Genomic DNA, 144,179 nt, shown 5'->3' with positions numbered 1-144,179 from the left:
TACCTGGAATCTTGGACTGTTCTTTTACAATCTGCTCCAGGTCTCTTATACTTGAAGGCGTCTTCTCCCAACACCAATTTTAAGATCTCTCCAGAGGCGTTTATTGGGATTTAGATCTGGACTCATTGCTACCACATCAGAACTCTCCAGCTCTTTGTTTCCATCCATTTCTGGGGGTTTCTTGAAGTATGTTTGGGGTGATTGTCCCGCTGGAAGACCCATGATGCAAACCCAGCTTTCTAACAATGGGCAGTACATTGCGACCCAAAATCCATTGGCAATGTTCAGATATCATGATGCCTTGCACACAATCAAGGCACCCAGTGCCAGAGGCAGCAAAACAACCCCAAAACATCTTTGACCCTCCACCATATTTGCCTGTAGATACTGAGTTCTTTTCTTTGTAGGCCTCATTCCATGTTCAGTAGAATGATGTGCTTTACCAAAAAGCTCTATCTTGGCCTAATCTGTCCACAAGACTCTTTACCAGAAGGATTTTGGCTTACTCACGTACATTTTTCCAAACTGTAGTCTAGCTTTTTTATGTCTCTTTGTCAGCAATGGTGTCCTCCTGGGTCTCCTGCCATAGCGTTTCATTTCATTCAAATGTCGACAGATAGTATGCTCTGACACTGAAGCACCCTGAGCCTGCAGGACAGCTTGAATTTCTTTGAAACCTGATTGGGCCTGCTTATCCACCATCTGGACTATCCTGCATTGCAACATCTCATCAAGTTTTCTCTGCTGTCTACATCAAAGAAGATTAGTGTCAGGAATTCACACGATCTCGATTAATCACAGGGACCATCCACTGTGATCTCTTGAGTGAACAGCTCTCTGCTGCCCCCTATCTTCCGGACAATTACATGATTGGCCGACGATCAATCGAGGGGACCGCAGACTGTTCTCACTTATTAGTTATTGAAAAGCTAACAGTGAGCGTATGGCATACACACCTCCAGATTCCAACACATGGAATATATGTATACACCCTCGTACACTCCCCTTTGATGACCTCACATGGGCCGGGTTGTGGGCTGGTCTCAGCCCCTCATGGTTTTATTAAATTCACAATTTCTGCGATAAATCCTCGCTGGTTGATCGCAGAAGTTAGCAAGTGATGCCTTGTTTTTTATTGGGATTTTATCTTTCCTTAGATATCAAGCATGACATTGCCGCTGTCAGTTATCTTTTCACTGTTGAGTTACAGCTCACCGGCAGGGCTCACAGATATGAAAAAATATGCATACTGTAGCCCTGCCGCTAAAAATATATATCCCATCACAATCGGAATTATAGAAATTCCCCTATTCTATATTTTCCTTCAGTGCCTCAGTGTCTGGCAGATGTCTAGGGATGACAGGAATGTGCAAATGTGAATGTCCATGAGTGTGACAGATTCCCTTAACGAGATGTTTCCTATCTCTTTCAGGTTTTGTACTCTTTATCTCTAATCAAATACACAACTCATTCAGTCCCTGGCCCATATGTTAAACGGTGTCTATTCGTCACATACTGTATGTCTCTATTACTAAGCACAATGTACATCTTTCTAGTCTTTGTATTACCAGGGGCTCACTTTTGCATGGTAATTAACCTGGATAATTAAGTTTGTCGCTTCTTGTGTACACTACCATTTTACAAAGAGGCAGCTTTTTACATGGCTATTTCCCATCCTTATTGCAAATGGGATAGGGGAGGGGAGACGAGGGGTTTGGTGAGAGAGATGGATTTCAGAGATTTTTAATATTTTCTGACAATTAGCTACAGTGCCATTGGTTGTAAACTTCTTGATTATGTTGCACACTGTGGAAAAAGAACATCAAGGTCTCTGGAGATGGACTTGTAACCTTGAGATTGTTGTTCAACAATTTTGGTTCTCAAGTCCTCAGACAGTTCTCTTCTCCTCTTTCTTTTCTCCATGTTTAGTGTGGCGCACACAGACACACAATGCAAAGATTGAGTCAACTTATCCCCTTTTTATCTGGTTTCAAGTGAGCTTTTCATATTGACCATACCTGTTACTTGCCGCAGGTGAGTTTGAACGAGCATCACATGCTTGAAACAAAGTTGTTTACCCACAATTTTGGAAAGGTGCCAACAATTTTATCTGGCCCTTTTGGGATTTTGTGGGAAATTATGTCCAATTTGCCTTTTTTCCTCAGTTTTTTTGTGCTGTTCCAATACACACAAAAGAAAATAAACATGTGTATAACAAAATATGTAATTGCAATATTTATTCTGGGAGAAATACTTCATTTTCTGGAACATTTTCAAGGGTGCCAACACTTTAGGCCATAACTGTATATCCATTTAACTTCCATGTATTAAAACATCAATCCTCATTTCAAAGAACATTTCTTTTGCTCCATAGTCCAGTGATGACGAATTTTACGCCACTCCAGGCCACACTGGAGCATGGTGATTTTAGGCTTGAGAAGAGCTGATCAACAATGGAAACCTGTTTTATGAAGTTACTGTCGTAGATTTCTTGTGCTAATGTCACTTCCAAAGATAATTTGCATCCCTGCCGTAAATGATACAAGATGATAAGTGATGAAGCACAGGCCGGTGGTGTTGATGTAGTGAGGCTGTAGAGGCTGAATGGCAGCAGGAGAATCATAGGCTGTTGTGGCAGAAAGATATCTGGAGAAACGGATGCGAAGCGATGCAGCAGAACTGGGAGTAGAAGCAGAATCTAGTGGAACGGCAGAGCTGCATATATTAGGTGACCAACTGGTTGTAAAGTAGTAGAGTCCAGCAGTTCTGCTTATGTAAGGAGGTAACCTTGTGAGGAGGCAGCAGAGCCCAGTAACATAGCAGAACTGAGGCACAATTTTAATGTGAAAGAGTCCAATCTAGTGCTAATAGTGGTGAACACACCATACACCTGAATATACAAGTGTTGTGCTACCACCTGAGCAGGTCTAGATGTGTGACCATCAAGCTCTGTGACGGGTTACGTTGTTAAACCAACGCACACACACGAAGAAAAAGCCAGTCACCAGAAGAGGGAAACGGAAAGGTCGTCACTGGAGCTGGGACCAATAAATAGCAATAGGTGAATTTTATATGCTCTGTGGCTACCCGTCTAACACTCTCATACCTCCAATCTATCCTAAACTCTGCTGCCCGACTAATCCACCTGTCCCCCCGCTATCCTCCGGCCTCTCCTCTCTGTCAATCCCTTCACTGGCTTCCCATTGCCCAGAGACTCCAGTTCAAAACCCTAACCACGGCATACAAAGCCATCCACAACATGTCTCCTCCATATATCTGTGACCTAGTCTCCCGCTATTTACCTGCACGCAACCTCCGATCCTCACAAGATCTCCTTCTCTACTCCCCTCTTATCTACTCTTCCCACAATCGCATACAAGTTTTCTCCCGTGCACCCCCCCCTACTCTGCAACTCTCTACCCCAACACATCAGACTCTCGCCTACCGTGGAAACCTTCAAAAGGAACCTGAAGACTCACCTCTTCCGACAAGCCTACAACCTGCAGTAACCACCGCTCCACCATACCGCTGCACGACCAGCTCTACCCTCACCTACTGTACCCTCACCCATCCCTTGTAGATTGTGAGCCCTCGCGGGCAGGGTCCTCGCTCCTCCTGTACCAGTCAGTGACTTGTATTGTTCATGATTATTGTATTTGTTTTTTGTATACCCCTTGTCACATGTAAAGCGCCCTGGAATAAATAGCGCTATAATAATAATAATAATAATAATAATGATATGCCAGGACCTCCGGATTTTGGTAGACCTCTCAGGAAGTTTTTAGAGTCTACCACTTTATGCTGTTGTTCCTAGACACTTTCATTTCACAAAAGTATCGATAGGCTGCTTGAGATGATCTAGCACAGGGGTGGGAAATTAATTTTCCCGAGGGACCACATGAGAGACCGTGACTGTTGTGGAGGCGCACCAACAGGCTGAAACTTATTCTGCTCAATATTAATATGAACATATGAATAATTGATAATGTTAGACTAACTTAATTTCCTTCTATGACAGAATCACTGACTGGGTGGATCAGGGAAATGCTGTAGATATAGTATATCTTGACTTCAGCAAAGAATTTGACAAAGTATCTCACACCATCCTTATTGAAAAAATTACCAAGTATGGAATAGACAAGGCAACTGTTAGGTGGATTCATAACTGGCTTAGTGATCGGACTCAAAGAGTGGTCGTAATTGGCTTCACATCCAGCTGGATGAATGTCTCAAGTGGGGTACCACAGGGCTCTGTCCTGGGACCTGTATTGTTCAACATCTTTATCAATGATTTAGATGAAGGAATTGAGGGTAAACTGATTAAATTTGCTGATGACACAAAGCTAGGAGGGATAGCTAATACTAGAGAAGAGGGAGAGGATTCAAAAAGACCTAAATAAACTGGAGCAGTGGGCAGCAACCAACAGAATGGTTTTTAACAGGGAAAAATGCAAACTACTACATCTGGGCAATAAAAATGAAAAAAGCATATACAGAATGGGAGGAATAGAGCTAAGCAACAGTACATGTGAAAAAGACTTAGGTATACTAATAGATCATAGACTGAACATGAGTCAACAGTGTGATGCAGCAGCAAAAAAGGCAAATACAATTCTGGGATGTATTAACAGAAGCATACAGTCTAGATCACGTGAAGTCATTATCGGTCTTTACTCCTCTTTGGTCAGACCTCATCTGGAATACTGTGTACAGTTTTGGGCACCACATTTTAAAAAAGACATAGACAAACTGGAGCAAGTTCAGAGAAGAGCGACCAGAATGGTGACTGGTCTGCAAACCATGTCCTATGAGGAACGGTTGCAGGATTTGGGAATGTTTAGCTTGCAAAAAAGAAGACTGAGAGAAGACTTAATAGCTGTCTACAAATATCTCAAGGGCTGTCACATTGTAGAAGGATCATCTTTATTCTCATTTGCACAAGGAAAGACTAGAAGCAATGGGATGAAACTGAATGGGAGGAGACACAGATTAGATATGAGAAAAAACTTTTTGACAGTTAGGGTGATCAATGAGTGGAACAGGCTGCCACGAGAGGTGGTGAGTTCCCCTTCAATGGACGTCTTCAAACAGAGGCTGGACAGACATCTGTCTGAGATGATCTAGTGAATCCTGCTTTGAGCAGGGGGTTGGACCAAATGACACAGGAGGTCCCTTCCAACTCTACCATTCTATGATTCTATGAATTATTTTAATTATATCACTTAATATTGAGCAGAATTCTGTATACTGACATCCCACTTATATACCATTTGAGCACACAGCCCCTTCTATATATCGTATGAGTCCCCACACAGCCCTCTATATACAGTAAGAGCCCTCACATAGCCTCCCTATATACAGTGTCAGCCCCACAAAGTCTCCTATATACAGCGTGAGCCCCACGTAGTCTACCTATATACAGCGTGAGCCTCACCTAGCCTCCTATGTACAGCATGAGCCCCACGTAGCCTCCTATATACAGTGTGAGCCTCACGTAGCCTATATACAGCGTGAGCCCCACGTAGCCTCCCTATGTACAGCGTGGACACCACGTAGCCTCCTATATACAGCGTGAGCCCCACATAGCCTCCTATATACAGCGTGAGCCTCACATAGCCTCCTATGTACAGCGTGAGCCCCACGTAGCCTCCTATATACAGCGTGAGCCTCACGTAGCCTATATACAGCGTGAGCCCCACGTAGCCTCCTATATACAGCGTGAGCCCCACGTAGCCTCCCTATATACAGCATGAACACCACGTTGTCTCCCTATATACCGCGTGAGCACCACGTTGCCTCCCTATATACAGCATGAGCCTCACGTAGCCTCCATATATACAGTGTGAGCCCCCACATAGCCTCCCTATATACGTGAGCCCCATGTAGCCTCCTTACATATAGCGTGAACACCACATAGCCTCCCTATATACAATGAGAGCACCCACATAGCCTCCCTATATACATGAGCCCCCGCATAGCCTCCTATATACAAAACATGAGCCCACGCATAGCCTCCTATATACACATGAGCCCCCGCATAGCCTCCTATATACACATGAGCCCTCGCATATCCTTCTATATACAAGATGAGCCCCCACATAGCCTCCTATATACATGAGCCCCCACATAGCCTCCTATATACAACATGAGCCCCCACATAGCCTCCCTATGTCCAGCTTGAGACACCGATAGCCTTCCCATGTCCACCATGAGACCCCCACAGCCTCCCCATGTCGAGCAAGAGACCCCCACAGCCTTCCCATGTCCAGCATGAGACCCCCATAGCTTTCCCATGTTCAGCATGAACCCCTCATCGCCTTCCCATGTCCAGTATGAGACTCCATAGCCTTCGCATGTCCAGTATGAGACCCCTATAGCCTCCCCATGTCAAGCCAAACATCCCATATACACATGAAAAAAAAAAAAAAAGAACACCACATATTTACCTCCCTCCCGTTACCCCTTTGCCTCTGCTCCTGTGTCCGGGGCACTCACGGTCTGCATTGCATAGCTGACGTGATGAAATGACGTCATCGAGTCTGCTGTCTCACACGCTGATTGGTGGAAGCAGGGGCCAGCGGCCCTTCCTTCACTAATGTATTCACGGCTGTCTGCATCCCTGCAGCTTGTACCGGTTCACACTATATGGAGGTGTATTTTTTGTTTTTTGCAGTTTACTATTGAAGGTTATGACTGTCTCCTTTTCCGAACATGCACTCTTCCCATCAGACCAAGGGTGTTTTTAATCAGTCCTGGTTCCTAGATGCCCATTTAAATGTAAGCTTATAGCCCTGGAGACGCATGTTTGATAAATATTAGGTACCCATCAGAGAGAGGTCCCCTTGCCGTGGTTGATGGGCATACATGAATTGGCCAATTTATGTATTAAGAACCTTCTATTCTTCTAAGTCATTCTATTTAGCAGTAGTAGTAGTGCAGTTCAGATTTCATGTATTTAGTGTTTGCATATATCTTACCGCTTACAAAGTGCTGCTCTGTTCTCTTGGTTGAACTATGTGTATCCCCATCTACACCCCTGAATGTCTGTTTCCTCTGCACACTGTTCATTGTCAGCAAACTGTCAATCAGTGGTGAGGGCGGGGTTACACTGATTAGCTGGACTTTCTGGCAGGAGACACCTAGTTCAGCAGTGATAATCTCCTGCTGATAAAACACTGATTGTATTGAAACTAGAGCAAGCTGCTGAGCAAGTAGCATATCCCTAGAATCAGGGTGTTTGCCCGTACATTATGCTGCTCTCTGAATAAATACAGATTCCCTTTAAGTCACCGAGGTCTTCAGTACAGCACATGCTAACACTGTGTGCTTAATTCTTTTTTTTAGAATGGATGTGACTGAAATACCTGATCTCTGTAATTTTGAGGGGTAGTCATACTTTTGGCCATAGGTATAGGTGGCAATACTCTACTAGACACCCCCTTATACTAATCAGAGCTGAGTGCCAATGGAAAGAGCTCAACATGGGCAGCACGGTGGCTCAGTGGTTAGCACTGCAACATTGCAGTGCTGGGGTCCTGGGTTCAAATCCCACCAAGGACAACATCCGAAGTGGAAATGACTTGTGCCCTGGGCCGTGGGGCACTCGGGACCGGGCTTCAGGGCAATGCTGGGAGTAGTAGTGGCGACCCGGTCTCGTGGCTCAGGGTGGTCAGACCAGTGGCAGTCTTCTATATGTTTTAGGTAATGTCCGACTATGCCACCCGTGGATTGCGGCTATCATGAACCGCCGCTGCAAGGCAGTCCCCTGAGGCTGATGGTGTATGCAGCTGAGTTAGTATAACTCCCCACGGGGAGAGTGTAGCCTCAGGGCAATGTAGTAGATGGAGGGGGTGATGGTGCAGGGAGTCCCAGTACCGTTAGTGCTGGCGAAGTAAGAAGCACAAAGACAACGTGTTGCAGTCCAGGGTCTTTTACTCACAGTTTGTATACTCCAAGTCACTTCTGTACAGGTAGTGACTGCCCAAGCCGTGCTGCGTCCACCAGGCGAGGGGCTCAGTCAACCCCCAGGCAATTCAGGAGTATGGCACAGGACTCCCTTCTATCCTTCCTCTGGCTCGTGCCCCACCAGTGACCAAGCTTTTGTCCAGCTGCTGTGGATCTATGTGGGTAAACGTGGGCCCCGTTTCCCGCTATCCTATATGGTGCCTTCCCAGCATGGTTTAGCAGGGGGTCGCACCAAGTGATGATCACGACCTCCAGTTCTTGGCTGAGGATTATTGGCCTCCACCAACTTGGGATCCGGTACCCTTTTCTTGCCTGACCCGTCACCCGTAATTTCCTGGGTCCTTAGGGTCCCTTCTGCCTTCTTGTTTCTGAGCCCTTCTGTTTCTCTGTCACTCCTCCTCCTTTCCTGTTCCTTCTTCTCCTCCTTCCCTCGGCCTCTTCTCCAGGCCAACTTCTCCTGCCAGGCTCCGGCCTTCACCCTAGGCCTGCCTTTGAGCAGAGCTCCTACAGAGCCTCCACTCCCTGTCTTCTCCTCTCACTCTGAACTGACTGAACCCTGATCTAAGATGGTTCCCACCTTTTATACCTCCCCTCTGAGTGTGAGCTCAGGTTACCAGCACCCAATGAGCTCCTACCTATGCTCAGAAACCGTCCCCTCCTGCTCCTACATCACTGAGTTTTCCTCCCCCCTCCCCACTCCAGCCAGGGACATGGTCTGTCGTTCCTGCATTACTGTATAAATGGGAGCACCGTTGAGCTGTCCCCCGGAAATGGGGTGTGTGTGATGCATGCAGCTAACTGAGCCCTGGTCCATACTCCATCCTTACCCGGGAGTGGAATATCACACCTCTGGCAGAGGTGCAATACCCCTGTAGCGGCCGAACCCTCGGGGCGCTATATTCCCCCCCCCGGTAAACCACAGCACGTCCTCGGGCTGGAAAAGAGCAAAGACATTTGATTACAAGACATGCAAAACTTTTTCAAAACTTTTTACATCAGAAAAAGGACGACATTGTTCAATTCCCTTTATGGGAAACACTTTTCTTTGTCATTGTTAATACTACCGGAACTCTTTTGTCACATAAAACATTCTCATTATCATATAGCAGCATATAAAACCCTTCATATAAAACATTTTTAAGTAAGACATGTTCTTGTGCCCTGGCCACGGTGCAACTTGCGACCAGGTGTTCATTCTTCTTAAAGGTGCAACACTCTAGCAAACTTGTCTTGAGGTAGACGTTGCAGTTCTTTTATAAAACCAATAGGGGGCGCTTTAGGAAGCGCAACTATTTACAGGGACGGCCGCTCTCAGTCCTCGGCCAGGTAGGGAAGGGGATGGCTGCTCTCAGTCCTCAGCCAGGTAACAGTTCAATCAGGATCAATTCTGTATCACACAAACAGTTCCTTTTACCCTGATGGGCAACTATGTACACAGGTACTCTGCCACTCACTAGTAGCGGTGCCCTCCAGACGCCCCTTCTTCCTCCTCATATTGATCTTCAGACCCGTCCGGGTCCTCTGAAGTGTGACTCTCTGCGCACACCCGGTGGATGTTGAGGGCATACCAGCCCCTTGCGCCGCGGTGCAGTAGGCCTTGCGGCTGGGCCTGGAGAGGGCCGCTGTTGACGACGCCCGGGATCGGCGGCTCCACCAGGGGGCCAGGGAGCAAACTGACGCTGGCAGCGTCCGGGACAGGGAGACTCCTCTTACCTGCTCCCGCGACCGCTCCTGCGTCACGCGTCTTCTCCTGGTGCTGGTCGGGACCCGCGACGCCTGGGGCACTGCCGATGCTGGGCAGCTTAGTCTGCTGCCGGTCCGCCATCTTGCTTTCCGTTCCTGATGTCTTCCTCCCCCCCTGGTTAACCGTGGCCTACCTTCCGGCGATCCTCTTCTGTAGGCCGCGGCTCCGCTTGCGATGGTCTGCGTTGAGGACCTGGCGTCGCGCGCTGCTGACGTCAGCGCTCGCTGGGCTCCTTCCAGGACCTTGTGCGGCGTCAGCGCGTGGGGCAGGGCTTCGGACTTCGTGCGTTTTTGACGTCCACGCCCCTCTTCTTCCCGCGCGGCGTCCCGAAGATGGCGTCCGATGGTGGGAAAACGGCTGAAGATGGCAGGAAACGGCTTCGGGTGGCGGGAAATGGCCCCGAATGGCGGGAAATCTCTTTTTAAGGTTCATATACAGTCTATTCAGGCACGCAATACCCGTTTGTGGCGGGTTGGTCACAATCCTGCCGACTACGCCAAAGCTGACTCGCCCCCTGGGCCGCGGGGCACTCGGGACCAGGCTTCAGGGCAATGCTGGGAGTAGTAGTGGCGACCCGGTCCCGTGGCTCAGGGTGGTCAGACCAGTGGCAGTCTTTTATATGTTTTAGGTAATGTCCGACTACGCCACCTGTGGATTGCGGTCAGGGCTAACCGCTGCTGCAGTGCAGACCGCTGAGGCTGGTGTTGTGGGTGCAGCAGGGAATAGTACGACTCCCCACGGGAGGAGTGTAGCCTCAGGGCAGCGAGGTGTAGATGGTGGGGGTGATGGTGCAGGGAGTCCCAGTACCGTTAGTGCTGGCGAAGTAAGAAGCACAAAGACAACGTGTTGCAGTCCAGGGTCTTTTACTCACAGTTCGTAAACTCCAAGCCACTTCTGTACAGGTAGTGACTGCCCAAGCCGTGCTGCGTCCACCAGGTGAGGGGCTCGGTCAACCCCCAGGCAATTCAGGAGTATGGCACAGGACTCCCTTCTATCCTTCCTCTGGCTCGTGCCCCACCAGTGACCAAGCTTTTGTCCAGCCGCCGTGGATCTATGTGGGTAAACGTGGGCCCCGTTTCCCGCTATCCTATATGGTGCCTTCCCAGCAAGGTTTGATCACGATGATGATCACGACCTCCGGTTCTTGGCTGAGGATTATTTGCCTCCACCAACTTGGGATCCGGTACCCTTTTCTTGCCTGACCCGTCACCCATAATTTCCTGGGTCCTTAGGGTCCCTTCTGCCTTCTTGTTTCTGAGCCCTTCTGTTTCTCTGTCACTCCTCCTCCTTTCCTGTTCCTTCTTCTCCTCCTTCCCTAGGCCTCTTCTCCAGGCCTACTTCTCCTTCTCCTCCCAGGCTCCGGCCTTCACCCTAGGCCTGCCTTTGAGCAGAGCTCCTACAGAGCCTCCACTCCCTGTCTTTTCCTCTCACTCTGGACTGACTGAACCCTGATCTAAGATGGTTCCCACCTTTTATACCTCCCCTCTGAGTGTGAGCTCGGGTTACCAGCACCCAATGAGCTCCTTCCTATGCTCAGAAACCGTCCCGTCCTGCTCCTACATCACTGGGTTTTCCTCCCCCCTCCCCACTCCAGCCAGGGATATGGTCTGTCATGCCTGCACTCCTGTCTAGTGGGAGCACCGTTGAGCTGTCCCCCGGAAACGGGGTGTGTGTGCTGTATGCAGCTAACTGAGCCCTGGTCCATACTCCATCCTTACCCGGGAGTGGAATATCACACCTCTGGCAGTGGTGCAATACCCCTGTAGCAGCCGAGCCCTCGGGGCGCTACAGAAACGCATTAAAATTGCATGTTACGTTGTCTGCCATGTTCCCCAATGATAATCCGCATGTGCTGCGGCTATTTCCGCTGTGGATTATCATTGCGGAAAAATCCGCAGCACAAGCAATTTCGTGGCGAAATCGCGCCCATTGACTTGCATTGAACTGCATGTATACATGCGGTTCAATGCGCGGATGGTACCCAGGTAGGGAGAAGAGAAGACTCTCATCCGACCCGGGTACCATCGTACCTGCAAGTTAAAAAAGAATTCTAAAGTTAAAAAAGAAAAAAAATTATTCTCACCTCCCGGGCGGCCCCGGTCTACTCCCGACGGGGATCCTCTCTGCTTGGCGGCCCGCAATGTACTGCCAGCACCTGAGGTGACGTTATTTAGTCAGCTGATATCAGCGGTCGCGTGACCATCAACTGACTAAATGACGTCACTGCAGGTCCTGGCAGTACATCGCGGGCCGCCAAGCAGAGAGGATCCCCGTCGGGAGGAGACCGGGGGCCGCCTGAGAGGTGAGAATAAGTTTTCTTTTTACTTTATAATTCATTTTATTTACACCATTTGAAGCAGAAATCTCCTCATAAGTTGGTCACCCAATATAAATCCATGCCAGTTGCATGGATTTATATTGTGCGACCAACTTGTCAAGCCCTTTTCCAAATGATGCTCACAATCGCTTGGACAACTGCTTGAAAAAAACGCATGTAAAAAAATCTTGACAAAAATGCATGCAAAAAAGCTTGAAAAACGCTGAAAAAAAACGCATGCAAAAAAGCTTGAAAAACGCTGAAAAAAAAAAAACGCATGTAAAATCCGCATGCGTTTTTTTTCTGCCAAAGAGATGCAGAAATGCTCTGGAAATTTCTACTTTAAATCTGCATGATGGGCACATACCCCAAGTCTGTTTTCGGGGAGAGGACTAGGACTCGGGTATCAGGTCCACTTTTAATCTGTGCCGTGCTCCGGAAAACATGCGATATGGTGTGCCCAGGTGACGTGTATTTTGGCACGCAGTCGCTATTATCAGCTTTACTAAGAGATAATCCAGTAGAACGTGAGTTACAGACGGCTCCGGGAACTGTGGCTCGATAATTGTTTCGACAAAAGCTGGTTCAGCGCGTTACAATAAGGTGGCTTTAAAAAAAAAAAAAACACATCCAGGAATGAAAGATGAAAAAGACGGCTTTTCCTGTGGCCTCGGGCTTGTGCGAGGACATTGGTTTCTGAGTGTTTCTTTATTTGCTGTGACTTAATACATTTTCTGTCTGCTTCTGAGCGAAAGAGAAAAAAACTAAAAAATAAAAAAAAATCACTCCTCCTGCCCACAGCCGTGAGTCATAACTTCTATAACGATTTGTATCGCTATTCCAAATCATGCGACTAATGTGCTGACATCTATTTCATTCATTTTTTTTTATTTTTTTTTTTCTTCCTTTTTGGATTAAAAGAAAGGAATTTTGCAGCCGACTAAGCCTCCTAGGTTTTAATGTGTACCTGCCGCCCACGCGGTGATTTGGTGGGCACAGCATCTATTTAGCCTATTAATTTGCTCAGATTGAGTGATGATGGAGAAACGTGAGGAGCATTGTGCCTCATGACTCGGTAATATTCCTTGTTCACTTCTTCGTGCATTGTTAGGTCAGGAAAAAACACGTGAGGGATCATTTCTGACAAAAGAACTTGCAACAAAAGTCTGCACAAATTTGAGAGCCGCGTGAAATATTTGCATGTTTATCCGAAACATAATGAACATATTGGGGTTTTGAAACTCTGTAGTGAGTGTCTTTTACTGCAGAGATTTCCTTTTTTTCCCCTATTCAGATATATTGTATACTGGCTGAGATTGACATCTTTGGCAATTATCTGAATCCGGACTTAAAAGCAACACTCCGCTATTAAAAATCCGATACGCTATGTTGTGACGACACAACATTTATTCTTAATTATGCCAGACGTATTTTCCAGTAGGTCAAGACAAGAGACATAGGTCATTGTTCATACGAGCCTGAACGTTATCTCTTGAGTTGATATTTGTTGCAATTTATCGTGCTGCTATCCTTGGAGGACAGGGATGCAGGGTAATTGAACAATCAATGTTTGCGAATATGTTGATTACCTATTGTATTAGTCCATTGTGCGGTTCGTACTCACTCAGGTGCGATGAGAGGCAAAATAGGAGGCATTGTTCCTTTAAAATGTCCATCACGGTTTATTGGCTTCATAATCTTGTCAAAAGAAAACAAACAGCCTTTAGTGCAGGCAAAAATACAAAGAAAACAGTCCTTTCAGCAAAGTCTCTGGTTAGCCAGAGCTGTGGTCACACTGGCTGGTGTAGCGTCTAGTATCCTGGCTTGGTCTGGAAACAAAACATACACAGAAGGCCTTCTTCCTCCAGTCACACAGACCTTGTGCCAAACAACAGCCTCCATTTTATAGGCTGTTAACCACACCCAGATGTCAGGTATGTGGGTTGCTGGACCTACCCATTCTCTCCTAGCTACCTGTAACCCAGCTCCCAGGTGCACCAAACGATCCTCTTAGTGCTTATCTGCATTAGAGAAACACTCATTGCTACATCCCAGAGACCAGCCATCTCTGTGATACATACCTACCATTGACTATGCGACCATTAGCCACCTTACACCATATACTTGTTGACCTGCAAACAATGAAGGACAAACTATGCAAATTGATTGAATACTCGAACAATGAGAGTAGACCTCACCCCACCTTCCCCCTCACCTGTGGATGATGGCCTGGAGGACAGAGGTGGGTATAAGAAGGGACCTCTAACCTTCTTCAAGGAGACTCTACAAAACAGCAGCCAGGACACCATGGCTCCAACCAGAGGAAAACAAATCTGAGGCACTGTACAGGACGCCAGCTTAAGGAACCACGGCTCCAGCTGAAGGGATACAGATCTGCTCCACTATCACTGAATCTATGGAGACGTATGGAAAAGCCAGGTTGGGATAATCAGGTCACCTGGTCCCATGGAGACGTTTGGAGAAGCCAGGTTGGGACAATCAGTTCACCTGGCCCCATGGAGACGTTTGGAGAAGCCAGGTTGGGATAACCAGGTCACCTGGCCCAATGGAGATGTTAGGAGAAATCAAGTTGGGACAATCAGGTTACCTGGCCACGTACCTCAATAGACTGTCAGCTTCCTAAGCTTGTCGTTACCTCCCCTCTGTGGGTGCCCACCAAAAGCGGGGTGCCACTGGTGGGGGTAGTCAGCCCTGGAAGCTCCGAAGTCGCAGCTACTCTAATCCCAGCTGGCCAGTGAAGGGCGAGACTCTGTAATTTGCACCATCTTGTGTATTTGCTGGGACTGTACTATGTGTTATTGTCTTCTGGTGGTTCAATAAATTACTGCCACTATTTTACCATCACTCTGCGTTGTTTGAGTAGTAATCTGTCCTCGGGAAAGGAGAGTGGGCATTCGGTGGGATGAGCCCTGGTCCATGCGACCTTTCTAAAGACAAGCAGGCCAGCGGACGAGAGCACCCCCAGACCCTCGTCTCTCTACCTATTTATATCTTCACGAAGTTCTTCCCAAAATTGCCGTCTGTATTGGTTTCTATCAAAAATAGTTGGATAAGTTAGCAACTTCGTCATTCACTGGTGCCTAACATTACATTACTAATCTGTGATGGATCAGGGAGCCTCAGGAAGCCTTCAGTCACTTTTATGCACTCCATATTCATAGATTTAATAAAGAATGAAGATCAAAAACCCAAGATAAAAACATAATAAGGAAATACCAGCAGTAAATAAACAGCATTAGTGCATGAAAATAATATAGGGTGCTTAGGTAACATCATTTTGATTAAAAAAAAAAATACAAAAAGCCATCCCACCACGTCACGATGACCCTATTTTGATTTCTATCAAAAGTAGGTGGAGAAGTTAGCTACTTCCTCATTCAATGGTGACTACATTAAATTACTAATCCATGATAGACCGGGGAGTCCTCGGTCACTTTTATCCACTCCATAGTCATAGATTTAACAAAGTATGAAGGCCAGATTACTGGAGCAAGCAAAAAGAGAGAAATTAAGAGCAGCAAAATCTTTGAGTGACAGGGTGACCGTGAGACTGACCCCTTGAGAGATAAAATGGCTGATCACGAATTCTTACGGCCTCACGCTCTACGATGGATGGATGATGGATGCAGGAATCCAGGGTGGTCACAATTGGCCTGAGAGGTATGATGTCCTTGTCTTTTGAAGCTAGCCCACATTGGACCAATTTGGAGACTTTCCACAGCAAAAAAAAGCAGACAACTCCGTGTTCGAAATGCTACATCAAGGGACGGGTGTGCGGATTATATCCCCGACCTAACAGGCACCAAACAACTTTCCTCGACTATATAAAATGCAAATGTCAAATGGGTTTAATTATGCAGAGCTTATAAGATTGACCTTCATTCTCTGTACACAGCGACACAGATGAAAGAAATGTTCATCCTCACAAGTTCCGGAAGCAGACTGTGAACGCGGAGCAGAAGAAAGCTTAGAAGTGGAGCATTAGTTTAATCTGAATGGATTCTTTTTTTTTGTTCTTCTACCTTAACAATAATTTTCAGACTATTACTTTCCTAATCACTCTCGGGAGACATTTATGACTAACCCTCTTCTCCCCCCCTCACAATTCCCTGACAGAGAGATAATAGCGTTCTCCGGGTATGTGACCAGGCGCTCTGAGTAATTTCAGACTCGTCACTCACCGGTTCAGTCATACTAACACTTTTCTAACTGCAGATTTTTCTTAAAGGGACTTTAACCTTATGTAGTTGTGTTTGGTGAACTCCCTTTTCCATCGATTAGAAGGTTGTGAAATATACAGAAAGGTGTATTATATATGTACAATGGACGGAAGAAGTCTACATGGCCCTTCATCCTCCAAGATAAATCATTTCAGAACCTTTTTCCTCCTTTAACGTCTCCCAAAATCTTTACAATTCAATTGAGAAATAAACTGAAATCTTTACAGATGGGGAAAGAAAAATGAACTAAAATAATGTGGTTGCATAAATCTACACACCCTTACACTTATACTTTGTTGAAGTCCCCCTTTGAATTTCAGTCCTTTTGGGTCGTAGTCTATCAGTGCTGCACATCTAAAATTGGCGATCTTTGCCCACTCTTACTTGCTTTAGCGCCACATCTGTCAGATTTCGGGGGCATCTCCTAGGTACAGCACCCTCTTCGGGTCACCCACAGATTGTTATTTGGCTTCAGGTCTGGACTCGGGCTGGGCCATTTCAAAACTCTGATCTTCTGACGAAGTCATTCTTTTGTTGATTTTGGAGGTCGCTTAGGGTTGTTGTCATCTTGAAAAGTGAAATTATTCCCTTCATTTTCTAAGCAGAGACCAGAAGATTTCGTTTCCAAATTGACTGATATTTGGAACTGTTCAGAATTCCCTCCACCTTGACTAAAGCCACAGTTCCAGCTGGCAAAAAACAGACCCAAAGCATAATGCTGTCCTACCATGCTTCACTGTGGGTATGGTGTTCTTTTGGTGATGGACATTGTTGACTTTTGACCAAACATACCTATTTGGGATTATGGCCCAAAAGTTCCACTTTGCTGGATCAGAACACATTTTCCTACATGCTTTTGACAGACTTGATATAGGTTTTGGCTAAACATAGCTGCGCTTGAATGTTTTTCTTTGTAGGAAAAGGCTTCCATCTTGTCACCCTAACCCACATATGAACACTACAGGAGATTGTAGTAACATGCAGTACATAACCAGTACTTGCCATATTTCTGAAGGCCTCTTGCAGCCTCTCAGATCAATTTACTTCTTGGTCTTATCAATTTTTGAGAGACGTCCAGTTCTAGGTAATGTCACTGTTCTGCCAAATTTAGTACCCTTCTAGATGATGTCTGCACAGTTTTCCATGGTATATGATGCGCCCCCTGGGCCGCGTGAGGAACCCGGAACCAGGCCTTTTTGTAGATGCTGGGGGTTGTAGTCACCGTGGCGGTTACCCGGTCCCGTGGCTCAGGGTTGTCAAACTAAATGGCAGTATATACTAATGTCCGACTACGCCACCCGTGGATTGCGGTCAGGGTGAACCGCCGCTGCAGGGCAGACCGCTGAGGCTGGTGTTGTGGGTGCAGCAGAGTGTAGTACAACTCCCCATGGGAGGAGTATAGCCTCAGGGCAGTAAATGGGGAGGTTGGTTGTGATGGTGCACGGGAGCAGCAGTAACCACACGGAGTCTGTCATGCAATTCAGGGTCTTTACTGTTGGTGGTATTAAGGGACCAGTCCGGAATACAGGTTAACAATGGAGGCCTGGTCAGTCTGAGAGCAACTGGGGAATCCTGCTGGTCAGGGGGAGTTTGTAGGCCTACAGTGCTGACTTCACTCTTTCTTGGCTATCCTGCTGTAGTGTAGTGGTAGCCCACGTCTCTGAGTGTACCGTGTTGTTCTCACCCATATGACTGGCGACTCGGGCCTTCCGTGCTTCTCACCCTTACAGGGCAGTAGTGGTCCCTCTCGTGTGGCTGAGCCTCCGGGCTTCCTTGGGCCAGAGGACTTGAAGTCCCCTGCGTGGTGGTTTTCTGCCCACAGGGACTCCTCAGCCTGCTGCTGACCTGTCCCTATCTCTGGAACTAGACTGGAACTTGTCTCTGGCTTCACTAGACTGTCTAACCCCGCCCCAGATCCAGTTTATAAAGGGCAGGTTTCTCCCCTCCCTGGACTGAGACAGGAGGTGCTGAATGCTAATTGTCCCCAACCAGGGAACCTCCCACCTGCTCTCAGACATGACATTGCTGCCACTGTGGCAACCAGACCTTGGGGTGCCACATTCCCCCCTAGTGAAATTTAGTACTCCGGGACTAAACATTTTTTTTTTTTTTAGAAAACACAAATACAGGGTATAAACAATAACATAAACATATATACAAGTACATTTTGTCCTTAAGGTCACGGCGCTTCCGTGACCGGGTGTCCATGTCACCCAACAAGGTGAAGTTTTCCACGGTGTGGGGACCTGTAAACCCCAAGTTCCTGGCCTTGGGCGTGGCGACAAGGCTGAGCTATCTACTTTGGGCCACAAGGGGGCCATGCCGAACAGGTTTTTCTTCTGTGGTCATCTTTGCAAGAGGGCACCAGGTGCAACTATCTACAGGACAGTTTCGACATTGGCAATATACAGGTAAATATGACATATTAGATTCTCCAGCGAGCGGGTACCTGACCTTTAGCGCTCCTGGTGGACCTACGTAACCCACTGTCTGGCGGTACTCTATTTGGGTCCCCTGTTTCCACCCCCTGTGTACTGGGTGTGCTAGTGGCTGCATTAGAGGTACTTGCAGATGTTACGGGTAGGCTGGGCAGCTTTCTGCGTACTTTTTGGCTCACCACGGGCATGGCAGGTTCACTACTAGCAGAGGGTTGATTCTCCTGAGCTGCTGGTATGGACTGTTCTGCCTCCGGGGCCACTGGCTCTTCCAACACTACTTGCTCTTCTGCAGGCACTTGAGGGGCTGGCTGGAGAAAGGTAAGGACGGGTACCACTGTAGCGTTGTTGATTTGTGTCCAGGACCGGGGAAAGTCTCCGAGCACTGTACTGACCATTTCTTCCCTTTCCTCGGCGGGTTGAGGGCTATCTTGGTCTTCATCAGCGATTAGTAGCTGCTCGGGACACTTCTTCAGGTGGTCTCTAGAGACAGTGGCTGTGGTCTCTCCTCCAGCCTTACTGATAACACATACTTTTGGGTTCTCATGGCTTGACGGCAATACGGTGTACGGGTCTTTCTCCCACTCATCATCCAACTTGTGGAGCCGTCTCTTTCTCTTCAAGACCTGCTCTCCAGGTGCCAGGGGAGCAGCTGGAGCATGCTGGTTGTAATCCCTCTCTTGCCTCTCTCTGGCTTGAGACAGACTTCTCTCCACGCTCTCCTGTACTTTCCGGTACTGCTGCTGTCGTTCTGTGTCCCAGTCTGCTTCTGGTGAGGTGTCCTCGGGTGTCAGGACTCCCATCTCCAGGTCAATTGGCAGCTTACCAGGTCTTGCCCTCATTAGGTAAGCCGGGGTGCAGTTGGTAGAACCCACTGGGATATGGTTATACAAGTCCACCAGATCCGGCAGTTTCTCAGGCCACAGGCTGCGTTCCTCCAGGGGCAACGTCTTGAGCAGGTCTATTACTACCTGATTCATTTTCTCACACATCCCGTTGGTTTATGGGTGGTAAGGCGTTGTCCTTATCTTATTGCAGCCATACAGGTTGCAGAATTCCTGGAAGACTTCAGCCTCGAACGCTGGACCTTGATCAGTCAACACTTGCTCCGGATACCCGTGTGGACGGCAGAAATGGTGCTGAAAGGCTCTGGTGGCAGTCTGAGCTGTTAAGTCTTTGACAGGGACCACCACTAGGAACCGGGAGTAGTGATCTACGATTGTGAGGGCGTAGACTTATCCCGATCTGCTTGGAGCCAGCTTTACGTGGTCCAGGGCCACCAGCTGAAGGGGCTGCTTTGTGATGATGGGCTGCAGGGGAGTCTTCTGGCTGGCGCAGTCCTTCCTCCTTAGGTTGCACGGGCCACAGTCTCTGCACCATCTCTCTATAGCCCCTCTCATGCCTACCCAGAAGAACCGCTCACGCAACAGGAACTCCAGCTTCTTCCATCCAAAGTGCCCTGCGCCGTCATGGTATGCTTCTAGGACCATAGCCGCATCCCGCCTTGGGACCACTACCTGCCAGATCAGCTCATGTGTTCGAGAGTTGACGGTTCTGCGGCACAGCCTCCCCTCGTAGAGAAACAGCTTGCTCCTCTCCTTCCACAGCTGTTTGGCCTCTTCCGGAGCATCCGGATCAAGTTGGGCATCAGCCTGGGTCAGCATCTCTTTCACCAGGCCGACTGCGGGGTCGCTATCTTGCGTCTCGGCCCAGCCGTGGTGGGGTAAGGGATTGAACGTAGCGGTGGCAGAGCACCTCTCCTTTACACAGTGGGAACACTGGGTGACCCCATGACGGTGGAATGCAGGGAGTTCAATTTCTTCCAGTTCTTCTGGATCCTCTCCCCCGTCCTGCAAGTGAGGCATTCTGGACAATGCATCTGCGTTGGCATTTGCGCGCCCTGTCCGGTATTTGATGGTAAATTCATAATTGGACAGCCGGGCCATCCATCTCTGCTCTAGGGCACCAAGTCTTGCATGGTCCAGGTGTGTCAACGGGTTGTTGTCCGTGTACACAGTATACTTAGAAGAAGCCAGGTAATGCTTGAAGCGTTCGGTGACTGCCCACACCACTGCCAGGAACTCTAGCTTGAAGGAGCTATAATTCTCAGGGTTTCTCTCTGTGGGTCTCAGCTTTCTGCTAGCATAAGCAATTACCCGTTCTCTGCCCTGCTGGATCTGGGACAGTACAGCTCCTAGCCCCAAGTTACTGGCGTCGGTGTGGAGGATAAAAGGCTGGCCGTAATCAGGGTAGGCCAGGATCTCATCTCCCGTGAGGGCCATCTTTAGCTGGCGGAAAGACTCCTCCTCCAGCTTGTCCCACTTAAAGGGCGGCTTCTGACTTTTAGTCTTTAACTGACCTAACAGGAGGTCCTGCATAGGGGCTGCCATTTTGGTGAACCTGGAGATGAACCTTCGGTAGTAGCCTACCAACCCGAGGAACTGCCGCACTTCCTTTATGCTGGAGGGTCTTGACCAGTCCTTAATCACCGTGACCTTGTCAGGGTCTTGGGCTACTCCGTCAGCACTCACCACGTGTCCCAGGTACTGTACTTTTGGCTTCAGTAGATGACACTTGGAGGGTTTCACCTTTAGGCCGAAGCCTGCCAGGGCATCGAACACCTATGCCAGGTGCTTTAGATGGTCCTCATAGGTCTTAGAATATACGATGACATCGTCCAGGTAGAGTAGGACCGTCTCGAAATTTCTGTGCCCCAGACAGCACTCCATCAGCCTCTGGATGGTCCCGGGTGCGTTGCAGAGTCCGAACGGCATACAATTGAATTCACTGAGACCCATCGGGGTGGTGAAGGCGGTCTTCTCCTTGTCCGACTCTGCTACAGGAACCTGCCAGTTCCCCCCTAGTGAGATCCAAAGTAGAGAAGAAGTTAGCAGATTTTAATGCAGCCAAAGACTCCTCTATCCTAGGTAACGGGTATGCATCTTTGTGTGTTATTCTGTTGACCTTTCTATAATCTACACACATCCTCATCATGCCATCTTTCTTTTTTACAAGAACTAGAGGAGCTGCCCAGGGGCTACAGCTATCCCTGATCACCCCAGCCTCCTTCATTTCTCGTAACATACCCTTGGCATTCTGATAGTGTGCAGGGGGTACAGGCCGGTATCTCTCTTTTATGGGTGGATGGTCTCCTGTGGGGATTTGGTGTTCTACCCCCTTTACTTGCCCAAAGTCTAGCGGGTGTTTACTAAAGACTCTTTCGTACTCCTGATCCACCCGGTAGACTCCCTGTTTTTGGTGTGAGGGAGTGGAGTCGGTGCCCACATGCAGTTTCTGACACCAGTCCTCCATTTGTTTCTTGGAGCCATTACCCTCCTCTGGTTGAGATGGAGGCAAGGGTTCCACGGCCTTTACAGAGTTCTGGTTAATGGTGAACAATTTGGCAAGAGTGGCATACCGGGGCAAGTGTACTTCTCTTTCCCCCATATTTAGGATGCGGACCGGTACCCTCCCACGGCGGACATCAACCACCCCCCATGCTGTCAAAATGGTGGGCCTACTGTCTGAGTAAACGGGTTCTACCATAGCTTGGTAGTCTCTACCTCTTAACCCGATTGCAGACCGGCACCAGATCATCATCTCACTTTTTGGGGGCATGGCGATAGGGAACAGGTCACTCATCCTTACACTACCAATCTCACGACCGGACAGTTCTACCTGTTGCCTTTTCATCAGGGCTCTGATCTCCTTTTGTAAGACACGCTGCTGGCTGGAGCTGGCATTCATTGCGACCTGCTGTAATATAACAATTATCTCTGAAAGACAATTTTCAATTACGTTAGTACCCAAGGTTATTTTAGGGTGACTTTCACGATGGTCAATGTCCACAATAATCAGTCCTTGCACCGGCAGTTCAACTTTACCAATCTTGATGGTCACCTCCTTGAACCCTACCTGCGGCACGGGCTGACCATTGCTGGCGATGATGCTCAAGTCATTATCTGGGTAGCGGGTAATATCCGTGTCATCCCAGTACCGCTTGAAAAGTACATAGGGGATGGTGGTTACCTGTGACCCGGTGTCCAGCAGTGCACTCATGGGAATGCTATCCAGTACCACAGGCAAGACCGGTCGTCCCCCCACATACTTGTCACGTCAGTTTGACGGGCCTGATGATCTTACACCTGGGGGCTGGCCCTCTGCCCCAGGTTGGGCCCGTTTAAATTACAGTACCTCGCAATATGTCCTGGCTGGCTGCAGCGTCGGCAGATGGGTTGTCCATCCAGGTCGTAGCGGTCCGTTGGCTTCCCTCTGAACGGTGGGATCCTCTTCTGTCGGCGCCACGGGACGTCCTCCGGACTGGTAGCCAGCTGGATCTTTCCTGAAGAGGATACCTGTAACGACTGCACAGTCCTGGTTAGTGCGGCAATGCTTTTAGTCAGTTCTTGGACCTGATGGTGCAGGTCTGTAGACGGGGTACTATTCTGTGCGTTGGCTGCTGCAGATTCTGTAGACTGGGGCGCCGTCTCTTGGTGATAAGTGATAGCAGTGCGCCTGGAAGCCGCAACGCCACCGGGTACGGGTTCTCGGAGTACCCGGATGGCTCTGTCCTTAAACTGCGCAACGTCTAACCCAGGGTTCTGCAGGGCCATTAGGCGTAACTGGGTTCGGTGGGTGCTAGACAGCAGGCCCTCAATGAATTGTTCAGTCAGCAGTTTATCTGCATTCCTCACACTGTCAGGGTCTGCCTGCTTGACGGCTCTCAGGGCCTCTTGCAAATTCAAAGCACAGTCTCTGATACTGTCTTGGACCCGCTGCTTGCACCCATAAAATCTCATTTTGATCTCTGCTGAGGTGCGGGTATCAAAAGTGTCCTTTAGGCGGGCCAAAATCTCCTTCACGGTCCCCTTGTCCCTGACTGACCAGGACTTTACTTCTCGCTGGGCCGCGCCGATTAACTGGCCTATCAGTATGGTCACTTTCTGTTCTTCCGTCAGTGGGTACACCTTGAATAGGCTATATAGTCTCTCTTTAAAGTCGCTCAGGGTATACGACTCCCCTGAGTACTGGGGCAACCAGGCCGCTCCGGGGATATAAGGCATCGTGAACGGCATTACTGCGGCAGCGGCCGCGCTGGCGGTGACAGTTCCCTCCGCTTCCTTCATCCTCTTCCCCCCTAGTCAACCGTGGCCTACCTTCTGTTGCTTTTCTTCTGTAGGCCTCGGCTCCGCAGGCGACCGTCGGGGTTGAGGACCTTGCTTCGCGTCCTGGTGACGTCAGTGTCCACTCGGCTTTCAGGACCTTGCGCAGCGTCCGTGCGTAAGGCGGAGCTCCAGTTCTCGCGCGCTTTCATCATCCACGCCCCTCTTCTTCCCGCGCGGCGTCCCGAAGATGGCGCCCGATGGCGGGAAAATGGCTGCGGATGGCGGGAAACTCCACCAAGGTACGTTTTACAGTCTTTCCTCAGGCACGCAGTACCCATTGGTGGCGGGCACGAAATCCTGCCGACTACGCCAAAAGTTGACGCGCCCCCTGGGCCGCGTGAGGAACCCTGAACCAGGCCTTTTTGTAGATGCTGGGGGTTGTAGTCACCGTGGCGGTGACCCGGTCCCGTGGCTCAGGGTGGTCAAACTAAATGGCAGTCTATATACTAATGTCCGACTACGCCACCCGTTGATTGCGGTCAGGGTGAACCGCCGCTGCAGGGCAGTCCGCTGAGGCTGGTGTTGTGGGTGCAGCAGAGTGTAGTACAACTCCCCACGGGAGGAGTATAGCCTCAGGGCAGTAAATGGGGAGGTGGGTGGTGATGGTGCGCGGGAGCAGCAGTAACCACACGGAGTCTGTCATGCAATTCAGGGTCTTTACTGTTGGTGGTATTAAGGGACCCGTCCAGAATACAGGTTAACAATGGAGGCCTGGTCAGTCTGAGAGCAACTGGGGAATCCTGCTGGTCAGGGGGAGTTTGTAGGCCTACAGTGCTGACTTCACTCTTTCTTGGCTATCCTGCTGTAGTGTAGTGGTAGCCCACGTCTCTGAGTGTACCGTGTTGTTCTCACCTGTATGACTGGCGACTCGGGCCTTCCGTGCTTCTCACCCCTCCAGGGCAGTAGTGGTCCCTCTCGTGTGGCTGAGCCTCCAGGCTTCCTTGGGCCAGAGGACTTGAAGTCCCCTGCGTGGTGGTTTTCTGCTGCTGGGCTTATAACCCTCACAGCCTCGGACTCCAGTGTCCGGCTTTTTAGGTCTCTAGTCAGGATGAGCTCTTCTAGCTCCCCTCCTGGCCTCGTGTTCCTCCTCTGCCTACAGGGACTCCTCAGCCTGCTGCTGACCTGTCCCTATCTCTGGAACTAGACTGGAACTTGTCTCTGGCTTCACTAGACTGTCTAACCCTGCCCCAGATCCAGTTTATAAAGGGCAGGTTTCTCCCCTCCCTGGACTGAGACAGGAGGTGCTGCATGCTAATTGTCCCCAACCAGGGAACCTCCCACCTGCTCTCAGACATGACATTGCTGCCACTGTGGTGGCAACCAAACCTTGGGGTGCCACATATACATAATTCCTTGGAAAGGTTTATGAACCCTTTTCCTGTTAACTTTCAATAATGAGATCCCTTTGTTGTGTTGTCAGCTGTTTACGGCTTTTACTGTAAAAGGCAACTAGGAAAATCCTCTTAGAACAGTAAAACTTTCAATGGGGTTAATCAGAATCCCTGTTATAAAATAATAAATAATGGCGGCCGTGCATTGACTACTATGTAACATGAGTGTAAATGTGATTGGCTAATTCTGAACACAACCACAACCCCAATTATAAAAGAGGGTGTTCACACGTATGCAACTACATTATTTTAGTTTTTGTTATTTTTATTTTCCCCATCAAAATGATTTCAGTTACTCAATGGATTTATACAGATTATTGGTGATATTAAAGATAGAAAAAAATGTTGAAATTATTCTCGAGTGATTTTATTTTTAAATAGCAAAAACCTAGACCATATATATATATATCACTGAACAGTTTTCTATTGGAAAGCATGGAAAGACTGGTGGAAAGCAGCCAAGACGTATGAAAGCTGTGATTAAAAATCATGGTTATTCCACCAAATATTGATTTCTGAACTCTTCCTGAGTTAAAACATGTGTAATTTGAGGTCTGAAAGCACTGGTTCTTTTTTTAGTATTTTGACGCTTTATAATTTGCTGCAAATAAATACAAAATTTTTAGCTTTGAATTTCAGAGACATGGTGTCAGTAGTTTATAGACTAAAACAACAATGTACATTTTACTCAAAAATATACCTATAAAGAGAAAAATCAGAGGAAAGGAAAATTTTGCAGTGGTCTCTTAATTTTTGCCAGAGCTGTATATGTTTTCATGGGACAACACTTTGATGCAATGTAAAGTAATCTGTTTGGCCATTTTCACTTAGGGGTGTACTCACTTTGGTTTAGACATTAATGGCTGCGTGTTGAGTTATTGAGTGGGCACACCAAATTTACACCGTTATACAAGCTGTACACTCACTACTTTACATTGTAATAAAGTGTCATATCTTCAGTGTCGTCCCATAAAAAGGTATAAAAAATATTTACAAAAATGTGCGGGGTGTACTCACTACTGTGATATACTGATATATACACTGCTCAAAACAATACAGGGAACCCTCAAATACCCCATCCTAGATCTGAATGAGTGAAATCTTCTCATTGAATACTTTGTTCTGTACAAAGCTGAATGTGCTGACAACAAAATCACACAAAAATCATCAATGGAAATCACATTTATTAACCAATGGAGGCCTGGATTTGGAGTCACCCCCAAAATTAAAGTGGAAAAACCCACTACAGGCTGATGCAACTTTGATGTAATGTCCTTAAAACAAGTCACAATGAGGCTCAGTATTGTGTGTGGTCTCCACGTGCCTGTATGACCTCCCTACAACGCCTGGGCATGCTCCTGATGAGGCTGAGTATTGTGTGTGGCCTCCACGTGCCTGTATGACCTCCCTACAACGCCTGGGCATGCTCCTGATGAGGCTGAGTATTGTGTGTGGCCTCCACGTGCCTGTATGACCTCCCTACAACGCCTGGGCATGCTCCTGATGAGGCTGAGTATTGTGTGTGGCCTCCACGTGCCTGTATGACCTCCCTACAACGCCTGGGCATGCTCCTGATGAGGCTGAGTATTGTGTGTGGCTTCCAAGTGCCTGTATGACCTCCCTACAACGCCTGGGCATGCTCCTGATGAGGCTGAGTATTGTGTGTGGCCTCCACGTGCCTGTATGACCTCCCTACAACGCCTGGGCATGCTCCTGATGAGGCTCAGTATTGTGTGTGGTCTCCACGTGCCTGTATGACCTCCCTACAACGCCTGGGCATGCTCCTGATGAGGCTCAGTATTGTGTGTGACCTCCACGTGCCTGTATGACCTCCCTACAATGCCTGGGCATGCTCCTGATGAGGCTGAGTATTGTGTGTGGCCTCCACGTGCCTGTATGACCTCCCTACAATGCCTGGGCATGCTCCTGATGAGGCTGAGTATTGTGTGTGGCCTCCACGTGCCTGTATGACCTCCCTACAACGCCTGGGCATGCTCCTGATGAGGCTGAGCATTGTGTGTGGCCTCCACGTGCCTGTATGACCTCCCTACAACGCCTGGGCATGCTCCTGATGAGGCTCAGTATTGTGTGTGGCCTCCACGTGCCAGTATGACCTCCCTACAACGCCTGGGCATGCTCCTGATGAGGCTCAGTATTGTGTGTGGCCTCCACTTGCCAGTATGACCTCCCTACAATGCCTGGGCATGCTCCTGATGAGGCTGAGTATTGTGTGTGGCCTCCACGTGCCAGTATGACCTCCCTACAACGCCTGGGCATGCTCCTGATGAGGCTGAGTATTGTGTGTGGCCTCCACGTGCCTGTATGACCTCCCTACAACGCCTGGGCATGCTCCTGATGAGGCTGAGTATTGTGTGTGGTCTCCACGTGCCTGTATGACCTCCCTACAACGCCTGGGCATGCTCCTGATGAGGCTGAGTATTGTGTGTGGCCTCCACGTGCCTGTATGACCTCCCTACAACGCCTGGGCATGCTCCTGATGAGGCTGAGTATTGTGTGTGGCCTCCACGTGCCTGTATGACCTCCCTACAACGCCTGGGCATGCTCCTGATGAGGCTGAGTATTGTGTGTGACCTCCACGTGCCTGTATGACCTCCCTACAACGCCTGGGCATGCTCCTGATGAGGCTGAGTATTGTGTGTGGTCTCCACGTGCCTGTATGACCTCCCTACAACGCCTGGGCATGCTCCTGATGAGGCTGAGTATTGTGTGTGGCCTCCACGTGCCTGTATGACCTCCCTACAACGCCTGGGCATGCTCCTGATGAGGCTGAGTATTGTGTGTGGCCTCCACGTGCCTGTATGACCTCCCTACAACGCCTGGGCATGCTCCTGATGAGGCTGAGTATTGTGTGTGGTCTCCACGTGCCTGTATGACCTCCCTACAACGCCTGGGCATGCTCCTGATGAGGCTGAGTATTGTGTGTGGCCTCCACGTGCCTGTATGACCTCCCTACAACGCCTGGGCATGCTCCTGATGAGGCTGAGTATTGTGTGTGACCTCCACGTGCCTGTATGACCTCCCTACAACGCCTGGGCATGCTCCTGATGAGGCTGAGTATTGTGTGTGGTCTCCACGTGCCTGAATGACCTCCCTACAACGCCTGGGCATGCTCCTGATGAGGCTGAGTATTGTGTGTGGCCTCCACGTGCCTGTATGACCTCCCTACAACGCCTGGGCATGCTCCTGATGAGGCTGAGCATTGTGTGTGGCCTCCACGTGCCTGTATGACCTCCCTACAATGCCTGGGCATGCTCCTGATGAGGTTCAGTATTGTGTGTGGCCTCCACGTGCCTGTAAGACCTCCCTACAACGCCTGGGCATGCTCCTGATGAGGCTCAGTATTGTGTGTGGCCTCCACGTGCCTGTATGACCTCCCTACAACGCCCGGGCATGCTCCTGATGAGGCTGAGTATTGTGTGTGGCCTCCACGTGCCTGTATGACCTCCCTACAACGCCTGGGCATGCTCCTGATGAGGCTGAGTATTGTGTGTGGCCTCCACGTGCCTGTATGACCTCCCTACAACGCCTGGGCATGCTCCTGATGAGGCTCAGTATTGTGTGTGGCCTCCACGTGCCTGTATGACCTCCCTACAAGGCCTGGGCATGCTCCTGATGAGGCTCAGTATTGTGTGTGGCCTCCACGTGCCTGTATGACCTCCCTACAACGCCAGGGCATGCTCCTGATGAGGTTGAGTATTGTGTGTGGCCTCCACGTGCCTGTATGACCTCCCTACAATGCCTGGGCATGCTCCTGATGAGGCTCAGTATTGTGTGTGGCCTCCACGTGCCTGTATGACCTCCCTACAAGGCCTGGGCATGCTCCTGATGAGGCTCAGTATTGTGTGTGGCCTCCACGTGCCTGTATGACCTCCCTACAACGCCAGGGCATGCTCCTGATGAGGTTGAGTATTGTGTGTGGCCTCCACGTGCCTGTATGACCTCCCTACAACGCCTGGGCATGCTCCTGATGAGGCTGAGTATTGTGTGTGGCCTCCACGTGCCTGTATGACCTCCCTACAACACCTGGACATGCTCCTGATGAGGCTCAGTATTGTGTGTGGCCTCCACGTGCCTGTATGACCTCCCTACAACGCCTGGGCATGCTCCTGATGAGGCTGAGTATTGTGTGTGGCCTCCATGTGCCTGTATGACCTCCCTACAACGCCTGGGCATGCTCCTGGTGAGGCTCAGTATTGTGTGTGGCCTCCACGTGCCTGTATGACCTCCCTACAACGCCTGGGCATGCTCCTGATGAGGCTGAGTATTGTGTGTGGCCTCCACGTGCCTGTATGACCCCCCTACAACGCCTGGGCATGCTCCTGATGAGGCTGAGTATTGTGTGTGGCCTCCACGTGCCTGTATGACCTCCCTACAACGCCTGGGCATGCTCCTGATGAGGCTGAGTATTGTGTGTGGCCTCCACGTGCCTGTATGACCTCCCTACAACACCTGGGCATGCTCCTGATGAGGCTGAGTATTGTGTGTGGCCTCCACGTGCCTGTATGACCTCTCTACAACGCCTGGGCATGCTCCTGATGAGGCTGAGTATTGTGTGTGGCCTCCACGTGCCTGTATGACCTCCCTACAAGGCCAGGGCATGCTCCTGATGAGGCTGAGTATTGTGTGTGGCCTCCACGTGCCTGTATGACCTCCCTACAACGCCTGGGCATGCTCCTGATGAGGCTGAGTATTGTGTGTGGCCTCCACGTGCCTGTATGACCTCCCTACAAGGCCTGGGCATGCTCCTGATGAGGCTCAGTATTGTGTGTGGCCTCCACGTGCCTGTATGACCTCCCTACAATGCCAGGGCATGCTCCTGATGAGGTTGAGTATTGTGTGTGGCCTCCACGTGCCTGTATGACCTCCCTACAACGCCTGGGCATGCTCCTGATGAGGCTCAGTATTGTGTGTGGCCTCCACGTGCCTGTATGACCTCCCTACAACGCCTGGGCATGCTCCTGATGAGGCTCAGTATTGTGTGTGGCCTCCACGTGCCTGTATGACCTCCCTACAACGCCAGGGCATGCTCCTGATGAGGTTGAGTATTGTGTGTGGCCTCCACGTGCCTGTATGACCTCCCTACAACGCCTGGGCATGCTCCTGATGAGGCTGAGTATTGTGTGTGGCCTCCACGTGCCTGTATGACCTCCCTACAACACCTGGGCATGCTCCTGATGAGGCTCAGTATTGTGTGTGGCCTCCACGTGCCTGTATGACCTCCCTACAACGCCTGGGCATGCTCCTGATGAGGCTGAGTATTGTGTGTGGCCTCCACGTGCCTGTATGACCTCCCTACAACGCCTGGGCATGCTCCTGGTGAGGCTCAGTATTGTGTGTGGCCTCCACGTGCCTGTATGACCTCCCTACAACGCCTGGGCATGCTCCTGATGAGGCTGAGTATTGTGTGTGGCCTCCACGTGCCTGTATGACCCCCCTACAACGCCTGGGCATGCTCCTGATGAGGCTGAGTATTGTGTGTGGCCTCCACGTGCCTGTATGACCTCCCTACAACGCCTGGGCATGCTCCTGATGAGGCTGAGTATTGTGTGTGGCCTCCACGTGCCTGTATGACCTCCCTACAACACCTGGGCATGCTCCTGATGAGGCTGAGTATTGTGTGTGGCCTCCACGTGCCTGTATGACCTCCCTACAACGCCTGGGCATGCTCCTGATGAGGCTGAGTATTGTGTGTGGCCTCCACGTGCCTGTATGACCTCCCTACAATGCCTGGGCATGCTCCTGATGAGGCTGAGTATTGTGTGTGGCCTCCACGTGTCTGTATGACATCCCTACAACGCCTGGGCATGCTCCTGATGAGGCTGAGTATTGTGTGTGGCCTCCACGTGCCTGTATGACCTCCCTACAACGCCTGGGCATGCTCCTGATGAGGCTGAGTATTGTGTGTGGCCTCCACGTGCCTGTATGACCTCCCTACAACGCCTGGGCATGCTCCTGATGAGGCTGAGTATTGTGTGTGGCCTCCATGTGCCTGTATGACCTTCTTACAACGCCTGGGCATGCTCCTGATGAGGCTGAGTATTGTGTGTGGCCTCCACATGCCTGTATAACCTCCCTACAACGCCTGGGCATGCTCCTGATGAGGCTGAGTATTGTGTGTGGCCTCCACGTGCCTGTATGACCTCCCTACAACGCCTGGGCATGCTCTTGATGAGGCTCAGTATTGTGTGTGGCCTCCACATGCCTGTATGACCTCCCTACAACACCTGGGCATGCTCCTGATGAGGCTGAGTATGGTGTGTGGCCTCCACGTGCCTGTTTGACCTCCCTACAACGCCTGGGCATGCTCCTGATGAGGCTGAGTATTGTGTGTGACCTCCATGTGCCTGTATGACCTCCCTACAACGCCTGGTCATGCTCTTGATGAGGCTGAGTATTGTGTGTGGCCTCCACGTGCCTGTATGACCTCCCTACAATGCCTGGGCATGCTCCTGATGAGGCTGAGTATTGTGTGTGACCTCCACGTGCCTGTATGATCTCCCTACAACACCTGTGCATGCTCCTGATGAGGCTGAGTATTGTGTGTGGCCTCCACGTGCCTGTATGACCTCACTACAACGCCTGGGCATGCTCCTGATGAGGTTGCGGATGGTCTCCTGTGGGATCTCCTCCCAGACCTGGACTAAAGCATCCGCCAACTCCTGGACAGTCTTTGGTGCAACGTGACGTTGGTGGATGGAGCGAGACATGATGTCCCAGATGTGCTCAATCGGATTCAGGTCAGGGGAACGGGCGGGCCAGTCCATAGCTTCAATGCCTTCATCTTGCAGGAACTGCTAACACACTCCAGCCACATGAGGTCTGGCATTGTCCTGCATTAGGAGGAACCCAGGGCCAACCGCACCAGCATATGGTCTCACAAGGGGTCTGAGGATCTCATCTCAGTACCTAATGGCAGTCAGGCTACCACTGGCAAGCACATGGAGGGCTGTGGGGCCCTCCAAAGAAATGCCACCCCACACCATTATGAACCCACTGCCAAACCGGTCATGCTGAAGGATGTTGCAGGCAGCAGATCGCTCTCCACGGCGTCTCCAGACCCTGTCACGTCTGTCACATGTGCTCAGTGTGAACCTGCTTTCATCTGTGAAGAGCACAGGGCGCCAGTGGCGACTTTGCCAATCCTGGTGTTCTGTGGCAAATGCCAAGCGTCCTGCACGGTGTTGGGCTGTGAGCACAACCCCCATCTATGGATGTCGGGCCCTCATACCACCCTCATGGAGTCGGTTTCTAACCGTTTGTGCAGACACATGCACATTTGTGGCCTGCTGGAGGTCATTTTTCAGGGCTTTGGCAGTGCTCCTCCTGTTCCTCCTTGCACAAAGGTGGAGGTAGCGGTCCTGCTGCTGGGTTGTTGCTCTCCTACGGCCCCCTCCACGTCTATTGGTGTACTGGCCTGTCTCCTGGTAGCACCTCCAGCCTCTGGACACTACGCCGACAGACACAGCAAACCTTCTTACAACAGCTCGCATTGATGTGCCATCCTGGATGAGCTGCACTACCTGAGCAACTTCTGTGGGTTGTAGAGTCCGTCTCATGCTACCACGAGTGTGAAAGCACAACCAACATTCAAAAGTGACCAAAACATCAGCCTGAAAGCTTTGGTACTGAGATGTGGTCTGTGGTCCCCACCTGCAGAACCACTCCTTTATTGAGGGTGTCTTGATAATTGGCAATAATTTCCATCTATTGTCTATTCCATTTGCACAACAGCATGTGACATTGATTGTCAATCAGTGTTGCTTCCTAAGTGAACAGTTTGATTTCATAGAAGTTTGATTTACTTGGAGTTATATTCTGTTGTATAAGTGTTCCCTTTATTTTTTTGAGCAGTGTATATATACACACAAACAAAAACAGATCAGCCATAATGTCAAAGTCACTGCAGACGTGAGTAATATTGATCATCTTGTAGTAATTTGGCAGCAAATGAACAGTTATTGAAGCTTGTTGTCACGGGTGGGTCAGAAGTGACAGACAGTCACTCTGCAGTTGGTTGCAGATCTCTACGTTTGGCATTACAGACACCTTCTTAGAGGCTGTCTCTCTAGGACCCAGCAGCTACCTTCCACTGGCTAATTAACACCCTGGCATGGGTGTATAAATACCAGCTGTCTGTTTGAGGGAGGTGCTGGTGATAGTCACGTTACCCCTTGTGAAGGCTCAGAGCAAGTTCATTACTTCTTCCTCTCTGGAGCTTTGAGGATGAGTATTCATCTCTATAAAGTCGACTAAAGCTAAGCTATCTTCCCTTGTTTGTTCCACCTTGTTGTCTTTAGTGGTCATTGGGGATCAACTAGCGCTCATCACCCTCCCTTCCCTAGCCAGGGCCAAACACCAGGGAAAGACAGGGCGAGGTTTGCGTGCGGCGATTGGTGAAGAGCCAATTTAGGGACGTTAGTGGAGACAGGGTGACCTTAGTTCAGCCAAGGAGGTCTCCACTTCCCCCTTTCCCTAGAGTCTGAGCTCCCTTTCCATCTTTCCTTTGTGTTGCACTAAGCTTTTTCCCACACCTTGCGTGACACTTGTGTTCTGAAAGCAGTAAAATTGGGTACGTGTAAGGACCTGAAAAACTGACGATTGGGTCAGAGCATCTTAAAAACGACGGGTCTTCTGGGATTTTCCTGGTATTGTGGGGTATTCTCAGAATGCCTCAGGTCTTGTGGTGGGTTCCCGGTATGCTGCACGTCTTGGGGTGTTCTGGATATGAAGCACGTTATGGAGTGTTCCCAGTCTTGGAAAGATCTTGTAGGTTTGCCTGTTCCACGGCAGATCATGTAGGTTGTTACCAGGCTAGGGAAGGTCGCACTGGGTATAATTAGCATGAAGTGGTTTGAACCTACCAAAATGAGACTAAGGAAGCATAACTAGTCTTATGACAATGGCACCTACCTGGGGTGGGATATATTCTGCAGCAAATGACCAGTCAGTTCTTGAAAGTATAAAAAATGGGCAAGCCTAAGGACCTCATCAACTTTAAAGATAGCTAGATGATTGGGTTGGATCATCTTCCAAACGATAGTTTGGTATTCCCAATATGCGGCAGGCATTAGAGGGTGTTCTGCTATGTGGCAGGTCTTGTCGAGAGTACCCGGCATAGCTGGGGTTTTGTGGGGTGTTACCGAAGTGTACTGAATAATACCTACCAAAAGCAATCAAAGAAAGGACAACCCACCAGTACAACAGCAGCAGGGCTCTAGATGCCCAAAGCTCACTGATACCAATGGATATCAAAGACCAGCTCCTCAGGATCAATCCCAAGAGAAAAGTTAATGTACAGGGTGGGCCATTTATATGGATATACCTAAATTAAATGGAAATGGTTGAAAATCAACTTCCTGTTTGTGGCACATTAGTATATGGGAGGGGGAAAACTTTTCCAGATGGGTGGTGACCATGGTGGCCATTTTAAAGTCGGCCATTTTGTATCCAACTTTATTTTTTTTTTCAATGGGAAGAGGGTCATGTGACGCAACAAACTTATTGAGAATTTCATAAGAAAAACAACGGTGTGCTTGATTTTAACATAACTTTATCCTTTCATGAGTTTTTTTACAAGTTTATGACCACTTATAAAATGTGTTCAAAGTGCTGCCCATTGTGTTGGATTGTCAATGCAACCCTCTTCTCCCACTCTTGACACACTGATAGCAACACCGCAGAAGAAACGCCAGCACAGGCTTCCAGTATCCATTGTTTCAGATGCTGCACATCTCGTATCTTGATGGTATGGGTTGGTATATGGGGTACAAAGATAGTGGGGCCATTCTTCATCAATGGAAACCTCAATGCCACTGGATATCTGAAATGGCTATATGATGATCGCCGAAAAGTTGCATTAGTTAGTTGTATTTCTCGTGAGTTTCACCCTAAGCAAAGACAGAATCCCTTCTCTCTTATAGCCATTGCGTGCATAGAGAAGGGGGCTGGCTTAGGACCAGCCTCCACTACACATATCACTGGTGACAAGTAAAATTCTTACGGTGGATAATCAGAAATGACAAAATATCAAAATTATTATCACTTTAAAGAGAAACTCCATAAATGAAATCATCCCTATGTTCCTAACAACTCCTAAATTGTTGCCCACATAGGTGCCTTTATCTCACTCCCTAAAACTACTTGTAACTGGATTTTAGGAATAGAATAATCCAGTTTTGGTTTTAACATCTTGAATAAAGAAATCACTTCCCACTCGGAAACTTTGGCCCCCCGAGTCATCAAAGCCCTTATGCCAGAAAACTGACATAAAAAGCCTTGAAATTTTTTTTTCTAAAAACTCAAAAGCAAATCGAAAATTTTTTGCAATTTTTGGCGTTTTCACACCATATTCATCCAGGTCTGACAAAGTAGAAGAAGCTGCGACGGTACAGGGTCGATCCCCGCTTGTCAGATACATGACAATTGCTGGTTATGACAAGTTCCTTATGCCACAAATCTCACTCCGGTCGTTGACTGGAGAAAGATTTGTGGCGAGGCGCACGAGAAAGCGCCTCTAAATGAATCAGGGGCCTTGCACTCCCACTCTGCTCCCTCAGAGGCCGCAGCTGTGCAAGGTGCAGGAGCACGCTGCAAGTCACAGGCGGTGTGAAAACTCCAGCCCAATGTGAGTTGGGGCATAGACATCTAGTTAAAAACGTCCTCACTTAACTTGGGTGACAATTCCAGGGGCAAGGAATATAGAAAGGGAGTCTGTAAGCACAAAATGACTGTTCAAACCAAGCACAAGCGCTCGGTGCACCCTTGGTGTGGCCAAACATTTAAAAGCAGCTTCCAATCTATTGGTTTTCCATCTATCTCCACTCTTCTCTAGCTGTATAAAGCCAGAGCTGTCAATCAAAAAAGCGCGGTGGCTTGAGATACAGGGAAAACAATTAGGTGGGCGGTTGCACTACTTACATGTTTGGCCACACCAAGGGTGCACCGAGCGCCTGTGCTTGGTTTGAACAGTCATCCTGCGCTGTCAGTCTCCCTTTCAGATTGCTACCAAGCGCATGCCAGGGATCTTTCCATAAAACAATAAAAAGCACATTCTGCCACTTATTTTTACTATTAATAACCCTACAAGACGGAGCAAATATCATTTATAGGTGAGAATTCAGATCAAAAATGGTTTTCCCTCATAGGTTCCCTTTAAATAAATTAACATGTGCGCACAGGTTTGGCAGTATTATCCTGGCTAAATTAAGAAAAGCGTTGAAATGTGGAAGCTTTGCTCGGAGCCTGTAAAAAGGGATAAGGTAAATCCTATGCAAGGTAAGTCTATTGCCTTTAGCTCGGCACAATTAATCTCCGAGGATATAGTGACTTATACCGTACGCAGACACACTGCAGGCACACAGATGTCCAGATACCGCTACTATACACCCACAGGGCAAGTAATCCTTCCTCAGGAGGAGTAGGGAGGGAATACTCATTAACACCAGGAAGATTTCATCACTAGTTATCTGTATCTATTTCTAAAGGGCATTTTCAGTTACAAACGGTATTTTCATGAATAATCATTACATGCTTTATATCATAGATTTAGCTAAATACCTTTTTTTTTTATACCGATTATGCTCCGATCAGGGGAGAAAACAGGAAAACAGATGTTATTTTCTATTCACCCTGGGAGAAGACCGTGGTATTGTGACACCCTGCTAAGTAATTGCCTTTGAGATTTTAAGAAGCGCTTGCAAAATAGCGAAAAAACATCTAAGCTGTGACTTATGTACAGTAAAAAATACCGTCCATGTAAAAGAATATAACCACTATAATACAGCCCCCTATGTACAAGAATATAAGTACTATAATACTGCTCCCTATCTAAAAGAATATAACTACTATAATACTGCCCCTATGTTCAAGAATATAACTACTATAATACTGCTCCCTATGTACAAGAATATAACTACTATAATACTGCCCCCTATGTACAAGAATATATCTACTATAATACTGCTCCTATGTACAAGAATATAACTACTATAATACTGCTCCTATGTGCAAGAATATAACTACTATAATACTGCCCCCTATGTACAAGAATATAACTACTATAATACTGCTCCCTATGTACAAGGATATAACTACTATAATACTGCCCCCTATGTACAAGAATATAACTACTATAATACTGCTCCTATGTACAAGGATATAACTACTATAATACTGACCCCTATGTACAAGAATATAACTACTATAATACTACCCCCTATGTACAAGAATATAACTACTATAATACTGCCCACTATGTACAAGAATATAACTACTATAATACTGCCCCCTATGTACAAGAATATAACTACTATAATACTGCCCCCTATGTACAAGAATATAACCACTATAATACTGCCCCTATATACAAGAATATAACTACTATAATACTGCCCCCTATGTACAAGGATATAACCACTATAATACTGCCCCCTATGTACAAGAATATAACTACTATAATACTGCCCCTATGTACAAGAATATAACTACTATAATACTGCTCCTATGTACAAGAATATATCTACTATAATACTGCCCCCTATGTACAAGAATATAACTACTATAATACTACCCCCTATGTACAAGAATATAACTACTATAATACTGCCCCCTATGTACAAGAATATAACTACTATAATACTGCCCCCTATGTACAAGAATATAACTACTATAATACTGCCCCCTATGTACAAGAATATAACCACTATAATACTGCCCCTATATACAAGAATATAACTACTATAATACTGCCCCCTATGTACAAGGATATAACCACTATAATACTGCCCCCTATGTACAAGAATATAACTACTATAATACTGCCCCTATATACAAGAATATAACTACTATAATACTGCCCCCTATGTACAAGGATATAACCACTATAATACTGCCCCCTATGTACAAGGATATAACCACTATAATACTGCCTCCTATGTACAAGAATATAACTACTACAATAATACTCCTATGTACAAGAATATAACTACTATAATACTGCTCATATGTGCAAGAATATAATTACTATAATTCTGCTTCCTATGTACAAAAATATAACTACTATAATACTGCTCCTATGTACAAGAATGTAACTACTATAATACTGCTCCCTATGTACAAGAATATAACTACTATAATACTGCCCCTATGTACAAGAATGTAACTACTATAATACTGCCCCCTATGTACAAGAATATAACCACTATAATACTGCCAGTATGTACAAGAATATAACTACTATAATACTGCTCCTATGTACAAGAATATAACCACTATAATACTGCCCCCTATGTACAAGGATATAACCACTATAATACTGCCCCCTATGTACAAGAATATAACTCCTATAATACTGCTCCTATGTACAAGAATATAACTACTGTAATACTGCCCCCTATGTACAAGAATATAACTACTATAATACTGCTCCCTATGTACAAGAATATAGCTACTATAATACTGACCCCTATGTACAAGAATATAACTAGTATAATACTGCCCCCTATGTACAAGAATATAACTACTATAATACTGCTCCCTAAGTACAAGAATATAACTACTATAATACTGCTCCCTATCTACAAGAATATAACTACTATAATACTGCTCCCTATGTACAAGAATATACCTACTATAATACTGCCCCCTATGTACTAGAATATAACTACTATAATACAGCCCCCCCTATGTACAAGAATATAACTACTATAATACTGCCCCCTATGTACAAGAATATAACTACTATAATACTGCTCCTATGTACAAGAATATAACTACTATAATACTGCTCCTATGTACAAGAATATAACCACTATAATACTGCCTCCTATGTACAAGAATATAACTACTACAATAATGCTCCTATGTACAAGAATATAACTACTATAATACTGCTCATATGTGCAAGAATATAATTACTATAATACTGCTTCCTATGTACAAAAATATAACTACTATAATACTGCTCCTATGTACAAGAATATAACTACTATAATACTGCTCCTATGTACAAGAATATAACTACTATAATACTGCTCCCTATATACAAGAATATAACTACTATAATACTGCTCCTATGTACAAGAATATAACTACTATAATACTGCTCCTATGTGCAAGAATATAACTACTATAATACTGCTACTATGTACAAGAATATAACTACTATAATACTGCTCCTATGTACAAGAATATAACTACTATAATACTGCCCCTATGTACAAGAATGTAACTACTATAATACTGCTCCCTATGTACAAGAATATAACTACTATAATACTGCCCCTATGTACAAGAACGTAACTACTATAATACTGCCCCCTATGTACAAGAACATAACCACAATAATACTGCCCCTATGTACAAGAATGTAACTGTAGCGCTGGCGTCCCTGCCCTCTGCTAGGCAGGGACGCTGCTCCCCTCACCGCTCTGCTCCGTGCCCGGCGTCCTCTCCCCGCTCTGCTGTCAGCGCGCGCTCCGTCCCGGCGTCCTCCTCCTGCTCTGCTCTCGGCGCGCGCTCCTTCCCGGCCCCTGTGCTTAGGGCGCGCGCGCGCGCGCTCCCCTCCTCTTAAAGGGGCCGCGCGCGCCGCCCTAAAGAGTCCCCGGCCAATGGCCGGAGGACTTCATCATATAAAAGGCACCTCCTCCAAAATGGAGGTGCCCGAGCAATGTTGTTTGCACCTGTGTCTCACCTGTGCTTCAGCCCTCAGGTCCCGTTGCCAGTTACCTGCCAGTTACCTGCCAGTTACCTGCCAGTTTCCTGCCAGTTTCCTGCTAGTTACCTGCCTGATTCCTGCCTGAATACTTGTTACCTGCCTGCCTGCCTGAGGTCCGACGGTCTGCCTTACAACTCCGGTCAGTCTGTCTAAGGACCAACTTGTCCGCTCACCTGGGAGCGCACATCAGCTACCTGCCTGCTTGCCTGAGGTCCGACGGTCTGCCTTACAACTCCGGTCAGTCTGTCTATGGACCAGCTTGCCCGCTCACCTGGGAGCGCTTCTCCGTTATCTGCCTGCTTGCCAGCCCGGAGGCTCCGTTGTCACGTGCTGTGACCACCAGCTATCTCAGAGACTCTTGCCCGCTCACCTGGGAGCGCATCTCCGTTACCTGCCTGCTTGCCAGCCCGGAGGTCCCGTTGTCACGTGCGGTGACCACCAGCTATTCCAGAGACTCTTGCCCGCTCACCTGGGAGCGCTTCTCCGTTACCTACCTGCCTGCCAGCCCGGAGGTTCCGCTGTCACGTGCCGTGACCACCTGCTATTCCAGAGACTCTCGCTTGCTCACCTGGGAGCACACATCTACCATCTGCCTGCTAGCCTACCCGGAGGCTCTGCCATCACAGGTCGTACCTACCCCTTACCCAGAGACTGCCCTGATCACTTGCCGTAACACCCTGTCCGTTCACCCAGAGACTGCCACCCGCTCCCTTACAAGGGCCGCCCCCTTGTATAGTAGCTCAGAGGTTCCGCCTCCCGGACCCGTTACAGTTTGCTCGGGCCATGGAACCCGGTGGCACCCAAGCTCCCTCGCTCTCGGACCTCTGTCTTGAACTGTCCCGTCAGAGGTCCCAACAGGAGACCATCCTGGGTCACCTGCGGAATGTTAATACTCGCCTGAACACTCTGTCTGATCCACCAACAACCTCCGCCAGTACCATGGTATCCTTTTCCGGACCCCGGCTCTCTGCACCTCCTCGCTTCGGAGGCGACTCCGTCCTGGCTCGGGGCTTCATAAATCAGTGCACCCTGCATTTTGAACTATTATCCCACCAGTTTAACTCCGACCGAGCCAAAATTGCCTTTATCATGTCCCATCTCACCGGGGAGGCCCTGGCCTGGCTAAATCCTCTATGGGAGAGAGGAGATCCCCTGGTGTCCGACTTGCCTGCCTTTCTCATGGCTTTCCGGAAAGCCTTCGACGAACCCGGACGGAGGACCTCATCCGCATCTTCTCTGCTTCGCCTCCGTCAGGGAAGCCTCACCGTGGGCCAATATGCCATACGGTTCCGTACCCTTGCCTCGGAGCTGGCCTGGGATAACGAAGCCCTGGTATCCGTCTTCTGGGAGGGTCTGTCCGGCCGTATTAAAGATGAACTTGCTGGTCGGGACATTCCTACCACTCTCGATGATCTAATAACCCTTGCCACCCGGATTGACCTACGGTTCCAGGAGCGTGCCAAAGAGGTCACCCGTGAGAGAAGGATTCCACGTCTAGCTCCTACTTTCCAGGAACCCGTCATTCCTTCCGTTTCTCCACAGGTACACTCTCCTGAGCCTATGCAGGTCGACCAGACCAAGATGGTCAAATCCCGTCAGGATTTCCGCCGTGCCGAGGGGAGCTGCTTCTACTGTGGCAGTAAGGAGCATCTGATCCGTGCCTGCCCGGAGAGGTCGGGAGAACGCCTGTATCTAGGTTCACTCAGAGGGGTCGATCTAGACAAAAATAAATCCTCTCCATCCCTGCTGTTGTCAGTCTCAATCATCTGCGGGGAGAATCGTTATTCCGAACTAGCCCAACTTGACTCTGGAGCAGCCGGAAATCTTATTTCACAGTCCCTGGTGGAGAAATTCCGCATCCCCACCAAACCTCTGGCTGTACCCTTGTCTGTTGTTGCCGTGGATGGGGGCCTCTTACCTCGCCCCATCCAATTCATCACCGAATCCATTACTCTGCAGGTGGGAATGCTGCATTCAGAGAGTATCTCCTTTCACGTTCTGCCTGGTCTCCCTCACGCCCTCTTGCTAGGTCTGCCTTGGCTCCAGAGACATGCACCCGTGCTTGACTGGCAAACCGGAGAAGTCCTTCACTGGGGACAGGCCTGTCATAAAACCTGCCTGGTTCCCGTCCATTCCGTCCGTCCCTCTCCTATCCCAGCTAATCTACCTGGACTTCCGATTCCTTATTGGTCTAGTGCTGATGTCTTTGTTAAGGAGGAGGCAGAGACATCACCACCTCATAGACCATGTGACTGCCCCATCGATCCCGCCAGAGTAATGCAGGTGGCTCCCGTGAGTCTAAATTGTCTCCCTCCTGGTAAGACGTTCGTATCGGTACCTGATCGGGAGAGAATCCTACACTGGGGTCATTCGTCTAAACTAGCTGACCACGCCGGTCGGAAAAAGACCCTCCAGCTTATTACCCGACACTACTGGTGGCCTAACCTGCACAAGGATGTTATGGACTTTGTTTCTGCCTGTGTGTCCTGCGCCCGCAACAAAGTTCCGAGACACCTGTCGGCCGGCCGCCTTCTTCCTCTGCCAGTACCTGCTGCCCCCTGGCAGCATTTAGCGATGGACCCTCCTCAATTCCGTCCTGGGGATAAAGTCTGGCTCTCGTCCAAATATGTCCGACTCAAGATCCCTTCCTATAAGTTAGGGTCTCGGTTCATCGGCCCACTGGTGGTCATCGGTCAGATCAACCCGGTAACCTATAAATTGAAACTCCCGGCCAACTTACGGATCCCTAACTCCTTCCATGTATCTCTCCTCAAACCTGTGGTACTTAACTCTTTTTCTAAGTCTACAGGTACGCCTCCTGCTCTGGTTTCTGCTGAGGACAAGTTTGAGGTAGAGAACATTCTTGCCAGCAAAAGGGTAAGAGGAAAGACCTTTTTTCTGGTAGATTGGAGGGGGTTTGGTCCTGAGGAGAGAACGTGGGAGCCCCGGGAGAACATCCATGCCCCTCTCATCCTAGCTAAATTTCTGTCTGGCCTAAAAAAGGGGGGGCCTAAAGGGGGGGGTACTGTAGCGCTGGCGTCCCTGCCCTCTGCTAGGCAGGGACGCTGCTCCCCTCACCGCTCTGCTCCGTGCCCGGCGTCCTCTCCCCGCTCTGCTGTCAGCGCGCGCTCCGTCCCGGCGTCCTCCTCCTGCTCTGCTCTCGGCGCGCGCTCCTTCCCGGCCCCTGTGCTTAGGGCGCGCGCGCGCTCCCCTCCTCTTAAAGGGGCCGCGCGCGCCGCCCTAAAGAGTCCCCGGCCAATGGCCGGAGGACTTCATCATATAAAAGGCACCTCCTCCAAAATGGAGGTGCCCGAGCAATGTTGTTTGCACCTGTGTCTCACCTGTGCTTCAGCCCTCAGGTCCCGTTGCCAGTTACCTGCCAGTTACCTGCCAGTTTCCTGCCAGTTTCCTGCTAGTTACCTGCCTGATTCCTGCCTGAATACTTGTTACCTGCCTGCCTGCCTGAGGTCCGACGGTCTGCCTTACAACTCCGGTCAGTCTGTCTAAGGACCAACTTGTCCGCTCACCTGGGAGCGCACATCAGCTACCTGCCTGCTTGCCTGAGGTCCGACGGTCTGCCTTACAACTCCGGTCAGTCTGTCTATGGACCAGCTTGCCCGCTCACCTGGGAGCGCTTCTCCGTTATCTGCCTGCTTGCCAGCCCGGAGGCTCCGTTGTCACGTGCTGTGACCACCAGCTATCTCAGAGACTCTTGCCCGCTCACCTGGGAGCGCATCTCCGTTACCTGCCTGCTTGCCAGCCCGGAGGTCCCGTTGTCACGTGCGGTGACCACCAGCTATTCCAGAGACTCTTGCCCGCTCACCTGGGAGCGCTTCTCCGTTACCTACCTGCCTGCCAGCCCGGAGGTTCCGCTGTCACGTGCCGTGACCACCTGCTATTCCAGAGACTCTCGCTTGCTCACCTGGGAGCACACATCTACCATCTGCCTGCTAGCCTACCCGGAGGCTCTGCCATCACAGGTCGTACCTACCCCTTACCCAGAGACTGCCCTGATCACTTGCCGTAACACCCTGTCCGTTCACCCAGAGACTGCCACCCGCTCCCTTACAAGGGCCGCCCCCTTGTATAGTAGCTCAGAGGTTCCGCCTCCCGGACCCGTTACAGTAACTACTATAATACTGCCCCCTATGTACAAGAATATAACCACTATAATACTGCCCCTATGTACAAGAATATAACTACTATAATACTGCCCCCTATGTACAAGAATATAACTACTATAATACTGCCCCCTATGTACAAGAATATAACCACTATAATACTCCCCCTATGTACAAGAATATAACTACTATAATACTGCCCCCTATGTACAAGAATATAACTACTATAATACTGCCCCCTATGTACAAGAATATAACTACTATAATACTGCTCCCTAAGTACAATAATATAACTACTATAATACTGCTCCCTATCTACAAGAATATAACTACTATAATACTGCCCCCTATGTACTAGAATATAACTACTAAAATACAGCCCCCCCATGTACAAGAATATAACTACTATAATACTGCCCCCTATGTACAAGAATATAATTACTATAATACTGCCCCCTATGTACAAGAATATAACTACTATAATACTGCTCCTATGTACAAGAATATAACTACTATAATACTGCCCCCTATGTACAAGAATATAATTACTATAATACTGCCCCTATGTACAGGAATATAACTACTATAATACTGCTCCTATGTACAGGAATATAACTACTATAATACTGCTCCTATGTACAAGAATATAACTACTATGATACTGCTCCTATGTACAAGAATATAACTACTATAATACTGCCCCCTATGTACAAGAATATAACTACTGTAATACTGCCCCTATGTACAAGAATATAACTACTATAATACTGCCCCCTATGTACAAGAATATATCTACTATAATAATGCCCCTATGTACAAGAATATAACTACTATAATACTGCTCCTATGTACAAGAATATAACTACTATAATACTGCCCCCTATGTACAAGAATATATCTACTATAATACAGCCCCTATGTATAAGAATATAACTACTATAATACTGTCCCCTATGTATAAGAACATAACTACTATAATACTGCTCCTATGTATAAGAATGTAACTACTATAATACTGTCCCCTATGTACCAGAATATAACTACTATAATACTGCCCCCTATGTACAAGAATATATCTACTATAATACTGCCCCTATGTATAAGAATATAACTACTATAATACTGTCCCCTATGTACCAGAATATAACTACTATAATACTGCTCCTATGTATAAGAATATAACTACTATAATACTGTCCCCTATGTACCAGAATATAACTACTATAATACTGCCCCTATGTACAGCAATATAACTACTATAATACGGCCCCCTATGTACAAGAATATAACTACTATAATACTGCCCCCTATGTACAAGAATATAACTACTATAGTACTTCTCCTATGTACAAGAATATAACTACTATAATACTGCTCCTATGTACAAGAATATAACTACTATAGTACTGCCCCTATTTACAAGAATATAACTACTATAGTACTGCTCCTATGTACAAGAATATAACTACTATAATACTGCCTCGATGTACAAGAATATAACTACTATAATACTGTCTCCTATGTACAAGAATATAACTACTATAATACTGCTCCCTATGTACAAGAATATAACTACTATAATACTGCCCCCTATATACTGTGCAAGAATATAACTACTATAATACTGCCCCCTATGTACAAGAATATAACTACTATAATACTGCTCCCTATGTACAAGAATATAACTACTATAATACTGCCCCTATGTACAAGAATATAACTACTATAATACTGCTCCTATGTACAAGAATATAACTACTATAATACTGCTCCTATGTACAAGAATATAACCACTATAATACTGCCCCCTATGTACAAAAATATAAGTACTATAATACTGCCCCCTATGTACAAGAATATAACTACTATAATACTGCCCCCTATGTACAGGAATATAACCACTATAATACTGCCCCTATATACAAGAATATAACTACTATAATACTGCCCCCTATGTACAAGGATATAACCACTATAATACTGCCTCCTATGTACAAGAATATAACTACTACAATAATGCTCCTATGTACAAGAATATAACTACTATAATACTGCTCATATGTGCAAGAATATAATTACTATAATTCTGCTTCCTATGTACAAAAATATAACTACTATAATACTGCTCCTATGTACAAGAATGTAACTACTATAATACTGCTCCCTATGTACAAGAATATAACTACTATAATACTGCCCCTATGTACAAGAATGTAACTACTATAATACTGCCCCCTATGTACAAGAATATAACCACTATAATACTGCCCCTATGTACAAGAATATAACTACTATAATACTGCTCCTATGTACAAGAATATAACCACAATAATACTGCCCCCTATGTACAAGGATATAACCACTATAATACTGCCCCCTATGTACAAGAATATAACTCCTATAATACTGCTCCTATGTACAAGAATATAACTACTGTAATACTGCCCCCTATGTACAAGAATATAACTACTATAATACTGCTCCCTATGTACAAGAATATAGCTACTATAATACTGACCCCTATGTACAAGAATATAACTACTATAATACTGCCCCCTATGTACAAGAATATAACTAGTATAATACTGCCCCCTATGTACAAGAATATAACTACTATAATACTGCTCCCTAAGTACAAGAATATAACTACTATAATACTGCTCCCTATCTACAAGAATATAACTACTATAATACTGCCCCCTATGTACTAGAATATAACTACTATAATACAGCCCCCCCTATGTACAAGAATATAACTACTATAATACTGCCCCCTATGTACAAGAATATAACTACTATAATATTGCTCCTATGTACAAGAATATAACCACTATAATACTGCCTCCTATGTACAAGAATATAACTACTACAATAATGCTCCTATGTACAAGAATATAACTACTATAATACTGCTCATATGTGCAAGAATATAATTACTATAATACTGCTTCCTATGTACAAAAATATAACTACTATAATACTGCTCCTATGTACAAGAATGTAACTACTATAATACTGCTCCCTATGTACAAGAATATAACTACTATAATACTGCCCCTATGTACAAGAATGTAACTACTATAATACTGCCCCCTATGTACAAGAATATAACCACTATAATACTGCCCCTATGTACAAGAATGTAACTACTATAATACTGCCCTCTATGTACAAGAATATAACCACTATAATACTGCCCCTATGTACAAGAATATAACTACTATAATACTGCCCCCTATGTACAAGAATATAACTACTATAATACTGCCCCCTATGTACAAGAATATAACCACTATAATACTGCCCCTATGTACAAGAATATAACTACTATAATACTGCCCCCTATGTACTAGAATATAACTACTATAATACAGCCCCCCCATGTACAAGAATATAACTACTATAATACTGCCCCCAATGTACAAGAATATAATTACTATAATACTGCCCCCTATGTACAAGAATATAACTACTATAATACTGCTCCTATGTACAAGAATATAACTACTATAATACTGCCCCCTATGTACAAGAATATAATTACTATAATACTGCCCCTATGTACAGGAATATAACTACTATAATACTGCTCCTATGTACAGGAATATAACTACTATAATACTGCTCCTATGTACAAGAATATAACTACTATAATACTGCCCCTATGTACAAGAATGTAACTACTATAATACTGCCCTCTATGTACAAGAATATAACCACTATAATACTGCCCCTATGTACAAGAATATAACTACTATAATACTGCCCCCTATGTACAAGAATATAACTACTATAATACTGCCCCCTATGTACAAGAATATAACCACTATAATACTGCCCCTATGTACAAGAATATAACTACTATAATACTGCCCCCTATGTACAAGAATATAACTACTATAATACTGCCCCCTATGTACAAGAATATAACTACTATAATACTGCTCCCTAAGTACAAGAATATAACTACTATAATACTGCTCCCTATCTACAAGAATATAACTACTATAATACTGCCCCCTATGTACTAGAATATAACTACTATAATACAGCCCCCCCATGTACAAGAATATAACTACTATAATACTGCCCCCTATGTACAAGAATATAATTACTATAATACTGCCCCCTATGTACAAGAATATAACTACTATAATACTGCTCCTATGTACAAGAATATAACTACTATAATACTGCCCCCTATGTACAAGAATATAATTACTATAATACTGCCCCTATGTACAGGAATATAACTACTATAATACTGCTCCTATGTACAGGAATATAACTACTATAATACTGCTCCTATGTACAAGAATATAACTACTATAATACTGCTCCTATGTACAAGAATATAACTACTATAATGCTGCCCCCTATGCACAAGAATATAACTACTATAATACTGCTCCCTATCTACAAGAATATAACTACTATAATACTGCCCCCTATGTACTAGAATATAACTACTATAATACAGCCCCCCCATGTACAAGAATATAACTACTATAATACTGCCCCCTATGTACAAGAATATAACTACTATAATACTGCTCCTAAGTACAAGAATATAACTACTATAATACTGCTCCTATGTACAAGAATATAACCACTATAATACTGCCTCCTATGTACAAGAATATAACTACTACAATAATGCTCCTATGTACAAGAATATAACTACTATAATACTGCTCATATGTGCAAGAATATAATTACTATAATACTGCTTCCTATGTACAAAAATATAACTACTATAATACTGCTCCTATGTACAAGAATGTAACTACTATAATACTGCTCCCTATGTACAAGAATATAACTACTATAATACTGCCCCTATGTACAAGAATGTAACTACTATAATACTGCCCCCTATGTACAAGAATATAACCACTATAATACTGCCCCTATGTACAAGAATGTAACTACTATAATACTGCCCTCTATGTACAAGAATATAACCACTATAATACTGCCCCTATGTACAAGAATATAACTACTATAATACTGCCCCCTATGTACAAGAATATAACTACTATAATACTGCCCCCTATGTACAAGAATATAACCACTATAATACTGCCCCTATGTACAAGAATATAACTACTATAATACTGCCCCCTATGTACAAGAATATAACTACTATAATACTGCCCCCTATGTACAAGAATATAACTACTATAATACTGCTCCCTAAGTACAAGAATATAACTACTATAATACTGCTCCCTATCTACAAGAATATAACTACTATAATACTGCCCCCTATGTACTAGAATATAACTACTATAATACAGCCCCACCATGTACAAGAATATAACTACTATAATACTGCCCCCTATGTACAAGAATATAACTACTATAATACTGCCCCCTATGTACAAGAATATAACTACTATAATACTGCTCCCTAAGTACAAGAATATAACTACTATAATACTGCTCCCTATCTACAAGAATATAACTACTATAATACTGCCCCCTATGTACTAGAATATAACTACTATAATACAGCCCCCCCATGAACAAGAATATAACTACTATAATACTGCCCCCTATGTACAAGAATATAATTACTATAATACTGCCCCTATGTACAAGAATATAACTACTATAATACTGCTCCTATGTACAAGAATATAACTACTATAATACTGCCCCCTATGTACAAGAATATAATTACTATAATACTGCCCCTATGTACAGGAATATAACTACTATAATACTGCTCCTATGTACAGGAATATAACTACTATAATACTGCTCCTATGTACAAGAATATAACTACTATAATGCTGCCCCCTATGCACAAGAATATAACTACTATAATACTGCCCCTATGTACAAGAATATAACTACTATAATACTGCCCCTATGTACAAGAATATAACTACTATAATACTGCTCCTATGTACAAGAATATAACTACTATAATACTGCTCCTATGTACAAGAATATAACTACTATAATGCTGCCCCCTATGCACAAGAATATAACTACTATAATACTGCCCCTATGTACAAGAATATAACTACTATAATACTGCCCCCTATGTACAAGAATATATCTACTATAATAATGCCCCTATGTACAAGAATATAACTACTATAATACTGCTCCTATGTACAAGAATATAACTGCTATAATACTGCTCCTATGTACAAGAATACAACTACTATAATACTGCTCCTATGTACAAGAATATAACTACTATAATACTGCCCCTATGTACAAGAATATAACTACTATAATACTGCTCCTATGTACAAGAATATAACTACTATAATACTGCCCCCTATGTACAAGAATATATCTACTATAATACAGCCCCTATGTATAAGAATATAACTACTATAATACTGTCCCCTATGTACCAGAATATAACTACTATAATACTGCTCCTATGTATAAGAATGTAACTACTATAATACTGTCCCCTATGTACCAGAATATAACTACTATAATACTGCCCCCTATGTACAAGAATATATCTACTATAATACTGCCCCTATGTATAAGAATATAACTACTATAATACTGTCCCCTATGTACCAGAATATAACTACTATAATACTGCTCCTATGTATAAAAATATAACTACTATAATACTGTCCCCTATGTACCAGAATATAACTACTATAATACTGCCCCGATGTACAGCAATATAACTACTATAATACGGCCCCCTATGTACAAGAATATAACTACTATAATACTGCCCCCTATGTACAAGAATATAACTACTATAGTACTTCTCCTATGTACAAGAATATAACTACTATAATACTGCCCCCTATGTACAAGAATATAACTACTATAACACTGCCCAGTATGTACAAGAATATAACTACTATAGTACTGCCCCTATGTACAAGAATATAACTACTATAATACTGCCTCGATGTACAAGAATATAACTACTATAATACTGTCTCCTATGTACAAGAATATAACTACTATAATACTCCTCCCTATGTACAAGAATATAACTACTATAATACTGCCCCCTATATACTGTGCAAGAATATAACTACTATAATACTGCCTCGATGTACAAGAATATAACTACTATAATACTGTCTCCTATGTACAAGAATATAACTACTATAATACTGCTCCTATATACAAGAATATAACTACTATAATACTGCCCCTATGTACAAGAATATAACTACTATAATACTGTCCCCTATGTACAAGAATATAACTACTATAGTACTGCTCCTATGTACAAGAATATAACTACTATAATACTGCCCCTATGTACAAGAATATAACTACTATAATACTGCTCCTATGTACAAGAATATAACTACTATAATACTGCTCCTATGTACAAGAATATAACTACTATAATACTGTCTCCTATGTACAAGAATATAACTACTATAATACTGCTCCTATGTACAAGAATATAACTAATATCTCACTAGTATCTCACGCCATCCTTATTGAAAAAATGACCAAGTATGCAATGGACCAGGCAACTGTTAGGTGGATTCATAACTGGCTTAGTGATCGGACTCAAAGGGTGGTTGTAAATGGCTTCACATCCAGCTGGATGAATGTCTCAAGTGGGGTACCACAGGGCTCCGTCCTGGGACCTGTATTGTTCAACATCTTTATCAATGATTTAGATGAAGGAATTGAGGGTAAACTGATTAAATTTGCTGATGACACAAAGCTAGGAGGGATAGCTAATACTAGAGAAGAGAGAGAGAGTATTCAAAAAGACCTAAATAAACTGGAGCAGTGGGCAGCAACCAACAGAATGGTTTTTAACAGGGAAAAATGCAAAGTACTACATCTGGGCAATAAAAATGATAAAAGCATATACAGAATGGGAGGAATAGAGCTAAGCAACAGTACATGTGAAAAAGACTTAGGTATACTAATAGATCATAGACTGAACATGAGTCAACAGTGTGATGCAGCAGCAAAAAAGGCAAATACAATTCTGGGATGTATTAACAGAAGCATACAGTCTAGATCACGTGAAGTTATTATCGGTCTTTACTCCTCTTTGGTCAGACCTCATCTGGAATACTGTGTACAGTTTTGGGCACCACATTTTAAAAAAGACATAGACAAACTGGAGCAAGTTCAGAGAAGAGCGACCAGAATGGTGACTGGTCTGCAAACCATGTCCTATGAGAAACGGTTGCAGGATTTGGGAATGTTTAGTTTGCAAAAAAGAAGACTGAGAGGAGACTTAATAGCTGTCTACAAATATGTCAAGGGCTGTCACATTGTAGAAGGATCATCTTTATTCTCATTTGCACAAGGAAAGACTAGAAGCAATGGGATGAAACTAAATGGGAGGAGGCACAGATTAGATATTAGAAAAAACTTTTTGACAGTTAGGGTGATTAATGAGTGGAACAGGCTGCCACGAGAGGTGGTGAGTTCCCCTTCAATGGACGTCTTCAAACAGAGGCTGGACAGACATCTGTCTGAGATGATCTAGTGAATCCTGCTTTGAGCAGAGGGTTGGACCAGATGACCTAGGAGGTCCCTTCCAACTCTACCATTCTATGATTCTATGATTCTATGATTCTATGATTCTAATACTGCCCCTATGTACAAGAATATAACTACTATAATACTGCCCCTATGTACAAGAATATAACTACTATAATACTGCTCCTATGTACAAGAATATAACTACTATAATACTGCTCCTATGTACAAGAATATAACTGCTATAATACTACCCCTATGTACAAGAATATATCTACTATAATACTGCCCCTATGTACAAGAATATAACTACTATAATACTGCCCCTATGTACAAGAATATAACTACTATAATACTGCCCCTATGTACAAGAATATAACTACTATAATACTGCTCCTATGTACAAGAATATAACTACTATAATACTGCCCCCTATGTACAAGAATATAACTACTATAATACTGCCCCGTATGTATAAGAATATAACCACTATAATACTGCCCCCTATGTACAAGAATATAACCACTATAATACTGCCCCTATATACAAGAATATAACTACTATAATACTGCTCCCTATATACAAGAATATTACTACTATAATACTGATCCCTATGTACAAGAATATAACTACTATAATACTGCCCCCTATGTATAAGAATATAACCACTTTAATACTGCCCCCTATGTACAAGAATATAACTACTATAATACTGCACCTATGTACAAGAATATAACTATTATAATACTGCTCCTATGTACAAGAATATAACTACTATAATACTGCCCCCTATGTATAAGAATATAACCACTATAATACTGCTCCCTATGTACAAGAATATAACCACTATAATACTGCCCCTATGTACAAGAATATAACTACTATAATACTGCCCCCTATGTATAAGAATATAACCACTATAATACTGCTCCCTATGTACAAGAATATAACCACTATAATACTGCCCCCTATATACAAGAATATAACTACTATAATACTGCTCCCTATATACAAGAATATTACTACTATAATACTGATCCCTATGTACAAGAATATAACTACTATAATACTGCCCCCTATGTATAAGAATATAACCACTTTAATACTGCTCCCTATGTACAAGAATATAACCACTATAATACTGCCCCTATGTACAAGAATATAACTACTATAATACTGCTCCTATGTACAAGAATATAACTACTATAATACTGTCCCCTATGAATAAGAATATAACTACTATAATACTGCTCCCTATGTACAAGAATATAACTACTATAATACTGCCCCATATGTACAAGAATATAACTACTATAATACTGCCCCCTATGTACGAGAATATAACTACTATAATACTGCCCCCTATGTACAAGAATATAACTACTATAGTACTTCTCCTATGCACAAGAATATAACTACTATAATACTGATCCCTATGTACAAGAATATAACTACTATAATAGTGCCCCTATGTACAATAATATAACTACTATAATACTGCTCCCTATGTACAAGAATATAACTACTATAATACTTCCCCTATGTATAAGAATATAACTACTATAATACTGCCCCCTATGTACAGGAATATAACTACTATAATACTGCCCCTTTGTACAAGAATATAACTACTATAATACTGCCCCCTATGTACAGGAATATAACTACTATAATACTGCTCCTATGTACAAGAATATAACTACTATAATACTGCTCCTATGTACAAGAATATAACTACTATAATACTGCTCCTATGTACTAGATTATAACTACTATAATACTGCTCCTATGTACAAGAATATAACTACTATAATACTGCTCCTATGTACAAGAATATAACTACTATAATACTGCTCCTATGTACAGAAATATAACTACTATAATACTGCTCCTATGTACAAGAATATAACTACTATAATACTGCCCCCTATGTACAGGAATATAACTACTATAATACTGCTCCTATGTACAAGAATATAACTACTATAATACTGCTCCTATGTACTAGATTATAACTACTATAATACTGCTCCTATGTACAAGAATATAACTACTATAATACTGCTCCCTATGTACAAGAATATAACTACTATAATACTGTCCCCCATGTACAGGAATATAACTACTATAATACTGCTCCTATGTACAAGAATATAACTACTATAATACTGCTCCTATGTACTAGATTATAACTACTATAATACTGCTCCTATGTACAAGAATATAACTACTATAATACTGCTCCTATGTACAAGAATATAACTACTATAATACTGCTCCTATGTACAAGAATATAACTACTATAATACTGCTCCCTATGTACAAGAATATAACTACCATAATACTGTCCCCCATGTACAGGAATATAACTACTATAATACTGCTCCTATGTACAAGAATATAACTACTATAATACTGCTCCTATGTACTAGATTATAACTACTATAATACTGCTCCTATGTACAAGAATATAACTACTATAATACTGCTCCCTATGTACAAGTATATAACTACTATAATACTGCCCCCTATGTACAGGAATATAACTACTATAATACTGCTCCTATGTACAAGAATATAACTACTATAATACTGCTCCTATGTTCTAGATTATAACTACTATAATACTGCTCCTATGCACAAGAATATAACTACTATAATACTGCTCCTATGTACAAGAATATAACTACTATAATACTGCTCCTATGTACAAGAATATATCTACTATAATACTGCCCTCTATGTACAAGAATATAACTACTATAATACTGCTCCTATGTACTAGATTATAACTACTATAATACTGTCCCCTATGAATAAGAATATAACTACTATAATACTGCTCCCTATGTACAAGAATATAACTACTATAATACTGCCCCATATGTACAAGAATATAACTACTATAATACTGCCCCCTATGTACGAGAATATAACTACTATAATACTGCCCCCTATGTACAAGAATATAACTACTATAACACTGCCCAGTATGTACAAGAATATAACTACTATAGTACTGCCCCTATGTACAAGAATATAACTACTATAGTACTGCCCCTATGTACAAGAATATAACTACTATAGTACTGCTCCTATGTACAAGAATATAACTACTATAATACTGCCTCGATGTACAAGAATATAACTACTATAATACTGTCTCCTATGTACAAGAATATAACTACTATAATACTCCTCCCTATGTACAAGAATATAACTACTATAATACTGCCCCCTATATACTGTGCAAGAATATAACTACTATAATACTGCCTCGATGTACAAGAATATAACTACTATAATACTGTCTCCTATGTACAAGAATATAACTACTATAATACTGCTCCTATATACAAGAATATAACTACTATAATACTGCCCCTATGTACAAGAATATAACTACTATAATACTGTCCCCTATGTACAAGAATATAACTACTATAGTACTGCTCCTATGTACAAGAATATAACTACTATAATACTGCCCCTATGTACAAGAATATAACTACTATAATACTGCTCCTATGTACAAGAATATAACTACTATAATACTGCTCCTATGTACAAGAATATAACTACTATAATACTGCCCCCTATGTACAAGAATATAACTACTATAATACTGCTCCTATGTACAAGAATATAACTAATATCTCACTAGTATCTCACGCCATCCTTATTGAAAAAATGACCAAGTATGCAATGGACCAGGCAACTGTTAGGTGGATTCATAACTGGCTTAGTGATCGGACTCAAAGGGTGGTTGTAAATGGCTTCACATCCAGCTGGATGAATGTCTCAAGTGGGGTACCACAGGGCTCCGTCCTGGGACCTGTATTGTTCAACATCTTTATCAATGATTTAGATGAAGGAATTGAGGGTAAACTGATTAAATTTGCTGATGACACAAAGCTAGGAGGGATAGCTAATACTAGAGAAGAGAGAGAGAGTATTCAAAAAGACCTAAATAAACTGGAGCAGTGGGCAGCAACCAACAGAATGGTTTTTAACAGGGAAAAATGCAAAGTACTACATCTGGGCAATAAAAATGATAAAAGCATATACAGAATGGGAGGAATAGAGCTAAGCAACAGTACATGTGAAAAAGACTTAGGTATACTAATAGATCATAGACTGAACATGAGTCAACAGTGTGATGCAGCAGCAAAAAAGGCAAATACAATTCTGGGATGTATTAACAGAAGCATACAGTCTAGATCACGTGAAGTTATTATCGGTCTTTACTCCTCTTTGGTCAGACCTCATCTGGAATACTGTGTACAGTTTTGGGCACCACATTTTAAAAAAGACATAGACAAACTGGAGCAAGTTCAGAGAAGAGCGACCAGAATGGTGACTGGTCTGCAAACCATGTCCTATGAGAAACGGTTGCAGGATTTGGGAATGTTTAGTTTGCAAAAAAGAAGACTGAGAGGAGACTTAATAGCTGTCTACAAATATGTCAAGGGCTGTCACATTGTAGAAGGATCATCTTTATTCTCATTTGCACAAGGAAAGACTAGAAGCAATGGGATGAAACTAAATGGGAGGAGGCACAGATTAGATATTAGAAAAAACTTTTTGACAGTTAGGGTGATTAATGAGTGGAACAGGCTGCCACGAGAGGTGGTGAGTTCCCCTTCAATGGACGTCTGCAAACAGAGGCTGGACAGACATCTGTCTGAGATGATCTAGTGAATCCTGCTTTGAGCAGAGGGTTGGACCAGATGACCTAGGAGGTCCCTTCCAACTCTACCATTCTATGATTCTATGATTCTATGATTCTATGATTCTAATACTGCCCCTATGTACAAGAATATAACTACTATAATACTGCCCCTATGTACAAGAATATAACTACTATAATACTGCTCCTATGTACAAGAATATAACTACTATAATACTGCTCCTATGTACAAGAATATAACTGCTATAATACTACCCCTATGTACAAGAATATAACTACTATAATACTGCCCCTATGTACAAGAATATAACTACTATAATACTGCCCCTATGTACAAGAATATAACTACTATAATACTGCCCCTATGTACAAGAATATAACTACTATAATACTGCTCCTATGTACAAGAATATAACTACTATAATACTGCCCCCTATGTACAAGAATATAACTACTATAATACTGCCCCGTATGTATAAGAATATAACCACTATAATACTGCCCCCTATGTACAAGAATATAACCACTATAATACTGCCCCCTATATACAAGAATATAACTACTATAATACTGCTCCCTATATACAAGAATATTACTACTATAATACTGATCCCTATGTACAAGAATATAACTACTATAATACTGCCCCCTATGTATAAGAATATAACCACTTTAATACTGCCCCCTATGTACAAGAATATAACTACTATAATACTGCACCTATGTACAAGAATATAACTATTATAATACTGCTCCTATGTACAAGAATATAACTACTATAATACTGCCCCCTATGTATAAGAATATAACCACTATAATACTGCTCCCTATGTACAAGAATATAACCACTATAATACTGCCCCTATGTACAAGAATATAACTACTATAATACTGCCCCCTATGTATAAGAATATAACCACTATAATACTGCTCCCTATGTACAAGAATATAACCACTATAATACTGCCCCCTATATACAAGAATATAACTACTATAATACTGCTCCCTATATACAAGAATATTACTACTATAATACTGATCCCTATGTACAAGAATATAACTACTATAATACTGCCCCCTATGTATAAGAATATAACCACTTTAATACTGCTCCCTATGTACAAGAATATAACCACTATAATACTGCCCCTATGTACAAGAATATAACTACTATAATACTGCTCCTATGTACAAGAATATAACTACTATAATACTGTCCCCTATGAATAAGAATATAACTACTATAATACTGCTCCCTATGTACAAGAATATAACTACTATAATACTGCCCCATATGTACAAGAATATAACTACTATAATACTGCCCCCTATGTACGAGAATATAACTACTATAATACTGCCCCCTATGTACAAGAATATAACTACTATAGTACTTCTCCTATGCACAAGAATATAACTACTATAATACTGATCCCTATGTACAAGAATATAACTACTATAATAGTGCCCCTATGTACAATAATATAACTACTATAATACTGCTCCCTATGTACAAGAATATAACTACTATAATACTTCCCCTATGTATAAGAATATAACTACTATAATACTGCCCCCTATGTACAGGAATATAACTACTATAATACTGCCCCTTTGTACAAGAATATAACTACTATAATACTGCCCCCTATGTACAGGAATATAACTACTATAATACTGCTCCTATGTACAAGAATATAACTACTATAATACTGCTCCTATGTACAAGAATATAACTACTATAATACTGCTCCTATGTACTAGATTATAACTACTATAATACTGCTCCTATGTACAAGAATATAACTACTATAATACTGCTCCTATGTACAAGAATATAACTACTATAATACTGCTCCTATGTACAGAAATATAACTACTATAATACTGCTCCTATGTACAAGAATATAACTACTATAATACTGCCCCCTATGTACAGGAATATAACTACTATAATACTGCTCCTATGTACAAGAATATAACTACTATAATACTGCTCCTATGTACTAGATTATAACTACTATAATACTGCTCCTATGTACAAGAATATAACTACTATAATACTGCTCCCTATGTACAAGAATATAACTACTATAATACTGTCCCCCATGTACAGGAATATAACTACTATAATACTGCTCCTATGTACAAGAATATAACTACTATAATACTGCTCCTATGTACTAGATTATAACTACTATAATACTGCTCCTATGTACAAGAATATAACTACTATAATACTGCTCCTATGTACAAGAATATAACTACTATAATACTGCTCCTATGTACAAGAATATAACTACTATAATACTGCTCCCTATGTACAAGAATATAACTACCATAATACTGTCCCCCATGTACAGGAATATAACTACTATAATACTTCTCCTATGTACAAGAATATAACTACTATAATACTGCTCCTATGTACTAGATTATAACTACTATAATACTGCTCCTATGTACAAGAATATAACTACTATAATACTGCTCCCTATGTACAAGTATATAACTACTATAATACTGCCCCCTATGTACAGGAATATAACTACTATAATACTGCTCCTATGTACAAGAATATAACTACTATAATACTGCTCCTATGTTCTAGATTATAACTACTATAATACTGCTCCTATGCACAAGAATATAACTACTATAATACTGCTCCTATGTACAAGAATATAACTACTATAATACTGCTCCTATGTACAAGAATATATCTACTATAATACTGCCCTCTATGTACAAGAATATAACTACTATAATACTGCTCCTATGTACTAGATTATAACTACTATAATACTGTCCCCTATGAATAAGAATATAACTACTATAATACTGCTCCCTATGTACAAGAATATAACTACTATAATACTGCCCCATATGTACAAGAATATAACTACTATAATACTGCCCCCTATGTACGAGAATATAACTACTATAATACTGCCCCCTATGTACAAGAATATAACTACTATAGTACTTCTCCTATGCACAAGAATATAACTACTATAATACTGATCCCTATGTACAAGAATATAACTACTATAATAGTGCCCCTATGTACAATAATATAACTACTATAATACTGCTCCCTATGTACAAGAATATAACTACTATAATACTTCCCCTATGTATAAGAATATAACTACTATAATACTGCCCCCTATGTACAGGAATATAACTACTATAATACTGCCCCTATGTACAAGAATATAACTACTATAATACTGCCCCCTATGTACAGGAATATAACTACTATAATACTGCTCCTATGTACAAGAATATAACTACTATAATACTGCTCCTATGTACAAGAATATAACTACTATAATACTGCTCCTATGTACTAGATTATAACTACTATAATACTGCCCCTATGTACAAGAATATAACTACTATAATACTGCCCCCTATGTACAGGAATATAACTACTATAATACTGCTCCTATGTACAAGAATATAACTACTATAATACTGCTCCTATGTACAAGAATATAACTACTATAATACTGCTCCTATGTACAAGAATATAACTACTATAATACTGCTCCTATGTACAGAAATATAACTACTATAATACTGCTCCTATGTACAAGAATATAACTACTATAATACTGCCCCCTATGTACAGGAATATAACTACTATAATACTGCTCCTATGTACAAGAATATAACTACTATAATACTGCTCCTATGTACTAGATTATAACTACTATAATACTGCTCCTATGTACAAGAATATAACTACTATAATACTGCTCCCTATGTACAAGAATATAACTACTATAATACTGTCCCCCATGTACAGGAATATAACTACTATAATACTGCTCCTATGTACAAGAATATAACTACTATAATACTGCTCCTATGTACTAGATTATAACTACTATAATACTGCTCCTATGTACAAGAATATAACTACTATAATACTGCTCCTATGTACAAGAATATAACTACTATAATACTGCTCCTATGTACAAGAATATAACTACTATAATACTGCTCCCTATGTACAAGAATATAACTACCATAATACTGTCTCCCATGTACAGGAATATAACTACTATAATACTGCTCCTATGTACAAGAATATAACTACTATAATACTGCTCCTATGTACTAGATTATAACTACTATAATACTGCTCCTATGTACAAGAATATAACTACTATAATACTGCTCCCTATGTACAAGTATATAACTACTATAATACTGCCCCCTATGTACAGGAATATAACTACTATAATACTGCTCCTATGTACAAGAATATAACTACTATAATACTGCTCCTATGTTCTAGATTATAACTACTATAATACTGCTCCTATGTACAAGAATATAACTACTATAATACTGCTCCTATGTACAAGAATATAACTACTATAATACTGCTCCTATGTACAAGAATATATCTACTATAATACTGCCCTCTATGTACAAGAATATAACTACTATAATACTGCTCCTATGTACTAGATTATAACTACTATAATACTGCTCCTATGTACAAGAATATAACTACTATAATACTGCTCCTATGTACTAGATTATAACTACTATAATACTGCTCCTATGTACAAGAATATAACTACTATAATACTGCTCCTATGTACTAGATTATAACTACTATAATACTGCTCCTATGTACAAGAATATATCTACTATAATACTGCCCTCTATGTACAAGAATATAACTACTATAATACTGCTCCTATGTACTAGATTATAACTACTATAATACTGCTCCTATGTACAAGAATATAACTACTATAATACTGCCCCTACAGTTGAAACCAGAAGTTTCCATACACTATATATAGAGACACATCTGCAGGTTTTTCTCAATATCTGACATGAAATCAGAATAAACCTTTCCCGTTTTAGGTCAGTTAGGATTACCATAATTTTTAATATTTGCTAATTGCCAGAATAATAAGAGAGAGAGAATGTATTAAGGCATTTTTATTACTTACTAATGAAATGTATGGGAACTTTTGACTTTGCAGTATTTGGTACCATTGCCCTTAAACTGAATGACTTGGGTCACACGTCTGGGATCTTCTTCCACAAGCTTCTCACAATAGTTGGTGGAATTTGGGCCGATTCCTCCTGACAAAACTAGTGTAACTGATCCAGGTTTGTAGGGCACCTTGCTCGCTCCTGACTTTTCAGCTTTGCCCATAAATTTTCAATAGGATTGAGATCAGGGCTTTGTGAGGGCCACTCCAAAACATTGACTTTGTTATCATTAAGCCACTTTGTTACCATTTTGGAAGTATGCTTCGTGTCATTGTCCATTTGGAAGACCCATTTCCGCCCAAGCTTTAACTTCCTGGCTGATGTCTTGAGGTGTTGCTTCAGTATTGCCACATTATCTTCTTTTCTCATGACGCCATCTATTTTGTGAAGTGCACCAGTCCCTCCTGCAGCAAAACAACCTCACAACATGATGCTGACACCCTCGTGTTTCACAGTTGGGATGGTGTTTTTAGGCTTCCAAGCTTCTCCCTTTTTCCTCCAAACGTAGCAATGGTCATTATTCCCAAAAAGTTCAATTTTAGTTTCATCAGACTACAGGACATGTCTCCAAAAATTTGTTCCTGTGTGCATCTGCAAACATTAATCTGGCTTTTTTATGTTTCTTTTGGAGTAATGGCTTCTTCCTGGCACAGTGGCCTTTCAGCCCATGTTGATACAGTACTCGTTTCACTGTGGTTATTGACACAACCTTACCAGTTTCCGTCTTATCTTCATAAGGTCTTTTGCTTTTGTCCTTGGGTTGATATGCACATGTTGGACCAAAGCATGTTCATCTCTGGGACACAGAACCCATCCCCTTCCTGAGCGGTATGATGGCTGGACATTCCCATCTTGTTTGTACTTGCGTATAATTGTACAGATGAACGAGGCACCTTCAGGTATCTTGAAATTGTGCCCAAGGATGAGCAAGTCCACAATTCTCTTCCTGATATCTTGGCTGATTTCTTTAGACTTTCCCATGATGATACACATAGAAGCAGTGTTTTTCAGGTGTGCATTAAAATACATCCACAGGTTTGTCTGTAATTAACTCATATGTTGCCAAAAAAAAAAGGTTCCAAACACATGACATCATCATATGGGCAGCCCAGGATTGTTTAAAGGTATAGCAATCTTAGTGTATGTAAACTTTTTACTTTGCAGTAAGTAATAAAAATGCTTTAAACATTCTCTCTCTCATTATTCTGGCATTTGGCAAATATTAAAAGTGATGGTAACCCTAATAGACCTAAACCGGGAAAGGTTTATTCTGATTTCATGTCATATATTGAGAATAGAAGTACTATACTACTGTCCTGTATATGATGGTGTGCTGACAATGTGCTTTGCTGATGTCGGTCACCAGTCGGGGTGTACGCTTCTTAGCCTTTCTTGTATATGTCGGCAAGGTTAGGTCGCTATGACCGACACCGCTCTTCGCATTAGTTTCTCACTTACGCGGCTGTAGAATTTTCCCGTAAACCTTGTACTTTTCTTAGAAGTAACTGAAAGCAGCTAAATAATGACCTCAATTTGCTTTCTGCGGAGAAACAGGAGCGGAAACAGACAACACTCTCCATATAGGACATTTCCACACAAGGACGCCGCGCCGCTCATTTAAAGGATGATTCCATCTATTTCTGAATCTCATGCCGCACGATCTGAACCACAAGTCAGCCATCTGCCATATGAATGACGTCCACCAAGCAAGTTCTTAAAGGGATAGTCCGTTCTTACGCGATCAAAGCTTCACCTAACTTTGTGCAACAGGACCTCACCATTTTCAAAATCTCGCCTTGTTTTCAGCAAATACAGCTTTTCTTCCCCATGAATTTATAATCCTGTTCGGTACCATTTTCTTTTTTTGCAATGTATCAAGCTGTAAGGATTTGTTAATATTCAGCACACATGCCTTCTCCCTTAAAGGGAATCTGTCGGCAGTTTTTTTTCTATGTAATCTGAGAGCAGCATGATGTAGGGGCAGAGACCCCGATTCTAGCGATATGACACTTACTGGGCTGTGTGTTGCGATTTCAATAAAAATCAGTGTTTTATGAGCAGATTATCACTGCAAGACTAGTTGTCTTCTGCCTGCTAGTCTTTCTGCTGTGTAACCCCGCCCCCATCACTGATTGGATGCTTTCTGTGTACACTGTGCATAGGCTAGAAAACTGCCAATCAGTGGTGTGGGCGGGGTTATACACAGCTCAGCATTCCAAGATCTGCTACATCTGCTGCAGAGAAGACAATGATTGTATCAAAACTACAGCAAGCAGCCCAGTAAGTGATACATTGCTGCAATCAGGGTCTCTGTTTCTATCTCATGCTGCTGTCAGATTACATCTCAAGAACCCAGTGACATAGTCCATACATTTAAGGACACTATATATACTGTATTAATGGCTGAAGAATGAGTTAACCAAGAATCTATCAGTGAGCTCATCCTGACTGAAAGGGGTTGTGCAAAATTAGGGAATAACTTCTTATCTAAAATAAAGGGGATAACTTCCCCATTGCTGGGGGTCTGACCACTTAGATCCCCACCGATCCTGAGAAGCAGGGATCTGAAGAGCCTTGTGTGAATGAAGCGGGGGTCTCTATGGCCATCCATTCCATTCATCGTTAATGGGACACGGGCTGAAACTTGTGCAGTCACATTAAGAATGAATGGTGCGGCTGTGTGCATGATTGACCACCACTCCGTTCACATCAACTTTTCGTGGCACAGACGTAGCAATTAGCCCCCCCCAACAATCGGGAAGTCAATTCCTATCCTATGGACAGAGCATAATTTCCAAAGTTGAGATAACCCCTTTAAAGGGGTTATCTTCCTCCTCTGAACTTCTCTCAGCTGATGTATGAACGCATGAACTGAACTTTATGGTCACAGCTGAGAAAAGAGTTGCAAACTTTTCAGCAACAGTGAGCTCCCTGACAGAATCTCAGTTACCTCACTGTTTAGCCAGCAATAGAAAGTGCAACTTAGATGCTCTAGAAGGCAAACCGTCCATAATGTTTAACGGAACCCAACTACAAAAATGATTTCAACCAAAAATACATCCAAGTGTCCATATCCTTCATGCAACAGACAACCAGAGATTTCCTTAAGAGTCTTCCATAAAGATGTTGTCTTAAATTCCTATCTTCAACAGCGCACGATTGCTTCTCGGGGAGAATAGTGTGCTCCTGAAGATTGATAGTTTGAACCACTGGCATGGCATCACAAGAGTGGCCTAGCGCTCCGCCCAGCCCTCGCAAGGCAAGCTAGCCCTCTGACCAGCCCTCGCAAGGCAAGCTAGCCCCCTGACCAGCGGTCGCAAGGCAAGCTAGCCCCCTGACCAGCACTCGCAAGGCAAGCTAGCCCTCTGCCCAGCCCTCGCAAGGCAAGCTAGCGCTCTGCCCAGCCCTCGCAAGGCAAGCTAGCCCTCTGACCAGCCCTCGCAAGGCAAGCTAGCCCCCTGACCAGCCCTCGCAAGGCAAGACAGCCCTCTGACCAGCCCTCGCAAGGCAAGCTAGCCCCCTGACCAGCGGTCGCAAGGCAAGCTAGCCCTCTGCCCAGCCCTCGCAAGGCAAGCTAGCGCTCTGCCCAGCCCTCACAAGCCAAGCCAGCCCTCGGCCCAGCCCTCGCAAGGCAAGCTAGCGCTCTGCCCAGCCCTCGCAAGGCAAGCTAGCCCTCTGCCCAGCCCTCGCAAGGCAAGCCAGCCCTCGGCCCAGCCCTCGCAAGGCAAGCTAGCGCTCTGCCCAGCCCTCGCAAGCCAAGCCAGCCCTCGGCCCAGCCCTCGCAAGGCAAGCTAGCGCTCTGCCCAGCCCTCGCAAGGCAAGCTAGCGCTCTGCCCAGCCCTCACAAGCCAAGCCAGCCCTCGGCCCAGCCCTCGCAAGGCAAGCTAGCGCTCTGCCCAGCCCTCGCAAGGCAAGCTAGCCCTCTGCCCAGCCCTCGCAAGGCAAGCTAGCCCTCTGACCAGCACACGCAAGCTGGCCCTCTGACCAGCGCACGCAAGGCAAGCTAGCCCTCTGACCAGCGCACACAAGGCAAGCTAGCCCTCTGCCCAGCCCTCGCAAGGCAAGCTAGCCCTCTGACCAGCACACGCAAGCTAGCCCTCTGACCAGCGCACGCAAGGCAAGCTAGCCCTCTGCCCAGCCCTCGCAAGGCAAGCTAGCCCTCTGACCAGCGCACGCAAGGCAAGCTAGCCCTCTGACCAGTGCACGCAAGGCAAGCTAGCCCTCTGACCAGCACACGCAAGGCAAGCTAGCCCTCTGACCAGCACACGCAAGGCAAGCTAGCCCTCTGACCAGCCCTCGCAAGGCAAGCTAGCCTTCTGACCAGCGCACGCAAGGAAAGCAAACGCTCTCACCAGCGCACGCACCTGTGTTATATCCTAACAAAAGGGGGCCTGCTACATCCTGTTGTGCATTTTCCTTGACACCTTGGCTAGTAACTACCATTGCCTTTTTGCTATTTTCTAATTGAATTTTGGATTTTTTTTTTAAAAAAAATTCAGTTTATTGCCTTGGCTGTGCGGTTTGTTTTTATGTGATGCATATGCAACAATCTCCCCTGCGTGATATATATGCTCCAGCCAGGGGCGTACATAGAAATCATGAGGCCCCCATAGCAGAAGTTCTAATTGGTCTGCTGACGCTCCCTCCTCCATCATCATTGCTCACACTGGGCCCCCTCTCTGGCCATCAGCGCAAGCAATGAAGATGGAGGAGGGAGCGTCAGCAGACGCTTCCATTCCCGTCATTATGTGCGGGCGGTCAGTGCGGAGATGGGGCCCCATAGCAGTGGTGTGGCCTGCCGCTATTGGCTCCAGCCCGTGTCTCCTATGTGATGTATTTCTTCCAGTGTCTCCTTATTGATTTTCCTTGTTTTCTTCGGTCTGGACTATGTGACTCTTTGCAATGAGTTTGATAATAACTCGCAGCAGTATGTTGTCCCGAACACAGATGTATATTACACTGCAGGTCTCCTCACAATGGGAAATTCATCTCACATGTGAGACACTTGGGCTGGAGCATATACATCACATCGAGACGCTGGAGCATTTACATCACATATAGTGGGGAAAATAAGTATTTGATACACTGCCGATTTTGCAAGTTTTCCCACCTACAAAGAATGGAGAGGTCTGTAATTCTTATCATAGGTCACTTCACCTGTGAGACAAAATGAAAAAAAAAAAAAAAAAACACAGAAAATCACATTGTATGATTTTTAAATAATTCAATTGCATTTTATTGCATGAAATAAGTATTTGATCACCTATCAACCAGCAAGAATTCAGGCTCTCAAAGACCTGTTAGTGTTTCTTGAAGAAGCCCTCCTACTCTGCACTCATTACCTGTATTAATTGCATCTGTTTGAACTGAATTTTTTTAAAAAAAAAATCCAAAATCTGTTTGAACTCATTACCTGTAAAAAGACACCTGTCCACACACTCAATCAATCACACTCCAACCTCTCCACCATGGCCAAGACAAAAGAGATGTCTAAGGACACCAGGGACAAAATAGTAGACCTGCACAAGGCTGGGATGGGCTACAGGGCAATAGGCAAGCAGCTTGGTGAGAAGGCAACAACTGTTGGCACAATTATTAGAAAATGGAAGAAACACAAGATGACTGTCAATCTTCCTTGGTCTGGGGCTCCATACAAGATCTCACCTCGTGGGGTAAGGATGATTCTGAGAAAGGTCAGGAATCAGCTCAGAACTACACGGAAGGAACTGGTCAATGACCTGAAGAGAGCTGGGACCAGTCTCAAACATTACTGTTAGTAACACAGTACGCCGTCATGGACTAAAATCCTGCAGGGCATGCAAGATCCCCCTGCTCACGCCAGCACATGTCCAGGCCCGTCTGAAGTTCGCCAATGACCATCTGGATGATGCAGAGGAGGAATGGGAGAAGGTCATGTGGTCAAATGAGACCAAAATAGAACTTCTTGGTATCAACTCCACTCGCTATGTTTGGAGAAAGAAGGATGATAACAACCCCAATAACACCGTCCCAACTGTGAAGCATGGTGGGGGAAACATCATACTTTGGTGGTGCTTTTCTGCTAAGGGGACAGGACGACTGCACCATATTGAAGAGAGGATGGATGGGGTCATTTATCGTCAGATTTTGGCCAACAACTACCTTTCCCATAGTAAGAGCATTGAAGATGGGTCGTGCCTTGGTTTTCCAGCATGACAATGACCCGAAACACACAGACAGGGCAGCTAAGAAGGGGCTCCATAAGAAGCATTTCAAGGTCCTGGAGTGTAGGAGTGGTAATTAAAACAGAGCACTATGTTACATATAGTAATTAATAATATCAAATGATATGAAAACATAAATATCCATATTGTAACCTGCCCATCGGATTTATTTTGGGCCTATCGTCCAAAACATACTACACTGTGTTGGAAATTATTATGCAAATAATATTTTCTCAGATTTTCCCAAATTACCTATATGAATTGCAGTCATTGTAATGTTCCAGTCAAATAACTATTAGAGTACAATTGAAAGGTTTTTGTACAAACTGCCTATGATAACAGTATATTTTTTAAAAAATAAAAAACTCAAACTGCACTCAAAATGCATGTTCCAAATTATTATGCACAGCAGAGTTTTCAACCTTTTCATTTTATAAAGAACAAAAAAATGGTCATTTTTGAAATTATAAGCATTAGCAGGTTATTACACACTGAAATCAAACAGTTTTCAACTCAAAACTTTATTCTAGGTGATGTTACATTTGCACATAGGACCCCTTGTTCGAAAGGAGCTTCTGAACTCTCTCGTCCATTGAATTTGTCAGGTTTTGGATGGTTTCTGCTTCAATTGTTTTGCATGAGGACAGAATACCCTCCCAGAGCTGGTGCTTAGATGTGAACTGCCTCCCGCCATCATAGACACTCCTTTTAATGATGCTTCAGAGGTTCTCAATGGGGTTGAGGTCAGGGGAGCATGGGGGTCACACCATAAGTTTGTCCCCTTTTATGCCCATATCAGCCAGAGATGCAGATGTTTTATGTGCAGCATGAGACGGGGCATTATCATGCAGAAAAATGATCTCGATGGTCCAGATGGATGGAGTGGAGGATGGCTGGTTGATGGACACCCCATGCAAACACGGCTACAGCGCCAACAAGGAGGAGGTGGAGTAATGTTTTGGGCTGGAATCATGGGGAGAGAGACCACACGCTGTCTTAAGACTCGTATTAGAGAACGTGTGTTGGGGATTTTAGCAGCTGTGGAACAAAATGATCTATCAATGTTAAAAATCATCCCGAAGAACTTCAAATTATATCACAAGTGTAATGTGAAGCTGTTAAGGGTAAAAGGGATAGACATGGTTGTACCAGGGATACGTGGTGGCCCCTTATCCCGGAGATTTGCTCAGATTGAAACAAGGTGGATTTGGACCTTGAAAACACTACATCCGAGCGGTCTAAATGAGAACAGTAGTTTTGCCCCATTCTTATGGTGCAGTCCTGTAGGTGAGCGTTTTGCGCCATTGGGGCAATATACTTACTGTTTTTTAAGTATTGTGTGTTCTGGTGATTTTAATTGTATTCTTCTTTGCAGGTTTAACGACTTCTATATCGTGGCTGAACATAAGGTCATCCTTGTGTCATCTGACCCGATCCATCTTTTACGGCTGCCATTCAGAAAATGTGTATGCAGTGGGATTTCCACCATCCTTCAGCATGGGGATACACTTCTGGATCCCCCCTTATTTTTGGCAATACCTCATATTAAATATGACTATTCTGTGATGGTCTTCTATGCAGTGACTGTTTAGATATACTTACTGTGTGGGTTTTAGGGTCATGGGGAGTATTTTGGTGGTACATGTCCATATTTCAGCTAGGGGCTCTCTTTTTTTGGAGCACTATTGAATGTACATGTAACAGTATTATGGGATTAATATTAATATTGGTGGCGATGTTCTATTAATCGATGTGATTTGGTCATTATATGTTTATCTGATGATATTTTATACATCACTCGTGTTATGAACAGCTCCGTTTATACGGTCCTATATACTATTCCACATATATGACTATTTGAAGTGACTTATGTAGTACTTGGTTTTTCTCTTTATAGCTTTGTTCTGATACAGTTGTCCACCAGTACGATCAGTATCAGGACTCCTTACGCTCTGAATAGGATATTCCCTGACCCTTTCAGATTTTGCATGATGGACATTTCCATGCACTTTACATATTGTGTCCTAGTAATTGGTGTTAGGATCTAGATATCCCTACACATATCACCCCGTGATTCAGTACGCAGGGGTGTCGCCGTCCTTACATACCCGATTCCTTTCGGCATCCCTGGGTGGTTCTGGCCACCGCGATCAGGTATCTTAGTTACGGTGACGCGTCTTGCGTCATTTCCGGGCAGTCGCGGTGGTATACTGGGTAGCATTCGTTCCTACCATGGCAACGATGACTTCCGTTGAAGGCGATGCCGCGTCCTCTTTTGTCTGCGGCCCGCGCACAAATGTATTTAAGGCATCAGCTGTTCATCCAGTGTAGTCCCCTTGAGAAAGGCACAAGCGCCGAAACGCGCGTCGGGGTAACACGTGCAGATGCAGGTTGATGTGGTGTTTTTTCATTCCTACTAAGGTAATTACGGCCTATGGTGGCCATATTTGATGTGAGGGACATTGATGTATATACATACTAGTACGCTATTTATTATGTAATATGTCTCCTTCCTTTATGCTCCAGCACCACTATATCCCATTCTATTAATAGCTATAGCTTAGTATGAACATAGAGGGGTCCTATACCTGCATTTGACACGTTGTGTATCTGCTTTTAAAATTATTTTTAAGTATATATGTATTTTTCTGTCCTCCTCCCCATACACTCTGTGTAGTATTTATAATAAAGTTCTTTCATCTTTTTCACTATGATGGACCATTTGATCGTCTTCTTTCTGCCTTTCGGCACTCCCTTGAAGGTGCTGGAGTGGCTTAGCCAGTCTCCAGCCAAACCCTAAAGAAAATCTTTGGAGGAAGCGGAAACTCAATGTTGCCCAGCGACAGCCAAGAAACCTGAAAGATCTGTATGGAGAAGTAGGCCAAAATCCCTGCAAACCTGGTCAAGAACTACAGGAAACACCTGACCTCTGTAACTGCAAAGGTTTCCGTACCAAATATTAAAGTTTTGTTTTTCTATTGTATCAAATACTTATTTCATGCAATAAAATGCTAATTATGTAAGAATCATACAATGTGATTTTCTGGATTTTTTCTCTCACAGGTGAAGTGACCTACGATGAAAATTATAGACCTCCCCATTCTTTGTAGGTGGGAAAACTTGCAAAATCTGCAGTGTATCAAATACTTATTTTCCCCCACTGTATGTGATGTATATGCTCCAGCGTCTCCGCTGTGATGTATATGCTCCAGCGTCTCCGCTGTGATGTATATGCTCCAGCGTCTCCGCTGTGATGTATATGCTCCAGTGTCTCCGCTGTGATGCATATGCTCCAGCGTCTCCGCTGTGATGCATATGCTCCAGCGTCTCCGATGTGATGTATATGCTCCAGCGTCTCCGATGTGATGTATATGCTTCAGCCCCAGTGTCTCACATGTGAGATGAATATCCCATTGTGAGGAGACCTGCAGTGTAATATACATCTGTGTTCGGGACAACATACTGCTGCGAGTTATTATCAAACTCATTGCAAAGAGTCACATAGTCCAGACCGAAGAAAACAAGGAAAATCAATAAGGAGTAGCAACATCATCAATATCACCTAACATGACACCTCACCAAAGACAAACAGTTCCACCATCACATTAGGGGGGAGTTCATTAAATGTTTGAGCAAATATAGCAGGGTAAGTTTGAAGTTGATCATTCTGTGCGGCACCCCTAATGATGTTATAAATATCCAAATGGCCCCTGGCAGAAAAAAAAAAAAAAAAAAAGGCTCCCCACCCCTGCGGTACAGCTCAGAAATTCTTAACAGGAAGCTATAAAGTGAACCGTTCTGCATCTCTTAACATATTATCATTATATTTTTTTTAAGCTACTATTGTGCAGTCTAGTGATTAAAAAAAATATATAAATTTCTACCCGAAAACCATCACCAAGTAGCTGCTGTTCATTTTACTATTCTAATTAAAAGTCTATTAAATGAAACATTTCACATAGTTATAAAATTACCATTTTATCCTGATTAAAGCTCATCTTGTGCAGTTGTTATATATATATATATATAAAAAACTATAACATTTCTACCTGGAAACCATCAAGAAGCAGATGCTTTTGATTTTGCCCTTTGTAGTAGGAGTCTATGAGATGAAACTTTTTTTTTAATTCATCATTGTTTAAAACTTCTTCTGTGTGGATAAAGAGACAAAAGAATATGAAAATCCTAATCGGGAAACAGTCATCAAGTTGCTGTTCACGGATCTATAATTCCACATAATCTACGTTTGTTGATTACAATCGAGTTGGGAAAGCTACGTCATGTGGATATTGCATAAGTGTCACAATTTTTCTGTAGATTGAAGACCCAGCTTGTTGACTGTTTCCAGTTACCAATATATTTTTCTTCCCCACCCCAGTAACACCCAGCAAACCTGCACAAGACTGGAGGAACTAACATGAAGCGGGGGGTCAGATAGCAGCATTCATGTTTTATTCCAGAAGTTCGTGTGGTGGTGGGGATGAGTGGGGGTGTCAAGAACGTCTTGAAGAACCGGCGCTGATAGGGGGGGGGGGGGGGGGAAGTGGTCCACCCCTCCTGCCGTCCACAATTCTTTTAGGATAATAATTCAGCAAGTGAGAGATTTCGGAGCGGAAACAGAAGAGCCCATCACCAAAAATATATATATATTAAAAAAAAAAAAAAAAAAAAAAAAATCAATATCACGTGCCGCAACCGACTGTATACAAAAAAGTGTTACGTTATGTGTCCCTACGCGTTTTGTAGGGTGGGGGAAGGGAGGAGCGGATTGAAAAGTGCAATTGGTCCCTTTATTTTTGCTTGCAGACGGTGAAAAAAAACAAAAAATACAAGCAGCTACGCACAGACAGACACAGGACTATGGCGGAGTGTGTGCGTGTGCCGGTCCAGGAGATCCTGCAGTGATTGTACAGTGTGAGGAATGTCAGAACTGGGGACATGGAAAAGGATTGGGTCACAAAAAAAACAGGCAGGAGGTATCCTCTGTATCAAGCCAGTCCCATCTCTTCTAGAACGCTCCGCGGAGACTCATCCTCCTGCCGAGAAACAGAACATGGGGTCAGACACAGGCAGCAGGCCCCCGCCCCAACCCCATCACACAGCGACGCCACCAGCAGAATAGTGAGCGCAGCTCTGGAGTATAATACAGGATGTAACTCAGGATCAGTAATGTAATGTATGTACACAGTGACTGCACCAGCAGAATAGTGAGTGCAGCTCTGGAGTATAATACAGGATGTAACTCAGGATCAGTAATGTAATGTATGTACACAGTGACTGCACCAGCAGAATAGTGAGTATAGCTCTGGGGTATAATACAGGATGTAACTCAGGATCAGTAATGTAATGTATGTACACAGTGACTGCACCAGCAGAATAGGGAGTGCAGCTCTGGGGTATAATACAGGATGTAACTCAGGATCAGTAATGTAATGTATGTACACAGTGACTGCAGCAGCAGAATAGTGAGCGCAGCTCTGGAGTATAATACAGGATGTAACTCAGGATCAGTAATGTAATGTATGTACACAGTGACTGCACCAGCAGAATAGTGAGTGCAGCTCTGGAGTATAATACAGGATGTAACTCAGGATCAGTAATGTAATGTATGTACACAGTGACTGCTCCAGCAGAATAGTGAGTGCAGCTCTGGAGTATAATACAGGAGGTAACTCAGGATCAGTAATGTATGTACACAGTGACTGCACCAGCAGAATAGTGAGTGCAGCTCTGGAGTATAATACAGGATGTAACTCAGGATCAGTAATGTAATGTATGTACACAGTGACTGCTCCAGCAGAATAGTGAGTGCAGCTCTGGAGTATAATACAGGATGTAACTCAGGATCAGTAATGTAATGTATGTACACAGTGACTGCACCAGCAGTATAGTGAGTGCAGCTCTAGAGTATAATACAGGAGGTAACTCAGGATCAGTAATGTAATGTATGTACACAGTGACTGCACCAGCAGAATAGTGAGTGCAGCTCTGGAGTATAATACAGGAGGTAACTCAGGATCAGTAATGTAATGTATGTACACAGTGACTGCACCAGCAGAATAGTGAGTGCAGCTCTGGAGTATAATACAGGATGTAACTCAGGATCAGTAATGTAATGTATGTACACAGTGACTGCACCAGCACAATAGTGAGTGCAGCTCTGGGGTATAATACAGGATGTAACTCAGGATCAGTAATGTAACGTATGTACACAGTGACTGCACCAGCAGAATAGTGAGTGCAGCTCTGGAGTATAATACAGGATGTAACTCAGGATCAGTAATGTAATGTATGTACACAGTGACTGCACCAGCAGAATAGTGAGTGCAGCTCTGGAGGATAATACAGGATGTAACTCAGGATCAGTAATGTAATGTATGTACACAGTGACTGCACCAGCAGAATAGTGAGTGCAGCTCTGGAGTATAATACAGGATGTAACTCAGGATCAGTAATGTAATGTATGTACACAGTGACTGCACCAGCAGAATAGTGAGTGCAGCTCTGGTGTATAATACAGGATGTAACTCAGGATCAGTAATGTAATGTATGTACACAGTGACTGCACCAGCAGAATAGTGAGTGCAGCTCTGGAGTATAATACATGATGTAACTCAGGATCAGTAATGTAATGTATGTACACAGTGACTGCACCAACAGAATAGTGAGTGCAGCTCTGGAGTATAATACAGGATGTAACTCAGGATCAGTAATGTAATGTATGTGCACAGTGACTGCACCAACAGAATAGTGAGTGCAGCTCTGGAGTATAATACAGGATGTAACTCAGGATCAGTAATGTAATGTATGTACACAGTGACTGCACCAGCAGAATAATGAGTGCAGCTCTGGAGGATAATACAGGATGTAACTCAGGATCAGTAATGTAATGTATGTACACAGTGACTGCACCAGCAGAATAGTGAGTGCAGCTCTGGAGGATAATACAGGATGTAACTCAGGATCAGTAATGTAATGTATGTACACAGTGACTGCACCAGCAGAATAGTGAGTGCAGCTCTGGAGTATAATACAGGATGTAACTCAGGATCAGTAATGTAATGTATGTGCACAGTGACTGCACCAACAGAATAGTGAGTGCAGCTCTGGAGTATAATACAGGATGTAACTCAGGATCAGTAATGTAATGTATGTACACAGTGACTGCACCAGCAGAATAGTGAGTGCAGCTCTGGAGTATAATACAGGATGTAACTCAGGATCAGTAATGTAATGTATGTACACAGTGACTGCACCAGCAGAATAGTGAGTGCAGCTCTGGAGTATAATACAGAATGTAACTCAGGATCAGTAATGTAATGTATGTACACAGTGACTGCACCAGCAGAATAGTGAGTGCAGCTCTGGAGTATAATACAGGATATAACTCAGGATCAGTAATGTAATGTATGTACACAGTGACTGCACCAGCAGAATAGTGAGTGCAGCTCTGGAGTATAATACAGGAGGTAACTCAGGATCAGTAATGTAATGTATGTACACAGTGACTGCACCAGCAGAATAGTGGGTGCAGCTCTGGAGTATAATACAGGATGTAACTCAGGATCAGTAATGTAATGTATGTACATAGTGACTGCACCAGCAGAATAGTGAGTGCAGCTCTGGAGTATAATACAGGAGGTAACTCAGGATCAGTAATGTATGTACACAGTGACTGCACCAGCAGAATAGTGAGTGCAGCTCTGGAGCATAACACAGGATGTAACTCAGGATCAGTAATGTAATGTGTGTACACAGTGACTGCACCAGCAGAATAGTGAGTGCAGCTCTGGAGTATAATACAGGATGTAACTCAGGATCAGTAATGTAATGTATGTACACAGTGACAGACCAGCAGAATAGTGAGTGCAGCTCTGGAGTATAATACAGTAGGTAACTCAGGATCAGTAATGTAATGTATGTACACAGTGACTGCACCAGCAGAATATTGAGTGCAGCTCTGAAGTATAATACAGGAGGTAACTCAGGATCAGTAATGTATGTACACAGTGACTGCACCAGCAGAATAGTGAGTGCAGCTCTGGAGTATAATACAGGATATAACTCAGGATCAGTAATGTAATGTATGTACACAGTGACTGCACCAGCAGAATAGTGAGTGCAGCTCTGGAGCATAACACAGGATGTAACTCAGGATCAGTAATGTAATGTATGTACATAGTGACTGCACCAGCAGAATAGTGAGTGCAGCTCTGGAGTATAATACAGGAGGTAACTCAGGATCAGTAATGTATGTACACAGTGACTGCACCAGCAGAATAGTGAGTGCAGCTCTGGAGCATAACACAGGATGTAACTCAGGATCAGTAATGTAATGTATGGACACAGTGACTGCACCAGCAGAATAGAGAGTGCAGCTCTGGAGTATAATACAGGATGTAACTCAGGATCAGTAATGTAATGTATGTACACAGTGACAGACCAGCAGAATAGTGAGTGCAGCTCTGGAGTATAATACAGGAGGTAACTCAGGATCAGTAATGTAATGTATGTACACAGTGACTGCACCAGCAGAATAGTGAGTGCAGCTCTGAAGTATAATACAGGAGGTAACTCAGGATCAGTAATGTATGTACACAGTGACTGCACCAGCAGAATAGTGAGTGCAGCTCTGGAGTATAATACAGGATATAACTCAGGATCAGTAATGTAATGTATGTACACAGTGACTGCACCAGCAGAATAGTGAGTGCAGCTCTGGAGTATAATACAGGATGTAACTCAGGATCAGTAATGTAATGTATGTACACAGTGACTGCACCAGCAGAATATTGAGTGCAGCTCTGGAGCATAATACAGGATGTAAGTCAGGATCAGTAATGTAATGTATGTACACAGTGACTGCACCAGCAGAATAGTGAGTGCAGCTCTGGAGTATAATACAGGAGGTAACTCAGGATCAGTAATGTAATGTATGTACACAGTGACTGCACCAGCAGAATAGTGAGTGCAGCTCTGGAGTATAATACAGGATGTAACTCAGGATCAGTAATGTATGTACACAGTGACTGCACCAGCAGAATAGTGAGTGCAGCTCTGGAGCATAATACAGGATGTAACTCAGGATCAGTACAGAATCAGTAATGTATGTACACAGTGACTGCACCAGCAGAATAGTGAGTGCAGCTCTGGTGTATAATACAGGATGTAACTCAGGATCAGTAATGTAATGTATGTACACAGTGACTGCACCAGCAGAATAGTGAGTGCAGCTCTGGAGTATAATACAGGATGTAACTCAGGATCAGTAATGTAATGTATGTACACAGTGACTGCACCAGCAGAATAGTGAGTGCAGCTCTGGAGTATAATACAGGATGTAACTCAGGATCAGTACAGGATCAGTAATGTATGTACACAGTGACTGCACCAGCAGAATTGTGAATGCAGCTCTGGGGTATAAACATGATGTAACTCAGGATCAGTAATGTAATGTATGTTCATAGTGACTGCACCAGCAGAATAGTGAGTGCAGCTCTGGGGTATAAACATGATGTAACTTAGGATCAGTACAAGATCAGTAATGTAAGGTTTGTACACAGTGACTCTACTAGCAGAATAGTGAGTGCAGCTCCGGAGTATAATACAGGATGTAACTCAGATTACCTAATCTTTTAAAATAGCCAGGCAGACCAGAGCAAACGATGCACACTGAGCGATATAGGAGAGTGCCGAGTGCGCGGAGGCCGCTATGGTGCTCGGCAGCACGGGTCCGGTGTACACGGACACATATGCTGCATAACAGATCATTTCACCCAATGAACGAGACGTCAGCACATTGATCGGGTGATTGACAGCCTGTATACACAGCAAGGTAATAGTGACCAGGATCATCATACAGTGTGAACGCCCCTATGGTAATGTCCAAGTCACCTCATCCCAGTGTCTGGCTATGGGTAAATGGATGTTCGTCACCTCGGTGCTCTCATACATTGTGTGTAATGTTTATTCAGTGTTTTATGCCTTTCTCTCCTTCCACTGTGTGCGCTGAGGTGCCGCGTGCACTGAGGTGCTGTGAGTATTGAGGTTCTGCAGCAGCTGAGGTGCCGCGTGCTGAGGTGCCGCGTGCGCTGAGGTGCTGTGAGTACTGAGGTTCTGCAGCAGCTGAGGTGCCGCGTGCGCTGAGGTGCCGCGTGCGCTGAGGTGCTGTGAGTACTGAGGTTCTGCAGCAGCTGAGGTGCTGCGTGCGCTGAGGTGCTGCGTGCGCTGAGGTGCCGCGTGCGCCGAGGTGCTGTGAGTACTGAGGTTCTGCAGCAGCTGAGGTGCTGTGTGCGCTGAGGTGCCGCGTGCGCTGAGGTGCTGTGAGTACTGAGGTTCTGCAGCAGCTGAGGTGCTGTGTGCGCTGAGGTGCCGCGTGTGCTGAGGTGCTGTGAGTACTGAGGTTCTGCAGCAGCTGAGGTGCTGCGTGTGCTGAGGTGCTGCGTGCGCTGAGGTGCCGCGTGCGCTGAGGTTCTGCAGCAGCTGAGGTATTATGAAGTTCTGCAGCATAATGTACATAAGTATTATTATAGTGGGGTCTCCTGTGACTGTGGGAGTCTGCATATCCTGTCTGATTGTAGGGGGTCCGGCTAACACTAGGAATGAGGGTCCATGACGTCTCCTTGTCATTCAGCGTTTTGCTATCATCGCCCTGTGGCTACCGATCAGCGTCCGGCTCCTGCCGTCCCTATAATCATTAATAACCCCCGGTTTCACCATTTATCACTGACGGCCCCTCTCCTCGGCTCATAGATCATCATCATCACCGCTGCCTTCATTTCCCCCTGTCGTACGGATATGTGGCGCCCCCACCCTACCGCGGATCATTAATGCTTCTGCTTCCCATTCATCATCTCATACAAGCTGTGAATGGCGCACACACCTGATCCGCCGCATGTCCCTACTACTGAGGTTCGGCCCCCCACTCTATATAATCCCCCCACCCGCTCCTTCGTAATCTCCCCACGACACACACTCTTTATCTCCCTCCCTCCCACTCTATCTCCAGTGTGGAAATTTCTTGTGATGAAAGTGAGTGGGTGGGAGTCAGTGAGCTGTGACAGGACAAGAGATGGGTGATTCATCCACTGCAGAGAAAGGGGTGGGGGAGCGAGGGAGCGAGCGAGGGAGACACAAAGGAAACGAGAGAGACCAGTGTAACAAGAGAGCGAGACAACCCGAGACTCACCGGAGAGCGAGCGAGACTCACCAGAGAGCAGAGAGAGGGAGAGAGAGCGAGGGAGACACAAAGGAAACGAGAGAGACCAGTGTAACAAGAGAGCGAGACAACCCGAGACTCACCGGAGAGCGAGCGAGACTCACCAGAGAGCAGAGAGAGGGAGAGAGAGCGAGGGAGACACAAAGGAAACGAGAGAGACCAGTGTAACAAGAGAGCGAGACAACCCGAGACTCACCGGAGAGCGAGCGAGACTCACCAGAGAGCAGAGAGAGGGAGAGAGAGCGAGGGAGACACAAAGGAAACGAGAGAGACCAGTGTAACAAGAGAGCGAGACAACCCGAGACTCACCGGAGAGCGAGCGAGACTCACCAGAGAGCAGAGAGAGGGAGAGCGAGCGAGGGAGACACAAAGGAAACGAGAGAGACCAGTGTAACAAGAGAGCGAGACAACGCGAGACTCACCGGAGAGCGAGCGAGAGAGAGCGAGGGAGACACAAAGGAAACGAGAGAGACCAGTGTAACAAGAGTGAGACAACCCGAGACTCACCGGAGAGCGAGCGAGACTCACCAGAGAGCAGAGAGAGGGAGAGCGAGCGAGGGAGACACAAAGGAAACGAGAAAGACCAGTGTAACAAGAGAGCGAGACAACCCGAGACTCACCGGAGAGCGAGCGAGACTCACCAGAGAGGGGACGGAGAGCGAGCGAGGGAGACAGAAAGGAAACTAGAGAGACCAGTGTAACAAGAGAGCGAGACAACCCGAGACTCACCGGAGAGCGAGCGAGACTCACCAGAGAGCAGAGAGAGGGAGAGCGAGCGAGGGAGACACAAAGGAAACGAGAGAGACCAGTGTAACAAGAGAGCGAGCGAGACTCACCAGAGAGAGGGAGAGCGAGCGAGGGAGACACAAAGGAAACGAGAGAGACCAGTGTAACAAGAGAGCGAGACAACCCGAGACTCACCGGAGAGCGAGCGAGACTCACCAGAGAGCAGAGAGAGGGAGAGAGAGCGAGGGAGACACAAAGGAAACGAGAGAGACCAGTGTAACAAGAGAGCGAGACAACCCGAGACTCACCGGAGAGCGAGCGAGACTCACCAGAGAGCAGAGAGAGGGAGAGCGAGCGAGGGAGACACAAAGGAAACGAGAGAGACCAGTGTAACAAGAGAGCGAGACAACGCGAGACTCACCGGAGAGCGAGCGAGAGAGAGCGAGGGAGACACAAAGGAAACGAGAGAGACCAGTGTAACAAGAGTGAGACAACCCGAGACTCACCGGAGAGCGAGCGAGACTCACCAGAGAGCAGAGAGAGGGAGAGCGAGCGAGGGAGACACAAAGGAAACGAGAAAGACCAGTGTAACAAGAGAGCGAGACAACCCGAGACTCACCGGAGAGCGAGCGAGACTCACCAGAGAGGGGACGGAGAGCGAGCGAGGGAGACAGAAAGGAAACTAGAGAGACCAGTGTAACAAGAGAGCGAGACAACCCGAGACTCACCGGAGAGCGAGCGAGACTCACCAGAGAGCAGAGAGAGGGAGAGCGAGCGAGGGAGACACAAAGGAAACGAGAGAGACCAGTGTAACAAGAGAGCGAGCGAGACTCACCAGAGAGAGGGAGAGCGAGCGAGGGAAACACAAAGGAAACTAGAGAGACCAGTGTAACAAGAGAGCGAGACAACCCGAGACTCACCGGAGAGCGAGCGAGACTCACCAGAGAGCAGAGAGAGGGAGAGCGAGCGAGGGAGACACAAAGGAAACGAGAGAGACCAGTGTAACAAGAGAGCGAGACAACCCGAGACTCACCGGAGAGCGAGCGAGACTCACCAGAGAGCAGAGAGAGGGAGAGCGAGCGAGGGAGACACAAAGGAAACGAGAGAGACCAGTGTAACAAGAGAGCGAGACAACCCGAGACTCACCGGAGAGCGAGCGAGACTCACCAGAGAGCAGAGAGAGGGAGAGCGAGCGAGGGAGACACAAAGGAAACGAGAGAGACCAGTGTAACAAGAGAGCGAGACAACCCGAGACTCACCGGAGAGCGAGCGAGACTCACCAGAGAGCAGAGAGAGGGAGAGAGAGCGAGGGAGACACAAAGGAAACGAGAGAGACCAGTGTAACAAGAGTGAGACAACCCGAGACTCACCGGAGAGCGAGCGAGACTCACCAGAGAGCAGAGAGAGGGAGAGCGAGCGAGGGAGACACAAAGGAAACGAGAGAGACCAGTGTAACAAGAGAGCGAGACAACCCGAGACTCACCGGAGAGCGAGCGAGACTCACCAGAGAGGGGACGGAGAGCGAGCGAGGGAGACAGAAAGGAAACTAGAGAGACCAGTGTAACAAGAGAGCGAGACAACCCGAGACTCACCGGAGAGCGAGCGAGACTCACCAGAGAGCAGAGAGAGGGAGAGCGAGCGAGGGAGACACAAAGGAAACGAGAGAGACCAGTGTAACAAGAGAGCAAGACAACCCGAGACTCACCAGAGAGAGGGAGAGCGAGCGAGGGAGACACAAAGGAAACGAGAGAGACCAGTGTAACAAGAGAGCGAGACAACCCGAGACTCACCGGAGAGCGAGCGAGACTCACCAGAGAGCAGAGAGAGGGAGAGCGAGCGAGGGAAACACAAAGGAAACGAGAGAGACCAGTGTAACAAGAGAGCGAGACAACCCGAGACTCACCGGAGAGCGAGCGAGACTCACCAGAGAGCAGAGAGAGGGAGAGCGAGCGAGGGAGACACAAAGGAAACTAGAGAGACCAGTGTAACAGAGCGAGACAACCCGAGACTCACCGGAGAGCGAGCGAGACTCACCAGAGAGCAGAGAGAGGGAGAGCGAGCGAGGGAAACACAAAGGAAACTAGAGAGACCAGTGTAACAAGAGAGCGAGACAACCCGAGACTCACCGGAGAGCGAGCGAGACTCACCAGAGAGCAGAGAGAGGGAGAGAGAGCGAGGGAGACACAAAGGAAACGAGAGAGACCAGTGTAACAAGAGAGCGAGACAACCCGAGACTCACCGGAGAGCGAGCGAGACTCACCAGAGAGAGGGAGAGCGAGCGAGGGAGACACAAAGGAAACGAGAGAGACCAGTGTAACAAGAGAGCGAGACAACCCGAGACTCACCGGAGAGCGAGCGAGACTCACCAGAGAGCAGAGAGAGGGAGAGCGAGCGAGGGAGACACAAAGGAAACGAGAGAGACCAGTGTAACAAGAGAGCGAGACAACCCGAGACTCACCGGAGAGCGAGCGAGACTCACCAGAGAGCAGAGAGAGGGAGAGCGAGCGAGGGAAACACAAAGGAAACGAGAGAGACCAGTGTAACAAGAGAGCGAGACAACCCGAGACTCACCGGAGAGCAAGCGAGACTCACCAGAGAGCAGAGAGAGGGAGAGCGAGCGAGGGAGACACAAAGGAAACGAGAGAGACCAGTGTAACAAGAGAGCGAGACAACCCGAGACTCACCGGAGAGCGAGCGAGACTCACCAGAGAGCAGAGAGAAGGAGAGCGAGCGAGGGAGACACAAAGGAAACGAGAGAGACCAGTGTAACAAGAGAGCGAGACAACCCGAGACTCACCGGAGAGCGAGCGAGACTCACCAGAGAGCAGAGAGAGGGAGAGCGAGCGAGGGAGACACAAAGGAAACGAGAGAGACCAGTGTAACAAGAGAGCTGACAACCCGAGACTCACCAGAGAGGGGGCCGAGGGCGGGCGAGACTCACCAGAGAGGGGGCCGAGGGCGGGCGAGACTCACCAGAGAGGGGGCCGAGACTCACCAGAGAGGGGGCCGAGACTCACCAGAGAGGGGGCCGAGACTCACCAGAGAGGGGGCCGAGGGCGGGCGAGACTCACCAGAGAGGGGGCCGAGACTCACCAGAGAGGGGGCCGAGACTCACCAGAGAGGGGGCCGAGACTCACCAGAGAGGGGGCCGAGACTCACCAGAGAGGGGGGCGAGACTCACCAGAGAGGGGGCCGAGGGCGGGCGAGACTCACCAGAGAGGGGGCCGAGGGCGGGCGAGACTCACCAGAGAGGGGGCCGAGGGCGGGCGAGACTCACCAGAGAGGGGGCCGAGGGCGAGCGAGACTCACCAGAGAGGGGGCCGAGGGCGAGCGAGACTCACCAGAGAGGGGGCCGAGGGCGAGCGAGACTCACCAGAGAGGGGGCCGAGGGCGAGCGAGACTCACCAGAGAGGGGGCCGAGGGCGAGCGAGACTCACCAGAGAGGGGGCCGAGGGCGAGCGAGACTCACCAGAGAGGGGGCCGAGGGCGAGCGAGACTCACCAGAGAGGGGGCCGAGGGCGAGCGAGACTCACCAGAGAGGGGGCCGAGGGCGAGCGAGACTCACCAGAGAGGGGGCCGAGGGCGAGCGAGACTCACCAGAGAGGGGGCCGAGGGCGAGCGAGACTCACCAGAGAGGGGGCCGAGGGCGAGCGAGACTCACCAGAGAGGGGGCCGAGGGCGAGCGAGACTCACCAGAGAGGGGGCCGAGGGCGAGCGAGACTCACCAGAGAGGGGGCCGAGGGCGAGCGAGACTCACCAGAGAGGGGGCCGAGGGCGAGCGAGACTCACCAGAGAGGGGGCCGAGGGCGAGCGAGACTCACCAGAGAGGGGGCCGAGGGCGAGCGAGACTCACCAGAGAGGGGGCCGAGGGCGAGCGAGACTCACCAGAGAGGGGGCCGAGGGCGAGCGAGACTCACCAGAGAGGGGGCCGAGGGCGAGCGAGACTCACCAGAGAGGGGGCCGAGGGCGAGCGAGACTCACCAGAGAGGGGGCCGAGGGCGAGCGAGACTCACCAGAGAGGGGGCCGAGGGCGAGCGAGACTCACCAGAGAGGGGGCCGAGGGCGAGCGAGACTCACCAGAGAGGGGGCCGAGGGCGAGCGAGACTCACCAGAGAGGGGGCGGAGAGCGAGCGAGACTCACCAGAGAGGGGGCGGAGAGCGAGCGAGACTCACCAGAGAGGGGGCGGAGAGCGAGCGAGACTCACCAGAGAGGGGGCGGAGAGCGAGCGAGACTCACCAGAGAGGGGGCGGAGAGCGAGCGAGACTCACCAGAGAGGGGGCGGAGAGCGAGCGAGACTCACCAGAGAGGGGGCGGAGAGCGAGCGAGACTCACCAGAGAGGGGGCGGAGAGCGAGCGAGACTCACCAGAGAGGGGGCGGAGAGCGAGCGAGACTCACCAGAGAGGGGGCGGAGAGCGAGCGAGACTCACCAGAGAGGGGGCGGAGAGCGAGCGAGACTCACCAGAGAGGGGGCGGAGAGCGAACGAGACAGGAAACTGAAGAGACCAGTGTAACAAGAGAGCAAGACAACGCGAGCCTCGCCACAGAGGGGAAACAACAGAGCGAGCCAGCCTCGCCACAGAGGGGAAACAAGAGAGCGAGCCAGCCTCGCCACAGAGGGGAAACAAGAGAGCGAGCCAGCCTCGCCACAGAGGGGAAACAAGAGAGCGAGCCAGCCTCGCCACAGAGGGGAAACAAGAGAGCGAGCCAGCCTCGCCACAGAGGGGAAACAAGAGAGCGAGCCAGCCTCGCCACAGAGGGGAAACAAGAGAGCGAGCCAGCCTCGCCACAGAGGGGAAACAAGAGAGCGAGCCAGCCTCGCCACAGAGGGGAAACAAGAGAGCGAGCCAGCCTCGCCACAGAGGGAAAACAAGAGAGCGAGCCAGCCTCGCCAGAGAGGGAAAACAAGAGAGCGAGCCAGCCTCGCCACAGAGGGGAAACAAGAGAGCGAGCCAGCCTCGCCAGAGAGGGGAAACAAGAGAGCGAGCCAGCCTCGCCACAGAGGGGAAACAAGAGAGCGAGCCAGCCTCGCCACAGAGGGGAAACAAGAGAGCGAGCCAGCCTCGCCAGAGAGGGGAAACAAGAGAGCGAGCCAGCCTCGCCAGAGAGGGGAAACAAGAGAGCGAGCCAGCCTCGCCAGAGAGGGGAAACAAGAGAGCGAGCCAGCCTCGCCAGAGAGGGGAAACAAGAGAGCGAGCCAGCCTCGCCAGAGAGGGGAAACAAGAGAGCGAGCCAGCCTCGCCAGAGAGGGGAAACAAGAGAGCGAGCCAGCCTCGCCAGAGAGGGGAAACAAGAGAGCGAGCCAGCCTCGCCAGAGAGGGGAAACAAGAGAGCGAGCCAGCCTCGCCAGAGAGGGGAAACAAGAGAGCGAGCCAGCCTCGCCAGAGAGGGGAAACAAGAGAGCGAGCCAGCCTCGCCAGAGAGGGGAGACAGACAGCGAGCGAGACTCAGAGAGCAAAGAGAGGGAGAGCGAGCAGAGCCTCGCCGACGGGAAAGGAGGGGCGGAGGGGAGACGGGAAAGGAGGGGCGGAGGGGAGACGGGAAAGGAGGGAAGACGGGAAAGGAGGGGCGGAGGGGAGACGGGAAAGGAGGGGCGGAGGGGAGACGGGAAAGGAGGGGCGGAGGGGAGACGGGAAAGGAGGGAAGACGGGAAAGGAGGGGCGGAGGGGAGACGGGACAGGAGGGGCGGAGGGGAGACGGGAAGGAGGGGTGGAGGGGAGACGGAAAAGGAGGGGTGGAGGGGAGACGGGAAAGGAGGGGTGGAGGGGAGACAAAGATGCCAGGCGAGGGACGAACAAGAAAAAAGGGGGGGTTCATGGAAGCGCCAACATTCATTAGTGGCAGGCAACGCAAGGGATTCTCACCTCCTGTAGCATATCTGACTGCTCTATTGCCTTCAGGACGCTCTTCTTGGATGTGTCCTGGATTTCACCTCCCATCAAGAATTCATCAAGGATAAAATAAGCCTTCTCAAAGTTAAATATGATGTCCAGCTCACACACCTGTAGGGGGAGACACAAGGCAGTGTGGTCAGTGTAGTTATATTGTGACCGGGGGTCACCGTAGAGACACATAAGACAGTAGGAAATGTATACAAAGAACAGAAGGTGTATTAACAAAATTATGTTGATAATGCTGCTAATATTACTATTTTTTGAAGATGCACTGAACATCTAAGAAATTGCTGCAAATATATTATTGTACATAGGGGCAGTATTATAGTAGTTATATTCTTGTACATAGGAGGAGTATTATAGTAGTTATATTCTTGTACATAGGAGCAGTATTATAGTAGTTATATTCTTGTACATAGGAGCAGTATTATAGTAGTTATATTCTTGTACATAGGAGCAGTATTATAGTAGTTATAATCTTATACATAGGAGCAGTATTATAGTAGTTATATTCTTATACATAGGAGCAGTATTATAGTAGATATATTCTTGTACATAGGAGGAAGTATTATAGTAGTTATATTCTTGTACATAGGAGGCAGTAGTATAGTAGTTATATTCTTATACATAGGAGCAGTATTATAGTAGATATATTCTTGTACATAGGAGGCAGTATTATAGTAGTTATATTCTTGTACATAGGAGCAGTATTATAGTAGTTATAATCTTATACATAGGGGGCAGTATTATAGTCGTTATATTTTTGTACATAGGGGGCAGTATTATAGTAGATATATTCTTGTACATAGGAGGAAGTATTATACTAGTTATATTCTTGTACATAGGAGGCAGTAGTATAGTAGTTATATACTTGTACATAGGAGCAGTATTATAGTAGTTATTCTTGTACATAGGGGCAGTATTATAGTAGCTATATTCTTGTACATAGGGGCAGTATTATAGTAGTTATATTATTGCACATAGGAGCAGTATTATAGTAGTTATATTCTTGTACATAGGGGCAGTATTATAGTAGTTATATTCTTGTACATAGGGGCAGTATTATAGTAGTTATATTCTTGTACATAGGAGCACTATTATAGTAGTTATATTCTTGTACATATGGAGCAGTATTATAGTAGTTATATTCTTGTACATAGGAGCAGTATTATAGTAGTTATATTCTTATATATAGGAGCAGTATTATAGTAGTTATATTCTTGTACATAGGAGCAGTATTATAGTAGTTCTATTCTTGTACATAGGGAGCAGTATTATAGTAGTTATATTCTTGTACATAGGGGGCAGTATTATAGTAGTTATAGTCTTGTACATAGGGGGCAGTATTATAGTAGTTATAGTCTTGTACATAGGGGGCAGTATTATAGTAGTTATATTCTTGTACATAGGAGCAGTATAATAGTAGTTATATTCTTATACATAGGAGCAGTGTTATAGTAGTTATATTCTTGTACATAGGGGCAGTATTATAGTAGTTATATTCTTATACATAGGAGCAGTGTTATAGTAGTTATATTCTTGTACATAGGGGCAGTATTATAGTAGTTATATTCTTGTACATAGGGGCAGTATTATAGTAGTTATATTCCTGTACATAGGGGGCAGTATTATAGTAGTTATATTCTTGTACAGGGGGGGGGGGGCAGTATTATAGTAGTTATATTCTTGTACATAGGAGCAGTATTATAGTAGTTATATTCTTGTACATAGGGGGCAGTATTATAGTAGTTATATTCTTGTATATAGGGGGCAGTATTATAGTAGTTATATTTCTGTACATAGGGGGCAGTATTATAGTAGTTATATTCTTGTCCATAGGGGGCAGTATTATAGTAGTTATATTCTTGTACATAGGAGCAGTATTAAAGTAGTTATATTCCTGTACATAGGGGGCAGTATTATACTAGTTATATTCTTGTACATAGTGGGCAGTATTATAGTAGTTACATTCCTGTACATAGGGGGCAGTATTATAGCAGCGATATTCTTGTACAGGGGGGGGGGGGCAGTATTACAGTAGTTATATTCTTGTACATAGCAGCAGTATTATAGTAGTTATATTCCTGTACATAGGGGGCAGTATTATAGTAGTTATATTCTTGTACATAGGGGGCAGTATTATAGTAGTTATATTCTTGTACATAAGGAGCAGTATTATAGTAGTTATATTCTTGTACATAGGAGCAGTATTATAGTAGTTATATTCTTGTACATAGGAGCAGTATTATAGTAGTTATATTCTTGTACATAGGAGCAGTATTATAGTAGTTATATTCTTGTACATAGGAGCAGTATTATTGTAGTTATATTCTTATACATAGGAGCAGTATTATAGTAGTTATATTCTTGTACATAGGGGCAGTATTATAGTAGTTATATTCTTGTGCGTAGGAGCAGTATTATAGTAGTTATATTCTTGTACATAGGAGCAGTATTATACTAGTTATATTCTTGTACACTTGGCAATATGATAGTAGTTATATTCTTGTACATACGGAGCAGTATTATAGTAGTTATATTCTTGTACATAGGAGCAGTATTATACTAGTTATATTCTTGTACATAGGGGCAGTATTATAGTAGTTATATTCTTGTACATGGGGCAGTATTATAGTAGTTATATTCTTGTACATAGGAGCAGTATTATAGTAGTTATATTCTTGTACATAGGGGCAGTATTATAGTAGTTATATTCTTGTACATAGGGGGCAGTATTATAGTAGTTATATTCTTGTACATAGTGGGCAGTATTATAGTAGTTACATTCCTGTACATAGGGGGCAGTATTATAGTAGCGATATTCTTGTACAGGGGGGGGGGGGCAGTATTACAGTAGTTATATTCTTGTACATAGCAGCAGTATTATAGTAGTTATATTCCTGTACATAGGGGGCAGTATTATAGTAGTTATATTCTTGTACATAGGGGGCAGTATTATAGTAGTTATATACTTGTACATAGGAGCAGTATTATAGTAGTTACAGTTATATGAAAAAGTTTGGGCACCCCTATTAATCTTAAGCTTAATGTTTTCTTAAAATTGGTGTTTTTGCAACAGCTATTTCAGTTTGATATATGTAATAACTGTTGGACACAGTAATGTTTCTGCCTTGAAATGAGGTTTATTGTACTAACAGAAAATGTGCAATCTGCATTCAAACAAAATTTGACAGGTGCATAAGTATGGGCACCCTTATCATTTTCTTGTTTTAAATACTCCTACCTACTTTTTACTGACTTACTAAAGCACTTTTTTTTGGTTTTGTAACCTCATTGAGCTTTGAACTTCATAGCCAGGTGTATGCAATCATGAGAAAAGCTACTTAAAGTGGCCACTTGCAAGTTGTTCTCCTGTTTGAATCTCCTCTGAAGAGTAGCGTCATGGGCTCCTCAAAACAACTGTCAAATGATCTCAAAACAAAGATTATTCAACATAGTTGTTCAGGGGAAGGATACAAAAAGCTGTCTCAGAGATTTAACCTGTCAGTTTCCACTGTGAGGAATATAGTAAGGAAATGGAAGAACACAGAGACAGTTCTTGTTAAGGTCAGAAGTGGCAGGCCAAGAAAAACATCAGAAAGGCAGAGAAGAAGAATAGTGAGATCAGTCAAGGACAATCCTCAGACCACCTCCAGAGAGCTGCAGCATCAACTTGCTGCAGATGGTGTCACTGTGCATCGGTCAACTATACAATGCACTTTGCACAAGGAGAAGCTGTATGGGAGAATGATGCGAAAGAAGCCGTTTCTGCAAGCACGCCACAAACAGAGTCGGCTGAGGTATGCAAAAGCACATTTGGAGAAGCCAATTTCTGTTTGGAAGAAGGTCCTGTGGACTGATGAAACCAAGATTGAGTTGTTTGGTCATACAAAAAGGCATTATGCATGGCAGCAAAAAAACACAGCATTCCAAGAAAAACACTTGCTACCCACAGTAAAATTTGGTGGCGGTTCCATCATGCTTTGGGGCTGTGTGGCCAATGCCGGCAACGGGAACCTTGTTAAAGTTGAGGGACGCATGGATTCCACTCAGTATCAGCAGATTCTTGACAATGTTCAAGAATCAGTGATAAAGTTGAAGTTACGCAGGGGATGGATCTTTCAGCAAGACAATGATCCAAAACACCGCTCCAAATCTACTCAGGCATTCATGCAGAGGAACAATTACAATGTTCTGGAATGGCCATCCCAGTCCCCAGACCTGAATATCATTGAACATCTGTGGGGTCATTTGAAGAGGGCTGTCCATGCTCGGCGACCATCAAACTTAACTGAACTGGAATTGTTTTGTAAAGAGGAATGGTCAAAAATACCTTCATCCAGGATCCAGGAAATCATTAAAAGCTACAGGAAGCGACTAGAGGCAAAAGGAGGATCTACTAAATATTAATGTCACTTTTCTGGTGAGGTGCCCATACTTATGCACCTGTCAAATTTTGTTTGAATGCAGATTGCACATTTTCTGTTAGTACAATAAACCTCATTTCAAGGCAGAAACATTACTGTGTCCAACAGTTATTACATATATCAAACTGAAAGAGCTGCTGCAAAAACACCAATTTTTATAAAACATTAAGCTTAAGATTAATAGGGGTGCCCAAACTTTTTCATATAACTGTATATTCTTGTACATAGGGGCAGTATTATAGTAGTTAAATTCTTGTACATAGGGAGCAGTATTATAGTAGTTATATTCTTGTACATAGGGGCAGTATTATAGTAGTTATATTCTTGTACATAGGGGCAGTATTATAGTAGTTATATTCTTGTACATAGGAGCAGTATTATAGTAGTTATATTCTTGTACATAGGAGCAGTATTATAGTAGTTATATTCTTATACATAGGAGCAGTATTATAGTAGTTATATTCTTGTACATAGGGGGCAGTATTATAGTAGTTATATTCTTGTACATAGGAGCAGTATTATAGTAGTTATATTCTTATACATAGGAGCAGTATTATAGTAGTTATATTCTTGTACATAGGGGCAGTATTATAGTAGTTATATTCTTGTACATAGGAGCAGTATTATAGTAGATATATTCTTGTACATAGGAGCAGTATTATAGTAGTTATATTCTTGTACATAGGGGCAGTATTATAGTAGTTATATTCTTGTACATAGGGGGCAGTATTATAGTAGTTATATTCTTGTACATAGGGGCAGTATTATAGTAGTTATATTCTTGTACATAGGAGCAGTATTATAGTAGTTATATTCGTGTACATAGAGGCAGTATTCTAGTAGTTATATTCTTGTACATAGCGGCAGTATTCTAGTAGTTATATTCTTGTACATAGGAGCAGCATTATAGTAGTTATATTCTTGTACATAGGGGCAGTATTATAGTAGTTATATTCTTGTACATAGGGGGCAGTATTATAGTAGTTGTAGTCTTGTACATAGGGGCAGTATTATAGTAGTTATATTCTTGTACATAGGAGCAGTGTTATAGTAGTTATATTCTTGTACATAGGGAGCAGTATTATAGTAGTTATATTCTTGTACATAGGAGCAGTATTATAGTAGTTATATTCTTGTACATAGGGGGCAGTATTATAGTAGTTATATTCTTGTACATAGGGAGCAGTATTATAGTAGTTATATTCTTGTACATAGGGGGCAGTATTATAGTAGTTATATTCCTGTACATAGGGAGCAGTATTATAGCAGTTATATTCTTGTACATAGGGAGCAGTATTATAGTATTATATTCTTGTGCATAGGGGGCAGTATTATAGTAGTTATATTCTTGTACATAGGGGGCAGTATTATAGTAGTTATATTCCTGTACATAGGGGGCAGTATTATAGTAGTTATATTATTGTACATCGTGGGCAGTATTATAGTAGTTACATTCCTGTACATAGGAGCAGTATTATAGTAGTTATAATCCTGTACATAGGAGCAGAATTATAGTAGTTATAATCCTGTACATAGGAGCAGAATTATAGTAGTTATAATCCTGTACATAGGAGCAGAATTATAGTAGTTATATTATTGTACATAGGAGCAGTATTATAGTAGTTATATTCTTGTACATAGGAGCAGTATTATATTAGTTATATTCTTGTGCATAGGGAGCAGTATTATAGTAGTTATATTCTTGTACATAGGGAGCAGAATTATAGTAGTTATATTCTTGTACATAGGGAGCAGTATTATAGTAGTTATATTCTTGTACATAGGGAGCAGTATTATAGTAGTTATATTCTTGTACATAGGGAGCAGTATTATAGTATTATATTCTTGTGCATAGGGGGCAGTATTATAGTAGTTATATTCTTGTACATAGGGGCAGTATTATAGTAGTTATATTCTTGTACATAGGGGCAGTATTATAGTAGTTATATTCTTGTACATAGGGGCAGTATTATAGTAGTTATATTCTTGTACATAGGGGGCAGTATTATAGTAGTTAGATTCTTGTACATAGGGGCAGTATTATAGTAGTTATATTCTTATACATAGGAGCAGTATTATAGTAGTTATATTCTTGTACATAGGAGTATTATAGTAGTTATATTCTTATACATAGGAGCAGTATTATAGTAGTTATATTCTTATACATAGGAGCAGTATTATAGTAGTTATATTCTTATACATAGGAGCAGTATTATAGTAGTTATATTCTTAAACATAGGAGCAGTATTATAGTAGTTATATTCTTAAACATAGGAGCAGTATTATAGTAGTTATATTCTTGTACATAGGGGGCAGTATTATAGTAGTTATATTCTTGTACATAGGGGGCAGTAGTATAGTAGTTAGATTCTTGTACATAGGGGCAGTATTATAGTTATATTCCTGTACATAGGGGGCAGTATTATAGTAGTTATATTCCTGTACATAGGGGGCAGTATTATAGTAGTTATATTCTTGTACATAGGAGGCAGTATTATAGTAGTTATATTCTTGTACATAGGGGGCAGTATTACAGTAGTTATATTCTTATACATAGGAGCAGTATTATAGTAGTTATATTCTTATACATAGGAGCAGTATTATAGTAGTTATATTCTTATACATAGGAGCAGTATTATAGTAGTTATATTCTTGTATATAGGAGCAGTATTATAGTAGTTATATTCTTGTATATAGGAGCAGTATAATAGTAGTTATATTCTTATACATACGAGCAGTATTATAGTAGTTATATTCTTGTACATAGGAGAAGTATTATACTAGTTATATTCTTGTACATAGGAGCAGTATTATAGTAGTTATATTCTTGCACATAGGGGCAGTATTATAGTAGTTATATTCTTGTACATAGGGGCAGTATTATAGTAGTTATATTCTTGTACATAGGGGGCAGTATTATAGTAGTTATATTCTTGTACACAGGAGCAGTATTATTGTAGTTATATTCCTGTACATAGGAGCAGTATTATAGTAGTTATATTCTTGTACATAGGAGGCAGTATTATAGTAGTTATATTCTTGCACATAGGAGCAGTATTATACTAGTTATATTCTTGCACATAGGAGCAGTATTATAGTAGTTATATTCTTGTACATAGGAGCAGTATTATAGTAGTTATATTCCTGTACATAGGAGCAGTATTATAGTAGTTATATTCCTGTACATAGGAGCAGTATTATAGTAGTTATATTCTTGTACATAGGAGGCAGTATTATAGTAGTTATATTCTTCTACATAGGAGCAGTATTATACTAGTTATATTCTTGTACATAGGAGCAGTGTTATAGTAGTTATATTCTTGTACATAGGGGCAGTATTATAGTAGTTATATTCTTGTACATAGGAGCAGTATTATAGTAGTTATATTCCTGTACATAGGGAGCAGTATTATAGTAGTTATATTCTTGTACATAGGGGGCAGTATTATAGTAGTTATATTCTTGTACATAGGGGGCAGTATTATAGTAGTTATATTCTTGTATATAGGGGCAGTATTATAGTAGTTATATTCTTGCACATAGGGGCAGTATTATAGTAGTTATATTCTTGTACATAGGGGCAGTATTATAGTAGTTATATTCTTGTACATAGGGTGCAGTATTATAGTAGTTAGTTTCTTGTACATAGGAGCAGTATTATAGTAGTTATATTCTTGTACATAGGGTGCAGTATTATAGTAGTTATATTCTTGTACATAGGGGCAGTATTATAATAGTTATATTCTTGTACATAGGAGCAGTATTATAGTAGTTATATTCCTGTACATAGGAGCAGTATTATAGTAGTTATATTCCTGTACATAGGGGGCAGTATTATAGTAGTTACATTCCTGTACATAGGGGGCAGTATTATAGTAGCTATATTCTTGTACAGGGGGGGGGGCAGTATTATAGTACTTATATTCTTGTACATAGGAGCAGTATTATAGTAGTTATATTCCTGTACATAGGGGGCAGTATTATAGTAGTTATATTCTTGTACATAGGAGCAGTATTATAGTAGTTATATTCTTATACATAGGGGCAGTATTATAGTAGTTATATTCTTGTACATAAGGGGCAGTATTATAGTAGTTATATTCCTGTACATAGAGGGCAGTATTATAGTAGTTATATTCCTGTACATAGAGGGCAGTATTATAGTAGTTATATTCCTGTATATAGGGGGCAGTATTATAGTAGTTATATTCTAGCACATAGGGGGCAGTATTATAGTAGTTATATTCTTGTACATAGGAGCAGTTTTATAGTAGTTATATTCTTGTACATAGGAGCAGTATTATAGTAGTTATATTCCTGTACATAGGAGCAGTATTATAGTAGTTATATTCCTGTACATAGGAGCAGTATTATAGTAGTTATATTCTTGTACATAAGGGGCAGTATTATAGTAGTTATATTCTTGTACATAGGGGCAGTATTATAGTAGTTATATTCTTGTACATAAGGGAGCAGTATTATATTAGTTATATTCTTGTATATAGGGGGCAGTATTATAGTAGTTATATTCTTGTACATAGGAGCAGTATTATAGTAGTTATATTCCTGTACATAGGGGGCAGTATAATAGTAGTTATATTCTTGTACATAGTGGGCAGTATTATAGTAGTTACATTCCTGTAAATAGGGGGCAGTATTATAGTAGCTATATTCTTGTACAGGGGGGGGGGGCAGTATTATAGTACTTATATTCTTGTACATAGGAGCAGTATTATAGTAGTTATATTCCTGTACATAGGGGGCAGTATTATAGTAGTTATATTCTTGTACATAGGAGCAATATTATAGTAGTTACATTCTTATACATAGGGGCAGTATTATAGTAGTTATATTCCTGTACATAGGGGGCAGTATTATAGTAGTTATATTCCTGTACATAGGGGGCAGTATTATAGTAGTTATATTCTTGTACATAGTGGGCAGTATTATAGTAGTTACATTCCTGTACATAGGGGGCAGTATTATAGTAGCTATATTCTTGTACAGGGGGGGGGGGGGCAGTATTATAGTACTTATATTCTTGTACATAGGAGCAGTATTATAGTAGTTATATTCCTGTACATAGGGGGCAGTATTATAGTAGTTATATTCTTGTACATAGGAACAGTATTATAGTAGTTATATTCTTATACATAGGGGCAGTATTATAGTAGTTATATTCTTGTACATAAGGGGCAGTATTATAGTAGTTATATTCCTGTACATAGAGGGCAGTATTATAGTAGTTAGATTCTTGTACATAGGGGCAGTATTATAGTAGTTATATTCTTGTACATAGGGGGCATTATTATAGTAGTTATATTCCTGTACATAGGGGGCAGTATTATAGTAGTTATATTCTTGTACATAGGAGGCAGTATTATAGTAGTTATATTCTTGTACATAGGGGGCAGTATTACAGTAGTTATATTCTTATACATAGGAGCAGTATTATAGTACTTATATTCTTATACATAGGAGCAGTATTATAGTAGTTATATTCTTGTACATAGGAGGAGTATTATAGTAGTTATATTCTTATACATAGGAGCAGTATTATAGTAGTTATATTCTTATACATAGGAGCAGTATTATAGTAGTTATATTCTTATACATAGGAGCAGTATTATAGTAGTTATATTCCTGTACATAGGGGGCAGTATTATAGTAGTTATATTCTTGTACATAGGAACAGTATTATAGTAGTTATATTCTTATACATAGGGGCAGTATTATAGTAGTTATATTCTTGTACATAAGGGGCAGTATTATAGTAGTTATATTCCTGTACATAGAGGGCAGTATTATAGTAGTTATATTCCTGTACATAGGGGGCAGTATTATAGTAGTTATATTCCTGTATATAGGGGGCAGTATTATAGTAGTTATATTCTAGTACATAGGGGGCAGTATTATAGTAGTTATATTCTAGTACATAGGGGGCAGTATTATAGTAGTTATATTCTTGTACATAGGAGCAGTTTTATAGTAGTTATATTCTTGTACATAGGAGCAGTATTATAGTAGTTATATTCCTGTACATAGGAGCAGTATTATAGTAGTTATATTCTTGTACATAGGAGGCAGTATTATAGTAGTTATATTCTTCTACATAGGAGCAGTATTATACTAGTTATATTCCTGTACATAAGGGGCAGTATTATAGTAGTTATATTCTTGTACATAAGGGGCAGTATTATAGTAGTTATATTCCTGTACATAGGAGCAGTATTATAGTAGTTATATTCCTGTACATAGGAGCATTATTATAGTAGTTATATTCTTGTACATAAGGGGCAGTATTATAGTAGTTATATTCTTGTACATAAGGGGCAGTATTATAGTAGTTATATTCTTGTACATAAGGGAGCAGTATTATAGTAGTTATATTCTTGTATATAGGAGCAGTATTATAGTAGTTATATTCTTGTACATAGTGGGCAGTATTATAGTAGTTACATTCCTGTACATAGGGGGCAGTATTATAGTAGTTATATTCTTGTACGGGGGGGGCAGTATTGTAGTAGTTATATTCTTGTACATAGGAGCAGTATTATAGTAGTTATATTCCTGTACATAGGGGGCAGTATTATAGTAGTTATATTCTTGTACATAGGGAGTAGTATTATAGTAGTTATATTCTTGTACATAGGGGCAGTATTATAGTAGTTATATTCTTGTGCATAGGGAGCAGTATTATAGTAGTTATATTCTTGTGCATAGGGAGCAGTATTATAGTAGTTATATTCTTGTACATAGGGGGCAGTATTATAGTAGTTATATTCTTGTACATAGGAGCAGTATTATAGTAGTTATATTCTTGTACATAGGAGCAGTATTATAGTAGTTAAATTCTTATACATAGGAGCAGTATTATAGTAGTTATATTCTTGTACATAGGAGGAGTATTATAGTAGTTATATTCTTATACATAGGAGCAGTATTATAGTAGTTATATTCTTATACATAGGAGCAGTATTATAGTAGTTATATTCTTGTACATAGGGGGCAGTATTATAGTAGTTATATTCTTGTGCGTAGGAGCAGTATTATAGTAGTTATATTCTTATACGTAGGAGCAGTATTATAGTAGATATATTCTTGTACATAGGGGCAGTATTATAGTAGTGATATTCTTGTACATAGGGGGCAGTATTATAGTAGTTATATTCTTGCACATAGGGGCAGTATTATAGTAGTGATATTCTTGTACATAAGGGGCAGTATTATAGTAGTTATATTCCTGCACATAGGGGGCAGCATTATAGTAGTTATATTCCTGTATATAGGTGGCAGTATTATAGTAGTTATATTCCTGTATATAGGGGGCAGTATTACAGTAGTTATATTCTTGTACATAGGAGCAGTATTATAGTAGTTATATTCTTATACATAGGAGCAGTATTATAGTAGTTATATTCTTGTACATAGGGGGCAGTATTATAGTAGTGATATTCTTGTACATAGGGGCAGTATTATAGTAGTTATATTCTTGCACATAGGAGCAGTATTATAGTAGTTATATTCTTGCACATAGGGGCAGTATTATAGTAGTGATATTCTTGTACATAAGGGGCAGTATTATAGTAGTTCTATTCCTGTACATAGGGGGCAGTATTATAGTAGTTATATTCTTGTACATAGTGGGCAGTATTATAGTAGTTATATTCTTATACATAGGAGCAGTATTATAGTAGTTATATTCCTGTACATAGGGGGCAGTATTATAGTAGTTATATTCCTGTACATAGGGGGCAGTATTATAGTAGTTATATTCTTGTACATAGTGGGCAGTATTATAGTAGTTACATTCCTGTAAATAGGGGGCAGTATTATAGTAGCTATATTCTTGTACGGGGGGGGGGGCAGTATTATAGTACTTATATTCTTGTACATAGGAGCAGTATTATAGTAGTTATATTCCTGTACATAGGGGGCAGTATTATAGTAGTTATATTCTTGTACATAGGAACAGTATTATAGTAGTTATATTCTTATACATAGGGGCAGTATTATAGTAGTTATATTCTTGTACATAAGGGGCAGTATTATAGTAGTTATATTCCTGTACATAGAGGGCAGTATTATAGTAGTTAGATTCTTGTACATAGGGGCAGTATTATAGTAGTTATATTCTTGTACATAGGGGGCAGTATTATAGTAGTTATATTCCTGTACATAGGGGGCAGTATTATAGTAGTTATATTCTTGTACATAGGAGGCAGTATTATAGTAGTTATATTCTTGTACATAGGGGGCAGTATTACAGTAGTTATATTCTTCTACATAGGAGCAGTATTATAGTACTTATATTCTTATACATAGGAGCAGTATTATAGTAGTTATATTCTTGTACATAGGAGGAGTATTATAGTAGTTATATTCTTATACATAGGAGCAGTATTATAGTAGTTATATTCTTATACATAGGAGCAGTATTATAGTAGTTATATTCCTGTACATAGGGGGCAGTATTATAGTAGTTATATTCTTGTACATAGGAACAGTATTATAGTAGTTATATTCTTATACATAGGGGCAGTATTATAGTAGTTATATTCTTGTACATAAGGGGCAGTATTATAGTAGTTATATTCCTGTACATAGAGGGCAGTATTATAGTAGTTATATTCCTGTACATAGGGGGCAGTATTATAGTAGTTATATTCCTGTATATAGGGGGCAGTATTATAGTAGTTATATTCTAGTACATAGGGGGCAGTATTATAGTAGTTATATTCTAGTACATAGGGGGCAGTATTATAGTAGTTATATTCTTGTACATAGGAGCAGTTTTATAGTAGTTATATTCTTGTACATAGGAGCAGTATTATAGTAGTTATATTCCTGTACATAGGAGCAGTATTATAGTAGTTATATTCTTGTACATAGGAGGCAGTATTATAGTAGTTATATTCTTCTACATAGGAGCAGTATTATACTAGTTATATTCCTGTACATAAGGGGCAGTATTATAGTAGTTATATTCTTGTACATAAGGGGCAGTATTATAGTAGTTATATTCCTGTACATAGGAGCAGTATTATAGTAGTTATATTCCTGTACATAGGAGCATTATTATAGTAGTTCTATTCTTGTACATAAGGGGCAGTATTATAGTAGTTATATTCTTGTACATAAGGGGCAGTATTATAGTAGTTATATTCTTGTACATAAGGGAGCAGTATTATAGTAGTTATATTCTTGTATATAGGAGCAGTATTATAGTAGTTATATTCTTGTACATAGTGGGCAGTATTGTAGTAGTTATATTCCTGTACATAGGGGGCAGTATTATAGTAGTTATATTCCTGTACATAGGGGGCAGTATTATAGTAGTTATATTCTTGTACATAGGGAGTAGTATTATAGTAGTTATATTCTTGTACATAGGGGCAGTATTATAGTAGTTATATTCTTGTGCATAGGGAGCAGTATTATAGTAGTTATATTCTTGTGCATAGGGAGCAGTATTATAGTAGTTATATTCTTGTACATAGGGGGCAGTATTATAGTAGTTATATTCTTGTACATAGGAGCAGTATTATAGTAGTTATATTCTTGTACATAGGGGCAGTATTATAGTAGTTATATTCTTGTACATAGGAGCAGTATTATAGTAGTTAAATTCTTATACATAGGAGCAGTATTATAGTAGTTATATTCTTGTACATAGGAGTATTATAGTAGTTATATTCTTATACATAGGAGCAGTATTATAGTAGTTATATTCTTATACATAGGAGCAGTATTATAGTAGTTATATTCTTATACATAGGAGCAGTATTATAGTAGTTATATTCTTGTACATAGGGGGCAGTATTATAGTAGTTATATTCTTGTGCGTAGGAGCAGTATTATAGTAGTTATATTCTTATACGTAGGAGCAGTATTATAGTAGATATATTCTTGTACATAGGGGCAGTATTGTAGTAGTGATATTCTTGTACATAGGGGGCAGTATTATAGTAGTTATATTCTTGTACATAGGAGCAGTATTATAGTAGTTATATTCTTGAACATAGGGGCAGTATTATAGTAGTGATATTCTTGTACATAAGGGGCAGTATTATAGTAGTTATATTCCTGCACATAGGGGGCAGCATTATAGTAGTTATATTCCTGTATATAGGTGGCAGTATTATAGTAGTTATATTCCTGTATATAGGGGGCAGTATTACAGTAGTTATATTCTTGTACATAGGAGCAGTATTATAGTAGTTATATTCTTATACATAGGAGCAGTATTATAGTAGTTATATTCTTGTACATAGGGGGCAGTATTATAGTAGTTATATTCTTGTGCGTAGGAGCAGTATTATAGTAGTTATATTCTTATACGTAGGAGCAGTATTATAGTAGATATATTCTTGTACATAGGGGCAGTATTATAGTAGTGATATTCTTGTACATAGGGGGCAGTATTATAGTAGTTATATTCTTGTACATAGGAGCAGTATTATAGTAGTTATATTCTTGCACATAGGGGCAGTATTACAGTAGTTATATTCTTGTACATAGGAGCAGTATTATAGTAGATATATTCTTGTACATAGGAGCAGTATTATAGTAGTTATATTCTTGTAAACAGGGGGCAGTATTATAGTAGTTATATTCTTGTACATAGGAACAGTATTATAGTAGTTATATTCTTTAACATAGGGGCAGTATTATAGTAGTTATATTCCTGTACATAGGAGCAGTATTATAGCAGTTATATTCTTGTACATAGGAGGCAGTATTATAGTAGTTATACTCTTGTACATAGGGAGCAGTATTATAGTAGTTATATTCTTGTACATAGGAGCAGTATTATAGTAGTTATATTCCTGTACATAGGAACATAGGAGCAGTATTATAGTAGTTATATTCCTGTACATAGGGGGCAGTATTACAGTAGTTATATTCTTGTACATAGGGGGCAGTATTATAGTAGCTATATTCTTGTACATAGGGGGCAGTATTATAGTAGTTACATTCTTGTACATAGGGGGCAGTATTATAGTAGTTATATTCTTGTACAGGGGGGGGCAGTATTATAGTAGTTATATTCCTGTACATAGGGGGCAGTATTATAGTAGTTATATTCTTGTACATAGGAGCAGTATTATAGTAGTTATATTCTTGTACATAGGGGCAGTATTATAGTAGTTATATTCTTGTACATAGGAGCAGTATTATAGTAGTTATATTCCTGTACATAGGGGGCAGTATTATAGTAGTTATATTATTGTACATAGTGGGCAGTATTATAGTAGTTACATTCCTGTACATAGGGGGCAGTATTATAGTAGCTATATTCTTGTACAGGGGGGGCAGTATTATAGTAGTTATATTCTTGTACATAGGAGCAGTATTATAGTAGTTACATTCCTGTACATAGGAGCAGTATTATAGTAGTTATATTCCTGTACATAGGGGGCAGTATTATAGTAGTTATATTCTTGTACATAGGAGCAGTATTAGAGTAGTTATATTCTTGTACATAGAAGCAGTATTATAGTAGTTATATTCCTGTACATAGGGGGCAGTATTATAGTAGTTATATTCTTGTACATAGGGGGCAGTATTATAGTAGTTATATTCCTTTACATAGGGGGCAGTATTATAGTAGTTATATTCTTGTACATAGGGGAAGTATTATAGTAGTTATATTCCTGTACATAGGGGGCAGTATTATAGTAGTTATATTCTTGTACATAGGGGCAGTATTATAGTAGTTATATTCTTGTACATAGGAGCAGCATTATAGTAGATATATTCTTGTACATAGGAGCAGTATTATAGTAGTTATATTCTTGCACATAGGGGGCAGTATTATAGTAGTTATATTCTTGTACATAGGAACAGTATTATAGTAGTTATATTCCTGCACATAGGGGCAGTATTATAGTAGTTATATTCCTTTACATAAGAGCAGTATTATAGTAGTTATATTCTTGTACATAGGGGGCAGTATTATAGTAGTTATAGTCTTGTACATAGGGGGCAGTATTATAGTAGTTATATTCTTGTACATAGGGGGCAGTATTATAGTAGTTATATTCTTGTACATAGGGGGCAGTATTATAGTAGTTACATTCTTGTACATAGGGGGCAGTATTATAGTAGTTATATTCTTGTACGGGGGGGGGGGGGGGGCAGTATTATAGTAGTTATATTCCTGTACATAGGGGGCAGTATTATAGTAGTTATATTCTTGTACATTGGGGGCAGTATTATAGTAGTTATAGTCTTGTACATAGGAGCAGTATTATAGTAGTTATATTCTTGTGCGTAGGAGCAGTATTATAGTAGTTATATTCTTGGTCATAGGGGCAGTATTATAGTAGTTATATTCTTGTACATAGGAGCAGTATTATATTAGTTATATTCTTGTACATAGGGGCAGTATTATAGCAGTTATATTCTTGTGCATAGGGAGCAGTATTATAGTAGTTATATTCTTGTACATAGGGGGCAGTATTATAGTAGTTATATTCTTGTACATAGGAGCAGTATTATAGTAGTTATATTCTTGTACATAGGGGTCAGTATTATAGTAGTTATATTCTTGTATATAGGGGGCAGTATTATAGTAGTTATATTCTTGTACATAGGAGCAGTATTATAGTAGTTATATTCCTGTAAATAGGGGGCAGTATTATAGTAGTTATATTATTGTACATAGTGGGCAGTATTATAGTAGTTACATTCCTGTACATAGGGGGCAGTATTATAGTAGCTATATTCTTGTACATAGGAGCAGTATTATAGTAGTTATATTCCTGTACATAGGAGCAGTATTATAGTAGTTATATTCCTGTACATAGGAGCAGTATTATAGTAGTTATATTCTTGTACATAGGAGGCAGTATTATAATAGTTATATTCTTGTACATAGGAGCAGTATTATACTAGTTATATTCTTGTACATAGGAGCAGTATTATAGTAGTTATATTCTTGTACATAGGAGCAGTATTATAGTAGATATATTGCTGTACATAGGAGCAGTATTATAGTAGTTATATTGCTGTACATAGGAGCAATATTATAGTAGTTATATTCTTGTACATAGGAGCAGTATTATAGTAGTTATATTCTTGTACATAGGAGGCAGTATTATAGTAGTTATATTCTTGTACATAGGGACAGTATTATAGTAGTTATATTCTTGTACATAAGGGAGCAGTATCATAGTAGTTATATTCTTGTACATAAGGGAGCTGTATAATAGTAGTTATATTCTTGTACATAAGGGAGCAGTATAATAGTAGTTATATTCTTGTACATAAGGGAGCAGTATCATAGTAGTTATATTCTTGTACATAGGAGCAGTATTATAGTAGTTATATTCTTGTATATAGGGGCAGTATTATAGTAGTTATATTGCTGTACATAGGAGCAGTATTATAGTAGTTATATTCCTGTACATAGGAGCATTAATATAGTAGTTATATTCTTGTACATAGGGGGCAGTATTATAGTAGTTATATTCTTGTACATAGGGGGCAGTATTATAGTAGTTATATTCCTGTACATAGGAGCAGTATTATAGTAGTTATATTCCTGTACATAGGAGCAGTATTATAGTAGTTATATTCTTGTACATAGGGGCAGTATTATAGTAGTTATATTCTTGTACATAGGGTGCAGTATTATAGTAGTTATGTTCTTGTACATAGGAGCAGTATTATAGTAGTTATATTCTTGCTCATAGGGTGCAGTATTATAGTAGTTATATTCTTGCACATAGGGGCAGTATTATAGTAGTTATATTCTTGTACATAGGGGGCAGTATTATAGTAGTTATATTCTTGTACATAGGGGGCGGTATTATAGTAGTTATATTCTTGTATATAGGGGCAGTATTATAGTAGTTATATTCTTGTATATAGGGGGCAGTATTATAGTAGTTATAATCTTGTACATAAGGGACAGTATTATAGTAGTTAGATTCTTGTACATAAGGGAGCAGTATTATAGTAGTTATATTTTTGTACATAAGGGACAGTATAATAGTAGTTATATTCTTGTACATAAGGGAGCAGTATCATAGTAGTTATATTCTTGTACATAAGGGAGCAGTATCATAGTAGTTATATTCTTGTACATAAGGGAGCAGTATCATAGTAGTTATATTCTTGTACATAGGAGCAGTATTATAATAGTTATATTCTTGTACATAGGGGCAGTATTATAGTAGTTATATTCTTGTACATAGGGGCAGTATTATAGTGGTTATATTCTTGTACATAGGGGCAGTATTATAGTAGTTATATTCTTGTACATAGGGGGCAGTATTATAGTAGATATATTCATGTACATAGGAGCAGTATTATAGTAGTTATATTCTTGTACATAGGGGCAGTATTATAGTAGTTATATTCTTGTACATAGGAGCATTATTATAGTAGTTATATTCTTGGACATAGGAGCAGTATTATAGTAGTTATATTCTTGTACATAAGGGGCAGTATTATAGTAGTTATATTCCTGCAAATAGGGGGCAGCATTATAGTAGTTATATTCCTGTATATAGGTGGCAGTATTATAGTAGTTATATTCCTGTATATAGGTGGCAGTATTATAGTAGTTATATTCTTGTACATAGGGGGCAGTATCATAGTTGTTATATTCTTGTACATAGGAGCAGTATTATAGTAGTTATATTCCTGTACATAGGAGTAGTATTATAGAAGTTATATTCTTGTACATAGGGGGCAGTATTATAGTAGTTATATTCTTGTACATAGGGGGCAGTATCATAGTTGTTATATTCTTGTACATAGGAGCAGTATTATAGTAGTTATATTCCTGTACATAGGAGCAGTATTATAGTAGTTATATTCTTGTACATAGGAGGCAGTATTATAGTAGTTATATTCTTGTACATAGGGGGCAGTATTATAGTAGTTATATTCTTGTACATAGGGACAGTATTATAGTAGTTATATTCTTGTACATAGGGGGCAGTATTATAGTAGTTATATTCTTGTACATAAGTGCAGTATTATAGTAGTTATATTCTTGTACATTGGAGCAGTATTATAGTAGTTATATTCCTGTACATAGGGGGCAGTATTATAGTAGTTATATTCTTGTACATAGGAGCAGTATTATATTAGTTTTATTCTTGTACATAGGGGCAGTATTATAGTAGTTATATTCTTGTGCAAAGGAGGCAGTATTATAGTAGTTATATTCTTATACATAGGAGCAGTATTATAGTAGTTATATTCTTGTACATAGGAGCAGTATTATAGTAGTTATATTCTTGTACATAGGGTGCAGTATTATAGTAGTTATATTCTTGTACATAGGGACAGTATTATAGTAGTTATATTCTTGTACATATGAGCAGTATTATAGTAGTTATATTCTTGTACATAGGAGCAGTATTATAGTAGTTATATTCTTGTACATAGGAGCAGTATTATAGTAGTTATATTCTTGTACATAGGAGCAGTATTATAGTAGTTATATTCCTGTACATAGGAGCAGTATTATAGTAGTTATATTCCTGTACATAGGAGCATTAATATAGTAGTTATATTCTTGTACATAGGGGGCAGTATTATAGTAGTTATATTCTTGTACATAGGGGGCAGTATTATAGTAGTTATATTCCTGTACATAGGAACATAGGAGCAGTATTATAGTAGTTATATTCCTGTACATAGGAGCAGTATTATAGTAGTTATATTCTTGTACATAGGGGGCAGTATTATAGTAGTTATATTCTTGTACATAGGGGGCAGTATTATAGTAGTTATATTCTTGTATATAGGGGCAGTATTATAGTAGTTATATTCTTGTACATAGGGGCAGTATTATAGTAGTTATATTCTTGTACATAGGGTGCAGTATTATAGTAGTTATGTTCTTGTACATAGGAGCAGTATTATAGTAGTTATATTCTTGTACATAGGGTGCAGTATTATAGTAGTTATATTCTTGTACATAGGGTGCAGTATTATAGTAGTTATATTCTTGTACATAGGGTGCAGTATTATAGTAGTTATATTCCTGTACATAGGAGCAGTATTATAGTAGTTATATTCCTGTACATAGGAGCAGTATTATAGTAGTTATATTCCTGTACATAGGAGCAGTATTATAGTAGTTATATTCCTGTACATAGGAGCAGTATTATAGTAGTTATATTCCTGTACATAGGAGCAGTATTATAGTAGTTATACTCTTGTACATAGGGAGCAGTATTATAGTAGTTATATTCTTGTACATAGGGGGCAGTATTATAGTAGTTATATTCTTGTATATAGGGGGCAGTATTATAGTAGTTATATTCTTGTATATAGGGGGCAGTATTATAGTAGTTATATTCTTGTATATAGGGGGCAGTATTATAGTAGTTATATTCTTGTATATAGGGGGCAGTATTATAGTAGTTATATTGTGGTACATAGGAGCAGTATTATAGTAGTTATATTGTGGTACATAGGAGCAGTATTATAGTAGTTATATTCTTGTACATAGGGACAGTATTATAGTAGTTATATTCTTGTACATAAGGGACAGTATTATAGTAGTTATATTCTTGTACATAAGGGAGCAGTATAATAGTAGTTATATTCTTGTACATAAGGGACAGTATTATAGTAGTTATATTCTTGTACATAAGGGAGCAGTATTATAGTAGTTATATTCTTGTACATAAGGGAGCAGTATTATAGTAGTTATATTCTTGTACATAGGAGCAGTATTATAGTAGTTATATTCTTGTACATAGGGAGCAGTATTATAGTAGTTATATTCTTGTACATAGGAGCAGTATTATAGTAGTTATATTCCTGTACATAAGGGAGCAGTATCATAGTAGTTATATTCTTGTACATAGGAGCAGTATTATAGTAGTTATATTCTTGTACATAGGGGCAGTATTATAGTAGTTATATTCTTGTACATAAGGGAGCAGTATTATAATAGTTATATTCTTGTACATAAGGGAGCAGTATTATAATAGTTATATTCTTGTACATAAGGGAGCAGTATTATAATAGTTATATTCTTGTACATAAGGGAGCAGTATTATAATAGTTATATTCTTGTACATAAGGGAGCAGTATTATAGTAGTTATATTCTTGTACACAGGGGGCAGTATTATAGTAGTTATATTCTTGTACATAAGGAAGCAGTATCATAGTAGTTATATTCTTGTACATAGGAGCAGTATTATAGTAGTTATATTCTTGTACATAAGGAAGCAGTATCATAGTAGTTATATTCTTGTACATAGGAGCAGTATTATAGTAGTTATATTCTTGTACATAGGGGGCAGTATTATAGTAGTTATATTCTTGTACATAGGGGGCAGTATTATAGTAGTGATATTCTTGTACATAGGGGGCAGTATTATAGTAGTTATATTCTTGTACATAGGGGGCAGTATTATAGTAGTTATATTCTTGCACATAGGGAGTAGCATACTGTACTGTAAACCACTGACTGTCAGGATTACATATGAAGCCTGTGATTGCTAATCAGTTTACCAGCGAAGTGTGGGCTAATTTTTCTGAGCAGGAGGGGTTGTTTTTAAGGAAAATATGGGGGATGGGTGCGCTGTCCACCTCCAGTCTGTTACTAAGCCCCCTCAGGCTGAGCGTGTCTGGCAGAGAAACTTACACTGCCGAAATACTTGTCCAGCAGCTCCACGTATCGGTGAATCAGCTCCAGGGTCAGCAGCTCGTTATCCTGATCTTCCACCGCACAACAGAAATACAGGCTGGCGTATCTAGGAGAAAAGGAGGGTGAGAAGTGGCAGGTGAGCGATGCTGACAATGCAGGGGGCCCCAATCACCTTACATCAGGGAGAGGGAGATATATTCTTGGTGTACCCTCGTCCCTTCTAGCTAGCCACGGGCATGAGACCATACCTGCCAGCAGAGGAGGAAAGGAATCAGCGGGACGCAGGAAATGGCCTCTACATTTCTGGAAGTTTAGGACTTATTCTCCTGTCAGAGATACCCAATAGCTGTGCTCGCCTCTTCCTGTTGTACTGTCAGAGATACCCAAGAGCTGTGCTCGCCTCTGCCTGTTGTACGGTCGGAGATACCCAAGAGCTGTGCTCGCCTCTGCCTGTTGTACTGTCGGAGATACCCAAGAGCTGTGCTCGCCTCTGCCTGTTGTACTGTCGGAGATACCCAAGAGCTGTGCTCGCCTCTGCCTGTTGTACTGTCGGAGATACCCAAGAGCTGTGCTCGCCTCTGCCTGTTGTACTGTCGGATACCCAAGAGCTGTGCTCGCCTCTGCCTGTTGTACTGTCGGATACCCAAGAGCTGTGCTCGCCTCTGCCTGTTGTACTGTCGGAGATACCCAAGAGCTGTGCTCGCCTCTGCCTGTTGTACTGTCGGAGATACCCAAGAGCTGTGCTCGCCTCTGCCTGTTGTACTGTCAGAGATACCCAAGAGCTGTGCTCACCTCTGCCTTTTGTACTGTCGGAGATACCCAAGAGCTGTGCTCACCTCGGCCTTTTGTACTGTCGGAGATACCCAAGAGCTGTGCTCGCCTCGGCCTGTTGGAATGTCGGAGATACCCAAGAGCTGTGCTCGCCTCGGCCTGTTGTACTGTCGGATACCCAAGAGCTGTGCTCGCCTCTGCCTGTTGTACTGTCAGAGATACCCAAGAGCTGTGCTCGCCTCTTCCTGTTGTACGGTCGGAGATACCCAAGAGCTGTGCTCGCCTCTTCCTGTTGTACGGTCGGAGATACCCAAGAGCTGTGCTCGCCTCTGCCTGTTGTACGGTCAGAGATACCCAAGAGCTGTGCTCGCCTCTGCCTGTCCCACTGCCGGAAAAACCCTAGGACTGCGCTCTGCTCTATTCAGGAAGGGGGCGCGTTAGATGATTGGGAACAGTGGAGATCCCAGTAGTCAGGTCACCAGTGGGGGTGATAAATGTTCATCTCAAAATGTACAGTTATTGTAATCCCCTTCCTGATTGGGCGATTTTTCCTTTTTAAGCGTTTTTATTTATTTGTTTTTTTTCCGGGAAATAAAGCCATTTGAGGAATAATTTTATTTCTTTATTTAAATGGTGCAAGTTGTAGTTTTTCTACCATCAGATGCCCCAAATATGGGGAAATATTGCAAGGGCAGTGAAATGGCGAAAAGGAAAAAAAACAAAAAAAACAACTTTTTTTCGCCTTTAAAAAGTTCACTGTGCCGTATAAATGAGCTGGCGGTACGATCCTACGGGTCCGGTCTGATCGCCGCTACACCAAATATAAAAAAAAACAATTTCAATTATTTCAAAAATAAATTCTGAACTTTGCAAAAAGATTAAAAAAAAAAAAAAAAAAAATTTGTTTTTTGTCAAAATTTTCTTAAGATTCACAACTTTATTTTTTACTTTCGCCGTTGACGGATCTGTGTGGCGAGCTGTAGTTGATAGATTGGATTTAATGGGACGCGCTTCCCGCAGAGGGGAAAGCTCAATGATGGCTGGTGGTCCAACTGGTGAGACCCCCTCACGATTCAGATATTGGTGACTGGACTCTGCCAGGTGTCCCCAGCAGTCTGGACTCCTGTACCTGAGGCCACACTCACCGCTTATAGACCACCTTCAGGTCCTTCCACTCCAGGAAGCTGCACATCTTGGGTTTGCGGCAGAGCACGGTCTGCATCAGGTCCCGCACCAGCTTCTTCTTCTCCCTCTCGGAGGTGGCGACGTACCACTTCTGTAAGCGCAGCTTCCCCTGCCGGCTGAACAGCAGCATAAACCGCATCTGTGGGGGGCGGGGGGAGAAAAGTGTGACAGCTGCGCCCTCTGCTGGACCAGGAGCAGTACTGCAGACAGATCATTCATGGCCCTCTGCTGGATGATCAGCAGTACTGCACGTTTCATTCATAATATCACATTGGTGCAATCTGATTGCATGATCAGGACAATGTCAACAATCTTTGTGCTCAATCCTTTAATCCACAATATCTGACAACTGGAAAGTCTCTTGAATTAAAAGGAATTTCGTATAGTGTGCCCCATAGAGTATAATGGGCACACAGTGCTTGTGATGGAGTGATATGGTGTGTGAAGAATCATTCTGTCTTCGTTCATATTTTTAGGAGTGTTGTCCTATTGCTCGGTATCAACCTGTGTATTCCCCGTATTGTCTACAAGTCTTAATTACCTTACAAAAGGTCCGATAATGGAATTAGCTCAGCTACCATCTGCAGCCCGAAGGGGTCCATGCCTCTTGATGAACCCCTGCTGACATTTCCTGAATGTCCATTCATGACCCCTCTCCTCCCCAAATCACCCTCTGTAGTGCCTCGATCTCTGAGGCACCATTATTCCCATGTCTGGAGGGCATGAAAACCATCCAGACCCCTGGATATAAGGAGGGGGCCTGAGGAGGACAGAGAGTCGAGTAAGGTAGATCCAGGTTCTTGGGACTGTTCGCTCATCTCTCACTCTGCTGATTGTGTGATACCGGAGAAGGACCCCGTGACAGCTGGTGGCAGCGGTGGGATCAAAAGAGCGCAACCCAATGGAGAACCACGCACACAGACTGGACCGTATCCAGTCTACAGGAGAGAGATCAAGGCCTGAACTACCAGGGACTAAAGGGCCTTTAATTGATGTACTGGTGGATGCAAGCCAGGCCACCTCCTCCCAGATGTCCAACAGGAGACGGGAATCACCAGCCGGTGGTTGGTGTGGTAAGAAGAAGAGATGGCGGTTCTGGGCCCAGGCGTCTCTCAGGAGTATAAGGAGGAGGCTGCTCGCCGAGCACAGCGGAGACCAGAAGCAATGGAGCCCAAAAGAGTAATGCGTTTTGTGTGCCAGTGAATGCGGCATCCAGAGGCTTGACATAACGTACCCCTGCCCATAATTGAAGAACCATTTCAATGTGTAGCTGTGGACATCATAGGACCTCTGGACCACCCCAGCCAGTCGGGGAAAAAATACATTCTGACAGTGGTGGACTATGGATAGGATACAGAGATCCTGAAGAAGGAGCCCTAACCAGTATTACAGACGAAAAGGTAGCCGAGGCTTTGGTTACCATCTTTACCCGGGTAGGGTTCCCCAGTGAAATATTATCAGATCAAGGGACTCCGTTCATGTCAGACCTGGTCCAGTCCCTCTGGCATACCTGTATTGTTCGAGCCATTCGCACCATCCCATTCCACCCGCAGACCAACGGACTATGTGAACTTCAATGGAACGCTAAAAAATATCCTGCAGGCTTTTGCTGACTTTGAAAAGGACTGGGAAAAATACCTGCAACATCTCTTCACCTATCGAGAGGATCCCCAAAAGTCCACGGGGTTTTCTTTCCCTTCGAACTACTGTTTGACCGGAAGGTCCGTGGGCCTCTCGCTCTTCTGAAGGAACACTAGGAGGGAGATATCTCAGAGACCGGAACACCCATCATTCCCTTTGTTCTAGAGCTCCTAGACTGTCTCACCAAGCTAGCTACCTTGGCTAAAGAACATCAGCAAATGGCCCAGTCCAGACAAAAGACCTGGTATGACCGTAACGATAGGACCCGGGAATTTATGGAAGGACAATAGGTGCTCATGATTATTGCTTTCCCTGCCAACAAGATTCAAGCAACGTGGGAAGACCCTTATCAGGTTCTCAGGAAAATTAATGGCACTAACTACATCATTGCCCTGGGCTCTAGTGGTCGACGGCAGAAGGTCGTCCACATCAACATGCTGAAAGAATATCACGACCGATCTCTGCCTGTTCTAGCCGTCTGCCACCCCCTAGTGATACCGCCGAGGACCAGTATCTCCCCTATCTTCTCCAGATTACCCAATTGGGAGGATCCCTGAAACAAGTGCCTCTGGGCTCCCATTTATCAGATATACAAAAGGACAATATTTTCTCCATACTAAGACTAAGGGCTTCAGCTTTCTCCTCAAAGCAGGGGCGGACTACTCTCACCAACCACCATGTGGAAACCTCCGGACAACGCCCCCATCCAGCAGGCTGCCTACCAGGCTCCAAAGGCTGGTCAAGGCATGATAAGGAACGAACTGAAGGAGATGAAACAACTGGGTGTTATTCAGCCATCTCACAGCTCCTGGGCCTCTCCTGTCGTCCTGGTCCCCAAGAAAAAAGGTACAACACGGCTCTGTGTCGATAACCGGAGATTAAATGATGCCACCAAGAGTGACGCTTATCCCATGCCCAGGATTGAGGATCTATTGGATCATCTATTGGACCTCCTGGTCAAACAGTAGTTTGAAGGGGCGCCAGTGCCCAATCTTTAACCACGCTAGACTTGAGCAAGGGGTACTGGCAGATACCCCTAACTGAGGACGCCAGGGAATGCTCGGCCTTTTCTTACTCCATTTGGGCTTTTTGAGTTCCTGGGAATGCCCTTCGGGATGAACAATGCCCTCGCTACTTTCCAAAAACTGGTAAATCGACTGTTAGAACAATGTCAGGAGTTTACCTGTGCTTACTTGGAGGAGATTGCCATTTTCAGCACAACCTGAGAGGAACATCTTAAACACTTGGGCATAGTTCTAGACCGTATCCTGACTGCAGAACTGACCATTCGTACGACGATGGGAAAGGGTGCAGGCAACAACTAGGGAAAGGGAGGGTGGAGACCCCTAGGCAGATCTTACAAAACCCTGACTCCCCTACCGTTCCTAAATCGGTTCCGCACAGGAAACCTAATCCCTAACTGTCCCTAGAGCTAGGCCCTAGGTAGGGAGGGGAAGGACAAGGGGGTACACTTAGCTTAAGAAGACACCAGAGAGAAGACAACAACAATCCACCAAGAAACTCCAAGAAGAAACTAGCCGACTGCTAGTACTCCAGGCCTGAGCAGAAGAAAATAGTTCCATCACAGGCGAGTCTCTGGAGACACTGAGGGTTTTTAACCCCTTTCCGACAAGGTCAGTAATAGTACGTAGCTGCGCCCTGGGACTTATGGACCAGCTACGTACTATTACGTGTGCGGCAATCGCGCCTGCACAGAAGCGGTGCGGGGCGATCGCTGCCGGGTGTCACCTGATTGTCACAGTTGACACCAGATGCTATGTGCAGGGAGCGGTCCCGCACAGCTCCCTGCACATTAACCCTCGCAATGCTGCAATCGAAGTCGATCGCAGCATTGCGGCGGCAAGGTGGGAGGTGATGGCTATACTCACATCTCCTGCCGGCGTCCAGCGATGTCTGCGGCGGCTTCCGGATGTTGTCATGACGACCTGATGTCGTTATGACAACATCCGGGTCACCAGGAGGCAGGACGTTACTTTGGTCATGCGCAGTGCACGACCAAAGTAATGTTTCCCCTGTGTGCAGCGTGACAGGCCGCATAGCATAGGGAGCTGCTGCTCTCTATGCTATACAGCTGACCAGGCTGCAAAAAGTGTAAGTCCCATAGTGGGAAAATGTGTAAAAGTAAAAAAAAAAAAAGTAGGAAAATGAAAAACTAGAAAAAAAAAAAAAATAATAATAATCCCCAAAAAATAAAAATATATTGAACACACAATATTTATTTATTATGAAAACAAAATTAAACCAATAAAAGTACACATATTTGGTATCGCCGCGTCCGGAACAACCTGACCTATAAAACTGTCCCGCTAGTTAACCCCTTTAGTGAACACGGTAAAAAAAAATAAAAAAACAACGCAAAAAACAATGCTTTATCATCATACCGCCAAACAAAAAATGGAATAAAACGCGATCAAAAAGACGAATGTAAACAAAAATGGTACCGCTGAAAACGTCATCTCGTCCCGCAAAAAACAAGCCGCCATACAGCTCCATCATCCGAAAAATAAAAAAGTTATAGCTCTCAGAATAAAGCGATACAAAAAAAATTTTTTTTCTAGAAAATAGTTTTTATTATGTAAAAGCGCCAAAACATAGAAAACGATATAAATGTGGTACCGCTGTAAACGTACTGACCCGAGGAATAAAGCTGCCTTATCAATTTTACCACGCGCGGAGCGGCATAAAAAAAACCCCCGGAATTGCTGGTTTTTGTTTATTCTGCCGCCCATAAATCGGAATAGAAAGCGATCAAAAAATGTCACATGCCCGAAAATGGCACCAATAAAAATGTCAACTTTTCCGATAAAACAAGCTGTCACATGACTCTGTCGGCCGAAATATGGAAAAATTATAGCTCTCAAAATATGGCGAAACAAAAAAAAAAAAAGTTTTTTAGTATGCGACAGCTGTCAATCATAAAAACCCGATATGAATCTTGTATCACTGTAATCGCTCCGACATACAGCCAAAAAAACCTTGCGGAGATTGCCTGCCATGCAGGAGCGATCGTAAACGCAGGTAAGGTCTCCGTAGAGACTGCAGAAAGGGAAAAGTTTAAGCAGTTCTCATGACAGTAATCTCCCCATTCTACAGTTTCCCTGGATTGCCAATCCACTATCGGAATATGTTTCACCAACCAGGGTAGACCCAGTACAATTGGAGTGGTAAGACCGTCCAGGACATAACAAGGAATTACCTCATAATGCAAACACCCCACCCTCAGTCTTATATTATGTACAATATGAGTCAGAGCTCTCTGTGCAAGTGGCACTGAGACAATGGAAAAAATAGGAATGGGCTTAGTTAACGTACAGCAAGTAAGCCCATGAGTTCTCACAAACCCAGCATCAACCATGCTGACTCCAGCTCCACTGTCCACAAACACAGAAATTTTCACAGTCCTGCTCTCCAGCACCATCTCAGTAGTCAGGACAAACCGAAAACTGCATGTTGAAGACATTGATTAACCAACTCCACATTACCAAGGGTTAATAGAGTTTCTTTTTGCTTAGAAATTGAGGGAAAGGCCCCAATAAAATGTCCCTTTTTACCACACACACAAAAGAAAAAAAAAAAAAACACACGCCCTTTTTCTTGCGGATCTCAGGGGAAACATATGACGCAGAAGCACCCCCTAACTGCATGAGTTCCTCTAACTCCACAAGTACATCTTCACCCCCAGAACGCCCGCCGGCAAAGGGGCATTGCCCCGAAAAGAGGGCTCAGGAGAAGTGGCATCACCCACTTATCGCGAAGGAGTCTATCCAAGCGGATAGCCAACGACATTGCAGCCTCCAAGGATGCCGGGGTTTCGTAAATTGCCAAGGCATCCTTCAACCTTTCAGTAAGGCCCTGCCAAAATTGCCTTCTGAGAGCCGGGCCATTCCATTTGGTATCGATTGCCCATCTACGGAATTCAGAACTTTAAGTCTCCACTGACGGATCCCCCTGCTGAAGACGACGCAGCCTGGATTCAGCCAAGGCGACTCGGTCAGGATCATCATAGATGAGGGCCAGAGCCCCGAAAAAACCCTCCACTGACTGGAGACAAACAGAACCCTGTGGCAAAGAGAAAGTCCAGGATTGAGGATCTCCTTGCAACAGTGAGATCACAATCCCCACTCGCTGCTTCTCATCTCCAGAGGAGTAAGGTCAAAGCTTAAAATACAACTTACAAGCTTCTTTAAATAAAAAAAACGTGTCTCTACTTCCTGAAAACCTGTCTGGGAGGGCAATTTTGGGTTCAAGGTGGACCGGTCTACCCGCAGCAAAGGACTGCCTTGCTATCGTATGGGCACTAAAAAAATTGCAGCCATACTTGTATGGCAGAGACTTGACAATTGTGACAGACCACAACCCCCTCACATGGCTGAACCAAATGTCAGGGAACAATGCAAAATTGCTATGGTGGAGCTTGTCTTTACAACCCGACAGCTTCTCCATCCAATACAAACATGGAAGCCAACACGAGAACGCTGATGGACTGTCCCGACAAGAAGAACCATAGACTCCCTCAGGCCAACCTCCCCCTACCACTGTACAAGGAACGATCAACAGTTGAGCCATGTGGACAAAGTGAGGTGGCCAGAGGTCTGTGTAGACACCATGGTGTGCTGACTTGGTCGTGATGGTGTGATATGGTGTGTGGAGAATCATTCTGTCTTCGTTCATATTTTTACTGATTTTTAGGAGTGTTGTCCTATTGCTCGGTATCAATCTGTGTATTCCCCATATTGTCTAGGAGTCTTAATTACCTTACAAAATGTCCGATAATTGAATTAGCTCAGCTACCATCTGCAGCCTGAAGGTGTCCATGCCTCTTGATGAACCCCTGCTGACATTTCCTGAATGTCCATTCATGACCCCTCTGCTCCCCAAATGCCGCAAATCACCCCCTGTAGTGCCTCCATCTCTGAGGCACCATTATTCCCAGGTCTAGAGGGCCTGTCAACCATCCAGCATGACCACCTGGAGGAGGACAGGAGGACAGAGTCGAGTAAGGTAGCATCAGCATCTCACAAAGGATCCAAGGCCAACACCCCAGAGAGACTTTGAGAAACCCTGATTACCCTGGAAAATACAGCTGGAGGAGCCTATACAGAGAAGTATCTGGAGCCAAACTGCCATATCCATCTCTAAGAGGAGGATTGTGACTCCTCTCCCGATGCATTTATCCCATTATTGGACTGTAGCCGTGTTCTTGGACTATTTCATTCTCTGTGTGGTAGACTGTTTTATGGACTTCTCGGTTTCCATGTAATAACGGTTCTTGGGACTGTTCACTCATCATTTGCTCTGTTGATTGTGTCATACCGACCCCACACAGGCCCCCATACAGTACAATGGGCCCCCACAAGGCCTCCATACAGTACAATGGGCCCCCACAAGGCCTCCATACAGTACAATGGGCCCCCACACAGGCCCCCATACAGTACAATGGGCCCCCACACAGGCCCCCATACAGTACAATGGGCCCCCACACAGGCCTCCATACAGTACAATGGGCCTCCATACAGTACAATGGGCCCCCACACAAGCCTCCATACAGTACAATGGGCCCCCATACAGTACAATGGGCCTCCATACAGTACAATGGGCCCCCACACAGGCCTCCATACAGTACAATGGGCCCCCACACAGTACAATGGGCCTCCACACAGTACAATGGGCCCCCCACACAGGCCTCCATACAGTACAATGGGCCCCCCACACAGGCCTCCATACCGTACAATGGGCCCCCCACACAGGCCTCCATACCGTACAATGGGCCCCCCACACAGGCCTCCATACCGTACAATGGGCCCCCCACACAGGCCTCCATACAGTACAATGGGCCCCCCACACAGGCCTCCATACAGTACAATGAGCCCCCCCCACACAGGCCTCCATACAGTACAATGGGCCCCCTACACAGGTCTCCATACAGTACAATGAGCCTCCACACAGGCCTCCACACAGTAGAATGGGCCCCCACACAGGCCTCCACACAGTACAATGGGCCTCCACACAGTACAATGGGCCTCCACACAGTACAATGGGCCTCCACACAGTACAATGGGCCTCCACACAGTACAATGGGCCTCCACACAGTACAATGGGCCTCCACACAGTACAATGGGCCTCCACACAGTACAATGGGCCTCCACACAGTACAATGGGCCTCCACACAGTACAATGGGCCTCCACACAGTACAATGGGCCCCCACTTGGGCCTCCATACAGTACAATGGGCCTCCACAAAGTACAATGGGCCCCCACACGGGCCTTCATACAGTACAATGGGCCTCCACAAAGTACAACGGGCCCCCCCCCACGGGCCTCCAGAGAGTACAACGGGCCCCCCCCCCCACGGGCCTCCAGAGAGTACAACGGGCCCCCCCCACGGGCCTCCAGAGAGTACAACGGGCCCCCCCCCACGGGCCTCCAGAGAGTACAACGGGCCCCCCCCACGGGCCTCCAGAGAGTACAACGGGCCCCCCCCCACGGGCCTCCAGAGAGTACAACGGGCCCCCCCCCACGGGCCTCCAGAGAGTACAACGGGCCCCCCCCCACGGGCCTCCAGAGAGTACAACGGGCCCCCCCCCCACGGGCCTCCAGAGAGTACAACGGGCCCCCCCCCACGGGCCTCCAGAGAGTACAACGGGCCCCCCCCCACGGGCCTCCAGAGAGTACAACGGGCCCCCCACCACGGGCCTCCAGAGAGTACAACGGGCCCCCCACCACGGGCCTCCAGAGAGTACAACAGGCCCCCCACCACGGGCCTCCAGAGAGTACAACGGGCCCCCCACCACGGGCCTCCAGAGAGTACAACGGGCCCCCCCCCACGGGCCTCCAGAGAGTACAACGGGCCCCCCCCCCACGGGCCTGCAGAGAGTACAACGGGCCCCCCCCACGGGCCTGCAGAGAGTACAACGGGCCCCCCCCCACGGGCCTGCAGAGAGTACAACGGGCCCCCCCCACGGGCCTCCAGAAAGTACAACGGGCCCCCCCCCACGGGCCTCCAGAAAGTACAACGGGCCCCCCCCCACGGGCCTCCAGAAAGTACAACGGGCCCCCCCCCCACGGGCCTGCAGAGAGTACAACGGGCCCCCCCCCCACGGGCCTCCAGAGAGTACAACGGGCCCCCCCCCACGGGCCTCCAGAGAGTACAACGGGCCCCCCCCACGGGCCTCCAGAGAGTACAACGGGCCCCCCCCCCACGGGCCTCCAGAGAGTACAACGGGCCCCCCGAGAGTACAACGGGCCCCCCCCCACGGGCCTCCAGAGAGTACAACGGGCCCCCCCCACGGGCCTCCAGAGAGTACAACGGGCCCCCCCCACGGGCCTCCAGAGAGTACAACGGGACCCCCCACGGGCCTCCAGAGAGTACAACGGGCCCCCCCCACGGGCCTCCAGAGAGTACAACGGGCCCCCCCCCCACGGGCCTCCAGAGAGTACAACGGGCACCCCCCACGGGCCTCCAGAGAGTACAACGGGCCCCCCCCCACGGGCCTCCAGAGAGTACAACGGGCCCCCCGAGAGTACAACGGGCCTCCAGAGAGTACAACGGGCCCCCCCCACGGGCCTCCAGAGAGTACAACGGCCCCCCCCCACGGGCCTCCAGAGAGTACAACGGGCCCCCCCCACGGGCCTCCAGAGAGTACAACGGGCCCCCCCCACGGGCCTCCAGAGCGTACAACGGGCCCCCCCACGGGCCTCCAGAGAGTACAACGGGCCCCCCCACGGGCCTCCAGAGAGTACAACGGGCGCCCCCACGGGCCTCCAGAGAGTACAACGGGCGCCCCCACGGGCCTCCAGAGAGTACAACGGGCGCCCCCACGGGCCTCCAGAGAGTACAACGGGCGCCCCCACGGGCCTCCAGAGAGTACAACGGGCGCCCCCACGGGCCTCCAGAGAGTACAACGGGCGCCCCCACGGGCCTCCAGAGAGTACAACGGGCCCCCCCACGGGCCTCCATACAGTACAACGGGCCTCCACACCGGCCTCCATACAGTACAATGGGCCCCACACAGTCCTCCATACAGTACAATGGGCCCCACACAGTCCTCCATACAGTACAATGGGCCCCACACAGTCCTCCATACAGAACAATGGGCCCCACACAGTCCTCCATACAGAACAATGGGCCCCACACAGTCCTCCATACAGAACAATGGGCCCCACACAGTCCTCCATACAGTATAATGGCCTCCACATAGTCCTCCATACAGAATAATAGGCCCCACATAGTCCTCCATACAGTATAATGGCCTCACATAATCCTCCATACAGAATAATGACCCCACATAGTCCTCCATACAGTATAATGGACTCCACATAGTCCTCCATACAGAATAATGGCCCCACATAGTCCTCCATACAGTATAATGGACTCCCCATAGTCCTCCATACAGAATAGGCCCCACATAGTCCTCCATACAGTATAATGGCTTCCACATAGTCCTCCATACAGAATAATGACCCCACATAGTCCTCCATACAGAATAATGACCCCACATAGTCCTCCATACAGAATAATGACCCCACATAGTCCTCCATACAGAATAATGACCCCACATAGTCCTCCATACAGAATAATGACCCCACATAGTCCTCCATACAGAATAATGACCCCACATAGTCCTCCATACAGAATAATGACCCCACATAGTCCTCCATATAGTATAATGAGCCCCACATAGTCCTCAATACAGAATAATGACCCCACATAGTCCTCAATACAGAATAATGACCCCACATAGTCCTCCATACAGAATAATGACCCCACATAGTCCTCCATATAGTATAATGAGCCCCACATAGTCCTCAATACAGAATAATGACCCCACATAGTCCTCCATACAGTATAATGAGCCCCACATAGTCCTCCATACAGTATAATGAGCCCCACATAGTCCTCCATACAGTATAATGGCCTCACATGAAAAAAATATATACTCACCTCTGCCCGTTCCCTTCATGGTGCCTTCAGATCCTCTGCACATCTCAGTACAGCGGGCGTGTTGTAGTGATGTCATGGCGCCCGCTGCACTGAGAGGTCAGATGCAGAGGGTGAATGATGGGAGAGGACGAGTCAGCTGACGCTCCCACCTCCATCATTGCTTTGAACTGAATCAGCATCTAAGATGTCAGTATAGTGGAAAGTGCGATGCCGGGCAGGCGCTTATTTGGCGTCGCTGGTCAACAATACTAGGGGGACCTGCGGGCCAGAGTTTGACATATGTGGTCTGCGCTGCATTATGGGGGTCCGCTCTCAGTTACAGGGGGGCACACTGTATTATGTGTGTCCACGCTCAGTTACAGGAGGGCACACTGTATTATGGGGGTCCGCGCTCAGTTACAGGAGGGCACACTGTATTATGTGGGTCCGCGTTCAGCTACGGGGGGGGGCACACTGTATTATGGGGGTCCGCGCTGTTACGGGGGGGGGGGGCACACTATTATGGGGGTCCGCGCTCAGTTACGGGGGGGGGGGCACACTATTATGACGTCCGAGCTCAGTTACGGGGGGGGGGGCACACTGTATTATGGGGGTCCGAGCTGAGTTACGGGGGGGGGCACACTGTATTATGGGGGTCCGCGCTCAGTTACGGGGTGGAGCACACTGTATTATGGGGGTCCGCGCTCAGTTACAGGGGTCCGCGCTCAGTTACAGGGGGTACACTGTATTACGGGAGTCCGCGCTCAGTTACATGGCGTACACTGTATTACGGGGGGTCCGCGCTCAGTTACAGGGGGTACACTGTATTACGGGGATCCGCGCTCAGTTACAGGGGGTACACTGTATTACGGGGGTCCACGCTCAGTTACAGTGGGTACACTGTATTACGGGGGTCCACGCTCAGTTACAGGCGGTACACTGTATTACGGGGTCCACGCTCAGTTACAGGCGGTACACTGTATTACGGGGGTCCGCACTCAGTTACAGGGCGTACACTGTATTACGGGGGTCCGCGCTCAGTTACAGGGCGTACACTGTATTACGGGGGTCCGCGCTCAGTTACAGGGCGTACACTGTATTACGGGGGTCCGCGCTCAGTTACAAGGGGTACACTATTACGGGGGTCCGCGCTCAGTTACAGGGCGTACACTGTATTACGGGGGGTCCGCGCTCAGTTACAGGGGGTACACTGTATTACGGGGATCCGCGCTCAGTTACAGGGGGTACACTGTATTACGGGGGTCCGCGCTCAGTTACAGGGCGTACACTGTATTACGGGGGTCCGCGCTCAGTTACAGGGCGTACACTGTATTACGGGGGTCCGCGCTCAGTTACAGGGCGTACACTGTATTACGGGGGTCCGCGCTCAGTTACAGGGCGTACACTGTATTACGGGGGTCCGCGCTCAGTTACAGGGGGTACACTATTACGGGGGTCCGCGCTCAGTTACAAGGGGTACACTATTACGGGGGTCCGCGCTCAGTTACAGGGCGTACACTGTATTACGGGGGGTCCGCGCTCAGTTACAGGGGGTACACTGTATTACGGGGGGTCCGCGCTCAGTTACAGGGGGTACACTGTATTACAGGGATCCGCGCTCAGTTACAGGGGGTACACTGTATTACGGGGGTCCACGCTCAGTTACAGGCGGTGCACTGTATTACGGGGGTCCACGCTCAGTTACAGGCGGTGCACTGTATTACGGGGTCCACGCTCAGTTACAGGCGGTACACTGTATTACGGGGATCCGCGCTCAGTTACAGGGGGTACACTGTATTACGGGGATCCGCGCTCAGTTACAGGGGGTACACTGTATTACGGGGGTCCACGCTCAGTTACAGGGGGTACACTGTATTACGGGGGTCCACGCTCAGTTACAGGGGGTACACTGTATTACGGGGGTCCACGCTCAGTTACAGGCGGTACACTGTATTACGGGGATCCGCGCTCAGTTACAGGGCGTACACTGTATTACGGGGATCCGCGCTCAGTTACAGGGCGTACACTGTATTACGGGGGTCCGCGCTCAGTTACAGGGCGTACACTGTATTACGGGGGTCCGCGCTCAGTTACAGGGCGTACACTGTATTACGGTGGTCCGCGCTCAGTTACAAGGGGTACACTATTACGGGGGTCCGCGCTCAGTTACAGGGCGTACACTGTATTACGGGGGGGTCCGCGCTCAGTTACAGGGGGTACACTGTATTACGGGGATCCGCGCTCAGTTACAGGGGGCACACTGTATTACGGGGGTCCGCGCTCAGTTACAGGGGGTACACTGTATTACGGGGGTCCGCGCTCAGTTACAGGGGGTACACTGTATTACGGGGGTCCGCGCTCAGTTACAGGGGGTACACTGTATTACGGGGATCCGCGCTCAGTTACAGGCGGTACACTGTATTACAGGGGTCCGCGCTCAGTTACAGGCGGTACACTGTATTACAGGGGTCCGCGCTCAGTTACAGGCGGTACACTGTATTACAGGGGTCCGCGCTCAGTTACAAAGGGTACAATATTACGGGGATCCGCGCTCAGTTACAGGGGGTACACTGTATTACGGGGGGTCCGCGCTCAGTTACAGGGCGTACACTGTATTACGGGGGTCCGCGCTCAGTTACAAGGGGTACACTATTACGGGGATCCGCGCTCAGTTACAGGGGGTACACTGTATTACGGGGGTCCGCGCTCAGTTACAGGGCGTACACTGTATTACGGGGGTCCGCGCTCAGTTACAGGGGGTACACTGTATTACGGGGGTCCGCGCTCAGTTACAGGGGGTACACTGTATTACGGGGATCCGCGCTCAGTTACAGGGGGTACACTGTATTACAGGGGTCCGCGCTCAGTTACAGGGGGTACACTGTATTACGGGGGTCCGCGCTCAGTTACAGGGGGTACACTGTATTACGGGGGTCCACGCTCAGTTACAGGGGGTACACTGTATTACGGGGGTCCGCGCTCAGTTACAGGCGGTACACTGTATTATGGGGGTCCGCGCTCAGTTACAGGGGGTACACTGTATTACGGGGGTCCGCGCTCAGTTACAAAGGGTACGATATTACGGGGATCCGCGCTCAGTTACAGGGGGTACACTGTATTACGGGGGTCCGCGCTCAGTTACAAAGGGTACAATATTACGGGGATCCGCGCTCAGTTACAGGGGGTACACTGTATTACGGGGGTCCACGCTCAGTTACAGGCGGTACACTGTATTACGGGGGTCCGCGCTCAGTTACAGGGCGTACACTGTATTACGGGGATCCGCGCTCAGTTACAGGGGGTACACTGTATTACGGGGGTCCACGCTCAGTTACAGGCGGTACACTGTATTACGGGGGTCCGCGCTCAGTTACAGGGCGTACACTGTATTACGGGGATCCGCGCTCAGTTACAGGCGGTACACTGTATTACGGGGGTCCGCGCTCAGTTACAGGGGGTACACTGTATTACGGGGATCCGCGCTCAGTTACAGGCGGTACACTGTATTACGGGGGTCCGCGCTCAGTTACAGGGGGTACACTGTATTACGGGGGTCCACGCTCAGTGATCAGGTGGACAGGTCAGTACTCAGGCACACCTGGCGGTGCGGGGAGCTCATGTGACCCATGATGCAGGGGAGTACAGGGTACATGACAGCACAGGTGACTGTTACATCACAGAAGGCCGCCACCTCAGCACTGCCGCTCACACATGTCACCTGCGCCCCCTCCTGAGTGATGGCGGCACAGCACCCGGCCCGACTCCTTCCCCGCACTCTCACCATCTTGCTGCCGGTTCTGTGGACCGCCTCTCCCCGTGCTAAGGCCTCTTCTCAGGCCTCGGTCCCCGACCTGCCGTGGTTGAGTGTCCGGACCCGGTGCCTCCTCCCCCGGCCTCACCCCGGATGGAGGGGAGGAAATGTAAGTACCACTGCGCACGCGCGCGGCCACAGAATTCTAAACTACGCATGCGCATTCGAAGTACGGAAACTCGAGAGGTTCAATCCTTCCTGGCCGAGAAGCTTCGTCCATACTGATGAGCGGAGCTTTACCTGATACTTTGGTTTCTATAGAAACAGCTAGGAACTGTCACCTGACATTGTGGGCGGGGCTACAATGTGAAAGTGTGTCGCAGTCCTGGGCCGCCATATTGTTGGTGGGAAAAGTTGTATTTTTCATGATTTCTGTCTTCTATGTCCCAAATAATGTGTGATGACCCATAGATACCATCCCTGAGCCATAGCTGTCAGACAATGATAAGAAGGAGGAGTGCAGCTGATCCCGGACACCTTGGCTGCTGTCACATGCTGTCACAGAGTTTCCTTGGCTGTGTGTTTGGGATCATTGTCTTGCTGCAATGTCCACCCTCATTTCATCTTCATCATCCTGATGGCAGCAGATATTTATCAAGAATGTCTCAGTACATTTGTCTATTCATCCTTCCTTCAATTACATGAAATTTGCCAGTGCCGTATGCTGAAAAACGGCCCCACACCATAATGATGCCTCCTCCACGCTTCACTGTTGGTATGGTGTTTTTTGGTGAGCTATGTAGTGCATTTTGGCCTCCAAACATGGTGTGCATTATGGCATCCAAAGAGTTCAATTTTGCTCTCATCTGACCAGACTATATTCTCCCAGTATTTCACAGGCTTGTCTGAATATTCAGCAAACTGCAAACAAGCTTGAATATGCTTTATGTGAGTCTTGTGTGGTGAGCGTGCATACAGGCCATGAAGGTTGTGTAGTGAGCGTGCATACAGGCCATGGAGGTTGTGTAGTGAGCGTGCATACAGGCCATGGAGGTTGTGTAGTGAGCGTGGATACAGGCCATGGAGGTTGTGTGGTGACCGTGCATACAGGCCATGGAGGTTGTGTGGTGACCGTGCATACAGGCCATGGAGGTTGTGTGGTGAGCGTGCATACAGGCCATGGAGGTTGTGTGGTGACCATGCATACAGGCCATGGAGGTTGTGTGGTGAGCGTGCATACAGGCCATGGAGGTTGTGTGGTGACCGTGCATACAGGCCATGGAGGTTGTGTGGTGAGCGTGCATACAGGCCATGGAGGTTGCGTGGTGACCGTGCATACAGGCCATGGAGGTTGTGTGGTGAGCGTGCATACAGGCCATGGAGGTTGTGTGGTGACCATGCATACAGGCCATGGAGGTTGTGTGGTGAGCGTGCATACAGGCCATGGAGGTTGTGTGGTGACCGTGCATACAGGCCATGGAGGTTGTGTGGTGAGCGTGCATACAGGCCATGGAGGTTGTGTGGTGAGCGTGCATACAGGCCATGGAGGTTGTGTGGTGAGCGTGCATACAGGCCATGGAGGTTGTGTGGTGAGCGTGCATACAAGCCATGGAGGTTGTGTGGTGAGCGTGCATACAGGCCATGGAGGTTGTGTGGTGAGCGTGCATACAGGCCATGGAGGTTGCGTGGTGAGCGTGCATACAGGTCATGGAGGTTGTGTGGTGAGCGTGCATACAGGTCATGGAGGTTGTGTGGTGAGCGTGCATACAGGCCATGGAGGTTGCGTGTTGACCGTGCATACAGGCCATGGAGGTTGTGTGGTGAGCGTACATACAGGCCATGAAGGTTGCGTGTTGACCGTGCATACAGGCCATGGAGGTTGTGTGGTGAGCGTGCATACAGGCCATGGAGGTTGCGTGATGAACGTGCATACAGGCCATGGAGGTTGTGTGGTGAGCGTACATACAGGCCATGAAGGTTGCGTGTTGACCGTGCATACTGGTCATGGAGGTTGTGTGGTGAGCGTGCATACAGGCCATGGAGGTTGCGTGATGAACGTGCATACAGGCCATGGAGGTTGTGTGGTGAGCGTGCATACAGGCCAAGGAGGGTGAGTGGTGAGCGTGCATACAGGCCATGGAGGTTGCATGGTGAGCGTGCATACAGGCCATGGAGGTTGTGTGGTGAGCGTGCATACAGGTCATGGAGGTTGTGTGGTGAGCGTGCATACAGGTCATGGAGGTTGTGTGGTGAGCATGTATACAGGTCATGGAGGTTGTGTGGTGAGCGTGCATACAGGTCATGGAGGTTGTGTGGTGAGCCTGCATACAGGTCATGGCGGTTGTGTGGTGAGTGTGCATACAGACCATTGAGGTTGCGTGGTCAACGTGCATACAGGTCATGGAGGTTGTGTGGTGAGCGTGCGTACAGGCCATGGAGGTTGAGTGATGAGCGTGCATACAGGCCATGGAGGTTGTGTGGTGAGCGTGCATACAGGTCAAGTAGGTTGTGTGGTGAGCGTGCATACAGGCCATGGAGGTTGTGTGGTGAGCGTGCATACAGGCCATGGAGGTTGTGTGGTGAGCGTGCATACAGGCCATGGAGGTTGTGTGGTGAGCGTGCATACAGGTCAAGTAGGTTGTGTGGTGAGCGTGCATACCGGCCATGGAGGTTGTGTGGTGAGCGTGCATACAGGTCAAGTAGGTTGTATGGTGAGCGTGCATACAGGCCATGGAGGTTGCATGGTGAGCGTGCATACATGCCATGGAGGTTGTGTGGTGAGCGTGCATACAGGCCATGGAGGTTGTGTGGTGAGCGTGCATACAGGCCATGAAAGTTGTGTGGCGAGCGTGCATACAGGCCATGGAGGGTGAGTGGTGAGCGTGCATACAGGTCATGGAGGTTGTGTGGTGAGCGTGCATACAGGCCATGGAGGTTGTGTGGTGAGCGTGCATACAGGTCATGGAGGTTGTGTGGTGAGCGTGCATACAGGTCATGGAGGTTGTGTGGTGAGCGTGCATACAGGCCATGGAGGTTGTGTGGTAAGCGTGCATACAGGTGATGGAGGTTGTGTGGTGAGCGTGCATACAGGTCATGGAGGTTGTGTGGTGAGCGTGCATACAGGTCGTGGCGGTTGTGTGGTGAGTGTGCATACAGGCCATGGAGGTTGTGTGGTGAGCGTGCATACAGGCCATGGAGGTTGCGTGGTGAAAGTGCCTACAGGCCATGGAGGTTGCGTGGGTGAGCGTGCATACAGGCCATGGAGGTTGCGTGGTGAGCGTACATACAGGCCATGGAGGTTGTGTGGTGAGCGTACATACAGGCCATGGAGGTTGTGTGGTGAGTGTGCATACAGGCCATGGAGGTTGCGTGGTGAAAGTGCCTACAGGCCATGGAGGTTGCGTGGGTGAGCGTGCATACAGGCCATGGAGGTTGCGTGGTGAGCGTACATACAGGCCATGGAGGTTGTGTGGTGAGCGTACATACAGGCCATGGAGGTTGTGTGGTGAGTGTGCATACAGGCCATGGAGGTTGTGTGTTGAGCGTGCATACAGGCCATGGAGGTTGTGTGGTGAACGTGCATACAGGCCATGGAGGTTGCGTGGGTGAGCGTGCATACAGGCCATGGAGGTTGTGTGGTGAGCGTGCATACAGGCCATGGAGGTTGCGTGGGTGAGCGTGCATGCAGGCCATGGAGGTTGCGTGTTGAGCGTGCATACAGGCCATGGAGGTTGAGGGCATTACTTATTGGTTTTTTTTAAACAATTGTACCTGCTGTTTCTAGTTCTTTCTGTAGATCTCCACAGCTGCTTCTTGGCTCTTGGACAACTTATCTGATAATTCTTTTTACTCCTCTAGCTGAAATCTTGCGGGGAGCACCCGGTCGTGCTTATGGTGAAATAATTTTCTTTCCACTTCTGGATTATGACCCCAACAGTTCTCACTGGAGCCTTCAGTAGTTTAGAAATTCTTCTCTAATCAATGTCATCAGTTTGTTTTGCAACAATAAGGTTGTGATGGTCTTGATACTGGTGTTACCCATCATGAGATGTTTCTTGTGTGGCACCTTGGTAATGAGACACCTTTTTATAGGACATCAGTTGAACCAGATAGTATTATTTGTTACTAAGTGGCAGGGTTGCGTTCTAATTACTGATCGATTTCAGACGGTGTCAGGACTTTCCATGGCTTTTTGCTCCTCTCTCTCTTCATCTGATCAATACTTTTTCCCTGCGTCATTTCTCATTATTGCATATAACTTAATTTATGGACATCTGTGGTTTCATTTCTTTCCTGTGTGTATTGGATGGGTTGTTACCAACATCTGGTGAGAATTTCATGTCAATGGCACCTTCAGAAACATATTTACTTAAAAAATTGGTGACTTGTTCAATACTTATTTCACCCGCTGTATACATTATATATATATATATATATTTATATATATATACATGCGGATGTTATGCGGTTCAATGCAAGTCAATGGCTGTGATTACACACAATAATTGGTTGTGCTGCTTTTTTTTCCGCAATGATAATCCGCAGCGGAAATTTCCGCAACATGTGCACATGCGGATTATCATTGGGGAACATGGAAGACAACTTAACAAGCGTTTTTAATGCTTTTTCGCGGTGGAAATGCATTAAATCCAGATCGTGGGCACATAGCCTAACTCTTGGAAGGTGAGGTGTTAAAAAGGAAAGAGTCAAGGGACCCAGTGGAAGTCATAAACCTGGAGCCATCCTTGGGGGCAGGTATCTCCCTATATGATGTATATCGTCCTCCTCTTGTCAGTGTTACCTTGTATACAACATTTCTGGGGTTTTCTTTACAGTCTGGGGTGTTGTCCTAAATGTATAACCCCCCGCTCTATACCTCCACCATAGCCACTTATAGGACTTCAGCCCCGATAAGCTCATTTTTAGGGTTCACCAACCTTCCTGACTCTACTGCTCAGACTCAGATCCCTCACCTGAGTGTTGTATCCGGATGCAGGGGATATATTTTGGCAAAAGCCAAGGTCCTGAAGTTGGGCCAATTAGTAAAAATAAAACAGTGATCTCGTCAGTTCTCTAAGTCTTTGATCAAAGAGAAAATTTTAGCCTACCTCAGACTCCAATACACTATGCAGTTAAGCTGGAGTCACTGGTCATAGAAAGGTTTAGATAAAGAGAAAAGCAGTAGCCGAAGCCTCCAATAAGACAAAGATCAGATTTTGGACTACCTCGGCCTCCAATTGATGATAATCTTAACTGAACTTCTTGATCATAGTTGTGTCCTAATTGAGCGGAGCTGTTGTGTAAAGCATGGTGGTGGTACCGAGCAGCAGTTTAAAAAAAAAAAACAGGAGATGGGGTTCAGACTAACTAAGTCACCAATAGACAATCTAGCCTAACTGGGCTTACTGATCAAAATGGTCTCCCAATGCAGTGCAAAGCATGGTCGTGGAGCAAAGCCAAATGCCAAATTGGCATCCGACAGATTTCAGACTAATTTATGTGACACTTTAGCAATTTTTTAGGATCTGGTAACATGACTGAGTAAGCTTAAATAGGGCTTAATCTCATGGGATAATTTAGCTTAATGAAAGACTTTGAATACTCTATGCTAAAAGATTCAGGACAGCAATGGGGGTGACGATTGCCCCAAAAGTCTTTTTTTCTGGATTCAGACTGATTCATGCTAAATTAGACAATGCCTCTTAGGCTTGAATCATTGATAACATTGCCTAGGGTCACATACAGAATTCTAAAAGTCAACAGCTCCATCACTCATGGGCTTGTCCACTCCTCTGCACCAACATATCTCTGATGATGTCATCAGCAGTCATCATTTCCACCCAGCCCTCGCAGGAACAGATATAACCGATACAGAGCATTTAGCATAAAATGGGAAAATTAAAAATTAAAATATAAAAAATATATAAATAGATTTATTAAATAGAAGCTCCATATAAAATGACATATATCGCTCTGTAATACTCCATAGTATAATCTATAGCTTGCAATCAGCTCATACATTCCATACACTTTAATCTTGTTTGCATCTCCCATACTATATTGAACTCATTCATACTACCCGTGTCACACTAATCCACCCCCTCCCTAGTAGTCCGGTGAGCCGCTCTCCTTTGCTGGAGTTTCAGTTGAATGACTCTTCCTGTTGGAGGTGAGGTATTAGATACAGCCACTAGATGGCGCTTGCATTTCAGGGCTCCATAACTTGTCCCATAAATAGCAGAGAACCTGAAAGAGAAAATTATAGATTGTAAATGATGGGCAAAGTATAGCCATGTTGTTTCTATATATAATGATACAATGGATGAGGTTATGTGGTACATTTAACATTATAGCAATTCCCCAGGATTTGATAACAAGCCTGAGCCATGACTGGGAAGGCTTAAATGGGGCTTGATCTCTTGGGGGTTTAGCTTAATGGAAGACTTTTTTAGTACTGTATGCTAAACGACTTGGGACAGCGATGGGGTTGACGATTACCCCCAAAACCTTTTCTTCTGTGTCCCTTGCTGTTTCTAATGAGTTTGTTCCAGATGATTGAATTATAGACAGGAATTATTCATAGGGATTTACTTTAAGCAGGAATATTTATGGTTTTCTAACAATTTAATGCAGTGGGAGTATTTCTTTTTTGAAAGCCGTTTTCCAGACCCATCGTTAATCCTAATAAGATTGTGCAAATTACTTCCTTTGGTTTTCTCTACAAGGGAATGGCTTGTTCTTAACAGAGTTACACAGGTCACTTTTTTAATTCCCACATGCTAATGGAAATCATGCATCATGGGGTCATTTAGCGTAATGCTTGACTTCTTAAGAACTGTATGGTTAATGTCTTGGGAAAATGATGGGTGTGATAATAGTCCAAAATGTCTTTTTATGGACCCATTACTGCTCCTAATTTTTTGTGCCAGAGATATGGCAAATAATAAAGATTTTATACTACAGAGGGATGTTTTACCATTGAATATATAACGATTTCTGATCTGTTACAGCAGTGTTTTCCAAACCCCATCCTCACAGCCCCCCAATCATCATGTTTTCAGGATTTCCTTAGTATTGCACGGTTGAGTGAACCTGTGACAGTTTCTGATGCCTTAATAACAATTCCATCACCTGTGAAATATTAAGGAGATCCTGAAAACATGACATGTGGAGGCCCATGAGGACTGGAGTTTGAGAAACACTTCTTTATAGCAATGGAGGTATTGTTTGCTTAAAGGACCTTTCTCTGTACCCATCGCTGTTCCTAATAAGTTTATATGTATCAACTATCAACAGTCATTTACCCATGAGTGTCCTTTCACTTCTCACACTGTACACTTCAACGGTATATTATAAATGCCTCATACAGCAAGTGAAGTAACAAGTGATAGAACTTGATGTTTGCACAAGACATGCTTTGTTGCAATCATTAAAAACAATCTGAATAATATAAATGTAATATTATCTAATGTCTGTAAATTATCACTTAAGATCCACTAATTATCATGGTGTATATCTTTTGGTATATCTGAAATGTGTCTTCCTTTGTATTATGAGAAGTCACCATCAGAGGTCAGACATCATTGTCTATGTGAGAGCCCTTACCTGTTGGATTGTGCCTGATGATGAACAAAAATGAACGATCCATGATGACCTCGAGAGGAGCCATTCTGGCCAGGAGAATTGCAGCTGGGAAAATAAAATGATAGTCTAATGTCTGTGTTGTCCATCAGTCCCACATTATAGTAAAACAGTCGTCGTTACTCGTTATCTAAAGTGGTTTAATATTCTAATACACCCTTATAAATTGATTGACTTTCTGTTGGGCAACTCTGGAAATGTAGAGGTGAGATGTAGGAAGTTTTGCTTCTGCACACAGGGGAGCACTATCTGAACATGACGTCTTCTTCATATCCCCTAGCATCCTCATCGTTGCACACCCTTAAGTTTTCTGTCCATCCTCAAGCTCTCTTTTTTGTAATCCCATATACATCCTCATGTGTAAGAAGAGTCACTTTCTTACCTGTGGCAGCCGATGCTTTCGTTCCACTCTCTGTCACCTCCACCTTCACTTTCTGGAAGGCTTCAGATACATGGAGGGGTCTTTCAGCTACAACAAGAAAATGATTGGAATGAGAATGACGGCAAATTAATATAGAAAATATCAAATTTTATGAGGACCCCATGGCAATTACTTACTAGATAATCGTCTGAAGTCGGCTTTATCTGCAGAAAACATGTCTGTGACTCCAAGACGTTGAAGAGGACTCTTTAGGTTGACTTCGCTAATTAGAGAAAACCTGGGAACATAAGAAACAACAGAACATGAGGTTATCTGACCATTGGGAAAGGTACTTATCGATGTTACCATACTTTTTCCAACCAAACTAAGAACCATAAATGGTCTAAACATTGATATTCTTGACTTGCTTCATCGGCCGTAACAGATGCATTTGCCCCAAAATTACTTTAATTGCCCCCAAACTAAGGACATGAGTTGAGTTTTTATGAACATTGAGAAAGGCAATCATCAATATTCCCATACTTTTTCGAAACCAAACTAAGAACCAGGAATCTTCCAAATGAGGGTGTTCCAAACAATCTTACTTTCTCTAGTTGTTATGGCCACAAGAACGTTTTTTTTCCCAAGAATTGCTTAAATCGTCCACAACGGTTTTATTTACATCTATGGATTGTACTTACTTAGGCAAAACAAAAAGGCGTGTTGATCTCCTCATGCTTTTTTTCCATTGGGTGATAAGTTCTGGAGACAAGATGTCTGTGATGGTGGACAGTGACACCCCTTTTTCATAAGGAGCAGCTATCAACATGCTGATCTCATCCCCTTCGTAGGGCAGTTCGATGACATCATAATACACTCCCTCTGGGGTCTCGAGCTCACCTGCAGATACAATATCAATTGTAAACCTGTTAACTTACTGCTCATGTTTTCCAGATGATACATAAAGTAATTAGGTTTGGAGACCCTTACTGTAGTTGTATTTGGCCGTGTTTTCCATCATTTGAACTTGAACCTGAGAACCATCAGGTCTGTGGAATGGCCTCTCATGGGTGTCTTTTTCTGGAAAGGGTAGGACCCACTTTCCGTCAAAGTGAACAGCACTGAGCAGTACCAGACGGGTAAGGGGTGGAATGGAGTTACTTCCCAATAAGTCTTGGATCATACCTGGGCAAGAGAAAACATAAGTCCTAATGGTTAATGGGCAAAAAAAAAATGTAAAGAAGGTAACTTGCAGTCAATATGTCTATTCAGCCGTTGCCTCATTTCAAATTCTCACCATCTGTTTGGTTCTCCACCCATTGGTTCAAGATGTCCTTGGCTTGTGATGAGTCTGTAAAATTGACTTGGGTCACATGTCGTCGGAAAGTTGAGTAGAATCTCTGAAGAAAACCTGGAGTCAACTCAAGATCGCGCTGAACAAAAAGTCCATCTGCTACGTGTACAGATTTAGTGTCTTCACTGGAGCCACAGATCTCACCTCTCAGTTTACGAAGTAGTGTGGACACGGACCATTCTGGAGAAAGAAATGGTCCATTATTTATAGAAAGTGTACAGAAACCATCAAGGAGAAAATGGAAATGAGGCATGCCTAAGCTAATACAATAAATTCCATGTGACCACTATTATTTGCAATGTATAAATGGCTCGTTGGGGCCATCACTTAGATTACCCCACGCTATGAAATGCATGTACTCCAAAATCGCAAAGTTATAATACTTGTTCCTTTACTCTGTAAATGTCAGCTTTTACTTCACTTCTGTAATTCTGTGCATCCACCGAACTATAGGATCTGTATTTTTCCAGTTATGCCTATTGTATGAGCCAAATCTACATGAGTGTGATCCCTATCAAGTGCAACTTTGTATTAATGTCTGTCTTACCTGAATATCCATAATTAAGGACCTTCCGCAGTTGTTCCATGGTCTTCCCAGATGTCCCATACTGTAGAATGTTCAAAGCTGAGGATACACCATAGGGCGAGAAACCTAAATTTCTGTCCTTGTTTTCTTGTAGAATCTCCTTAAATAAGCGCACCCCGAAACTGGCATCTTTCTCAGCCACCTGGGTCATAGATTTAGGACGGAAGGCTAATACAGTCCATGAAAGCAGGACAAGTATGAGCAGCCTAATGAAGATAGAAACACAGTGAGCATGTTGCGCCGAATTATATTTTCAGGTGGTACCGCAATGGGCATTATTTCTATATACATTAAGGTACCCTGCCCAAGTCATAGAATATAACCATAAACATCACATCAGCTATGCTGGCAAAATGTTCATGCCTCATTACTCAAACCTTTCCCCATTGTACTGGGTATTAAACCCTAACCATAGTATATAGATATAGCATAAAATTGAAATTGGCCTCAAACATGACCCCATTACCATGCCCTCCATAAGAATCTTTAAAATAGTGATTATTTATATGACGTACCTGAAAAAATACACACTACTTGGCCAAAGGTACAGTTAACACACTTAAATTTTAATATTGCTCTCTTTTAGTGTGCGTGTTTTGGTACATTACAAAATTTCTTATAGTGTATAAAAATATGGTTATAAATGTAAAATTTTGAAAAAGTGTAAATCCATTGATATACTTATTAAATCTCTCCTTATACTCCAGTCACATCCAAAGTTGCAATCCCAAATCTGAAAGTGTTTTATCTACACCCAGCTGTCAAAACTACGACCTAAGAGCTTTGGTCTAAACATGTAGCTGTTACCTGAGAAAGTGGAAACTCAGCAAAAGATTGAATGCAGATTTGGATGTGAATGGTGAATAAAATGCAAAATGAGTACAAGATGAGTAAAAGTTTGGTTTTACATGGTGCAAAGTCACCCAATATCCAGCCCATATTATGTCCTCTTACCGTCCATTAAAAGCCATTCTTCCTAGAGGTAAGTTCTGTGATGTGAGGAGGTGAGGTTCCCAGACGGTGTACTCGCAGCTGTACAGTATTAGGAAAAGGCTCCCAGCAAGCTGCTGTGTGTACGAGTCTGACCCAGCCTGGAATTTATATGCAGCCCTGCCGCCCCCGCCAAGGGGGGTGTTCCCTAATACATGAGGAAACCTCATGTTCAGTCTAGCAGTCCCAGATGTGAATAATAGCAGCACCCTGCGGTGTGTGACTGTTCCTAATCCCATATTTAGCTATCTGTCAGTAAGTGTGATGTCACCCAGAGACATCTATAGCTATGGCAGCTATTCTTACCGCTGAGATATTACTGGAAAGTCTAAAAGAAAAGTACATTGTGGTCGCCATGATAAAACCCAACAGGAAAGGGAATGGGGTGGTAGATAAATGCCAAATGCACGGTCCACATGATGCTAATTTAACACTTGACCTTATAATTCATTTTTTTCCTTTTTGCAAAATAATCTAAATTTATCAGTGTGACAGCCATGACATAAAGTCAGTGCACCACTACTACTACCACCACCACTACTACCACCATCACTACAACTACCACCACCACTACTACTACCATTACCACCACCACTACTACTACTACCACTAATACCGTTACCAATACTACTACCACCACCACTACTACTACTACCACCACTACTACTACCATTACCACCACCACTACTACTACTACCACTAATACTGTTACCAATACTACTACCACCACTACTACTACCACCACCACCACTACTACTACTACTACTACTACTACTACTACTACTACTACTACTACTACCACCACCACTACTACTACCACCACCACTACTACCAATACTACTACCACCACCACTACTACTACCACTACTACTACCACCATTTACTACTACCACCACCACTACTTCCACAATTACTACCACCACTACTACAACCACTACCACCACTACTACTACTACCACTACTACTACCACTACTACTACTATTACCACGATCACCACCACTACTACCACCACTACTACTAATACCACCATTACTACCACTATTACCACCACTACTACTACTACCACTACTACTACCACCACCACCACTACTACTACTACTACTAATACTGTTACCAATACTACTACCACCACCACTACTACTACTACCACCACTACTACTACTACCACCACTACTACTACCATTACCACCACCACTACTACTACCACTACTACTACTATTACCACGATCACCACCACTTCTACCACCACTACTACTAATACCACCATTACTACCACTATTACCACCACTACTACCACCACTACTACCATTACCACCACCACCACTACTACTACTACTACTAATACTGTTACCAATACTACTACCACCACCACTACTACTACTACCACCACTACTACTACTACCACCACTACTACTACCATTACCACCACCACTACTACTACCACTAATACTGTTACCAATACTACTACCACCACCACTACTACTACTACTACCACCACCACCACCACTACTACTACCAATACTACTACCACCACCACTACCACCACTACTACTACTACCACCAATACTACTACCACCACTACTACCACCACCACTACTACTACTACCACCACTACTACTACCATTACCACCACCACTACTACTACCACTAATACTGTTACCAATACTACTACCACCACCACTACTACCACCACCACCACTACTACTACCAATACTACTACCACCACCACTACTTCCACAACTACTACCACTACCACCACTACTACTACTATTACCACCACTACTACCACTACCACCACTACTACTACTACCACTACTACTACTATTACCACTACCACCACTACTACTACTACCACTACTACTACTATTACCACTACTACTACCACTACCCCCACTACTACTATTACCACCACTACTACTACCACCACTACTACCACTACTACTACTATTACCACTACCACCACTACTACCACCACTACTACTACTATTACCACCACTGCTACTACTATTACCACCACTACTACTACTACCACTACTACCACCACTACTACCATTACTACTACCAGTACTACTACTACCATTACCACTACTACTACTACTACTACCACTACCACCACTACTACTACTACCACTACCACCACTACTACTACCACTACCGATGAGCGAGTATGTTCGTTTAACCCTTTCGGCAAGTATACTCGGGTGAGTACCGATTATCTTCAGCGTGCTCGGTGTTATGTTTGAATCACTCCCGTGCGCATGATTTACGACTATTTGACAGCTTTAATACATGTGAAGAATGTGAAAGAAACATGCATTCCTCACATTCAAATATATCACCGAGTACGCTGAAGATACTCGGTACTCGCGCGAGCATACTCGTCGAAAGGGTTAACCGAACATACTCACTCATCACTAACTACCACCACTACCACTACTACTACCGCTACTACTACCACTACTACTACTACTACTATTACTACTACTACTACGATTACTATTATTACTACTACTCCCCTGCAAAAGATGCTGAGAACACCACACACAGTTCTTATACATTCATGGCCAAAAGTGTTGGCACCCTTGAAATTGTTCCCAAAAATGAAGCATTTCTCCTAGAAAATTATTGCAATTACACGTTTTCTTATGCACATGTTTATTTTTGTGTGTATTGGAACAATACAAAAAAACTGAGGAAAAAAAAGCAAATTAGACATAATTTCACAAAAAAAACAAAAATGACTCACACAAAATTGTTGTCTCCTTTCCAAAATTGTGGGGTAAACAACTTTGTTTCAAGCATGTGATGCTCGTTCAAACTCACCTGTGGCAAGTAACAGATGTGGGTAACATGAAAATCACACCTGAACTCAGACAAGAAGGGAAGAAGTTGACTAATCTTTGCATTGTGTGTCTGTGTGCGCCACACTAAGCATGGAGAACAGAAAGAGGAGAAGAGAACGGTCTGAGGACTTGAGAACCAAAATTGTTGAACAATACCAACAATCTCAAGTCCTTCTCCAGAGATCTTGATGTTCCTTTGTCCACGGTGAGCAACATAATCAAGTAGTTTACAACCCATAGCACTGCAGCTAATCTCCCTGGACGGCAGCGAAAAATTGATGAAAGGTTGCAACGCAGGATAGTCTGGATGGTGGATAAGCAGCTCCAATCAAGTTCCAGTTTTATATTATTTTAGCGTACATTCAAGTATATTTTATTAAATTATTATTATACAATTAAACATTCTAGTACAGTATATTCCGCTGCATTATTTTTTAAATAATTATTACTATATATGTTTTATTATTGATTATTTTATGCTATTTTCAATTATATTATCTTACAGTTTATTATTATTGTACAATTTAACATTCTAGTACAATATATTTCGCTATGATAATTTTATTACCATTACTATTATTATTTTTTATATTTTTTTATCATTATTATTTTACACTATATTATATCCTAGTATAGTAAACCACAGTATATATGTCATTTTGTATAATTACTGCTACATTTTTTAGTATTATTGTTTCTTTTATACTCTTATTTTATGTTATTTTAGTGTATATTCAAATATATTTTAGTAAATTACACAATATAATGTTCTAGTCCAGTATATACCGCTACGTTATTTTTATTATCATCACTAGTTATTTTATATAATTTTTATTATTATTGATTATTTTACACTCTTTTTATTCTAGTATAGAATACCACACTATATTCTGATGTGTTAATTTTTAATATTTTGTTATATTTACTACTATATTTTTATTATTATTGATCATTTATACTATTTTATTTGATATAATATCAGTGTATATTCAAATAGAAAAATGTTATACAATATAACATTTTAGTGCAGTATATTCTAATATATCTGTATATTCTGTGTAATATTCTATATATGTGTTATTTTTATTATCATTACGCCTGTTATTTTTTTATTATTTTTTTTTATTATTGATTACAATATATTAGATTATAATATATTTATTATAATTGCTCCTGTTAATTATTATTTTTATTATTATTATTCATTATATTACAATATATTAGACTATAGTAAATTTATTATCATTACTCCTGTTATTTATTATTATTATTATTATTATTAGAAAAAAAAGTATATTATCATTACTCCTGTTTTTTTTTATTATTTTTTTTATTATCTAATATATTACAATATATTAGATTAGATTATAGTATATTTATTATCATTACTCCTGTTATTGTATTATTATTATTATTTATGTTAGAATATATTAGATTATAGTATATTTATTATCATTACGCCTGTTGTTTTTTTATTATTTTTTATTACTGATTATATTACAATATATAGATTAGATTATAGTATATTTATTATCATTACTCCTGTTATTTTATTATTATTATTATTATTATTATCATCATTATTATTTATATTAGAATATATTAGATTTTAGTCTATTTATTATCATTACTCCTGTTATTTTATTATTATTATTATTATCATTATTATTTATATTAGAATATATTAGATTTTAGTATATTTATTATCATTACTCTTGTTATTTTATTATTATTATTTATATTAGAATATATTAGATTTTAGTATATATTTTAGTATATTTATTATCATTACTCCTGTTATTTTATTATTATTATTATTATTTATATTAGAATATATTAGATTATAGTATATTTATATAATTATTCCTGTTATTTTTTTTTATTATTATTATTATTGGTTATATTAGAATATATTAGACTATGGTATATTTTAGTATATTATATCATGCTGCATATGGCTGGCTGCTGGCACTTTGCATTTTTATCCATTTAATAAGATGGAAAACCCCTTTAAGGAGCCTATATACTAATAATACCATAATATGCAGCCTCCAAATAATACTAAGATCCTCAGCTTTCTAATAATGCTAAAATAAACAGTAAGTTATCCAGGGTGGTTTTAGTTTGTATCCTTTGGGGCCCCGATTTGATGGTGTCCCTGGGCAGTTGCCGCGTTTGCCTCCCCATACATAGCCCATGGTAATATAATCCTTAGCAGACGCTCCTCATCCCCACATGTGCGATACATTACTGACAGCCATACATTCCAGCATGGAGCGCTCTCTCCATGACTCATGTCAAACAAGTGACATCGCGCCCCGCAGTGTATATAGTGTCCACGGCAGACATTACATCACCGCACGACAAGTAAACACAGGAGATGTACACTCACCGGCATACAGAGCAACAGACGTTATATTGTCAGTGGATGTGCAGATACAGTGGTGGCCAAAAGTATTGGCACCCCTGCAGTTCTGTCAGATAATACTCAGTTTCTTCCTGAAAATGATTGCAATCACAAATTCTTTGGTCTTATTCTCTTCATTTAATTTGCTTGCAAGGAAAAAACACAAAAGAGAATGAAGCAAAAATCAAATCATTGATCATTTCACACAAAACTCCAAAAATGGGCCAGACAAAAGTATTGGCACCCTCAGCCTAATACTTGGTTGCACAACCTTTAGCCAAAATAACTGCGAACAACCGCTTCCGGTAACCATCAATGAGTTTCTTACAATGCTCTGCTGGAATTGTAGACCATTCTTCTTTGACAAACTGCTCCAGGTCCCTGATATTTGAAGGGTGCCTTCTCCAAACTGCCATTTTGAGATCTCTCCACAGGTGTTCTATGGGATTCAGGTCTGGACTCATTGCTGGCCACCTTAGAAGACTCCAGTGCTTTCTCTCAAACCATTTTATAGTGCTTTTGTAAGTGTGTTTTGGGTCATTGTCCTGCTGGAAGACCCATGACCTCTGAGGGAGACCCAGCTTTCTCACACTGGGCCCTACATTATGCTGCAAAATTTGTTGGTAGTCTTCAGACTTCATAATGCCATGCACATGGTCAAGCAGTCCAGTGCCAGAGGCAGCAAAGCAACCCCAAAACATCAGGGAACCTCCACCATGTTTGACTGTAGGGACCGTGTTCTTTTCTTTGAATGCCTCTTTTTTTTTCCTGTACACTCTATGTTGATGCTTTTTCCCAAAAAGCTCTACTTTTGTCTCATCTGACCAGAGAACATTCTTCCAAAACGTTTTAGGCTTTCTCAGGTAAGTTTTGGCAAACTCCTGCCTGGCTTTTTTATGTCTCGGGGTAAGAAGTGGGGTCTTCCTGGGTATCCTACCATACAGTCCCTTTTCATTCAGACGCCAACGGATAGTACGGGTTGACACTGTTGTACCCTCGGACTGCAGGGCAGCTTGAACTTGTTTCGATGTTAGTCGAGGTTCTTTATCCACCATCCGCACAATCTTGCGTTGAAATCTCTCGTCAATTTTTCTTTTCCGTCCACATCTAGGGAGGTTAGCCACAGTGCCATGGGCTTTACACTTCTTGATGACACTGCGCACGGAAGACACAGGAACATTCAGGTCTTTGGAGATGGACTTGTAGCCTTGAGATTGCTCATGCTTCCTCACAGTTTGGTTTCTCAAGTCCTCAGACAGTTCTTTGGTCTTCTTTCTTTTCTCCATGCTCAATGTGGTCACACAAGGACACAGGACAGAGGTTGAGTCAACTTTAATCCATGTTAACTGGCTGCAAGTGTGATTTAGTTATTGCCAACACTTGTTAGGTGCCACAGGTGAGTTACAGGTGCTGCTAATTACACGAATTAGAGAAGCATCACAAGATTTTTCAAACAGTGCCAATACTTTTGTCCACCCCCTTTTTTAGGTTTGGTGTGGAATTATATCCAATTTGGCTTTAGGACAATTCTTTTTGTGTTTTTTTTCATTGAAGACAAATTAAATGAAGAGAATAAGACCAAAGAATTTGTGATTGCAATCATTTTCAGGAAGAAACTGAGTATTATCTGACAGAATACTTTTGGCCACCACTGTATATCCAGATCGTCTGCAGCGTCTATGCAGCAGCAAATAGGTGCAGATTATCCGGATGGCTGGATGTTATGGAGGATAGAGAGGTAGAGACATAGAAATCATGGGGCCCCATAGCAGAAGCTCTAATTGGGCCCCCCCCCCCCCCACAAAAAATAAATAAATATTTGTCAAGGTCACTGAAGAGCAGATCTCACAACTTTCCAGCCTTTACAGTAATTTTCCTCCTGCTGAAGTCCTAGATTCCTCCTTCCTTGCCCCCATAAAGTATGATGCCAATAAAATTACCCCCCAAACACAGTATGATACCCCCATGGTGCATTCCTCCACATGCACAGTATAATGACCCTACTGTACGCCACCTCAACTCCCAAGGCAAAGTATGGTGACCCCAACACAGTATAATCCCCCAACTGTGACCCCCACACAGCTCTACATGCAGTATAATGGCCTGCACTAGCCCTCCAAACAGTATAACGGCCCCACACAGCCCTCCAAACAGTATAACGGCCCCACACAGCCCTCCATACAGTATAACGGCCCCACACAGCCCTCCAAACAGTATAACGGCCCCACACAGCCCTCCATACAGTATAACGGCCCCACACAGCCCTCCATACAGTATAACGGCCCCACACAGCCCTCCATACAGTATAACGGCCCCACACAGCCCTCCAAACAGTATGATGGACCCCACACAAACCTTCACACCGTATAATTGCTTTCATACAGTATAATGGCCCCCCACATAGCCCTCAAAATATTATAATGGCCCCACATAGCCTTCCATATAGTATAATGCGCCCCCCATAATCCTCCATATAGTATAATGCTCCATATAGTATAATGAACTTCCCATAGTCCTCCATAGAATATAATGCACTCCCCATAGTCCTCCATACAGTATATTACACACCCCATAGGGTAAAATGCAGCCCCCCGTATAATGTAATGCACCCCACAGTCCTGCAGTATTATGGGCACCACATACTCAATGATTTTAAAATACCGTATATTTTAAATAAACTGACCCGAGTATAAGCCGAGGCCCTTAATTTTACCACAAAAAACTGGGAAAACATATTGACTCTAGTATAAGTCTTGGGTGGGAAATGCAGCAGCTACTGGTAAATTTCCCCATCCTAGTATGCATTGCTCCCTCATCACCAATCCTGGTATGTATGGCCCCTTCATCCCCCATTCCTGGTATGTATGGCACCCCTCATCCCCCAATTCTGGTATGTATGGCCCCCTCATCCCCCAATCCTGATATGTATGGCCCTCTCATCCCCCAATCCTGGTATGTATGGCCCAATCACTTTACACATAAAAAATAAACATTTATACTCACCTTTCTTCCTCACCTCTGCTCCAGTGCTGCGTCCTGTCTGCCAGCAGCTCATGTCGGCATCTGAACAGCGTGCACTCTCAGACGCTGATGTGAGCTGCTGGTGCCGGCATATTCACTCCTCTCCATGCCAGGACTATCGGCATGGAGAAGAGTGAATACACTTTCTCTTTAGTTGCGGGCACTGTCAGCAGGAGCTGCGGCTCAGCGCTCCTCCATGCCCGCTACTAAAGAAAATGAAGCACTGAGCTCTGTACCTACAGTCTGTAGAGGGTACCGAGCACTGAGCTCTGTAAGTACAGTCTGTAGAGGGTAC

The 144,179-nt window shown here is 43.9% G+C and overlaps 2 protein-coding genes across 2 annotated transcripts; both read right to left on the bottom strand.

The window, feature by feature from the left end:
• Nucleotides 1–73,265: 73,265 nt before the first annotated feature.
• Nucleotides 73,266–124,885, bottom strand: AP1S1 (adaptor related protein complex 1 subunit sigma 1). Its single transcript, XM_073654414.1, has 5 exons — nucleotides 124,711–124,885; nucleotides 110,308–110,486; nucleotides 108,389–108,497; nucleotides 86,305–86,442; nucleotides 73,266–73,533 (listed from the first exon to the last, which is right to left on the bottom strand). Exons 1-5 carry the CDS (start codon nucleotides 124,711–124,713, stop codon nucleotides 73,486–73,488), a joined length of 477 nt encoding a protein of 158 aa, XP_073510515.1. The 5' UTR covers nucleotides 124,714–124,885; the 3' UTR covers nucleotides 73,266–73,485.
• A 5,747-nt stretch (nucleotides 124,886–130,632) lies between these two features.
• Nucleotides 130,633–135,729, bottom strand: SERPINE1 (serpin family E member 1). The gene is made up of 9 exons (XM_073650978.1): nucleotides 135,577–135,729; nucleotides 134,584–134,828; nucleotides 133,980–134,216; nucleotides 133,673–133,867; nucleotides 133,384–133,582; nucleotides 132,880–132,980; nucleotides 132,704–132,790; nucleotides 132,286–132,369; nucleotides 130,633–130,926 (listed from the first exon to the last, which is right to left on the bottom strand). The coding sequence occupies exons 1-9, from the start codon at nucleotides 135,591–135,593 to the stop codon at nucleotides 130,889–130,891; spliced, it is 1,203 nt and encodes a 400-aa protein (XP_073507079.1). The 5' UTR covers nucleotides 135,594–135,729; the 3' UTR covers nucleotides 130,633–130,888.
• Nucleotides 135,730–144,179: the final 8,450 nt, after the last annotated feature.

This window comes from Phyllobates terribilis, unplaced genomic scaffold (genome assembly GCF_046119375.1).
Source record: "Phyllobates terribilis strain yellow unplaced genomic scaffold, ASM4611937v1 Scaffold_11__3_contigs__length_659146591, whole genome shotgun sequence".
In the NCBI taxonomy this organism is placed as follows: Eukaryota; Metazoa; Chordata; class Amphibia; order Anura; family Dendrobatidae; genus Phyllobates; species Phyllobates terribilis.
This window is presented reverse-complemented; position numbering and strand designations above follow the sequence as displayed.

What these genes read in the sequence shown, in the direction of transcription:
- SERPINE1 (XM_073650978.1), bottom strand. An exon ending in CGACTTCAGACGATTATCTA is followed by an intron (nt 132,791 to 132,879) that starts GTAAGTAATTGC and finishes TTCTTGTTGTAG; the next exon opens with CTGAAAGACCCCTCCATGTA. An exon ending in GAAAGCATCGGCTGCCACAG is followed by an intron (nt 132,370 to 132,703) that starts GTAAGAAAGTGA and finishes TTATTTTCCCAG; the next exon opens with CTGCAATTCTCCTGGCCAGA.
- AP1S1 (XM_073654414.1), bottom strand. An exon ending in CTGAAGGTGGTCTATAAGCG is followed by an intron (nt 108,498 to 110,307) that starts GTGAGTGTGGCC and finishes CTTTTCTCCTAG; the next exon opens with ATACGCCAGCCTGTATTTCT. An exon ending in TGGACAAGTATTTCGGCAGT is followed by an intron (nt 86,443 to 108,388) that starts GTAAGTTTCTCT and finishes CTCCCCCTACAG; the next exon opens with GTGTGTGAGCTGGACATCAT.